General features: G+C 39.8%; 2 protein-coding genes across 21 annotated transcripts; both read right to left on the bottom strand.

Moving 5' to 3' along the window:
• Positions 1-7020: 7020 nt before the first annotated feature.
• fgfbp2 (fibroblast growth factor binding protein 2) lies at positions 7021-11294 on the bottom strand. Its single transcript, XM_002938639.5, has 2 exons — positions 10580-11294; positions 7021-7399 (listed from the first exon to the last, which is right to left on the bottom strand). Exon 1 carries the CDS (start codon positions 11155-11157, stop codon positions 10582-10584), a length of 576 nt encoding a protein of 191 aa, XP_002938685.1. The 5' UTR covers positions 11158-11294; the 3' UTR covers positions 7021-7399; positions 10580-10581.
• A 2226-nt stretch (positions 11295-13520) lies between these two features.
• Positions 13521-95588, bottom strand: prom1 (prominin 1). Of its 20 annotated transcripts, none has more exons than XR_004222424.1 (32): positions 95278-95588; positions 83205-83612; positions 61854-61912; positions 60268-60294; positions 58008-58213; positions 57698-57818; positions 55538-55601; positions 54194-54283; positions 49894-49917; positions 46997-47214; positions 46816-46890; positions 45818-45881; positions 44413-44421; positions 42847-43006; positions 38863-39015; positions 36456-36579; positions 32438-32541; positions 32048-32132; positions 30994-31140; positions 29967-30038; positions 28731-28823; positions 27763-27780; positions 27295-27348; positions 26788-26868; positions 26340-26408; positions 25089-25181; positions 23821-23936; positions 21340-21363; positions 21012-21080; positions 18762-18858; positions 17353-17389; positions 13521-16273 (listed from the first exon to the last, which is right to left on the bottom strand). XR_004222424.1 is itself a non-coding variant. In XM_031901727.1 (31 exons), exons 2-30 carry the CDS (start codon positions 83422-83424, stop codon positions 17371-17373), a joined length of 2661 nt encoding a protein of 886 aa, XP_031757587.1. In that variant the 5' UTR covers positions 83425-83612; positions 95278-95588; the 3' UTR covers positions 13521-16273; positions 17353-17370.
• Positions 95589-103249: the final 7661 nt, after the last annotated feature.

Consider the following 103249-nt stretch of genomic DNA (forward strand, 5'->3'; position numbering starts at 1 on the left):
AGAAATAAATATACATTAGAAGGCTTCCGTGACCATATAGAGATACAAGTGGTTCAGTACAGGTCACCTAACTGCAAAGTGAATTTCAGTACAGGTATAGGACCCATTATCCAGAATGCTCGGGACCAAGGGTATTCCGGATAAGGGGTCTTTCCATAATTTGGTTCTCCATACGTTAAGTCTACTAAAAAATTAATAAAACATTAATTCAACCCAATAGGATTGTTTTGCATCCAATAAGGATTATTTATATCTTAGTTGGGATCAATTACAAGGTTTTGTTTTATTTCTACATAAAAAAAGGAAATCAGTTTTAAAATTCTGAATTATTTGCTTATAATGGAGTCTATGGGAGATGGGCTTTCCGTAATTCGGAGCTTTCTGGATAACGGGTTTCCGGATAAGGGGTCCAATACCTGTATCTGTATATTTAATAGCACATTATTATGTCTTGCAAACAGAATTCTCTTTTCTGCTTACTATTTACAGTATATGGAACTTTATATATATATATATATATATATAAAAGTTGTAGTGCTTCAATGTAAAATAGTTTTCTTATCTGTCAAACCCCAGTCTATATATATATACAGGCAGGGCCGCCATCAGAAATCACGGGGCCCCTCACAACAAAATTTTCTGGGCCCCCCTCCACCCAGCCCCCCAGTGCCCCCTCCCATCAGTAAAAAGGACACACAGACATTGGTAGCCAGGGTCCCCCAGTTTGTGCCTGTATGTTACCCAACCACTTAGATTGTAAGCTCTACGGGGCAGGGACCTCCTTCCTACTGTGTCTCATACCACATGGCACTTATATATATATATACATATATGTATTTATTGTGTTTATTTATTATATCACTTGTCCTCCCTGTGTGTAATTTTGTATTCTGTAAGACTGTACAGTGCTGCGTACCCTTGTGGCGCTTTATAAATAAAGTTATACATACATACATACATTTAGACATATACAGAGTTGGACTGGGTCAGCAGAACACTGGGAAATAACCTGGTGGGTCCCTGTGTCTGTGTTGGTGCTGGCCCCGCCCCCTGCGCAGGGGGGGGTGCTGTTGGACTAGGGTGGGGGCTCCTAAGCTGGCAGCCCTGGTGAGCCCCGGACGCAAATATATATTTTATTTATATAATATAAATATATATTTCACAAGAGGCAAGAATATCCTGTATATTATATTCTTATAAATGGTGCTTAGTGATGTCTTCCATTATAATCTGTGTTCAGTAATGTAACTTCTATCTCATGACTCAACCAAAATGTGTGTATAGTAAATAATGTACCCACTTATTGGTAAATATAAGGATATTAGAAGTCACATCAAAATTCCATGACCTGTATTAAAGCACTCGGCCTTCAGCCTCGGATTTCCTTTGGCTTCATGCCTTTATAATATCCTTGTATTTTACACTAAGAGGGTGCATTATTCCCAATATTTATATTTATGGAAGAAAACCAGCACTAAGGCAGTGAATGAAAAAAGTGTTTAATGTGTTTTAAAAAATGATCTCTGTACAACTGATTTCCATTCCCCATTAGGCGATCCTGCTGTCCCTATATATATATATATAATCGAGCCAAAACATCGAAAAAAGCCTTTTTTTTAATTTTGTATTAAGACCCACGAGTGTGGCTTTTGAATTACAAATACATAAAATATCTGAGAACCTTTTATCAATAAACACCTTCCCCTACAATGCATTAAGTATACTATACAGCCTATTCTGATATTTTCTTCCATAATAATGAGACAGTGTGTTGGTATTGATAAAAGTTGGTCATTTACTGTGTATCTTAAAAGTTGTAGTGCTCCAATGTAAAATAGTTTTCTTATTTGTCAAACCCCAGTCTATATATATATACAGGCAGGGCCGCCATCAGAAATCACGGGGCCCCTCACAACAAAATTTTCTGGGCCCCCCTCCACCCACGCCCTGCCCCCCAGTGCCCCCCTCCCTTGTCCTCCAGCTCCTCCCCCTCAGCATCCTCCAGCTCCCCCCCAGCGCCATTCCCACTATCTTCCAGCTCCCACCCCCCCAAGCATCCTCCGGCTCCCCCCAGTGACTTCCTGCGATTGCCCCCTCTTGATATGTGCCCCAGCTCCCCCCAACATCTGCACAGCTCCCCCAGCATCCTCCAGCTCCAGCCCCCCCCCAGCGACTTCCTCCAGCCCCCCCCACCCAGCGACTCCCTCCGGCTCCCCTGCGGCTTCCTCCGGCATCCTCCAGCTCCCCCACCAGCGACTTCCTCTGGCCGCGTCCTCTAGATCTGTGCCCAGCTCCCCGCTGCATCTGCACCTTTTATATGGTTGCGCCCCGTGTGTACGGACTCACACAGCGCAACCAATCAAATTTCCCGCTGGCCACCAATGACAGGGCCCGTAGCTCTTTAAAGGGGGCCCGAGCTAAAAAAAAAACTGAATCCCGCCCGGGCCCCCTTTAAAGCGAAGATATTGTCCGGGCCCGGCACAACAGTCCCCCCTGTGCCCCCCTGATGGCGACCCTGTATACAGGTATCAGACTCATTTCCCGGGAACCTGTTATCCAGAAAGCTCTGAATTACGGGAAGCCCTACACTTAATCAAATCATTCAAATTTTAATTTTTTTTTTACTTTTCCTCTGTAATAATAAAACAGGACCTTGTATTTTATCCCAACTAAGATATAATTACCCCTTATTGGGGGCAGAACAGCCCTATTGGGTTTATTTCATGGTTAAATGATTCCCTTTTCTCTGTAATAATAAAACAGTACCTGTACTTGATCCCAACTAAGATATAATTACCCCTTATTGGGGGTAGAACAGCCCTATTGGGTTTATTTAATGGTTAAATGATTCCCTTTTCTCTGTAATAATAAAACAGTACCTGTACTTAATCCCAACTAAGATATAATTACCCCTTATTGGGGGTAGAACAGCCCTATTGGGTTTATTTAATGGTTAAATGATTCCCTTTTCTCTGTAATAATAAAACAGTACCTGTATTTGATCCCAACTAAGATATAATTAATCCTTATTAGAGGTACACAATCCTGTTGGGTTTATTTAATGTTTAAATGATTTTTTAGTGGATTTAAGTTATGGAGATCCAAATTACAGAAAGACCCCTTATCTGGAAAGCCCCAGGTCCTGAGCATTCTGGATAATGGGTCCCATACCTGTATATACACACACAGTTTGTTCCCCAGATATGTTTGAGTGTGGGTGCCATATTGTTAGGCAGATCTGCAGGTTATTCAGAATGACACTTAGGCATGGCCTATGGCAAAGGTGAAAGAGGTTTTGCTCTGCAGTTTGGGGGTTACAGGGAGGGCTGTTGCCTGACCTACATGGTGGCCTCTTATCTTCAGAAATGGGCTAGAGGTCACATACAGAGCCTTTAGAACTCACTTTAGAATGGTTTCAGCTTCAAGGCATTTGAAATTCAGACTGAACTGCATGTATTTTGGGGGGTGGAATTGGGAAATATCAGCATTTGGACTCTAGGGGGAGCCATGTGCCCGAGGTATGAAGCCGAGGATCAGTTGGTAGGTTGTTCCATGCACCTAAAAGAACCATTGTAAGTATAGAAGGAAATCCATACGTCACATATTGCTCAGGTTACCCAGAATAAGTCTGGGAGTCAGAAATAATTCTGTCAATAATTCACTTTAATGACCTCTGTCCCATTCATTTTAATGACCCGTGTTTAACTGTATTTAAGGGGATCAAGGAGATCCACCCTAACCAGCACAGACACTTGTTCCTGGGCCTTGAGCTACAGGATAAGGATTCCTCATGTAGATAGGTGTTTACATACAGTAAAGTACTGGCACTCACGCAAATACACGCTACAGTCTGAGCGCAAACAAGGAGATCCCTTACAGGGCAAACACACTCCGTTTGTGTACCTTTATATACATAATGGAGAACATAAGAAATTAGCTTATTCTGCACAGTCTTGCTTTGATTCTGAACAAGAAAAGGATAATGTATGCTAGAAGATCATTGGAAACAATCCTGTGGGTTACAGCAGAGTGCGGCAAATGCAAAAACACTGAGTGAGGCCAAACAGAGAGCGTATGTAGAGAGAGGACATGTGAGACTAAATGAGACTGTTATGAGCAGAGACAGGCCAGTGAGCTTTAGCAGCCATAGTAATGGTGGCAATCCAACATCCTTCACTCCCTGTCTATAATATAGTGTTGGAGACGGACCTGTTGCTATGGGAATAATGAGAAGAACAAACCTAGTGATGGTAAGATGGTCTTCTGCTGTGCATATTAGTGTAATCTCTGTACCCAGCTGGTTGTTTGTACTAAGCCAACTGTCTCCCATTCTCCTCTTCATAAGTGCCTCTGCCCCGTGCTTATACCGCCTGTATGTTATCAGCAATGATTGTACGTCACAGTGCCGCTGTCCCCCAATCAGAACATGGCTTTAAAGGAACAGTTCAGTGTAGAAATGAAACTGGGTAAAATAGACAGACTGCGCAAAATAAAAAATATTTTCAATATAGTTAGTTAGGCAGAAATGTAATCTAAAAAAGTCTGGAGTGAGCAGATGTCTAACATAATGGACAGAACACTACTTTCTGCTTTCAGGTCTTTAACCTGTTCATTAGTCAGTGACATGGGACAAATGCAAACTAACTGACAGTTATGTCCCATATGGCCCCCCCCCTCAAGTCACTGATTGGTTCCTGACTGCTAAAAGCTCAGAGAGCTGTAATGCAGGAAGTAGTGTTCTGGCTATTAGGTAAGACATCTGCCCACTCCAGCCTTTATAGATTACATTTTTGCCCAACTAACTATATTGAAAATATTTTTTATTTTGCACAGTCTATCTATTTTACCCAGTTTCATTTTTATACTGAACTGCTCAGGGTTGCTACCTTTTTAAAGCTAACTCACCAGGCAGCAGAGGAGGCGGCAACAAAAGGGGTGGTCTGTGATGTCAAAGGGGCAGGCCCATCACTGATGTCCTACGAAGGATTGGAAAAAGGCAGAGAAAAAAAGGTAAGTTTGCAGTGCATTGTGGGTGGATCGGAGAGTGGTACACTGCTGGTTAATTTGTGATACAGACCTTAAGGTAGCCATACATGTTACAATTATGATCTTTCCTGCGACCATTGGTAGCATGAAAGAAGGTTCGTATCCTCCATTGACATTCAGGGCTGAATCATCAGATATGGAGGTAGAAACAAAAGGAATTCTACCCCTATCTAACAAATTCAGCCCTAAGCGCAGCAAAACCATTTGTCCCACCCGATCGACGAGACAACCGATATGCAAGGGTTTTGTAATGATAATATTGGTGCGTGTATGGCCGGCTTTAGTCTGTGTTTTACCGCCTAGGCCTGCAAAGTACCAGCCAGGTGGCAACCCACCAATCAGAATATCTGGACTCTCTGCTGATATCCAGGGCTCAGTTATATAGTACTGACTGGCAGGTTTTTGATCTTACCCTGTTCCTGATATTGTGTGGGGTTAATGACATTGTGTTATTATTGCTATATTACGTCATTCTAAGTGGCATCCGCTGTATTTAGACTCATTAAAGTTGTACAGCGTGTAACCTTTGAGCAGTGCCATATAACTGTAGCGTGTGTCATCCCAGGGCAGAATTCACTATATTATTTGTTACTGTCACCGTGCCAGCTATGACAACAGGCAAAAACATTTACTAGAGCAGTTTGTTTCCTTCTCTGCTTATCACTGACAGGCCAGTCAATGGAACTCACCGGCAGTACTTAGCATTGTACTTGAACTGTAAGTGCAGCAACTGCAGTGCAACCTACCAGGCGTCGACTGGGATTCAGAATAGGCCCTGGCATTTCAAGTACACAGAGGCCCAAACAGCCCCCGTGTGCCCAATAAATAGTGACTGACTATGGCATCTTACAGCAGCCCCTCTGGAATTTGCCAGAACTCACAGATTGCCAGTCTGGGCCTGCAACCTACATATGTGTTGCTAGCGAGCCGTACAATAAAGTATAATTTTCAGGGCTTGCGTTGAGGGCAAGAGTTAGAGTCTGATTTATAAAAAATTTAACTGGGGAGTCCAGAGTGATTCCAGCAGTTTGAAACGTATCACATTTCTTGAAAGTTAGGTCAGGCTAATGACTGTCAGGAACCTGGGGTATGCTGGCCACGGCCACTCCAGGCTGAGCCACAGGAGGCAGTGTGGTTGGGCCTGGTGGATAACATCAATGACTTTTCTCCCTGTCCGTGATCCCTGGTAACCACCTACAATCCATCTGCAGGCAAAAGCCTAATTAAGGTGCTATTTAAGCTTGGCTCCTCCAACAACCAGTGCTGGATCTTTAGCTTCCTGATGGCCAAGTCATCCAAGTTCCTGTCCTGTAATTCGGTCCCTGCCCTGCCCCTGTTCCCCTCTGGTTTTGACTCCCTGGTTTCTGACTGGTGGCCTCTCATTGGATTTCTGCATGTCTGTCATCTTCCCCGACCTTGTGACCGAATGGCTGCCCAGACCAATTGCCTCTGCTTAGAACTGTTTTCTGCCTGTTCTGCTTTTTAACTTTTTTGTTATAAAATTTTTGTTCTAAAGCAGTTTGTGTCAAGCTTCTGTAGTGTTAGTGGTGAATCAGTATTATATCAACTAATGGACCCCTCTTCTAATATATGAGGCTATTACAAGTCACCTTGGAGTTCCATGATCTTTTTATGGTCATGGTAATCCATGGTGACTTATAATATCCTTATAATTTACAACAGGGGGTACATTATTCCCTATATAAATCCAGCTATTGACTACAGTGTCACTACAATATCTGTTTAAGGACAATGGTATACATAATAATCCTGGGTGTTTCATCTCCCAGCCATTTAGTTATACCTCCCACGAACTTCCCATGAATCTCAGTGACAGTCACATGTGTGGTGCGCCCTTATGGGGGCCAGGTGATGAATGGATAGCAATGCTGGCTATTATTTTTACGTACCAGAGGAGCTACTAAACACTGAGGTGCCTCAAAACCGCTGGTTGAAATGAAATATAAGGACAAATTTTTTTCTTTCCAGCAAAAACAAAAATGTTTATTAAGGCAATATAAGAAAATGTCAAATAGAATTGTACTGTTTTATGGCATTTATTATAAAAACATAGTAATGATGATGAGGAGATTCTCTGCTATAAATACACACTTTATAATATATATATTTAACAAAAGCACATGAATATCCCGGCAGTTTCAGGTTGGCTATGTACAGCAGCGCACTGGAGAATGTGGGGGTCCCACGCCCAAATATATCAACTTCAGCTCAGCCTTTTCTGTAGGAATGGGCAATAGAGGTGTTTGTTAATGACTGGTATGTACATGGACAGTCTCACTGGATTACAAAATGAGCACAAAAAGAGAATTTCCAATGGTGACCTGAGCCCCTCCTGTAAAAACAAAAAACAGCAATTTTATTCTCCGTGCATTATATGACTTTATTACATTTACCATTACAGTACTGCTAATAAAGGAACAAAGCATGTGGGAGAGAAAGGAAGAGAGGAGAAGAGTTAGATGAGGTGGGGGCTTTGCAAAAGAAACAAGGGCAAGTATCCTGTAAATCTACTCTGTCGTTTTGTTCCATTTCCAATACAGCAGATTGTTGGGGGCTTTTTCAGGGCTTCCTATAAAATGATGCCATTTGAGATCTCCTCTCTATGGTTAGTGGACACTTCACAGAGTTTTTGATGTTTGCTGTTTTTTGTCTGTTGCAAACGAAGTGCTGTTTCCAATATATTTCCATAAGGGAGCTACTTTTTAGGTGATTATGCAGTAATATGGTCTCATAAGGGGTCATACAAGAAGGCCAAGGGCATGCCCCTTAGTACCCATCCAGCAAATCCAGAACGCTGCGTCAGGGGGTGCAGGCCAGCCCCTTCCTAACTGCCTGCGCTCTTGCATCCTCTGCTGCCCCATAACTAAATAATGAATAATGAACAAGTTAAGGGATGAGTAGGGTGCCTCCCCTCTCCAGCCCCCAGGCCCAGACTGGGATTCAAAATAGGTCCTGGTATTTCCAGTACGCAAACAGCCCAATAAATAGTGAGTGTCTATGGGATCTTACAGCAGCCCCTCTGGCACTTGCCAGTCACTGGTTGGATTGCCAGTCCGGTCACAGACAAGGCAATATTCATTGGGGTAGCCGCATATCTCTGCAGATGGAAAGGCAGTGCAGGGACCCACACCGATTCTGCCATAGAAGACGGATGCGTGGAAAGTGCAACAAATCACATTGGACACTGACCCAGAGGTTGTAAATGACCCCTGGAGATTTTGGTGCAATATTTTTGTGCTATGGGGCAGGCCCACTATCTACGCCATGCTATGTAATCTCTGCCAGCGAGACTGGAAGGCCTTCATGCACCGTAATCACAGTCACAGCTTGTTACTCTGGTACCGAGGAACCAGAACTCAGCCCACTATGGAAGGATCAAGGGAAAAGGAAGACATTTAATCTCATGTATTTATTCATATAACCACACTCTTATACCCCTGGGAATAATATTGATCACTAGCAATGAGCAAACATTTTCCAGTGTGTCTTTTAAGCCTTAAATATTCATGTACAACACATATACTGGAGACAGGTACAGTCGGGACCAAATTTACTTTCTTACAATTAGCAAAAATGTGTTGCATTTGTATTGCTATTGGCTGGCACCCCTCCGCAGCTCCCAAATAAGACCACACTGTAGGTTGCTACATAGACAATAAACTGCCCTCCACTGATTCTTAACCAAGTTAATGAGCAATTTATAACGTGAAACCATGGAGGTCTCAGTGTCACACAAGGAATTCCATTCTTGCAACACTATTAGTTACACACAGACGTAGTACCATTGCTTCCAGCCGCAGTGTACAAGACCCTCCAGTAATCTGTACCTTTGAGTTCCTGCCCTGGTGAAACAGAGCCATAGTAATAACCCCCTACAATCATTCTCCATTTGGGGAGTGGCTATTCCATACATTATATGGGGGGATTCCTCGCTAACCCATAGAGCCTGCCCATCACTGAATGAGGCTGCTCCTCCTCAAAGCCATCTGAAACCTTAAGGAAAGGCTAAACCTCTACCCTTCAGATCCCTCCAACCCCCAACGCGCGGTTCAATAGCAACATGTTGCTCACCAACCCCTTGAATGTTGCTTGCAGGCAAGTTTTGGTTGCATAAAAACCCAGTTTAATGTCAAACAGAGCCTCCTGTAGGCTGCCAGTCCAAATAGGGGCTACCAAAGAGCCAATCATACTTGGAACCACAGGACTTTTTTCATTCTTGTGTTGTTCCCCAACATTTTTTCTATTTGAATGTGATTTAAGGGTATAAAAGGTTGGGGATCCCTGCTTCAGACATGCAGGATCCTCAATTGGTATTCTATCGAGCCTTAATGATAACCAATTGAGCACACAGGCAGATTGTGTAAAGTAATTGCCTGCCCTGCGCACTGACTCACCAAGACACGGGTATATGTAATATACAGTTAAATGCACATCATACATGGACTTCATAGAGTGTGTTAAATGTGATTTTTGCACTTAAAGTTAAGTACAGCGCTGCGGAATATGTTGGTGCTTTATAAATAAATGTTAATAATAATAATAATAATAATAATTAAAAAGTGCAAGATTAGTATTGATATGGTGTCACTTCTGTTTCAATGGAGATCCACAGAGGTCAGTAGAGTTGCACCATGATGTTCTGCCAAGGGATGGTGGCAAATACTGCAGGGCAGGGGGTAGAACTACACTTACCCTACAGATTCCCATTATGCAGCATGAAATTGAGAATGACACCAAGACTATCACTGACAAACACAAACTATTGTACGGCAAATCGTTTGCAAAGAAATCTAGAAGGAGAAAGGAACAGTAATACAGTGGCTGGAGCTGCATTCCCTGTTCTACCTAATATTTTGGGAAGAAGAAGATTCTTTTTCTAGCCCTGAATGTCTGTGTATTTTACTGGGAGACTTTAGTATTGTCCTTTTACCTATTTTCTATTTGAAGGCTTTTCTTCAATCTGCATTTTTCCCTATTTCTACCAAATTGTTTAGTTTTGATTTATAAAACAAAATAATCAAAATATGTCACAAAGAGCTCAGCTAATTCGGGAAAGTCAGATTGTTTTATATATATATATATATATATATATATATTTCTCTTTACTATAGGGCCCAATTTACTAATGTAGATGCAAATATGTGCCAGGGAAATAATCCATAGCAACCACTGAAAGCAAAGTGTGCATTAGTCGTTATGGCTATGTTGGTAAATAAAAGCCTCCACTACATATGTTGCATCATGAGTAACTCATTAAAGCAGGTGTCTCAGAGGACCCCATAATAACTGACAGCATGGTGGCACAATTTGATCTGCAGCACTGCAGTTGGTCATGAATTACACCCTTCTGGACCTACATGAACTGGTGGCCCACCATCCAGAGGCCCCTCAACTACACATTGAGAATTGGAAGACTAAAACCTGCAACCGCGTTCCATTCCCCACCACCCAGCCTGACTGCAACTGAGAAGAGTGAACCATTAATAAAAACAGAAAGTCAATATGTAGTTACCTTTAGCTAATAAATATCTCTATCATGTAGGAGCAGAATTTTTGGAAGTACCACCAGCAGCGTTCCTTTGCGATCTTCATTGCTTTGGGGTTCTCTGGTTCTTCTACCAGTTTCTTGGGTGCAGCAGGTTTCTTGGTCACTGGAGGCTTCTTGGTTGTTGTCTTCTGCGGTGCCTGTGCGTTGGATTCGGCTTTAGACGTATCAGATTGTGGGCTCCCATGAACTTGTCGAAGCTGAGATTGAGAAGGGGCTTTGGGGCACAGGCTGTGCTTGATGACCTGTGCATCACATGGATTGGTTACTTTTGATAGATCCTCACTGAGCTTTTTCCAGAATCCCTTTTTGTCTCTGTTGTAAGCGCGGCAGTAGGATGGTTTTCCTGCAAATTCACACGTGTATGACTTGCCTTGATTTTTGCATTCGATTTTTAATCGGATTTCACCTTGGCCGGTGGGGCTCATCACACAAGCATCCTTGGCTTTGGTCTGAAATGGTAACCTTTCTCCGCTTTCTGGGTTCTGCGCCAGGGTTCCAATGAAGAACACTGCCACTGCTGAAAGGATGATATGAAGCTTCATGTTTACAGTTAGATCCTTATACTGGAGAGAGAAGCAATAAAGGGCAAGTCGCTGTACTTAGTGTAAGCTGCTGATGCGCAATAAAGTCTCTGTTAGGCGCTGAAAACGTTTTAGGGGGAATAAAAGTCTCGTCCAAAGCAAGAATGTGCCTGTAATTTATAGCTCAAAGCGGTGCCTAATGACCCAATGTGATCTCATAGTTTTATGACAAGACACATCTTGTTCAATTCTGCAGGATAACTTAAGAAATATATATATAACTTGGTAACTCTATGTACAGAATAGATGCTTCGGGTGTCTCCCAGCTGCATTCATGACTGATCCTGAGAGTAACTAGCCTTTCTCCCTATATTGCTCTGTACTGGCAGGGTCACTTTGCTTCACTATTTAGAACTGAACTGCAAAATTATCTAAATAGGGATGTTAGGAAGAAGCTAACGGTGAAATTCCCATAAAGAAATGTATCCTAATCTGTTTGTTCACATATAACTAATAATGATAAGTGTTCTTCATTTGTATAGTGGCAATATATAAGCAGCAATATATAATGTTCATTACATTGATCCAGTAAAACTTACAGTCTGGTTTCTGTGCCACAGACACAAAGGTCAAGTTCATCCAGAGCCAATGAACCTGCACGGAGTTGGAGTTAGAAGAGAGAACTAGGAGGAAAGCCGCGCTCACTCAGAGACAGGGTACAAACTCCGCACCGCTAGCCGCCAATACTAGGACCAATTCCAAACCCCCAATTATGATCACATGACTTTAGATCAATTGTTGATGGTTTGGTTTCTGATTTCATCCCCGTCATTGTCCTAAACTGCAAATTAAAGTTCAAACTTGGTTCAGTCAGAGCTTTGGATTTGGTATTCACCCTGATACAGAAATTTGCATTGGTGCACCCCTACCTACCTTATTAGAGGGGGAAACTTCTTTCTGACTCCTAAAGAACAATGAGACCCTGGATAAGCTTGCATCGAGATCATTCTAGTAACATTGTATTCTCTCACTAACAAAGCATTAAGCCCATTCAATCTATAATAAATCTGCTACAAAAGGGGTTGTTTCCTTCAAATTAACTTTTAGTATAATGTAGAGAGTGCTACTCTGAGACAATTTGCAATTGGTCTTCATTTTTATTTGCGGTTGTTATGCAAAGCTTTTTGTTCTACAGCTCTACAGCTCTAGTTTGAAATTTCCGCAGCTATGTAGTTGCTAGGATCCAACTTAACCTAGCAACAAGGCAGTGGTTTGAAATAGAGAGAGATTATATGAATAGAGTTGGGACTGAATAGAAAGATAAAGAATAAAAATTATCAACAATAAAATTGTAGCCTCACAGAGCAATAGGTTTTTTTGGCTCAGTGATCCCAATCTGAAAGTTGGAAAGAGTCAGAAAAAGAAGGCAAGTAGTTAAAAACTATAAAAAATAAAAACTTAGACCAACTGAAAAATTGCAAAGAATAGGTAATTCTATAAAACACTAAAAGTTAACTACCCCTTTAATAATTTAATTGATGGTTCTATGTATTGAGTCAATGTTACTGTTTGGGGAGAATGGTAGTAAGGATGTACTATTATATTGTCTTTCTTTTTGTTTGTTCAGGAAAGAGAATTGATTGGGTTCCATGAAAGAATGGCTGGTCCCAGCTCCTGGGTGTTCCGAGGGCCCGAGAAAGCCGCAAGTGAGGATTAAGAGTTAAAAGATGAGCAAAAGTGAGGATTATGAGTTGAGGAGAGATTTTGCAGATTGCCTTTGATGAAATATGGGTACCTTATACACGGGCTTCTTAAGATGCCTCCTGGCTCATTTTCTAGTAATTCTCATTGTTTATAATCATCATAAAGACTCATTGCAGGTCTAAACACAAATCAGCTTATAGCAGCGGCAACTGGAATTCCCTCCCCTTATTATGCACTTGACAGACACATACAGGGTGTTAATAGACTTAAAACAAACTGTATAATAATGATGGGAGGTAACTCAGTGTTTACTTCACAGAACTATATAGCTGTTATAACTGCAGCCCTTTCTCAGCTGGCCGTGCCAGCCAGTAGCTTATGCCGGGGGCTCAGCGTAAGTTTGTTTTAACAGGGAAATAAAGCTGTTTGTTGGTTATAGGGGGTATGAGTGATAACTCATAGCAACCAGTCACCACTTGGCTTTTTATGATCAGAATGTAGTTAGAATAAAAAATACAAGTCTTGGCTACATGACTGGGCACACAGACACTTCTGAAAGGACAGGGCTGTGGGTACGTTTGCCTTTTACAATGTCCCAGTAGGATCAGATGTCAGGTTTTTACCCTCCGCCATTCACACCCTTCTTAGCCATCACACAATTATTAACGTGACAACAAGAATGTACCAAGTTGTTTTTATTTACTGGATTTCACCATCCACTTCATATGACATTAAAAATAGAACATTTTATTAAAGCTACGAATCCAAATGTTTATATACAAGTTATTCCTGCGGAGCTATGCCGTGACTCCTGCCAAACAGAAGCAGTCTCGCCCGTAGGGAAGTATTCAGGAGTCGGTACAGTGCAGCTATTCTCAGTACATTACAGAAAATAACGTGTAGAAGCAAAAACATGGGGTATATTTGCTGGTCCTGTTTGACAAAGGTACAAAGCTTTGGATATCTGCTAATGAAGTGGCTCCTGGCTGGCACACAGCGACTGAGAAACACTAAGCCCCTAGGGTCACAATCCAATGGGAAGCAGAAAGAGTAGAACTAAATTCCTTTAAAACGAGGATGGTTCAGTTTCCTTTCCTGCAGGTTATTTAATTTTGGTAACCTCTGCTAGGTTGCTATGTCAGTCACCGTGTATGCCATATTGCTTGCTCCATTGAGAACACAACTCTGTTTTGGACAAGATGCACCGGCCTGGGGATGTCAGCACTAATCCTTGCATTGGCTTCAGATCATACACTCATACACAGTATGCTAAAAAACCCCAGGCCTCAAGCATTCTGGATAACAGGTCCTATAACTGTACTGTGTGTGCAGATGCGAAGCCTACACAAGGGCTCCCTGGGACGAGAGGTAACAACAGGGCTTAGTGCTTCCTTATAGTTGTCTCTAAAATGGTGCTTTTTTTATGAAAAGGGAAAAGCTTCAAGCCAGTTAGTTCACTGGGGGTTACCTTATATATAAGCAGTCCCCAGTGAATTAGCCTTTACTTGCCATTCAGAGATGATATTCTGTATCACAGCGATAATGGAGCAAGCTGCATCGGACAGAAGGTGCGTAACATAAACATAAAACTACCATTTTTATTTGAGATACGTAGCAAAATAAACATTCCGTGCAAGCAGTATGATGTAACTTCATGCTTCAAGGTCTGCTAAAGGGGAAATAAATGACAGAGAATGTCATAAGCTGGCGTATTTATACATGGGGATAGCACCTTGCTTGAGTAATTCACAGTCTGCACAGTGCTATTCTATTACAGTCAGTGCATATACAAGAGAAGCAATCTATCTGAAAGGAAACTAAATACATAATGGTAGCATGTCTCCATAGTCTGAGGCAGCACAGGGCTGAGTAGTATTATGCCAGCCACTGATACATTGGTTTTAGTGACATGTTGTTTTGGTCAAAAAATGGTAAACACTTAAACTTAAACTTTTAACACTTCTTAGATGTCTTTGCTGGGTAAATCACAATTCCATTTCAATTCCAGGATTGTAATATGGCTGATGAAGAGACTGCAAAGCTGGGCGTACATGGGAAAGGTCACTAGACTGAGCCGGATGGGGAGCAAGCAGTGAACTCCTACCTCCAGCATCCCACCGACAGTTTGTAGTTGACAGCTGTAGTTGGCCATTCTCAGTTATTTATTATATATCACCTCACCTCTCTGGTACTCATACAGTCATGGATCCCAAATGTGACAATACAAAAAGTTGCACCTACAATGTTAATACAAGGTGGAACTTCAGGGGCCCAGGTCCACTGCAAAAATATATTTTTGGGACCTGTAATATCACAGGTGACCTTCGGCCCCCGCCACACACCTGCTTCTAATATAGAGAACTAATGACAATGAGAAAGAGGATAACATGTCCAATGCTGTACTTGTATTAACTCAGAATAATGTGACACGGACAAATTTGTGTGATTGCCCCATGGAAGGTGTAGGTGCCATATGTCACAGTATTTGTATGATTTTTGTGTTTAAATAAACTAAGATTTTTAGTGAGTCAGTACACATGGAATGCACAAAAACCAGTATCGAGCTGGGCAGAAACAACTGGCAAACAACTGGTAACATTGCCAGTATTATGATTTTAGTGCTAAGCAATAAAAGGAACAGGAAAATGATGAAGAGCTGTGAGCTGACGATAGTGATGAAAGATAAGGATAGGAAAATGCTCCTGCAGCTGCTGTAATACAGAAAGCAATATGTCACAGCTTTATTTCTTTAGAAAATGATAGAAATGCATAAAATGTTCAGATATGAATTCAAAATTGCTGGCTGTATGTTCTTTAAAAACAGGCTCCACCCCCTTGCTCCATCTGCCTAGAGATAAGCCTGCTATCAACTAACAATTCATTTTTTAATAGTAAATTGTAAGCAGTAAAAGCAAGCCACACCTAGATATCAGGAGAAACTCACCTTTAACTACTTGTTGTAAGCCATGCCCACTTACCTATCACTGTGCACGAACTTGTCATGTTATGTCTGTAACACTGGGAGAGTGGTCAGACTGATTTACTAACAACTACCTTGCGACTGACTGACCAGAGCTAACTTCTTAGCTTTCTGCAATGGTGCAAATATGACTGTTGTGCCGCAGTGCCTTTTACAGATATACCGAAAACAACGTTCCTAATTCAACAGTAAATATAGTACAAAAATACCTGATACAAAAACTAGTACTGGTGTAAACATTTGATTTTGTCCCATCAAACCCCATTGTTTTGTATTACTTTTTGGCAGTAAATGGGTCATGTGGTTATTTTCTGAAAGTCATTTATCCATGTTGCCCCCTTCTGCCGGTCAGGGCAATTGTTTAAGATGGATGTGAATTCACAAATATATCCACTAAGCTCCATCGGGATAAGGTGATGCAGGCTGCAATTGTATCTTCTCTAATCCCTGCACCTGAAATGGAAAATACACGTTGAGGAAATGATTCCATAGCTCCAAGTCTTCCAGTGGAACATTTAATCAAATGACAATATAAATGTTAGTATAACACATATTTGTCTGTGTATTACATGATCCCAGTGCAGGTGTCGCTTGCTTGACACGAGGCAGAGAATCTAAAAAGCTATAAATGCTGGGCCTGACTTCAAAGGAGGCAAATTCCCATCTGCTAGCGTACATTCCAAACCAACTAGAAACAGGGGCTTTCTTGTCTCTGACATTCATCATATTTATCTTGCAATAGCCCAGAATCCTTACATTATTCTATATAGTATAGGGGAGTTAAGCAGGTTTTTAATTGTAAAATATCTGTAGACATTGAAAGGAAGAAAGTTAAATATACAAAATGATTTAGATTTAAAAGATTACCGAGTAAAAGCCAATCTATATAAGCCGAGGTACCTAATTTTACCGAAGAAAACTGGAAAAACGTATTGACTCTAGTATAAGCCTAGGGTGGGAAATGCATCTGCTACTGCTAAGTTTCATCAAAATAAATACCAATAAAATTACATTAAATGAGGCATCAGTGGGGTATATGTTTTTAAATATTTATTTTTATTTAAGAAAAACAGTAAACTAGCTCTGTAAGTGGAGAAGAGGGTCAACAAAAACAATATGGTATCAACAATGATATCTTAAGAGTACTACCCCCTTAGCTCAATCAGCAACCAAGCTAAAACACAAAATCCTTGAAAACTGTATATAGTTTATATAGAATATAAAGTGCAATTTCTAGTGCAGAATGGGACAGGCGAGGATGGTAGATGAAGATGAATAAGGGAGTGGGAAAGGGCACTGGAGGGTCTGGTTGTGGGTGGCCTAATTTGCACACAAAGGACAGAGGGTGCTAGTCTGGAGGGACCCATGGCACCTGACTCGGGTATAAGCCGAGGGGGACTTTTTCAGCACATTTTGGGTGCTGAAAAACTAGGCTTATACGCAAGTACAGTATGTATTACAGATACAGTTACTATCAAGCATAGTCTTTACATTTAGCTCCTTGTACAAGGCAATTATATAGATTTGCTTACCAGTATTTCCAGTGTCTTCTACCACTGTTCAGTGGCACTAAAGAACAATAAGAAATGCAAAAAATAACATGTTATGGGTTAGTATGATGAATATTTTGAGGTAAAAACTAAAGAGAAAAAAAAAGAACATGGACAGCGAAGAGTGCTAGTGTCAATTCACATATAAGTCCTCATTATAAACAGTAGAAACACTACAATATTCATTTTTTCACAGTCTGTGTAATGTTCCTAGAAAATGAAACCCCCCAGCATGCATATTACATGGCATAAGCTTTACTTTAATTCTAAAGTTCATTTAAAGCAAACGCCAGAGAACAGAGCACCTGTTTGTGGCATCAGCTGTAGGGATGGCCTTAAAGTAGCGGTTTTGGGGAGCAGAAGAGAATGGGTTTTTTACAAGGGATCAAACTGTATTAAGCCAGAAAGGCATAACAGTAGAGACAGCAGATGCATAACAAATACCCAGGTGCAAGTGTACAGGGCTCAGTGGGGACCCAATCCAATATAGAATACGTGTATATGACACAGATCATCTTCCACAAGGTTATGGGACGGGGGTCACAAATTGTTCTGGAACCCATTAACTTAGGACACTGAAACCAGTCCTCATATTTTGTTCAAAATGTCATATCACTTTAGCACTTTGGAAAAAATGAATTCATTTTAAGGATTGTATGTCTTCTTGGTTCTGTCTACTGGCAGATACAGGGAGTCACTAGAGACCTGGAAGAGCAATTATTTGTTCTTCTGACAGACGGGCATCTGTAGTACTTCCAATGCCAAGGGTCCACCATCTCACTGGAGATTTGGTTTTCTATACCTTTAAGGTAGGCTTGTTGGAAATGCTAAAACCTATTACTTGTAATATGGATAGTATTCAGATTATTTAAGTTTTTGGGTTGTTTTAAAGGGAAACGAAAGTCAAAGTCACTTGGGGGTGCCAAAATGTTAGGCACCCCCAAGTGACTTTAACCGCTTACCTCGTACCCCGGGCTGGTGCCCCTGTTAGGAGAAAACAGCACCAGCCCGGGGTAGCTGGAGCGGATCGCTTCCTTCTTCCTGGCTTCCTTTTCCTGAATGCCAGCGGTGGGCGCATGCGCAGTAGAGTGAAAAGCCGACTTTAATGTTTAAGTTCGGCTTTTCACTCTACTGCGCATGCGCGCGCAGCGAATCAGAAGGAAGGAAGCGCCGGCAGCTACCCCGGGCTGGTGCTGTTCCCTCCTCACAGGGTCAAAGTCACTTGGGGGTGCCTAACATTTTGGCACCCCCAAGTGACTTTGACTTTCGTTTTCCTTTAACACAGACAAGTATTTGAAAGTTTGTAAATAAAGATACTGTGTAGGTCAGTTAGGAAGACAAAGAGAAAAAATAGTGGACAGGGGTTAAGAGACAGTGAAAAGTAATTATACCTTCACACTCTACAGATACAGTAATTTCCATCAATCAATATGTCTTGGTGGGGCAGAGGCTCGAGGGAACCTATTCAGTGTGTCATATGAAGACATGCTAATCATATAGGAAAATCCAAAAGAAAAATTAATAAAACTACAAGAGCAGAAACAAATAATATAAAATATGCGGATTCCAGTTTGGTTATTAGTTTCTGAAAACATGCAACCACCTTTGTTAGATGAGCCCCCTGCCTTCTTAAAGGAACAGTAATGTCAAAATTGAAAGTATATTACAGTATTTAAAATATAATGTACTGTTACCCTGCATAGCTAAAGTTGTGTGTTTGCTAAAGTAACAGTACTATAGCTTATATAAACAAGCAGCTCTGTAGCCATGGGGGCAGCCATTCAACCTGGAAAAAAGGAGAAAAGGCACAGGTTACATAGCAGATAACAGATAAGCTCTGTAGAAGATAATGGGGGTTTATCTGTTATCTGCTATGTGCCTGTGCCTTTTCTCCTTTGAATGGCTGCCCCCATGGCTACACAGCAGCTTTGTTTAAACAAACTATAATAGTATTTTTGAGGCAAACACACCAGCTGTACCAGCACAGAGCAACAGTACATAATATAATAATTATTTTTATACACTTTAATTTTTTGGTGTTACTGTTCCTTTAAATAATATCTAATGGTGAACATGGAAGCGCTGCAGAAATTTAGTTAGAATGAAAGAGATGGCTGTGTAGTGCTGGGCGGTATACCGTAAAATACCGAATACCGTTTTTTTTTTTAAAAAACGATATTCATTTTTGAAATACCCCCATACTGGTGATGATCGGGTTGCGCCCCGTGCGTACATGACGTCAGTACGCACGAGCGCCCCGTGCGTACGTGACGTCAGTACGCACGGTGTGCCCGTGCGTACCGACGTCACGTACGCACGGGGCGCAAACAGAAGCGGCACGGGCCGCATCGCTGGCCAACTTGCTGTATGGGGGGTGGTGCTTATAAATAATAATCGTAATTATAAGGGGAAAGTGGGGGGAAAGCTTCCTGCTGGTCACAGCTGGTTACATGCTCCCTCTACTTGCGCCTCACTGGTACAAACCTCCCAAAATTGCACATTCCAAGTACAGAACTGCATGAAGCAGTGCTTCATATACCGATTTAGAACCTCTGAGGAATTGTACCAACACGAGCCTTTCCATATATTTTCAACTTTGTTCCCTGTGGATTAAATACTAACTTTACTGCGCAAGTGGCGCAAAGACAGAAGGAAGAGGATCACTCTCTCGCAGTTACTCCAGGCTGGAGCAGTTTTCTCCTAACAGGAGAACCAGCCCGGGGTAAAAGATAAGTGAATACAATCATTGGGGGGTGCCTAGCGTTTGGCACCCCCAGTGGCTTTTGCCTTTCCTTCTCCTTTAAGGAATGATTCAATTGGGCACCATTGCTTTAAAGTGCTGGTTGCCTTTAACTAAACTTTTAGTATTTTAAAAAATGCCCTATTCCTGGTAACTTTGCACTTAGTTTTCATTTTAAATTATTTGCCTTCCTCTTCTGCTTTCAAATGGGGGTCTGTAACCCAGGCAGCCAAAAACTAGTTTAGTAAGGCTACAATTTTATTGTGATTGTTACTTTTTCTTACTTATCTTTTAATGCAGACCCTTGTCCTATGCACATTCCTATCTCTTGTTCAAACCACCGCCTGGTTACTAGGGTAAATAAGACCCTAGCAACCAGATAGCTGCTGAAAAACCAAGCTGGAGAGCTGTTGATTAGCAAGCTAAAAAAATGATTGTTTCAGGATATAGATATCTACATCACGCCTGAAAAATATCACTCAGGGAGTGCTCAGTTTTTCAAAGCTATAAAAGACCGTCCATTTTATAAGGCAGCAATGACAATAGGTCAATCAATGTAGATTTCTATTTCACAATGAATAAAAGGGGTGGCCCTGGAGTTTAATAAGAACAGTTTTTTCTTGACTTAACACAAAAACATGCTGCTCTAGCAAAGGTCTAATCAAACCATGCACTACTGAAGCGGACCGGACCCACTTGATTCTGTTGTTAGAAAAACTACTCTGAAATCATTAGTGCCAAGTTTTACAAACATGAATATGAAAGTCCAAACAACTTATCACATTTTTTTTTCATTTTCGTAAAATCATGCAAAAAAAAAAAAAAAAAAAAACCCCATGCAGTGAAACCAGGTTTTTCAATGATTTACAAAACTGAAGCATGCATGTTAGACTTACTGTACCTTGCCATAACGGGATTGTGAATACCATATAAATACTCATTATGATAACCATTATTACCATTTTCCAAACTGAAACAAAACAATGAATATATCAAAGCGTAGCAAGGGTGACAAAAAAGCTATTAAAATAAAATGTAATTAGCTAAACTGGAGCATGATTTAAAAAAAAAGGACTTTTTTGAATTCAGTTTGTGCAAAGAAAAAAATATAGGTATCATGCGTGAATGAAAAATGTGAATTATTGTTGAAATATAAAAAATATTTTTGTTAAATGATCATGTAAAACGTCTTGAAAAAAAATGTAAAAATAAAATATAAAAAGTCTTACTTTTTCATGGGAACAGTTTCAACACTACAAAATATAAAAAGAAGCCAAAATTATTTAATACATAAGAGATGGTAGGCTTGATCTTGCACATTCAATAAATGGGGCAGTAGGAAAAGTACCAAAAGGGCTGCTGTATAATACAAGGAGCTCCCACAGAACCAGACAGAATAATGATGATAATGATAAAAAAAATAAGGAAACAAAATGAAGAATGAATGTCAGAATGAAACACAACTAATGGTAAAAACAGTTATCATAAAGTAAAATGCCATGTCCCTGAGACAGACGTACTGTTGATAAAAAAGGAAAAAATAATTAGAACTGTTATCTCAGGCTGTCAATAAAGAAGCCATATTTTTGGTAATTGTGGTTACATGTATGCGCACATTTGTCTGTATCAGTAAATGTGCATTTCCCATGGGCACAGAAAGAGCAAGTTCTCAAAAAAAATGTTTTAGAAGAATGGTACACAGAAAGCCCATCTCTAACACCCTGTGAACTCTAACACTCTCCAGTGCACAGTCATTAATATATATGTACTGTGACATACAGAAATTATAGATCATGGAGAATTAGCAATTATACTCATCCTATATTGTCTTAATGAAACACAACTCTGTTAATATTTCTGAAAATCATGAAAAATGGCTCTATAATTAATAACAGCTTGACTAATTTTATTCTCAAAACTGCATGAGGAGATCTTTCTTTTCCCTTTCTAAATGTCATTTAAACATTGGCTTAACTGAAAAAGGATCATTTCAAGGGTTACAAGTGCAATGTGCTAGGTGCTGTGTTTTTTACCCACGGTGCAGCATTTCCTTCCCATAATGCCAGCATAAAAGTTGGTGCCTGCAATACTGTATGCATCACAACTTGGCCATGCCCTAAATAACACAATTTCTGACATAAAATGGTTCCTGGTGTTGGACACCAATAAGATGTTTGCTTTCAACGTTTTTCCTGCTGAGTGTATATAAATGAGCCCCAGGCTGTGGTTAACAAAGGTCAAGTCAGCTGAAGGTGTAGGCGCAACATGCAAAGGGAACCTGGAAGTAACATCTCCTCAAGGCAGGTCTAAATTCCAGGGTCCCTTCTATCCATGTGACCTGTATTTGTACTTTATTCAGAAAGGTCAACTTAACATCCTGAATACATGACTTTGTATCGTTAGTAGCATTTCTGTAAATGGTTTTTTTTTTGCATTTTGTCTGTACTAATAAATGAGCCCTAAAATCTTTTGTGACGATTTAATATTCAGCAATACATGATACATTAATGTTCAGTCAATATCATTTTTTTATACATTTATTTGTTTGTATTAATCTGAATTGCGATCTAAATCCTGCATAAGGTGCGTTACTGGACTGTTTATCATCAACCAAGTACTACTGTATTCTCTATGGCTTATCTGTTATGCACAGTGGTCCCAACAGCTCTGTATAGCATGGCAGCCCCACAGCTACAAAGTTGCTTAATACAAAATTTATTAGAGCTTTTGAAGTGAACGTATGATTTATGACAGAGTAACAGTAAACTATATATAAATAAAAATATACGCAGCAGTTGTATTTATTGGTTATTATTTGACAAATCATTTTTACCTCTAGGAAGACAGAATTTTTGAGTGAGGGGGTTAAACTTTAGAGATTTATTTGTCAAAACATTAAAATACAGGTATAGGACCCATTATCCAGAATGCTCGGGACCAAGGATATTCGGGATAAGGGGTCTTTCCATAGGATTGTTTTGCATTCAAATAGGATTATTTATATCCTAGTAGGGATCAATTACAAGGTACTGTTTTATTACTACAGGGAAAAAGGAAATCAGTTTTAAAATTCTGAATTATTTGCTTATAATGGAGTCTATGGGAAACAGGCTTTCCATAATTCGAAGCTTTCTGGGAAATGGGTTTCCGGATAAGAGATACCATACCTGTACATGTTTTACCTAAATATATATTAAGGGACCAATTGACTGAGCAATCCAAAAGGAAACCTCACGTGTGTTTAGAAACTCACAATGGATTTCGGGGACAAAAACCTCATTAGTTCAGGTAGTTTCACCCCCCCGCAGGCTTTCTAAAAAGGAGAACTACATCCCTCCCAGGTCAAAAACCCCCTTAACTGGCCTTCCTTAACTCCCCCCCCACCTGCACTAAGGCAGAGATGGGGGGGGGGGGTCGAGGCAATCCAGTTAATGGGGTTTTTTGACCTGGGGGGGGGTGTAGTCCTCCTGTAAATAAGAAAAAGTTTGGCGGCTTTTAGGTGCAGAACTTATGTAAAAAACCCTGCTCAGGGAAAAATACCTCAACTAATAAGGTTTTTTTCCCCAAAACCTGCGTGAGTTCCTTAACTCAAACATCGGCCCCCAAATGTTGTTTCTTTGCTGTGCTTTGAAGAATACAACAGAATAGTGCGTATATGTGTATAGAAAGGTCTGTATTTATGCTTTATAGAAAGGTCTGTATTTACTTACTCATCATAAACATCTTCAGTGTCCATTCTGCGATAGAATTTTGCTAATCGGATTGCGAAAATGATGGCTGGAATTAAAAGCACAGTTGCTCCTCCCAAACCAAACCAAAAGGAATTCTACAAAGAAACACAGCTTTACCTTAATAAAATGCCATAAATATACCTTTAACTATGCCCATTAATACTAATAACACCTGGGAAACCTGCCATAATGCATGTGCTTTAGCACATCCAAACATATCATTTATAGAGAAAAATCACATGAATGTTTCAGTGGGACCCTTTATATGGGACGAAAGAACAAAATTTGACAAGACGGAAAAAAGCAGAATTTCTGTCTCCCCATTAAAACAAAAGGCATCCTGACATTACCGTTTAAATGTTCACAGATGCTATCTGTAAAATGATTTTTGAAGTGCATTTATTTATTAAAATTAAGTGCTTTTTAAGATTTTGTCCCCGCAAGCTGAGTTTGTGTGATTTTAAGTTTCCTCATGTTCCCCCATGTGAAGAGGCCCTGCCCACAACCAGTAAAGGGGAAGGACAGGCAGGTATCAACAGGGTCGACTGGGCCACCAGGACACCGGGAAAAATCCCGGTGGGCCCCGGCGGCCCAGTCCGACCTTTGCCGGCGCTCCCCCTTCTGACTGTTCCTCTCGACCCATTAAATTTATACGTGCTCGGGGAGGACATCAGGTGGGGGCCCTGTGGGGGGTTAGGGGGGCCCTGGGGGGGTAGGGGACATGGCTGGCTGGGGCACCTGCAGGGCCCCTGGGGCGGGAGCCCCGGTGGGCCCTGCACCCCCCAGTCCGACCCTGGGTATCAACCATTACTGCGCCGCTTTTTTTCTGGGCTTTATTGCTTCTCATTGGTCCTATTGGTTGACACAATTCAGCTAGTCAGATTAACTACATGCAAATAAACACGGTGAGCACTGCCCCTTTATCGCCATGAAGTCAAACAGTCAGGGGGAGGGGTTTTGGTCTGGGTAAGGAAGAGCACGGGAAACCTAAAGATGACACGTGCAACTTAAAAACACTTGATTTAAAAAAAAAAAAAAAAAATAGAAACAAATTGCAGATATATTTTAGTTTCACAAAGTTTACACTTATCCAAAGGTGAATATCTCCTTAACATGAGGCAGATATAGCAACTAGGATGGCACTGAATCTCCAGCTGTAAAAACATTTGCCTCCCACTATGTGACACATTGCTTAGCTTATGCTTTTCTAATTGCTCTTCCTTTGTACAGTAGAAAAGTAATCTTACCACAGAGTCTACTATATAGCTGCACAGAAACACATCTACTGCGGTGTCTATTACATTGGCAACTGGCTTGCAGCCTGCTACGTCAAAGGCAATCTAGAGGAATAAAGAGACATAAAAAGGAAACCACATTAAGACACATTGCCAAGGGCAGGATATTAATATGAAGATATCATTCTATTCATCTGAACTTTTGCCTCCTACATTGCATTATTCATCAACATCCCAACGCTGCTGGCACCAAACACACCTGGAAGGTATCCTCAAAATGGAAGAAAGTGTAATATAATCAGTGAGTCCATTAACTGCTTCATTAATCAGCCTTTTTCTTGCCCCTCCCATTGAATGTATTTTCTCTTATCAGGAATAGAGCCTGTCATCTCCCATAGTCATCTATCAAAACTGGGGGGGTCCAAACAAGTCTTTGCCATAGCGACAACCAAAACATGGGATACCTACTGCCTGCTTAACACAATCTAGGTCTTGTGACATACAATAACAGAAATCTCCATATTGAGTGAATTAAATGTTCTGTAGCACAATGATTTATGGCTATACCATCCAAAGATCATATTTCTGTCTGGTCTGAATAGGGTAACTGCTGAGTGCTTCCTTCACTCAATGAAAACTTGCATTAGAAAAGCTACTACAGGTTCCATTTATTAGTATAACAGGACACTTAGTTGTGTGGTAGGTTTGGTGACAGAGAAGGTTTGGAATGACACGCAAGATTAAATAAGAAATAGCAAATCTTCATAGCTAATATTTTACTGGGAGTAGGAATTTTTGCAGAACAAAATTTATTGTTTTATGCTCTGTGTGCAATATGCCCCAGAGGTTACATTGCCACTCTCGCCAACGTGTTGCCAAACTCACTGAAGATCACAAGCGTTGCTTAATGGGGAATTCCAGTACATTTTACCTTCTAGAGAACTGGAAAGGTTTTTACAACATGTAGGGTGACCAGATCTCTTGGGACACGTATAGAAACATTTTACCTTCTAGAGAACTGGAAAGGTTTTTACAACATGTAGGGTGACCAGATCTCTTGGGACACATATAGAAAATCCAGTTATCAGGGCTAATCTGACTGCAGGTTAATCAGTGCTGCCCTGCAACATGCATTTATTAGACATGTCCCTGAAACTAATGTGTGCCAGTTCTTATAATATGAAAGTCTCCAAGTTGCTGTAAATACAGCAGTACAGTAAGGTAAAGACACTTAGATGATGGCTAGAAAGTAAGGGTACTTACTGAATCCTTTACCCACTGGACATACTGAATGAAGTAGCCAATGACTTCATCCATTAACTTTTTGGACTCCTAGAACAAAGAGAACTGTAAGCTTTATATACATACATATATATACACATAATTCTTCTACAATATGTCTTCTGCAAAATTAGGAAAACAATTTATAAACACTAAACGATGGAATCAGTAGCCAGTCAGTAAATTGACTGCAATGATTCATAAATCACCCCCTAACATGAATGTGGCATTTTACAAGCTAGGTCTCACCTAGTGACCCCATGCATATTTAGGTGATACAAAATGATTATGATTCAGTTTATCACTTGTTCCATCTGGGCTATGGTTCACCATCAGTAAACAGGTTTCGTCCCATGTAAATGTAGCTCATATTACAAATAAATTGGTGAAACCAACAGATATTTACATGTAAAGTGCTTGATTGGTTTACCTGTTTTATGACTGAAGAAGCGTTGTTGTTTATGAGATTCTGAGCAGCCTCCACAGCTGTGATAACATCCAGTACCTTCCCCTGGAATGTAATGCATGCTTTCTTAGTTTGACATTAAAAATATAAGGTAATATATTGGGCACAGTTACAATTGCAGCAATATTCAAGTTCTCTATTAGCGATGGCATGATAAAACTAGTCACTTGTATATCAACATCCTTAGGGATGAAACCTACAAGACCTTTTAACCAACATTTAGATGTGTTAGGTTGTCAAAACTAAACACATTATAATACTTGAGTTCCTTTTCTAAAAATATAGTGGCTAACTAGCAGTTTTCATAAAGAAAAGGAACACAATATTATTTGAGTATATTTGGGAATGACCACCCAGGATGGTTAATACATATATAATCAGAATGGGAACAAAAATATAACCGTCTACTGGAAATATTATCAAGAATGAACAGAAAGTAGTTACATTAAAACATTATATAATAATTCCTACCTCAATATCAAATGACGTCCTCTGTAGCAGCTTAATGCTTTGGTTTAGTGTAGTCTGAAATGTATAATATTTGAGCTTGTTTGAGAAGTGTGCAACGATGTATAGAATATACATTGCATGCTTATAATATTTGTATGGATACAATTGTAAGAATAAAAAAATTACATAACTAAACAATCAAAGTTAGGAATAGAACCCTTGGTGGTATCTGAAATCCATGCATCATTTTAAATGGTGGAACATAAAAACACTTGAGGCTTTCATCCTGCTTTGGTTTACAGATCTGCAGAGCATTATGGGAATCATACAAAATAAACAAATCTATCTTATGGAATGGTTTCTTTTTATGCTGAATAAACAGCAAACGAATGAGTATATTTAATATGCTAAGACACAAGTATTACTACAGAAGCAGCTGAGAGATGCTAACACCACAGGCAGAGTGAGGTGACCAAGCCATATGCTTACCCGAGCTTTGACATATTTCTTGAAAGGCAGAAAGCAGGAATAAGAAATAGAAAAATGTAAACAAAATGAACCATTTATGTCATTATTTTATATAGATTTTCTGGGAGATGCAGAAGATAACATGGTGGGCTCTAACATAAGGGACTAGAAATGAATGGTATGTTGCACTGTAGCGCAATTAGAAATAAAAAGACTGCTTCTGTATAAATGCCACTGATATAACATAATAAAGATAAATGATAGGAAAAGGATTATACACTGAAATGGGACACCTTTTGTTGCTTAAAGGGCTGTCCGACTTACAGTAACCTTCCTGTTTATTAACTACAAGACCCAGGGATGCTGAGAATTGCAGTTATACAGCCAGGAACCTACAGGCTAGACATATTCATGCTATTACAGGTATGGGACCCTTTATCCAAAATGCTCGGGACCTGGGATTTTCTAGGTCTTTCCGTAATTTGGATCTCCTACCTTAAGTCTGCTAAAAAAAATTATTTAAACAGTAATTAAACCCAATAGGGTTGTTTTGGCTCCACTAAAGGATTAAATATACCTTCGTTGGGATCAAGTACAAGGTTCTGTTTTATTATCACAAAGAAAAAGGAAACCATTTTCAAAAATGTGAATTATTTGGTTAAAATGGTCTATGGGAGATGGCCTCTCCGTAATTTGGAACTTTCTGGATAATGGGTTTCCGGATAATGGGTCCGATACCTGTATATCTCTACAATTGGATGGCAATTAGTGGCTTTCCTTAGGTGTGTTGAAATCCTAGTCATTACACAGTGCACCACAACCCTTTCGGTAATGCACACTTTCCTGTCTTTCCATGTTGGCATGTCAGGGAGGATGTATATCCTAACAACCGTCTTCTTTTTCTCATTTGAAGTTAATTTTATATCACTACAATTCAGAGATTAGGTCTTATGGGACATGGGATACGCCAATATTTTCTGTTTCTTTACCATTGACTGCTCCAGTGGCACAACCTGCTGAATATGTATCGTCCGTATACTATTTGCATGTCCCTTTAACGCATTGCCTAATGCTCCTTTTGGCTAAAAAGAAATAGAAAACAATAGCCATTTAGAAAAAATAAGGAAGAAGTAAAGAAAGATTGACTTGCACAATTCATGAAGCAGTGAAGCAAAACACAGAAGCATGCATTTCACATATATCCATTCCCCCTGCAGCTCAAAGAACTTAAATATAGGATCAGACAATGTTTCTAGAGAAGGCATAACTGCAAGGCCTGGAGTGCAAGCAGAAGCTGTCAATCTTAGCCATGGGCAGTGTACAGGAGAAGGCATCATTACCTGGCCATGGTGGGAATGGTGGAAAAGAATTAGATATGCCAAACATGAAAGGCAAGCAGCTATCAGCCATAGTTATAAGCCGGTAGGTGGCAAACTGAGAAGACAATAAAAAGAGTAGCAGATCCAGAACCTCACTGAGGTGAGACCTACACTGAAGCACAATATCTTGGAGAGCAAATTATTACATGACCTTTTGAAACATGATTTTGTTCTAGCCCTCATTCAGTAACATTTGCATGGAGAACCCATGTTGGCCCATTTTCATAAGCATGCCAATAGAGATCTTTCTGTGATTTGGATCTCCATACCTTAAAGTTAGTTCACCTTATATTAACTTTTAATATGATGTAGACATTGATATTCTGAGACAATTTGTAACGGGTCTTCATTTTTTTTTAATTATTACCACTATTTAACAGATAATTACTGAAAATCACAAAACGCCTACACTTTCTAGGATTTAGAGCCCCCTGCCTTGGCTGTAATGTATCATTGTTCCCCAATGGAAGTTCATAAGTAGCAGTATAAGAACAGGAAGTTTGTGTTAAAGTATGCTGCTGATAGGAATACAGTGATATTGGGGTGACTACAGTGGGCGAGTCTGGGAAATGTCACATTTAAAGGCATAAGTACGAAAAAAGCAACCCCTTCTCCTTTTAGCTCTTTTGTACAGGACCCTTATGTATCAGCTATTGGTTGCTTTGTATGTAAATCTGTTCAATGTATGAATCCCTTGTTCACACAACTGTAAATTTCTGTTTTTGTTACTTACAATACAATATATGCATCTGATTTCAGTGCCCACCTTTTACACTATTCTTTGATTTTAAATAGCTGCCAAAAACTCCACTTTTGAAGATTTCATTATGATTTTTGGAAACTTACCAGCAAGTCTGCATTTTCTTCCAATTCATTAGCAAATGCCAAGAGATCTACCTTTGTATTGCTTTTTGCTACCTAAAAAATTGGCAAAATATACAAAATGTTTATTACAGAGGGAAGCAGGGGACACAAGCGCTAATTTTTTTCTAATTTCAATTACAAATGCACAAATAGGTAATACATTTCAGCATCTGCCAGACACGAAAGGGAAATATATTTTGGAACACTGGAAGGTGCCCCACATCTTGTCCTGTGCAAAAGAATTCAAACGTTTTTCAAAGTAAATCCAATCAGCTTGTTAAGTTAAAATAAATGTACAAAAATACCATTTACAGTCTCTAATTTTCCCAGCTGAGAGTGAAAGCAGTTAATTCCACAAATAATTGTTCCTAACTTAGCCCTTTTGAATATATTTTGAATAATTAAAATCTAAAATAATTAAGGAAATTATGAAATTATTAATATAATTACTGACCTATAAGATGCACTTTTATAACATGCCCTCAGTTAAACAAGGGTCTGGGCAACTTGCTATAGAAAACTAATCCTGGATGCTGTCTACTAATTCCTTGGAATACATGCTGCAATCTGAATTCAGGTGCATCTATACAGAATGTTCATTTTAGAAATTTTCGGTTTTAACTGGCAACCTTTTACCTTTAAAACCAAGAACATATAAAGTCCCCATGCTGTAGGGGATTACTGCTTACTGTGGCCGATTTACCTGCGGGCCAGGCAGGTTTGGGCCAACATACACACAGCTTTTGCGGCTTGGTTTTTTACTAACCCACACATCACTACTGCTTAGTTTACAGTAATGAAATTGTGCATCTTGTGGCTGCCTACAAACTAATGGGGTATGCAGTATGCACCAGAGCTGATCAGTAATGAGCCCTGCAGCATTGTACATTTGTAATTGCCAGACACAGATCTTTTCTGACATAAGGCTGCTGGGGTAATTTCTACCCAAATCCTTTGTCAGACTTTGCCTTTTTTTTTTTTGTTTTTGCTTGTAAGTTCAGATCCTTACCTCTGACAGGAAAGCATCAAAATCGATTTCATCAATCCCCGTAGAACTAAAGTCTTCTAAATTTCTTTTTCCTTTTTCATCCAGCAAAATAATATTACTCAAGTCCAAATTCAGTGTTTCGATTCTTGATGAAATTTCATCAATATACTAAAAGAAAATCAAAAAGAATAGTTCTAACTAGTTCCAGTTTAGGGAGAAGGGAAGGTAACATCACTAGGGGTGCCAAGTTTTTAGACATCTCCAGTGATCCTTTTTGCTTACCTGTTACCCTGGGGTGGTGCTTAAGAGTTCCACCTTTTGATCTGACTATGTCTGGATGGGGAGGTGCAGGTGAGGATTTGTGGGTGATGCACGATCAGTAATTGGCTGAGAGCTGTATCATTCACTGATTAGATTTTACCTGGACAGCCCCTCCTTAAACCAAGTGGTCTGGGTAAAACCCAACAGGTTGCAACCCTAGTGGTGTTCCACTTGCAGAGCAGCATCTTTTTGCTTCACTAGGGCTTCCCATTTAGCAATTTTCCAAGAATTACAGAAATCTCAGGCAAAGTTTTCTACCAAAACTGACAGAGGAAGCCCGGAGAAGTGTAACAAGATGGTGGTGGACTGCTCAGTAAACAGGATTGCTGTGTTTTTTAAAGAAGAGGAAAGAGGAATAATGCCAGTTTCCTTGTAAAGGTGGGATAAATAATAAACAGGAGTGTCATTTGTACTTGTGGGTAAGTTTGTTGATGAGCAGGGGTTGATGACGGAGTTGATCAGTGGGTAAGGTGGGGTAGAATTAGGTATTACTGCCCCTCCCTCCTTAGATGGATGGTGAATGTGATTCTGGTGCCAATGTTGTTTGGCCCAGCACTGGGTGCAGCTGGCTACTGGTCAGGTTGCCCATAACAATCAATGAGAAGCTAGTACTTACTGGGTACCTTATTGCTACTAGACCTGGACAAACTTTGCAACTTGTTACATTACATTATCCTGCTAGGGTCATGAAAGCCTGTAAAACTGTATGCAAGTGAGTTGCTAGCAAGGAAAAAGCATCTTATCTCTTTCTTACCATATTGATGTTTAGAAATTCGTTCAGATTAAATAGATTGTCGATCTGAAGTGCAGTGAAAATTCCCTTGTTTTCTTTGCAGTCACTGTTGGAAATAAAAACATACACCAGAAAAAATGTTAATGTACAAAGTACAGGGTCAGTAATACAGTTATTTACTCTACTCACTGATCAGCTCTTAATCAGAGGTAGGTGCATAGGGTAACCCTTACTGGCTGCTTCACTAACAAATGAGCCATAGCACACATGAATATACACAACCAGCTATTCAATAACAGCCATGGGGATTGTGCATTAATCTCATCTATAAATGCGTTCCCTTATAGTACTGTCTAAAAGCAGAGCATTAGTTGCTGATTTGTATGACAGTAAAACATTCACATTTCCTACCTGTAAACCTTTTCAAAAGTCAGATTTACACTGGGATTTTGATACAAAACTCCAGAAAGGTAATTTTTCCACTGGGAATTTATCAGGTAGGGTGTATCCAAAACCTAGAAAGAAATGATATTTATATTATATATGTTTGTAATGTGTAAAGAAGGCACCATAAAGCTCTACTGTTTATCATCATTTACACTCCCCCTCAGTTTGTTGTCATTCACGTCACCACTTTCGCTTCCCAGCTGCACTGATTTCCAATAACTTTCACATTTAATTTCCATCCCCTCCATTTGCATCTTAGCAATTTACTTTTACATACAGTAAGTGCCCCTTTGAATATATTCATGTGTGAAAGTGTGGGGGTGTGCTAGGGTCTATAACATAGGCTGTGTATATTTGTATACTCCCAGGCCAAATGGTGCTTGGGTGACATACTACTACATTTTACAACTTTGTTCTTTCCTTTGCTTTGTTTCCTCCTTAGCTAAACTAAAAGAACCTGACTGTTTCTCTGATTTATTCCATCGTCCTATCCAATCATGGCTGCTGCAACTGTTGTTGTGTCATTTTTTAACAAAAGCAGCAGCCGTGTGTGCTGGATATTTTGGGTACATATTCAGGAAGCAAAGGTCAGACATTTATGTTGCCTAATTAATTTTGGCTGAAGGCATGTGCCTAGAAAAGAATATATATATATATATTGTATTTACTTAAAACTACTGCACATTATAACCCTTTGAAGAATATAAAATGAAAGTGTGGCATTACAGATAACAATAAACAAAAAAAAACAAGTAACTTTTAACAGGCAATAGGGAATTTGAAAAAGAGCTGAGTTTTGGCAAACCTTAATATAATAATTCTCTAGTACATTCTGCACACTGTGCTCGTTGCTTAGGTGCACTGTATTAGTACCAGTATTTACACACAGCATTTTTTCTAAGACTCATTCTTTTCCCATTAGATCAGAGCCAGGCCAAGCCATATGGGCATCCTAGGCAACCTGGCTGGCCACCTTGACCCCCACAAACAAGATGGCTAGCAAGGTATGAGTGTGTGCATTTGTGGTAATGACGCAGGCCAAGGGAGGGAGGTACGTGACCAGTGATGGTGGGGGGACCAGGGCCCAGACTAGGGGTAGGTAGGTATGTGCCTAGAACCAACCACCGCCCCCACCATTGGACCCTAGGCACATGGCCCTTCTGCCACTATGTCCATTAATTGGCTGATGTGATCTAACATACATGCGTGCCCTTGGTTTGTTTGTGTGGACCATGAACCGTATGATCCCAGGGGGCGGCCCTTAGTTCTTAAAATGGTTTTATTTTATATTTAGGATTCCCCAATGGAACATACTACTAAACAAGTATATTTTTATGAAAATTGTTTATTTAGAAGAAGCAGGGTTTTACAAATAGGCTCTTAAATGAGGTCCATGAGTTCACTGGAAATGGTTATTATGATAAAGTGTGTTGAAAAATAATGCCCACTTACACAGAAAAATAATTTGGTTAAACAATTAGCAAGGAACAAATCCAGCTGTTGAAATTCTACTTTAAATGTACAGACATAAACAGTTCTGGAGTTTAAATAAAGAAAAAAGTCATTCCATTTTGTCTCTCCGTGCCTGGGGCCATTTTTTGGTATGCCACAGATCTAATACTGTCTAACAGGCTACGGCATGAAAAGGTATGTTCTCCTGCAAGACCCAAGAGCTTAGACAAAATGGATTTCACCCCTAAGGGTCATTTTTTGTATTATATAGTGACCTTTGCTATTCCTTCAGTTTATGGGAAATAAGTTACACAAGAACATGCTGGGGGCAGCTCTGGGCCAAGCAGGAGAAGTGCCCTAGGCAATCTACCAAAAGTACCACCCCCCTGCGTACACATGCAATGGGGCGCAAGTTTGAGACTAACAAGCAAACGGGAGGTGGGGTGGTGCGAATGGCAAAGACGCATCCTGCTCTCCATCAGGACCCTGAACTAGGGGAATGCAGGCAGAAGAGGTACGTGCCCAGCACCCCAAGCCTTTGTGCCCTAGGCCCTTCTGCCTACCTCTTGTTCCAGCCCTGGCTGGGGGTGAAAAAAGCTAAACGGGGTTCTGTTCTGCAATCCAGAGCAAGGCATTATATATAATTACATTTCAGTTCAATGTGCCCTCTATGGGCTAGTATACTCTCCTGCCTTCAGTCTTCCTCTATTTCTTAGCTCTACTGAATTCAACCAAAATGCAGCGTTTGTAAAGCCCTGTTCCTCAGCCAACATCAAGCTTGTACATAGTCAAATAAGGGGAAAGTTTGCCTTTAATAACCTTCTACTATGTTATAGATGGACCTGTTCTATTCAATTGGTCTTCATTTATATGTTTTTCAAAGCATTATTCTTTCTATTCTGACTCTTTCTGGCCTGCAACTGAAAATGCTGCCTCACTAGCCCCACCAAAAACCAGATTGTTATTCTTATTTTATTACTGCTTGTATTAAAATTCAAGCCCTTCTATTCGAATAATCTAACAATGTGAATAATAAAAGAAACACTCAAAAATGTAATAAGCGACTGCTGATTGTCCTATACTGTATGTCTATATCATATAACCTGCTAAGATTTTTTTCGTAAATCATACAACCAGTGTACACAGTGAATCATTCTGTGATTCATTTTCACTCTGTTTACAGTAGTGAATCATACAATGATCTGAAGTTTTTGCAAATATTCTCTGGGACCCACGCATTTTACAGTAAATAAATGATCTTTTCAATGTTATCTTTTTGCCTAGGCACAGGGCTCGCACACAGGAAAGGCACTGACAAGGACTTATCCCAATTAGTCACTGTATCTTATTGTAGGAGTTTACAGGAGCGTTTAACTTCTGAGCAATGTTATAAATGTATTTCCTGAGGTGCTAGCGAAACATTCCTACTCCTGAAAGTAAGCGACTGCCAAAAATATTTCACATCGCAGCTGAATATTTTTGCCTTAAATACAAATTCTTCATCACTTCTGCCAAATATCTCCATGTACATGAGCTCTGATTTAGTTTATGTTTATGCTTAACTGTACTTCCATGTTAACTGGAGGTATCCAGAGGTATCCTTAAGCCAGTGGGTCAGAACTCATAAAGAGGGTCACTAATATTCCACTTATTACGATGAAACTTACAGATCTCACAAAATAATACCACATACAAATACACTATATGCACAGCAGATTATCTAAAACTGTAAAGGTCTTAAAAAAGCTGTCAGCCACAGCGTATTAGTATTTTGGGTACACAGGTACTTTTCAGCCCAGCACATTTTGGGCAGTTAAAACACATCATGCGCAATATCCTGCCTCTCCCATTTACTTTAATGGGAAACACCAGAAACCTCCTACGGTTTGTGGATTTTCAATTATTTAGCTTTTTGTTTAGCCGCTCTCCACTTTGGAATTTTAGCAGGTGTCAGGTTGCTAGGGACCAAATTAGTAACCAGGCAGTGGTTTGAATAAGAGACTAGAATATGAATAGGATAGGGCCAGAATAGAAAGATAAGAAATAAAAAATGACATCAACAATAAAATTGTAGCCTCACAGAGCAATAGTTTATGGGCTGCTGGGGTCAGTGACCCCCTATTTTAAAGTTTGAAAGGGTCAGAAAAACAAGACAGGTACTGTAAGTCAAATTGCTATAAACTGGTCGTTCTAGAACATACATACTAAAATTTAACTTGAAAGTCAACTGCCTCTTTAAATGAATGAGAGCCAAACAACACTTAACATAGAACTAAACTTTAGAAAGATTTGGCCGAGGATATTGCTATTCATAAATATAATTTCATATTTGTCCCTATATTAGTGCTTTTTCAACTCTGCCAACCATAGTGAGTCTTTGCTTTATGCCACTGAATGGAATCCTCAATTGATATCACACTTTATACTGGGCTAACTTGCAATCTGCATGTACAATAGCACCAAGCCTGATGTTAGTGTCCCTACCTGTAATGGTTAGTAAGACTTGTATATCAAATTAAAAAGAACATACCTTGAACAGGGCTCTCTCCTGAAAGGGCTCACAAACCAGTTTTTCCACATTTCCTCCAGCGAGGAAGGTAACAAGCACAATGAGCATGAGTATCCAAGAGAAGATGAAGCTAAATCCAACACCACTGTGGAGTAATAAACAATATAAAGCATAATTACCGGTATGTAAATTATAATTTATGTACTAAATCATGCCCTACAGATTTTTTCTTACACAAGTACAATACACAGGGTGAACATAGCTGAATAACTTGGCGAAAAACTAAAAAAAAGTTTCTGCTTACTTGGTGAATATAGATACCTGGTTGGGAACTGGGTAGTTATCTATCTAGCAAGTTTGATCATCCAGCTGGATGAAAAACTAATTCATTGGCTGAAGGGTCTGTTGAGACCTTTTTTTGGTCCAAGTATTGGCCAGTGGGCCAAGCGATCAGGTCAGCACAATTTGACCCACTACACACAGTCAATTTTCATCTGCTCATTTGGAAACCTTCTCAATCAAGCAGATTTTTCTTGTTGGCCACTGTGGTTGGAGGGAGAGATACCTTTTACACCACCTTGATTAAGTAAAGGCAATACATTTATTTTATGCTTAGGATTTTAGATATCTTACTTTTAAACAGAAAAATAATCTAATATACACCAGGGATGCCATTGTTTATAAAGTGACATTTGCTCATCTCTTGTGTATCGTAAAAGGACTGAACAATTGCTAAACTTCTGACATCTAATTATGTTATTATGAGATTACTGATAAAAAAATGAAATTGAGAAGACCAGTATCTTCCTTAATTCAGATATTTTAATAGGAGCATAAACCATTCTGACATTAAGGGTTATTACTGATTATTCACAAATGCCAATACTGTAATGCTTAGCTGCCTGAATTATTCAACTACTCCTAAAATGAGAAGGCAACAGAGGGAACTGTGAGTGAGACTCTAAAGCAGGAGCACTTATGAGAATAAAGAAGCGAGCGTAAGAGAGAAGCTTATCTTTCACTGTCGGTGCCTGAAGCTGTAAACGTATTTATTTGATACCCCGCTGTCAAGCGTGCAAACACATGCTTGGATGGAATGTACAGTTATTTGAGCAAGTGAAGCAGACGCATTCATTTTTTCCAACATATAAGAAATTTAACCCCATAATTATTCCAAGAGATTCACCGACATTGACACGTACAAAGCAAAGTATGAAGGGGAGTAATTTACGTAATTTACACCCTCAAATTTTACATTTTCTGAGGAAATCCGAGGCATACGCAATTCAGTAAAATCATTACAGAACCAGCTGCTGATGAATAACTTTAGTCATGAAAAGAAAGAAAAAGTTTCATGTTTAAAAATGTTCTATATTAATGCCAATTTATTTATAGGTTATGTAAAAACCCTCTCTGGTGTCTTTGTACCAGACTGAATCCAAAACACAAACAAATGAAGCACCCTTGTGTGACTATTGCTAAAAAGCCCTACGTGCTGATAGCTGGAGCTTGTGCCAATCTCCACTGGCATTTTTCTGATTCCTAACAGACAATCTGAGCCAGAAAATGATCGAATTTCTACTGTACTATTATAATTTGAATGTAGTCTTCATTTTTTATTTTTTTCATTCTTAATTTTTTTGCTGATAGCTGTCAGTCTTCGGGTTCTAGAAACTATCTGGCTTACTTATCCTGGCAACCAGACAGAAGTCACAATGTAAATAATTTAAATATGTAATAGTATATGGACTATATGAAATAATAGCAGTAATAGCTAATGAAAGCTGAAACCAGGGGTCATTGACCCAAACAACTAGATACAGCCAAACAGGATGAAGAGTCTGAAAAGTTGTTTATATAAATTGTTTATATTAATATGACAGCATTATGACAGCATATTGCGACAGCTTCTGTTCTGAAGCATTTCCTGTGGCGGAAGAGTTCTGTGGATACTGTGCCAGGTAGAAGTGACCCACAAATATAAGTAAAAATAAAGGCATTGGTTTTAATGCCAGAGATGGTGATCCAGTTAAATTAATTTCAGTCTAATAGGATGACATCAGTTGTATGGCAATGGCAATAGCCAAACTGATAAAAATGTACACTTATTTACTTTACAACACACTAATTGGAAAGGCATTGCTTTTGTTTTCTAAGCATTTTAGACAGTGGGTTTCTAGACATATACTACCTATTGACAAAATGTATATATGATAGATGCGTGCATCACTTTTAGGGGGTCTAAAAAAACCCATGTGTAAATGACCATAGAGTGATCTTTAGGTATTCTCCATGAGCAACAGCTCATTAACAGTAGCAACAAATAATTCCATGTTATACTGAATGTATTCTGACAACAGGCAACAGAAGATCGAATGCTCTTATCATTTACTGGGAATGTGAAACAGCTAACAAGTACCATACTCACGCCATAAGAAAGTTGCCCCCAGTGTTGGAGATGCAGCCTCTTGTTGTGGGAGATGTTTGCTGATCATACCCGCAGGTGCCACACAGCAATCCCAGGTAGTAGAAAACAACAATGAGGGCCACCATACAGCAGAGAACAAGAGAGCCCAGCCATCTGAAGAGTAAAGCAAAGAGAAGAGAAAGAGGAAAGTTAAGTGTTTTAATATTATGCTCTCTGAATAATTTCCCACATTTTCATTGAGCATAAAAATTCAAGCCATATAGTGAATAAGATATTCAACCTCTTTCCTGTAAAGAATCCTAACAATTATCATTAATTTATAATGTATAGTCACAAAACATTTTCAACTTGTTTGTAAAATAAAGGAAACATGTACATTGATGGAAATATTTAGAGGAATACAAAAAAAGAGAACCCACTTTACTACATCAGGAGCATTTTTCCACCTTTGAATATATATCTATATGCTTGCATTCCACAAATGCATTGTCATATTACTAATATCCCACTCTGTAAAGTCCCCCACTGACTGTGTTTGATGCCTTCGCACAGCCAAAATACATACCCACAACTGAAAAAGGGCTCTGCCCAAAATATGAGTGGGACACTAGGTTGATATTTTTTCATTAATAGATACACAACATATGAACTTTATGATAGTTAGAAGGCAGAAAACTTCTGTGTGCTTCTTTAAATGCTTTGCCCCCAAGTCCAATACAGGTTCGACTGCACAGAGAAAATTCCACCCTTCAGAGCACAGTTAATTGTTCACTGACAGACACCACATGCTGATCAGTCCCTACCCTTAACCATCATAAAGCTCATCCGTTTTCTTCATTTGGGCCTCTCCAGATTTTTTAAATATAAGCACAATGGGACAACACTGCTTTATCAACTCTAGAACCACATGCGTGTATAGGTAAACATGTTTTTATTCATATGTATATTCCCGGAGACAGGACTGGGGGAATGATAGGCAAGTCGAGCTTATTAACTTACAAAATGATCACCCAGCTTTGTCACAGAATGAGAGAAATACATTAGTCGGGTGCCATGGAAGGCTCCCGAGCAAAATCTATGTTCAGGGCTGAATCGTCAGGTGGAGGAAGAATTTCTATTGTTTCTACCTCCATATCTGACGATTCAGCCCTGAACGTCAGTGGAGGGTGCGAACGATCTTTTGTGCGACCAATGGTTGCACGAAAGATCGAAATTACTACGTGTATAGCCACCTTTATGGTTACATTTACTTAGGTAATAGTGCAAAAAAGTCAAACCCTACACAACTCATCAGCACATCCTAGCATGTTTCCTTTGGCTGCAATATAAATAGATATAAATACATTACCACATAACCTTTAAAAGAATGATTATATAATGGTATATAATGGTGATATTTTTATGTGGAACCACCGGTAGTGTTTAATATTTTAGCTGTCTGAAAGTTGAAATGCAACGAGTGCTGCCAGGTTCAACCAATGATGAAATCTCATTGTGTTTGCTTCAAATGCATAGACAACTCATTCATAGGCAAACAAACCATCCTTGCTGTGCATATGGACAGAATAAGGAATTGCACAGTAGAGCGGGATAACAAATAAAAGTAAACTAAAAGTAAAATAAAAGAGAAAATGATGTTCAGATTGGAAGCCATGTCCCCCATTCTCTAGTGAGGTTTCATGGTTTTGGAAGCACCATGCTATAGCAGAATACATTATCAATACAATACATCTCACATATATGCATATACATGTTAAACACACAAAGTGAAGGGTGTAATATGTGTTATACCCGTCTGGCTAGTGCTAATTGACATTTCTGAAGGACAGAAATCTTGCACGGGATGCATCCGGCCCCCAAGCCACTGTCTATTGTTCCATACCTAATATATTTGCAATACTATACAGTGACTCAGATTTCACAGCTGATATTTAATATGTACCCATCTATTAGGAAATACAAGCAAGTACTTCCTCTGTATAACAGGAATGATGCTCTTCAACGGTAAACTGAAAAATGAGAACATTAGGGTTCAGGTTGATATGTGCTGGGGGCGATTATTATGTTCTTTCAGCATTGCATAGGTACTAGAACTGAATGTAATATTACTTGTCTTTAGTTTGAATTATGGATATGTGTATTTTTGTTGAGCCAGTGATCTGGAGATTTTTATTCTATTTTATAATAAAGTAAGGCACGTATAGGTAATGTAAAACTTGTCATTAAAATGATATATATTATATGTGTGTTGGGGAATCACAGGACTTGAGTCATTTATCCAGCATGCATCTCATCACAGTAAATGAACGAGTGTCCATTTTCACTTCAGTGCTACAAAGCTGGCACAACATTATAAAATGAAATCAATTTAAACGGCAATTCAGGTACCTAACAGAATCAGTAAAGCAGTCATGGGTATGGAGATCCCCCTAATTCCCCCCGTGGCACTGATGAGAGGTTGATATCGAAATACAAACTATAAAATAAATAATATCATCTTTTCCAGGACAGACTTTTTCTTACATTTCTTTCCCCAGTGTTCAAAAATGTGAAGAAGCTGAAAGAGGAATGTATGTTTCACAAGCAAACCTAGCTTACCTGCAAATAACCAGGTGTACATTTGATTTATAGCTTGTGAAATGCTGATGGAAAATAATTAGCTACAGTGAGTACATACAGGTTAGATGTATGTGTTGGCTTCGCATACAGGTGTGTTTTATTTGCAGTTGGATTTACATTTTGAATTATATCCTAAAGCTCTGGGCTGGCTACAGGTTGGTGCAGCCCTGTAAACTTTCTTATACCCCAAATGACTACAGGATTGTTCTAGTCCTACCCACATCCAAGTTGGCAACACACAGAGTGGAAAATACTATTATACTTGTATATATAGTGAATAATGTAACCCCTGTTGTAAAATATAGGGATATTATAACTCACCAAGGAGTTCCATGACCATATAAAAGCACGAGGTCTGAAGGCCAAGTGCTTTTATACAGGTCATGGAACTCTAAGGTGACTTCTAATATCCTCATATTTTACAACATACAAGTATATTACAATACACAAGTTTCAGTGAGTCATGTGACAGAAATGATATCATCATCAAATACATATGTTTCAGTAAATAATGTGACAGAAATTACATCACTAAGAACCATTTATAATTGCTGACATCTCTAAGAACAGTTTACAAAAATTGATAATTTACAGGATATTTATGGCTCTTGTGTATTACAGAGCCAAAATGCTCGGCACCAAGGGTATTCCGGATAAGGGATATTTCCGTAATTTGGATCACCATACCTTAAGTCTACTAAAAAATCAATAAAACATTAATTAAATCCAATAGGATTGTTTTGCATCTAATAAGGATTAATTATATCTTAATTGGGATCAAGTACAGGTACTGTTTTATTATTACAGAGACAAGGGAATCATTTAACCATTAAATAAACCCAATAGGGCTGTTCTGCCCCCAATAAGGATTAATTATATCTTAGTTGGGATCAAGTACAGGTACTGTTTTATTATTACAGAGAAAAGGGCATCATTTAACCATTAAATAAACCCAATAGGGCTGTTCTGTCCCCAATAAGGGGTAATTATATCTTAGTTGGGATCAAGTACAGGTACTGTTTTATTATTACAGAGAAAAGGGAATCATTTAACCATTAAATAAACCCAATAGGACTGTTCTGCCCCCAATAAGGGGTAATTATATCTTAGTTGGGATCAAGTACAAGATACTGTTTTATTATTACAGGGAAAAAGAAAATCAGTTTTAAAATTCTGAATTATTTAATTAAAATGGAGTCTATGGGAAATGGGCTTTCCGTAATTTGGAGCTTTCTGGATAACGGTTGTGTATATAATATTACATTTCGTTTCAGAGACAACAAAACACACAATATACTGAGATATGAAAGATGGTCAACTTTAAAACTACTGATTTATTAATGGACGTATCTAAGAGTGTCATACCTGTAGAAGTCATATTGTTCTACCACAGGGTAAAACTCCCGCACATAAGTCTCACTCTGAGTAATATGATTACTTATATTGGACATGATCTGAAGAACAGGGATTGTTTTAGAAAAGCTGGTAATGTTTGCCCCGATGGATTCCATGACATTTTTCATATCTGGAAACATATAGAAAAAGGCTGTCATTGCTTGAACATTGGAGATTTTTTATTTCAATTTAAGGGGTCATTCACCATTAAATTAACTTTTAGTATGATGTAGAGACTGCTAATCTGAGACAATTGGCATTTGGTTTTCATTTTTTATTATTTGCGAGTTTTGAGTTATTTAACTTTTTGTTCAGCAGCTCTCCTGTTTGGAATTTCAGCAGCAAACTGGGTGCTGGGGTCCAACTTAACCTAGCAACCAGGCAGTGGTTTTGAAGAGAGACAGGGATATAAGTAGAGGAGGGCCTGAATAGAAAGATAAGTAATAAAAAGTAACAATACAATTGTTATAGAGCAATTGTTTTTTTGGCTGCCAGGTTCAGTGACCCCAATTTGAAAGCTGGAAGAGGAAGGCAAATAACTCAAAAACTATAACAAATAAAAAATGAAGACCAATTGAAAACTTGCTAAGAATAGACCATTCTATAACATGCTAAGAGTTTACCTGAAGGCGAACAACCCCTTTAAATGTAACAAATATTGATGAAATGAATGTATTAGTCAATGGGCCATGACACAAAGGTAGATGTCACTCACATCACAAAAACACATGCAGAATGAGGGATTCTCATCATGCAAATGCAGAGTCAGAACTTTCTTTTTTTCACAGACTGGAACTCTTATGCACTTGAGGTTCTGGAATTCAAGGTATTTATGTATGTGCCTATAGGGCTCTGTCTTAAAATCAGAGCTTTAAAGTTGGACTCGCAAATCTGGAACACGAACAAATCTGACTTTATCAAGACGCTGAATACATTGTACTATTCAACTCTGAAGAATGTCAGGTTTCAATCTGCATTAATAAAATAAACATCACAACTCTCAAGGAATATAAGAAGGCCACAGACTGTGCGCTGTTATAAATGTCATTGGATTCTAACATGATTTATATATTTTGCAGTAGGGGTTACATTATATTATATAGTCATATGATACAAATGACATAAACAAACACCTTGGAATTCCAAGACCTGTATAAAAACACTCGGCCTGCAACCTCGTGCCTTTAAATGGTCATGGAACTTGGTGAAGTGTGATTTCTTTATATTTTACAAAGGGGGTGGTACGTTATTGACTATATATTTCATAGGTTATTCATAGCTCTTGGTATTATATCATTATACAAAATTATCACAGGGTTCTGTGATATATTGTATTGTTAAGCAATTCTTAGATATTTTTAGCATATACACTCACCCTGCACCCCCCAGTTGTTTTTGAACTGCAGTTCAAAAACAGCTGAAGGACTTGAAATTTAGTTTAGGGCCCTATCATTTAACTCTTAAATAAAGTTCTGACTTTGCATAGGAAGTATATGAGTTCTCCAGTACACGGATGATTGTATTTTGCACACTTACGAGGGATGGCTGCTACATATCCAACACGGGTCCAAAAGATAAAATTTACATTGAGAAACAATAAGAACTCATTAGTTTACTTTGTTTACTTCATTTTTTTTGCAGAATGCATATAAGGTAAAATAATGCAACCAGTACACTTAGGATTCACAAGCCTGTTATAATGAGGTAAAACAAAAGTGTAATAAACCTGTGAATTAGTAACAATTATAATATGAGACAAATCAAAATATAATAAAGTATCAGTTATCATGAGATACATAAAGGATAGCAAATTAGTCAGTCAATAACAGTTTACTATGGGATAAAGGAAAGTGTAAAGTTGCCCATACACGTACTGAAATTATCGTATGAAACAAGGTTTCGTACAATATTCGGTGCATGTATGGTGGGTTGACAACATGATCCAAAGCCTTGGATATCGGTTGTCTAATCGATCGGCTGAACATCGGCAGTAGGTTAATGCTGAATTATCAAATAGGAGTAGAATTCTATTGTTTTACCTGCATATCTGATAATTCAGCTCTTAACGTTAATAGAGCGGCAAACAATCTTTCCTGACACCAATGGTCGCAGGAAAGATCATTATTGTAACGTGTATGGCTACCTTAAGAAACATGGGAAACTTAATTATAATAGGAAATAAAGCAAAGTGTAATAAATATTAGTGTATCGGTAAAGTTTTAATATGAGTTTAAAAAAAGGTGGTGTATTAGCTAATCAGTTATAAAATAAAACAAATCAATAAATAATATATGAGACAGCATCAATAAAGAAATGATAATACGTAACACAGCAAAGTGTAACAAAGTGGTGCATCAGTAACAGGTAACAGTGTAACAGAATATTATTATTATTATTATTATTAACATGTATTTATAAAGTGCCAGCATATTCTGCAGCGCAGAACAATAAATGGTTTTATACATTGGACTTACAAAATCACATACAAAGACATGAAGAGGGCCCTGCCAAAATAGAGCTTACAATCTATAAGGAGAAGGGGATGAGACACAAGGGGGCCCTTTTATTAAAGTTTGTATTTCGTAAGTGCAAGAAAATTCTTACAGAAATGAAAAGTTCAAGGTTTTTGTTTTCTGTTTATTTTGAGAGATGCAGCAAAGGGTATTGCATTTAGCAGCACACTGACGGTATGCTCAATTAAATAAGAGTAAGTTTCTCTACATTAATGCATTTTAAGAGATGTAGAAGAGAGGCAGAAATATTAGGAGAAAGTCAGACAGGATAGTCAATAAGTTATAATATGAGATAACAAACGTATACCAAATGAATGCACAGAAACTTTGTTACACTAGTAGAACTGAATGAAGGCACCACTTTGTCACACTGTACTTTTCTAAGTTCTATGTTCAGCAAAGGAAACGTGGAAATCAAGAGAACTTACCTCCCTCAATATTTCGAGTTTGGTTTTGTACCATTTCAGGAGTAAGATTAAATGCCGCATAGCCCTATATGATTTAAAAAATAAAAATGTAACAATGCTTTTGAGTTTCTCCAGGCTTTTCTTATTAATCAAGGCAATGTTTTTGTCCTTTTTTAGAACAGAGCGAGCACACAGCTTGGCAGAATAGGGCCCCAATTCAGGGGCACCCAATACATGCCTGCAGAAAAACTTACATACACGCCCCAAAAACAAAGTTTAACAAGGCTGATTTTTGCTAATCTGGCAAGAAATTCTACCATTCATTTAAAAGCTCTACAAGATACTCTGATACAACCAATTTAAAAACATATTAAAATTATTACTAGTTCTTAAAGGAACTTTGCATGCTGTATTTTTCCCAAAACCCTTCTAGTCCCGCCCATCTGTTCCACTTCCTGCTGCTTCCTTTCCCAGGCTGCGGCACTCAGCACACTACTCTGTAGGATAGGAACCAATCAGCAGCTAGGCTGGCCTGATAAGGAACTGGTGCTGGCGAAAATTCAGCCCTACACCTGCTACTTGTGCCTGCACCCGAATGAATGGGATACGCTCGGGTGCAGGCACAAGTAGCAGGCGTAGGGCTGAATTTTCGCCAAGCGTTTTCCGCTTGCCGAAAATTTCAGCCCTACGCCTCGTGTGGCATCAGCCTAAAACATGGACAGGAGTAACAGCAGATCTATGGGGAGCTCCAAAAAAAGGCAATTTTTAAAGATAATGATAATTTGTAGCCCAAAGTGAAATCAGCCCCATATATTAATTATTATTGCCTACAAGACTGGGGGGGGATTTTCACTTATCCTATATGTCTCCTTTAAAGTAGCCCTGACCATAAATCCGCTTGCGTGGAAAGAGGCGGTGTAGCATTACATTTTGCTGTATAAATGGGCAAATCCTATATAATGGCAGTATGAAGAAGCTCCATCCTCCCTGTTCCAAAAAAATCCCTGTTCCTGACTTACCTTTTGAACCAAGTTGCTAAGATCTGTTCGGAGGACTTCATTTAATCTGATAAGATTGTGAGTTAGATCAGGAAGCTGCATAATTTAAAATAAAGACAAAGTTAATAAATTGACTCCAACAGAGTTTATTTTAAAAAAAAAAAAAATGACTCCAATGGAAGTGACGTGGAAAGTTTCTTACCATGCTGAAGTTTGCATTGATGTTCAGCTGATTCAGCGAATTGGCAATTTTATTGCAGGGAATGATGGCAACGTTGGCTGAACACGCGGGGTCGCTGAGTGTACTAGTGAGCTGCAACTTGGCCTCTGTCAGGTTTATGTTCAACTTGTCAATGGCTTCCTGCAGCACTTCCACAGACACGCTTACATTCTCCAATGCTTCCTTTGTTTCTTTGATAGCTGCAGAGCAAAAAATCAGTCAGAAAACAGATTTAAAAAAATCTAGACCTAATGTAGTAAATGCATAAGTAGAGTTTATTTCCAGTTAGGTAAGTAGAGTTTATTTCCAGCTGATCTGCAGAGCATAAAGGTGGTGGCCAGTAAGTGTCAACCGATCCCTGAATCCTGAGGTAGAAATGTAATGGTAAACACAATACCTGCACTGTCAACTGCAAATGCATCATGGCCTACTTTTTATGTGCGTGACCTTACTCCCTGCAGGTGAGAGAGGCAGTGTACAAATCACCATTACCTGCAAATATCCAGACAACATCCGCTAAAATGTGACTTTGACCAAAGTATGAGGACTTTGCTTAATGAACATTCCTGATCTGTACAATACAGCAGCTTCCAGGAACATACATAAATGCCATGTAATAGGGAAAATTCGCATACTGGTATATTTTTCACTTAATGTATCTATTGTATAAAACTATTTTTATTGTCTGCAGCGCACCAGATTAATTCCATTTGATCATAATCAATACTTAATGCTGATGCAAAAATAATATTCTTGCTGCACCTTTTATGAAACTATCAGGTGAGGAGCAGGCAAACATTCCTTTGATTTATAAATAAAATGCAGCAAAATGTCAATTGGCCAAGAATGATGGGAGCTCATGTGCAGTAGCCACAGAAATTGAACACAGAATTAAACTCATGTCGTTTTAGCAGGGTAATGTGGGTATTTACTAATCTAAGCAGGGTCGGACTGGGGGGTGCAGGGCCCACCGGGGCTCCCGCCCCAGGGGCCCTGCAGGTGCCCCAGCCGCGTCCCCTAACCCCCCCAAGGGCCCCCCTAACCCCCCCGAAGGGCCCCCGCCTGACGTCCTCCCCGAGCGCGTATAAATTGAACGCGTCGGGGAGGAACAGTCAGTAGCGGGGAGCGCCGGCAAAGGTCGGACTGGGCCGCTGGGGCCCACTAGGGCCGGGGCCCTCCGGGATTTTTCCCGGTGTCCCGGCGGCCCAGTCCGACCCTGAATCTAAGCCTTTCTGGGTATAAAAGACAAGTAACATGCTACTGAGAAAGAGAATACTGATACATATACTAAAAGAAAATGAACTCATCAAAACAAACTAAATACAGAGCCTAAAGTGTTGACCTATATACTGGTACTCAGATTATTACTTCCGTATAACTCGCCACTGGGGGTCTATAGAGTGCTAGAGAGATGCTAGTTAAATTGATATATAATGTTGCATTTGTATCCCTGTTGTTCTCAGAATGCATCAAAAAGAGCTCTGCAGGAAGATCAGGATGAACAAATGATTTGCAAATAAAAGCACATGGCCAAATGCAATGTAAGTGCAAATTCATACTAAATATAATTTTTATAGGAACTAGAATGTTGCTGGATGCCTATGCCTTGATGGACAGAGGCATACAGTTATCAAACTGACCACACAGAAAGTGACAAACTATTGCTCTGTTTGCTGGGTACACTGCCCACACTGACTCATGTATAATATATATACAAAGCACTGGGGTATATGCTGTGCTATGTAAATAAAAGACACAAATAATAATAAAAGAGAAGTTACAGCAGAGTGAGTTCTCTGAGTTGTGCCTTTCCCACAGGGGGCAGGTCACATTACAATGTTCCTCACTCATTTAAGGAGAGGCAATTTGAGTTGAGTGACAGAACACTGATTTCAAGACAATTCTAGAGACAATTGCAGAGAAAAAATAAAGTCAACACTACTACTAACCCTACAATGTACAGTCAGGACCAAAAAAATACATCTTTATTCAGAGATTAATGTAATGTATTTAAAATATTATTTATATTTATTTTAAAGGAAATGTAAACTCCCAATACAAATGAATATAATATTGCTCTTTTGAGCACATTTGCCATTTACTTGTTTTCTACTTTTCAAGATATTAGCAGTTTAAATAATATAATGAATTTGAAACAACAGTGCTACCCGCTGTTTATTTTGTCTGACTGGCTGCAGTTGGCTGAATATAGATTTAGTGAGAGAAGATGTTAATTTGCTTAGGAAATGAAGTTAGTGAGCAGAGATGAGTCATGTGACATTTTTCTGGTCAGTTCTAGTGCAACATCACAAAACATTTCTCTGCTGTAGGCAGTCATCCAAAATGAACAGGAGGTAGCAGTTTTGTTTCTACTTCATTATATTATTACTTTGAAACTGCTAATATCTTAAAAACTAGCAAAAAATTATGAATGTAAATTGCAAAAGTGCTCGGGAGAGTGCTCTGAGTTATATATATATAGCATTCATTTGCAAGTGCTCCTGGGGTCCAACTGCTGTGAAACTACAACTCCCATCAACCTTGGCCAGCCACAAGTAAGTAGAAAGAATCAGATTATGCTTTGTAAAAGGCAATTTTTATGGATACTTACCTATTCAATTAGTGGAGGCCGTAAATTGACAAAAGCACTGACAGAACTGTCAGTACCCCATGTCTTAAATATTGAAAATAAATGTTTTTTTTAACAAAAACCATAGAACTTGTGCAATGCATGAGTGTAGCCCACAACCCCTGCATCAGGATGTATGTCTCACCGAACATTTGTGAAGAATGGAAACACAGTGTAACATACACAGTACAGATATATCACAGCTAACTAAACACTGAACATCACGGGACTGTTGCACCAAATCTTTTACCTTTAATTGCCCTTTGCACTTTGACTTCAAGCAAAAATAAAATGAAACACAAGGGATAAAAAAAAAGGAAAAGTTGTCATGGACGGTTAATGAGAATGTGGAAGCTGAAGTGATAAGTGAAGACCACTGCACAAACATATAAACACACCTGGGATCATTTACGACTGCAAGCAATAACTGGAAAGTACCCAAATAAATGCAAAACTGAGGGTACATTGACGTTATTTGCAAAATTACCTTCATCAATACAATTGCCAATCCATGGCAATTTACAGCAATGCCAATAAGCATGCTCAGCCTGCTCTATTAAACTGCATTATGACACAAAGGAACCCTAAGAATACAGGTAGGCTTGACCTACAGGTAATTCTTTGGTCCCTTTGGAGGCTTTTGCCATAAACAAAATAGATTTGTGGTTTAAATGGCATGCAAATGGCATTATTGATGCAGTGCACATTGATAAGATGAAAGTAATAGCATCCCCAATGCTTTGCAAAACTGACACTGACTTGATATTGCAGGGGTACATCGCACAGACACTATGAAGCTACAATATAAGGTACTGCGGATTCAAAAAAACATGATTTGCATCCAAATTCAGCACTTTGCACATAACAATGCAATCATAAATAAGCCCTAGCGTTTCAACACAAGCTCCTTTTGTTGAACATAAGTGGGAATGTAAGAATTTACTGAAGTTCTGCTTAAAAACTAAATCTGTTCGGGTACTATAGGCTTTTAGACTTATAACAAATATTGCATCCTTTATTATATAACCTCTGCAACTATTACCTCCACTATATAACCATGTTTGTATTAATACACTATATGAATCATTTATGACCAGCAAATGCAACTGTGGTCACACAACTTTAGATGCAGTTGTTGTGCAAATACCAAAGGCATAAAAGACTGTCACCCTATTGGCCCACCTAGCTTGCCAGTATCCCACATGGTGCCAGCTCTTACCCCAGTACACTGACACACAGACACATTAGCTCGTGGCAGTCACATGGTCTGCCCAATACCTCAGACATGAAAAAATGACTTACAAAAATCTTAGCAAGCTTCAAAAAAGTTTCAAGGTTGTTTCAATTAACAGTTTGATTAAACAATGTAAACATATAGATGTCTCCAGTGGATCTTTGAACTACTTGTGCCATCTGTTAATGAACACTTTTGAACTTGGGTTTCTTCAGTAGGCTGGCTGGGGATAGTGAGAGTTGTAGTTTACAACAGCTACAATATATATATATACTGTATGTACATACATACAAACACCCCTATTTGCATATATATATATATATACATATAAATATATATATAGCTTAAAGGAACAGTTCAGTGTATAAATGAAATTGGGTAAAATAGATAGACTGTGCAAAATAAAAAATATTTGTAGTATAGTTAGTTACGCAAAAATGTAATCTATAAAGGCTGGAGTGGGCAGATGTCTAACATAATGGCCAGAGCTCTACTTCCTGCTTTCAGCTCTCTAACCTCTTAGTTAGTCAATGGCTTTAGGGGGGCCAAATGGGACATAATTGTTCATTTAGTTTGTGATTACGCAGGTCAGATTTAAATGCAAACTAACTAACAATTATGTCCCATATGGCCCCCCTTCAAGTCACTGATTGGTTACTGACTGCTAACAGCTTAGAGAGCTGTAAAGGAAGAAGTAGTGTTCTTCCCACTCCAGCCTTTATAGATTCCATTTTGCCTAACTAACTATATTAGAAACATTTTTTATTTTGCGCAGTCTATCTATTTTACCCAGTTTAATTTTTACAGTGAACTGTTTCTTTAAATAGTAAATGTGTCGTCGAGCACTGATGAGCAAATATACCCAAAGACAAGCATACTGTAGTTAGTATGTCATCTTCTTCCCCCAGTGGTGTTATAAGCGGTACACTTTTCAACCCAGCGAGATAAAGATCAGTGTTTCTATGTACTGAGCTGAACACTAGGAGCTTACCAATCATATTACAAGTTATATTGTTGCCTGTAGGGGTTGGGTTCTTCCTGACGGGCTCTGCAGCTGCTAAACAATATCCTTGGGGCTGCTGGATAATATTTCTAAGAATATCTGGCTCATTTATCATAGTGATTGAGTAATCAAACCCTATTCTGGATTAAAGGGAACCTATCAATATATATTTAGGCTAATGGTGTAAGTGGCTTTATCTACTCAGACACAAAAATGCCAATGGAGAAAGTGCCTCTGATACTGCCCTTGCCTTATTAAAGCAGTGACAAGCAGATGCCATTGAAGTCAGCATGATGCACAAGTGGTTGTGGCATTTACTGCTGGTATAAAAATAACATGGTTATTAATCAACGTTCGTTATTTTTTTTTTTCTGCCATTGTTTGTTTGTGCTAAAATCATCAATTTGATCAATGGTTTAAAAAACACTATTTTTTCATATATACTGTATTAAGCATAAAAACATGAATGTAAAACTTCGGCATTTGAAACTTACTTTTGCACTAAAAACCCAAATGCGTAGTCACACAAACGTGACTAAATAGTTCAAATTTTGCCTAGGACAGCTCCCGGTCACTACTAATAGGCAAAATTTGAACTATTTAGTCATGTTTGTGTGACTACGCATTTGGGTTTTTAGTGCAAAAGAACTTAGATCTTGGGTAAATAAACAAGAATGTTGATAAGTAACCTCCCCATGTGTGACATGTGTAACCTCCCCATGTGAGCCTTAGGCATTCTGCTTAAATATATGTTGGTCTTTTCCTACAGCAGCAGTGTAACCATTATAGCTGTGCCTGATCCTGTTTTTATAAGCAATATAGCTATAGGATCTTGTTATAAACATAGTAGCTGCCTTTTTGTAGCAGGCTTTCCTATCTCTGCTTTAGCTTTGTACATTCTTCTTCTGGGTATATTTATAAAGTTATATGAAAATTCAAAAGCCCAAAGATATCTTAAGATATGTTGTAACATAAATGATAAATGTAAATGCTACTATAGAATCCAATGAATAACACTACTAAACTTGTAAGCACTGGTACTATTATCACATAACAATTGTGACATTACTCATGTATTAAAGAAAACACAAAATAAAGTGAAGAGATGATAGACTTCCTATGGCTGTCTGTCTGCACTAACGCCAACAAATGCAGTAGGGAAAGCCAAAGCCTGGAGATATCTCCTTTTGCTGGAATCAGATCAGTCAGCATACTTGCTGTATGTTAGTGATCATTCTCTAATGGAATGTTCATGAAGACTAATAATCCTGTCATGTACTGTGAAGTCTTGCCTTCCAGTAAAGCTGGTCGGCTAACGAAAAAAATCTGTAAATATATTGTGTATTGGCTGATATCCTTGGGAGACCTACAATGGAAGTCACTTTATGACTGGTGTCTGCCAACTATATCATGTTTAGAACTTCCTTCGATTTGTAGCTTAAAGGGCTTTATCCTACCATTTCAGTCTGAATGTTAGTTTCAGATAGCTGCATTTAAACGTACAACTGATATCCGAACATTCGTCGGAAGAAGAATAAAATCTGAAAGTGTATGGCCAGCTTAAGGTACAGTTTCAGACTGGGCTTCCTAGGACCCACCAGAGAACCTGAAATCTAGGGCCCACTATCATAATAAATAAATGTACAGTATATAATTATAAACCCGATCGGTGTTATATAGGTCTATGGGGGGAATTACCCTGGGATGGGGCTCATTAGTAGAGACCTTGGTAAAGTGAGACACTTGTTTTACTGATGCATCAAAACGGAAACATTGCAAAGAAATTCATTTTACCACTTCTATATTTACGTAACATTTTCCTGTTATTTAACCACCACCTGTATGATTTTATTGTGTATTAACATGCCTTTGCACAGGGCTTAGTGTTTCCAAGCACTGTTGAGTCACAGGCATAAAATGAAAAGTGTTGTCACGGTTATAAAATCTCTGCTAAAGAGAATTAGACAATGAGAAAGAATTCCTTTCTGGTAGTGACTCGAAAGTCAGAATGTTTATACAACATAAGTATTTAATGCACATACATTTGTAAAGCTAAGGTGGGCCCTCTCCAATAGCTGAAGTTGTTATCTAAGTGTTGCAGTTCAGTAAAGCAGAAAGGCCACATCTTATATAAGTGAAAAAATGGAAAAGCTAACAGTGGCTACACAATGCAGCAGTATGCTTAATACCGAGATCATTTTGTGTCATGGGGCCCCTGTGAGGGCTGGGGGGCCCAGTGAAAGTGGCCTTTTTGCCTTAGCCCAAACCTGACATTTACTACCATATGAATATTTTCAGCCTGGCGAGAATTACCTCCTGCCATGTTAAGTACCGCATCAAAAGCAGGTCGGACATCTTTCCCAAGGCGCTCATGGACGCGCTCACCAAGCAAAGGTCCGAGATCTGTCAAAACAAGGGGCTTTAATACACACGTACACTCATTTGAAATATTGCCTGATTGGCATTTTTTTTTATAACTATAAGTATCATAGTTTAAGCAAACATCATGTACTGAGTTGGATTTCGACTAATAGCAGATTAAAGGAGAAACACAGACACATGTACTTTCTCAGGAGTATAATGTGTTTTTCCCACACTTCTCAGGGTGCCTGAAACAAAGGCAGATATGCACAAAAAAATCTTGGATTATACTTTCTTACAACAATTGTCTCAGTACACGGAAGATTCATTTAAAGGGCCAGTTCACCTTAGATGCATTAATATTCTGTGCTAGTTTGCAGTTGGTCTTATTATTCTGGTTTGTAAGCTTTATCCTTAATTGTTTGCTTTGGTTTTTTGCCTTTCCCCAACCTGCAATGTACAATTCTAGGTGGTTGCTATGTTTAGGGCCGGTAACCAGAAAATGCATTCCCCATTATTGTATTTTGTGCCCTGTGAACATGCAGGGACCAATAAAATGAGAATTTTGCATAAAAGCAATATGTATTTACTGTTTTATTGCCACAATAAGAGCTCTCTCGGATTTACTAAGGGTCATCACTCGCTGCTTAACTGTATTCACTGCTCACATACCATGAAAAGGAATCAGGCCATGCATATTCTGACTATTTAATACAGGTATGGGACCTGCAGAATGATCGGGACCTGAGGGTTTCCGGATAAGGAAAATTCCATTATTTTGTTCTCAGTACGTTAAGTCTATTAAATATTAAACACACCCAATATTTTTTTTGTTTTGCCTCCAGTAAGGATTAATTATATCTTAGTTGGGATCAAGTACAAGGTACTGCTTTGTTACTACAGTGATAAAGGAAATTATTTTTAAAAATTTGAATTATTGATTAAAATGTAATCTATGGAAGACGACTTTCCTATAATTTGTAGTTTTCTGTATAATGGGTTTCTGGATAAGCCATCCCCATACCTGAAACAGGCATTTTCAGTCATCTGCATCAGTGATGGAATAATGAAACTGTAAACTTATAAGCTCTGGTGAAGTGAAGGAAACACATCTGTTCCCAAATTATGTTTTCCTTGAGGGTTTAACTCTGGCTTAGATCTGGCTTATCTGGTTTTAGTTCTATAAATTTAAGGAGTCGGCTTCAGATCAGCCGAGCATATCAAGTTTAGAAATCAACCAAATCCCAAACAGAATCCCACGCAATAAAGCAATGAAAGAACCATTTATTTACTTACTGTTCATTTCAGATAGGGCTTTGTCCTTTGTAACATTGAACTTGCTCAGTACATAATCGATTTGCTAAAAGTATAAAAATAAAAGGTTAAACTTGGAGAGAGGTGATTATAAAAAACACATTCTTATTATTATATTATTACATTACAAGAAATGAAAGTTTGTCAGTTTATTGTTTGGATAATAAGTACAGCGCTATCATACCATGTATAAAGGTAGGTTAGAAAGTGTATATTCCCCAGGGCCAAGCAATTATGGGGCCGACACATTATGTGATTAAGGTAATGTTTTATTGGTGTTTTTTTAGTGTGAGCCTGATAAACATTCTATTATAGACTTCCTTAGCTCATAACATAGTCACGTATACAGTAAAATATTGGCTTATCAGTGGACATGCTATGTGGAACAGCAAATCATTGCCAAATCTCACCTTAACTTCACTTTATGTTGGGTTTCCATATGAGAGAAAATATACTTTCACCCTAAATCTTACATAACATTTCATGTAGGATAAGCCCCGCCACTTCCAAACTGTTCTGGAACCGCTGTATTGGATATTTTTCTGTATACATTAGATATTTCTACCCTGCTGGAGCTTGCCAGAACCTCACTTTGCCGATTATTGAAATAACCCCTATTTTATTATTATGTTTTTTTAACAAAAATTATCATAAGAAGACTAATAGCTTGTATATGAAAAACACAAGGACTCATTTGCATCAACAGCAAAGAAGCTTGTAGAGGCTTTAATAGATTCAAATAGACAAATGTTAGGTATAAGGTTGGTTGAAGTAAAAAAATGCACATTATAAAACTTTAAAGATCTGTAGGCTATATAACTGGATAATTTAATGGCAACTAAAACACAGGTAAAAGCCAATCTGGATGACTTTATACTAGGGGGAAATGCTGTTAAAATTCCCAATACCTAGGACCTGTTATCCAGAATGCTCAGGACCTGGGGTTTTCCAGATAAGGGGTCTTTCTCTAATTTAGCTCTCCATACCTTACGCCTATTAACAAATCATTTAAACATTAATTAAACCCAATAGGATTATTTTGCCTCCAATAAGGATTAATTATATCTTAGTTGGGATCAAGTACAGGTACTGTTTTATTATTACAGAGAAAAGGGAATCATTTAACCATTAAATAAACCCAATAGGGCTGTTCTGCCCTCAATAAGGATTAATTATATCTTAGTTGGGATCAAGTACAGGTACTGTTTTATTATTACAGAGAAAAGGGAATCATTTAACCATTAAATAAACCCAATAGGGCTGTTCTGCCCCCAATAAGGATTAATTATATCTTAGTTGGGATCAAGTACAGGTACTGTTTTATTATTACAGAGAAAAGGGAATCATTTAACCATTAAATAAACCCAATAGGGCTGTTCTGCCCCCAATAAGGGGTAATTATATCTTAGTTGGGATCAAGTACAAGGTACTGTTTTATTATTACAGAGACAAAGGAATTAAAAACAGTTTCCCAGTAATAATAAAACAGGACCTTGTACTTGATGGTAACTAAGCTGCATGAATCCATATTGGTGGCAAAACAATCCTATTGGGTTTATTTAATTTTAAAATGTTTTTTTAGCAGCTTTAAGTTATGCCGATCCAAATTACAGAAAGATCCCTTATCTGAAAAACCACTGGCTTCTAGCATTATATTATGGAGATCCTATACCAGTACTCCATCAATCCTATTTGACTTGCAGAGGCAGAATTACATGTTTCAGAGAGACATCTACTGGACAGTTTTGAATTAACATCCTGTTATTGGTCAGCTAACAGCCAACTTGCTGAGATGAGATGAAGAACAATCAAGGTGCATTTTGCCGATCATTTTGGAAGTCACCAATCATCTCCTATCAAATGTTATCTATTATTTGTATGGGTCACCACAATAATTTAATAAATAAACATCAATTGTTTTGATTACTTCAGCAAGATATTGGAATCCATTTGTATGTATGTGAAACTTTTTATAACATTCTAATACATAAAAATACATATACAGAGATGAAATGCCATGTGGTAAGAGACAAAGTAGGAAGGAGATCCCAAGCTTGTAGAGCTTACAATCTAAGTGGGTAATTTGAGGTCATTTTTTGCCAATTAAAATGGTTATTGTAGTCTGATTCTTTGTTTACGTACCATTGGAGTGTCATTTAGTAGGGTCTTTAAGTCTTTAAAGTTGGTTTGCACCAGTTTCTTTGATCCTCTGATCTGGTTAGTAAGGTTCTGGTTGGCAGCATATGCGCAGATCACACCCACACTGGAGAGAACAAGGAGAGACTGTTACCAGAAGAACAGCAACATAATTGGGAAAGGTACAGCAAATGTAGATATTTAAGCTGTGGCTTTCTAAACATTGATGAACTACAGCTCTCAGCATTCTAACAGCAGTTTTTAATTACGTTCACAAGTAAAACAAATTGGATTAATCCACAACATAAGGGCTCACCTGATCAGCAAGGTGGTTACAAAGAGAAAAGTGGCATAGCAGCCCCTCTGGCAGTCACCATTTTTCTTTTGCCTCTGATGCATCTCCCCACCACAGTTGTCACAGCAGCGACACATGCAGAAACACAGGCCCACCAGCGGCATCAGCAGCAAAAACAGGAGTCCAAGTACTGCTGCGATGATAAAGCCAATTTCATAGTGTATTGTCTGTAAAACAAAAAGGTCAAAACTGGTCAACCAAGGGGGTTTATTTACCCTTTTCCTCCCCAGTTCACTAGAGGAGTTTTGCAGTAGCAAGTTAAAACATCACTGCAGAACCCCTTTAGTGAACCCAAATGATATGCTGTTGCACTAATTGCTAATAGACAGGAGGGAAAACTTCTCACAAGTATGCAGCAGGGTCTTAACCTGTGCAGATGTAGCAGGGGGGTTGCAAGCATCCAAGTCAACCATATTTCACCCTCAAACCCCATAGAATGAAGAGAACAGGAACCAAACTTTATATAATCAACCACTCTATGTGCTTGATATGAACTCCCAATTAGGGGCAATCAGGGGCAAGTGTACCCCCCCCCCCCCCCTTGAATTTTTCAAACCTCACAGAATGGAGTTGCAGTATCTGGATCTTATTTCTCCTTACACAACTTGCTACACCACTTATTTTCTCATTAAGTTTATGTCCAAGTATAGCTGTGTGGGGATTGGATAGGCTGGAAGGGAAGCTCAAACTTCAGCCTCAAATCTTTCCAATCCCCATGTGGCTCTACAAGAACTTACAATAGAAAATGAGTGGTCTAAAAGCTGCATAAGGAAAAAGATGTAGGCACTGCAGCTCTGCCCCCCTACTCCATTCTGCAGCTCACTAACAGCAGGGGTAGTAGGCCCCAGAGAAAATACAGCATGACCAGGTACCCCTAAAGCCCCAAAAGTTACAAGGCAATATTACTTCCCACAAGCAGGTACCAGTTTGAAACTTTTATCTTGCCATGCTAAATATTAGTGTAGAGGCAATGGAATGCTCAATGGACATTTTTAATAATCTTTCTATAGTGATTATAGTGGCATGTCTGTGTTTAATATGCTGGTTATCTATGTTCTGCAGTAATTACACTGGCAAATCTGGGGTTAATATGCAGTTTACCCACTTCTTGTAGTAATTATACTGCCATATCTTGGGTTAATATGAAGATTATCTATTTTCCATAATAATTATTATGACACATCTGGGGTTAAAATGCCTATTATCTGTTTTATTTAGTAGTTATACTGGCTTGTCTAGGGGTTAATATGCAGATTATCCTTTATCTGTAGCAATTATATTGGCACTTATCAGGTTAATATGCAAACTGTCTATTTTCTGTAGTAGTTACATTGGTATGTCTGTGGTTAAAATGCAAGTAATCTATTTTATTTAGTGATTATACTTGTTGTCTGGGGTTAATATGCTCATTATCTATTTTTATAGTAATTATACTGGTACGTCTGGAGTATGTTTTGGTAAAAGAGGGGTGTGTCCACATGGGCAAAAAATGTTTTCACAGTGCTGCATGGGACATATTTTCATGAATTATATTCTCTCTCCTTAAACTTCCCCCAATTATATAAGTTGTGAGCAACTTTATGGGATTCGTCAATAAACTGATTTCCTACAAACTTGGCACCTAGTTGTTGTATACAGGCTTAGTCTAAAAAAGCAGCTTGTTTTTGCTTGATTACTTTGGACTCGGAAAATTTCCTGCAGACACCCATGGTGCTTGTTAATAGAAGCTATAAGGCTGGTTTTGTTTAATAGCCAAGTACTCAATATTTTAGAAATGATCATATAAAATATACAGACTGTGGTTTTTTGCACAGTCATATAAATGGTTGCATTTGTTACCATAGTAACATCATTTGCTGGCGAAACAGAAAACGTTTTCAGGCAAAACTCCCATTGGCTCTCCAAGGATCATGATTGTCCTCCATCAAGCAGAAGTGTTATGCCGCGAGCCTGAGCTGTCAGTATACTCATGCTTAACACACTAGTTAAATAAATTGATTATAAATATGTATCACTGTGGGAACTAACTCGCCCCCATTAAATTGTCGTTTTCTATTACTGAAATAACTCACCCAGAAATGCCATGAACTGAAAGGGAAACCATATGTCACATTGTATGGGATATGTTGCAAACCAGTAAGGAAATGTATCACAGTATTTGTACAAATGAATGCAGAAAGAGAATGCGCTCCCTTATGCCGAGACACAAGGAAGACGTTACCTGCAGAGTGAGGACCACATTTTCTGGCTGAAAGCAGCAGTGCGCAGGATTAGGAGCAGGCAATAGGGACAAAAAAACAACATCAATTTATGGTGAGTGAAGTCAAAATGTTATATCATTACGTTTGAGTAATTAAGTTATAAATGTATTATTACTGTGTCCCTCTACCGCTGGGCCACAGCCCTGATATAAGGGCACATTTATCATACATTTTTGTCACTGAGTAATTTCCTGCGGCGCCACTGTGAGAATTTATCAAGAACAAGTCAAGATGTGCTTCACATTTTGTTCCCTAAGGTCATTAACAGATTTTTTCTTAAACATGAAACAATTTATGCCAAAAACAGAAACGATAAAAATAACGTTGAACTTGGAAAAATTCTTAATAAATAAAGCAAAAATATTCCCCACTTGAGAAAAACTAGCATTTAAGCCACATAATAAATACTGTTCTTAGTCTTAATCAAACTGAAAGGAAAACCTGACTTTTCAATAATTGAGTCCCATAAGGCTTACTGAGCCTTATTGCACATTCACATTATCTTCTTCCTTGAATGCAAATCCCACCAAACAAAACTGATCCCCTTGGTTTTATAAACCAGAGACAACTGAGCATTATAGTCTCTTATTCACAATTAAGGCATTATTACATTTATTTCAAATGTAATATACAAAATAGGATTTGGTTTGGGTTTAGGACATAGCTGACTCAGAATTGGTATTTGATGGGATCCAAAAACCATAAATCTGGCATGTCCCTATTAGTGGGGCCAGGGCCACCCTAGGCACCAGATCTAAATACCTATGTTGTGTGTGTGAAGTTACGCACACCTACATTGTGCAAGGGATGTAACCTGCCCTGAGTGGGGCTTTCCTAGTAGTGATGTGCAGGCCGGCTTGATACCCGCAGGTCAGGCATGTTTGGGCCAACCTTGGCACAACCTCGTGGGCGGGTTTGTGTTGAACTCTTCCTCTCACCCTCCCTGCCCCTGTGGCCTAACACTGCCAGGTGCCTCTTCTGGCTTGTGAATTTATAGGAGTGCTGCACCCAACACGCCCTGCCCCTTTTGTGACATCACTGTGGGGTGGGTCAGGCACGGGTCTATAAATAAAGGGGAGAAGCCGGATCGGGTAGGGTGCGGGTTGGGAATGGGCTGGTTAGGGTCCCGTGCGGGTCAAGATTTTCCCGCACATCACTATTTCCTAGCTCTCCTCCTCTTGCTGCGTGCATTACACAAATAGATAATGTATCATAAAACCAACCCACAGGCCCAACAATGATGATGGGAAACTGATCAAGAAAGAAGCAATTTACAAAGCAAAAAGGGCTGTGACATAATCATATTGTTATTATTTACTGACAGGGATGAGCAAATTGTGGATTGTCAGCTCTTGGCGGAAGCATACCTCCCAGCATCCTACAAGAACTGATAGCTGCTGAATAATTCTAGGGGGCCTCAGGTCTAGTAACCAGCAATATAGTCTGATTTATGTATTTTTTTCTGATTTAAGGTTTTTGTTACATTCCCTTTTATGCGATTGCACATATATATCTAATAGAAAACAGTAAATCGTTGTAAACTTACCTTTTGGTAATCATTACGAATTTCACCAAACTTCTGCTGGGCAACCTTTCTCACAAGATCTGTCAAAGAGAAACATTATTTAGGAATATTTGTACTAGGTTGGACATTTTACTTTTCAGTATTACTTGAATTGGGCATATACCCATCCCATAGATGACAACACAAGCAGTAAGCAAACTCCCACCCCTGCAGTCTATAGGCAAATTGAATTGTTCTGTTCTCTTTTTTTTTGGACACTTTATAAGCTAATGTCAACCCAGCAATGGAAAGAACAACACCAAAGCAAGTGCTGAAGTAGAACATACCTATTATTTTACCCTTGAAAACACAAGGCACGATTTGTGTAAAGGCCAAAAAAGTGAGGGCTTCATTAGGCATCAGTCTGACACTATTGTAAACAAAGGATGTTGTTTAAACTTTTATCACTGTACAAATTTCTAGTAGCATTTTCTAGGCCATAACTTGATGGACCAGTGTCTTCTTTCAACCAACCACCAGAAGGTTGTCTTATGACCCATGACCCATAGCTGAAATGAGTTATTAACACAAGTGGCCTAGAGTAATCTGGCCACACATAAAGAGATGACTTTCTTATATTTTGCTTAAAATGGCTTCCATTTTCATGAACTCAATACATTTGTAGCAATAGCATAATAGTAATATGTTATTGCCTACAAAATAATACTTTCATATGATCAAGGTAGTTTTTTCAAATGGGAATTCATTAATTAAATATTAGCTGGGAAACATTTAGGACTAGTAACAATATAAATGAAGAAATATTGAAGTCACAATATTGAAGTATGCAGTAGCTGAATTTTTTTTCATTACAGTCAAAGTACTCACATATTATATATAATATATATATATTCTTAGTGGAAATGCTTTTCTCTGCTGTCAAACATGTTTATCCCTAGTGCATTCTGTGATATTTCAAGGCAGAACTTGAAAACCAACCGTACCAAAGCCAAAGTTGCTTAGCAGCATTCAGCATTATCATCGTCATTTATTTATACAGCGCCGGCAAATTACGCAGCGCTTCACAATAAATTTAAACAAACAAGGATGTTAAAAAGTTTAACAAACAAGGGTATACAGAGTAACAATAGGATCAAAGGGCCCTGCTCGCAAGAGCTTACAATCTACAGGGGTGCTGGCTCCCAATGGTCCAGAACACAACAGCATCACAGAATGCCATTAATGGTGCCATAATACATGCAACGGCACCAAAGTAATGACACCCTAGTAAAGTATAATGTTCATACAAGTATAATACCCACAGCAGTATCTATCATGTTGAAAATCACATTGGCATCAAATGATGACATTTCATGCACTTAAACATGAAAGCATAAATGACAACTCAACTGTTCAGATATGATAAAAGCAAAGAAATAAAAATAAGAGCTCCAAAGTATAATAATAATATGATACATAAATACTTATAAAATCATGTTAAAATAAATTACCATACAATAAAAATGTGGAAAGATAGAAACATAAAAAATATAAAAGTGCTAAAAGCAGTATCTGCAGTAAATGTAAACTCTGATGAATGAATTTGCACACTGGGGCTACCTGCTTATTATTGTTTTTAGTGGTGTCTGGGATGATTTCAACTTACTAACAAAATACTTTCACTCTGGTGGCCCAGAATCAGAGCCCATAATTGGCCTCTAGCCCTTATTGCCACATACTGTAAATTGTAAAACATATGGGTAAGTTCATATATACAAAATAACTAAATTCATATTGTAGTTCATAAATATAAACCTTCTAATCACAATTCAAATTCATTAGTTAATAGTTAATACTAGATATTTAATTTAATACTATACCTTTATAAATGTCAAGTCAATATAGAAAGTTCAATAAGTGATTTTCTCTCTATCGTTAAGACGGTCACCCCACATGCATTTTATTAAAGTTCTTGTGGGGTGATCGTCTTAAAACAAAGGGGTATGTGACAAACCACTTGGATGAGTGCATGTTTACAGTCTTCACACCTAGATTTACTGGCAACTCGTGTAAATGAAAATGTTTACCATGTACCATAGGACCTCCTTCCTACTTTGTCTCATACCACATGGCTCTTCCGCAAAGTCCTCGTGCTTTGGAGAGTTTTCTTTAACCTATATATGAACTGGCCCAACAGGGTATTAGTAATATATTCCATTTTTATCCACTTCAATGAATAAAGTTAGGACAGCAGGGTAAGTTTTGCTTGTCATTAATTAAGTATACAAAGACCTGCTATCAAGAATTATGGATAATGAATTTTCCTTTAGTCAACTAGAAAATGTGGTTCCATGGTTTTAAATGATGATGAATGATGTATCAATGTTTTTTTCAACACAAATTCCCTAAGTATTTTATGCTGGGTTTCTCAGAAATGAGGCATTTAAGTAAGTGGCTAGGCTGACCCAGTCACCCAGCATATGTGCTTAAGTCAAACTAGGATCATGACTTCATTGACTAAGAGCTTTTGTTAAAGGCCATCTGTTAAGTTGCATAAGTAGCCTTTTTATCCCACCCCCCTTCCCCTATTCTCCAGTCCTAGTTCAGACTGGGACAGGACTTACTAGAATTCTATGGCCTGGCAATCCTCTTAGTGCAACAGCAACACTGCTCAGAGATTTAAAAAAAAAAAAAAAATACATGCTGAAATCTCCTCCTTGCCTGCTTCTAGGGGCTCTTTGGCGCACCGACTCCTTCCTGTGAGTGTAGAGGAGGAGGGAAATACCCCCTTTCTGTGAGGTGCATAAACACCATTTGAACTTGCAAAGAGAAATTTTGATATTTTACGCAAACATACATGATTACATAGATTTGACTTACAATTAACTATACCATTGCCTTGTTTCATTGGGAAGTGATGGATTGTGGGACTCAGTAGGTAGGAAGATCTAGGCTGAGAATCCATCACTTCACAATAGAACATGGCTAGGGAGGGGTTGAATGACTCTGTGGGTCTAAGAGGGATTGGGAATTAGTTCCTATGAGTCAGAGACAGACTATCATTCTGGTTTCATTTCAATCTGTTTAATTATGCATGTATGGGATATTTATGATACGGTCACCACTCATAATCCATATACAGCCTATGACAATGTGCTGTAATGCATAAAATGGCAGAGTTAGCACAAAACCAAAGTTCAAATCAGTGGAAGAAAGTAATACTGATCCATGTCCAAAGAGGGTTACAGAGTGGGAAATAACTTCTTCCTCTCCTGGGATTTTATGCCCAGATTCCATTAATTTATACTAGTCTGAATCTACAAGCTCAATGCATTGTAAGACTAGTCTGCTTATCACAGGCAAAAGTCATAAAATTATGTGCTACTGGCACAGATGTGTCATATTGCCCAGCTACATTAATCAACAGTCTCTGTTATAGAAAATGCACCAACTGCAGTACTGTACATCAAGCATATCATGACATTTACAGTTTTGGATGACTAATGAATGCTTATATATTGCAAAGAGAACTAGTTCTGCCTGCCTATGGCAATAAAGGAGTGTGGCATTTAATATCTTCAGTGGCACATATATAAAGGCGTCATTTATGCTTCTTGACTCCAATATGGCAATGGGACCAGTCCCTGGATCAACTTGTACTAAGAGCTATCACCCATAACCCTGTATCCCCTCACTTGCTAAAAAGCCATCCAGTCCCTTCTTAAAGCTATACAGCCCCTTTTTATGCCATCCAGCCCCTTCTCCCCCCCTGTGCATTGCACTCTGCATTGAGCACCTGATTAAAAACCGGGAGTTCAGCGACGAGTGCAGTGGCCAGGTAGTCAGGATTTTGGCGAGGTGGTAAGGCTGTGCATCTTGCCACTCCATACTAGGCATATATGGATGATGTGAATGGTAGGGGCAAGTGGTGGGGGGCACCTACATGCCACCACCTGCCTGCCAGCACTCAGTTTAAAGCACAGAGTGCAGGTCTCCATTTCAGAGTGCAGAGGCCTGCAGCTTTTTGCACAATGCCCCACACAGTGGGCAAAGTACAAACAAAAAATGGCTGATTCAGATAACAATTTTTTTTAAATACTGCCTTCTTTGCATTTATTGTTAGGTTTCTTAACACAGCTGAGAATAAAAAGGAAAAAAAAAACCTCTAAAGAATTAACTACTCTGTTACAATAAAAATCCTGGTATCGTTAAAGCAGAGATACAGTAACAAGAGGGATAAAATAGGGAAAAATCTCTGCTACCTCAGAGTTTATTGGTTTCTATGTTTTCCTGCACTACAGTAGCCAGGGCCCGATGGCAAACTAAAGGTTCTTGAAACAAGCTGACAAAAAAGAAAATAACCGATGAGATGCTGCAAAAGCAGCTTGTTTCCAAGACCTTGCACAAGGGTGGATGGGTTCCAGCAGGACCACATATATTGTTTGGCAACTCTGTGTCACTATCTCTGGGGTGGGAAGGTTTCACTAGAACCCTTTATATATCTCACAACCATTACCTCATTTATTAATCTTGTATAACCACACTGATATAAAGCTTCTAATGCAATTCCTGACCCAAAGGTTGGAGTGGTTGAGTTGAGAGGTGAAGGTTCTAAAATACTTTGAAAAAATGCCTATAAATATTATACACATAAAACTTTACTTTGTACTCTCACTTAACCAAAATGTAACACATTTTTTCTGCCTGTGTTACTGCTCATCCTTGTAAAAACATAGCAAAAAATTGTTACAAAAAAATTCTTTAATTTAATGCTAAAATTGTTGCTTATCTTTTTGTACTGACATCATAGGCAGAAGAGTGCAATGGAAAGAGACACTAATAGAAAAAGAAGCAGACAGAGCAGGAGCAGAAACAACTGTTGGGCTGATTAACTAATTAAGAAAAGTGCTAAATTGCACACGTGCAGTTCCACGATAAACACTTACATTTACAACTTTGTTTTGGTTTTCTAACTTACAGCAGACTTCTCAAATCTAACAGTTGATTTTTGCAATGGGCAACATCGCTTGAGCAATTTAACACATATGCTGGTAAATAGTGATGAGAGAATCCGTCCCGGCAAAAAATTTGACACACAATTTTTTTGCCAATGGCGAAATGCAGAAATTCACTGCGAATCCATGCCTGGCAAAAAAATTCGCTCATTGCTACTGGTAAATCATCCCCCCCTAAGCCTAGTTATGTACATTATTCTTCTTATTATGTATATTATTCCAATACACTTTCTGCACTCTTTCTGTGTTTGTATTTGTAAATAGCACAGCCATGTAATGTAATTTAAACTCCCTCATGAATAAGTTGAATGTACAATGTATTCATGATCGCTTTTATCCAAGCAGTTTGTATACCACTTAACAGGGACATAACAGTAGAAATGGCAGTTCCATCAGCTAGGGTGCACAGGGGTGTAGTGGGCCTGACGGGGGTACCAACAGACAGTTTCAATATATATGTGCAAAGCAGAGTATTGGCCCATTTGCCCATCTGGGGAATGGTGGGCCTTGATAGTGTTTTGCTGTGCAGCCCAAATACAAATCTAACACTCTTATCTTTTAAACAATAGACCCCCCTCACCCCATATACCGTATTGTACAGTTAGTTTGCCATAAAAAGCAACACAAGTAGTTGACAATCATTTAGGAACTGACCAAACAAACTGCACAATAAAGATCAGAATGGCCAGCATTCAGCACCATGGACAGCATGGACAGCCAGACAACACATTCCATGTGCTGAATCCTTCACAATTAACTTTCAAACATACATGTATATTAATTCATACAGCTTTCCATTATTATTTAATAGAGCAATAAAGACAACCTTGAAAAAATGTACCTTCCTATTTTTAAAGAACAAGACAAGCCAGATACTCTACTCAGACCCAGATCCTTAAATATAGTTAGCATAATATTATCTCATTTCATTTAAGGAACACGAAATGTCAGTGAAAATGTGACAAACATGGACCAAGCAACCTTTACAATGATAATGCTGAAAATTGGACTTTCTTGCTTACATAGCTCTAGCCATAAATAGGGATTAAAATGCTAGAGATAGAGAACAACCTCTACACACCAAGGACATTTTTTTCCATTGGCTTTAAGATAATATATTGGAGATTTCAGAAACAGCTTATATACAAAACCATTTATTATTTTTGTGGATTCATATGCCGGCCATACACTCGGAGTATGCCATTGGGAGGGCACAGGCATAGGACCATTTATGGGTCAAACGGCAGCTTTAAATGTATGTTTATAATTTATTTAATTCAGGAAATCCTACTTAAAAGAAGGCTAGTAAATAAGGGAGACAGCCTTTAGATTAAAAAGGTATAATATGGTATAAATGTAAGAAGGTATAGTATGAGTCCTTTTATCCTTCCGGCAAGCACAATGCAACATGTTACTCATTGCATTTTGGGTCCTCTCACCCATTAGGTGTTTTACACTCAATACACTGTCCAATTAAAATGTTTTTGGAAATATTTTTGGATGATCAGATGGTGGCAGATGTTTTTTCGTGTTTATTGAGGGGCTGCAGGTGAATGGCGTATTAACATTGGATTAACTGAGAACAACTCTGCTCCATTTGGTGGAGGTACCAACTTCCACCAATCTCATTAATAAATCCTGTGTCTACTTCTTGTTATAAAACCACACATGCAGGAGGAAACGTCATATAACTAATCCATAAGAAAACACAGTAATTGTATGATTACAAGCTGCCTCCTATAAAAAGAAAGCCCACTGCACCTATGTGTTATTACAGGCAGGGGGAAGCCTCACTGTAAGTGGCCACAAAAATTCTGGTAAATCCAACACAACATTTACAGCTGATAAATCTTGTTTTGAGAATCTGTGGGAGATTTCATTATTTCTATTTCTCCAAATTCCCTGTGTGTCTGGTTTGCCTTGCAAGGTCAGGTCTAGGATTCTGTATTTGACTGGCAGGCTATTAGCTATTATTCCACTGTGATGGTCTAATCTTCTTCCTGGGGTTTCTAAGCAATGAACGTGGCTCCAACCAGTTAAAAGAAAATCACGTCGACAACAGTGAAATATAAAAGGTGAAAAATAAACACAGATCAGGGAAAAATAACAGATCTTTAGTTATTCAGCTTGAACCTAGAATCAGTTGGGTATTAGTGGGGGTCACTGTATGAATTGGGGATTAAAGACATAAAAGAAACATGCACTTTACATATTTAGAAATAAAATAGGCAGATAGGCCAGCCATTACTGGTGAAATTATATTATTAGACTCCATTTACAATGGAGTAACAGGTTTACACAAGTCCACAAATATATATTATCCAATAAACAGTAAGCTTTAACAGAAATAGTGCAGTTAGATTAATAATGAAAACCAATCTGATTGGATGCTATGGGTTACTGAACCAAGGCAGACATTTGCTTCTGTAACCCCTTTTATAGGCCCATTTCTGGTCTCAACATCAATTTTTTTTAGGTTAGGTTGGTAAGAGTGGCAAAAGAAAAAGGGAAATAGTGTAAGTCAAAAACTTCCCAAACACAAGATAAACGCAAACTGCCAAGCCTTCTTAAAACACATGAAGCATGATTGTTCTGTAAGTACAAACAGGTTCCCTGAATTTCAGAAAAGCAGGTTTTCCAAAGAATCTGGGAAAATGGATTATTATAATGCCCAGGCCTGGATTTGTGGCGAGGCCACAAAGGCCCGGGCCTAGGGCAGCAGAAACTTAGGGGCGGCATGCAAAAATTTTGCAGCAAAATTTTGACATTTTGCTCCCAATGGGGAGACTGCTCTGTATGGAAGCTTAAAAGTTTGCACATGCCTGCTCCCGGGGGGGGCGAGGGGGTGTGGCGGAGAATGGGGGCAGCCTCGGGGCGCCTGGAAAAGAAATCCATTGCTGATAATACCATAATAAAAATAACCCCCTTTTCCAACAAACACTATACATCTTTGCTTGTCATTATAAAATGTTGTGAGATGATACTGTATGATTATTTTAATATCATATCCTTTAGGTTTTGTTTAGGATACATATTTATCCACACACAGTCACACACAGTGAGATTAGAGTTTTCCACATAAAAACTCCCCCACTGTTTATTCATTCCCATGGGATGCATTTATCAGCGGGTGTCAGTTAGGGTTCACCATTTGATAAATATGCTTCTAAAAATCTCATAGGAATGAATAGACAATGGGTGAGTTTTTCTGTGGTTCAAAAACATTTTGATAAATCTGTCCCTAAGTCTTCCAAGATGTCATGTAATTCCATGCAAGAAATGTACCAAGGGCCATATTTATAAAGGTATTTAAAAAGCAGGGAGTAATTTTTGGCTCTGCTTTGTACACCATTGTTAAGTTGTATATAAAAAAGTGTGTAGAAACTTGGCAAACTTGGGGATAAACAAGCATAGGCAGTAAAATTATTAGCAGAGTGGAAAACATCAACACAAGTGAGCTGAGTGCAGAGCACACAAAGCAGCTTGGCCAGACATAACCTGATTAGATCAGTGTTCCTGCAGCCTATTAATAGGGGGCTTAGCTTCAAGCTGGCTGTGCTATGGTCAGGATCTGAATAGTTTTGTACTGTACTATCACTAAAAGTCTTTGGCCTTGTCTTAGAGCAATAGTGCAAGAAGTGTATTAGTTGGGCTGGTTTGAAAATCCCATTCCGTAAGGACTGCATTAAGTTAGTATAGAGCCCTATATGCCCAAGTGCAAATTGTGCAACTGTGCCCTAGCTTGCATGGCAAGGAGGGATGTAGCTAGGTGGCAAAAATGTTATAGTTACTCAAATTACATAGGTCAACTTTTTTAATAAAATCGTTGATGGTGGGTTTAATTTATATCTGGACAAAAAAATGAGTAGAACAATTGAAAATATGAATTTGGGCAAATTTTCTGAATTTCGTTCAGTCAATAACAACAGAGAGTTAAAGGAATACTGTCATGGGAAAACATGTTTTTTTCAAAACACATTAATTAACAGAGTTTCTCCAGCACAATCCTGCATTGTAATGTGTTTTTCAAAAACACAAACAGATTTTTTCTATTTAATTCTGAAATTTCACTTTGGGCTAGCTGTATTCTTCATTTCCCAGCAGCTGATCAACAGAATAATGGGAAGGGAGCAAGATAGCAGCTCCCAGCAGGGCCGGAACTAGGGGTAGGCAGAAGAGGCAGCTGCCTAGGGCACAACGATTGGGGGGCGCCGGGCAGCGTCTCCTGCCTACCCCTAGTCAGCGTTCTTTAGTCATTGCCCCCGCCACTTGTCCTTATGCGGTGGGGGCAATGATGAATCGCAACGCGGACCCCGCCCCCCACGCACAACTGTGCATGCGCGCCAAAGGGGGGTGGGCGGCGAATGAGGAAGTTTCAGGGGCGAGGTGGCCGACCGGGTTGCCTAGGGTGCCCGGTCAGCTTGGCCCGCCCCTGGCTCCCAGTAGGTATCAGAATAGCACTCAATAGTCCAGCTTGGGACTCCTCCAGTTACATGGGAGTAGGAGAAACAATAGATTAACTGAAAGCAGTTCTAATGTGTAGCGCTGGCTCCTTCTGAAAGCTCAGGCTCAGGCACTAATTTAGAAACTACACCATGAATATCATGACAGTATCCCTTTAAGGACACATGTTCAAGGTTTCCGTCAAAGAATAAGTGTGGGTGTTTAGAAGTGCCCTCTATGTGGCAATGGAGCCATTTTAATCTTACCTCCTTATACTCTGGATCCCTGCCAAGGTATCGCCTTGGTACTATCCCCTTTCATTCTCCTTAGTGGAGCCTCAGCTTCTCAACTAGCTGACCTACCTCTATCTCTCACCACCTACAGTGATTTCAACAGATCTGGCCTACCACTGGCTAACTTACCTATATGGCTCAACGTGTCACCTCTCAGGTAACCTCAGGCTCTCTGGCATTATCCACACCAAATAGGAAGTGGCCCACTGACACCCCATATGTAGGGTAATCCCCTTACTTCCATAAAATGTAAGGGAACCTGCTCTAGAACCTTCTCAAGGGCATTACCTGCCTCACAGCACCACAACAACTGATATAAAATACTCTATTAACCCTTACACTTCCCACCTGTTTAACATACCAAAGCCCTCATTGCTAACCATAATCTAACTGACAATTAACCACACATTTTAATGTAACCCCCTCATATACACAGCTGTCCTTTGTGCTATTTAGGCTCCCTGTTCAAGGATGATTGCAGACAATAAAGATCAGCATTCATATGGATAAAGTGCTGTACCATTCCATCTGGCAGCTTAATGACTTTGGCATGGGTGCACTTTATGTGTGCAGTCTACTGTATTGGTTACATCTGGGACAATGACAGCTCTGTCTGTTTCCAATATAAATCCATTACTATGCAGAACAAAATATATCACATACATCTGCAGTCTGGGAAGGCACAACCTCTACACTGAACAAGGCGTTAGGGAACAGATCCCTCTTGTAATAGGCACAGGGCAGTTGTAAGATTAAAGATGGCCATACACGCACCGATATTATCGTACGAAACCTCGTTTCGTACGATAATCGGTGCGTGTATGGTATGTCGGCGAGTCGACCGATATCGCAGGAACCTGCTGATATCGGTCGACTCGCCGATCGGACCAGTTGGAAAATTTTGATCGGGTGACATAGAAGGCACCTGACCAAAATTCTCCCTTCAGATCTGAATCGGCAGAAGGAGGTAGAAATCCTATTGTTTCTACCTCCTTACCTGCCGATTCAGCCCTGAATGGTGTGTGGCGGATCTTACGATGTTTCGTGCGACCGATGGTCGTACGAAACATCGTCAGATCGCCACGTGTATGGCCACCTTAAGTGTCAACAGAAAAGTATTTAATTAATTAGGAAACATCTCTGAGCTAGAGATGTGTGTGTGATTATTGTTTTCTTATTGTTCACATATTACTAAACTCCATCTTTGATTGTTGTGGGACCCAGAACAAAATAAAGTTTTGCAGGACTTTTGCAGTCATTTTCATAAAGTAAGAATGTACAATTTATAGTATTTAAGCTGTTGTTTAAATTCAGCTTTCACTACCCTCCTAACGCTTTTGGCTGTTGGAGAGAAATGGTAGTTATACATCAGAAACAACTGAGTGACCACTGTTTGGGCTACAGTTATATGAAGTGCCTACACAGTACTAGATACTAGACCAACCATGTTACACTATCTGAAAGCCGGACTATGATCCCCACTGCTAATATAGTCACCATTTTCCCCTACTATACCTGCTATCCCACAGCCACAGTCCCTTCCCAGAGGCTATTATCCCACTGCTACTATAGGCACCATCTCTCCCTACTATACCTGCTATCCCACAGCCACAGTCCCTTCCCAGAGGCTATTATCCCCCCACTGCTACTATAGGCACCATCTCTCCCTACTATACCTGCTATCCCACAGCCACAGTCCCTTTCCAGAGGCTATTATCCCCCCACTGCTACTATAGGCACCATCTCTACCTACTATACCTGCTATCCCACAGCCACAGTCCCTTCCCAGAGGCTATTATCCCCCCACTGCTACTATAGGCACCATCTCTCCCTACTATACCGGCTATCCCACAGCCACAGTCCCTTCCCAGAGGCTATTATCCCCCCCACTGCTACTATAGGCACCATCTCTCCCTACTATACCTGCTATCCCACAGCCCCAGTCACTTCCCAGAGGCTATTATCCCCACTGCTACTATAGGCACCATCTCTCCCTACTGTACCTGCTATCCACAAGCCACAGTCCCTTCCCAGAGGCTATTATCCCACTGCTACTATAGGCACCATCTCTCCCTACTATACTGGCTATCCCACAGCCACAGTCCCTTCCCAGAGGCTATTATCCCCCCCACTGCTACTATAGGCACCATCTCTCCCTACTATACCTGCTATCCCACAGCCCCAGTCACTTCCCAGAGGCTATTATCCCCACTGCTACTATAGGCACCATCTCTCCCTACTGTACCTGCTATCCCACAGCCACAGTCCCTTCCCAGAGGCTATTATCCCACTGCTACTATAGGCACCATCTCTCCCTACTATACCTGCTATCCCACAGCCACAGTCCCTTCCCAGAGACTTTAATGCCCACTGTTACTATAACCGGCTTTGTAAGAAATACAATGACAAGAGAAGCAGGAATAGAACACTGAAATGCAGCATTTGATGAAAAAAGAAAAAAAAAAAAAACGTATGTATATTATATAAAGATGCTACTTTTGTGCCTGTGCTATAGGTATTTGCTTACATAAGCCTCCTCTGTGCAGAGAGCTCAGTCCTGACACCAACAGATTTGCTGCTCACATATTGCTGACAGATGAACCCTGGATTAACAATATTTTTCAGAGATGGACACCTGGTTTCTATAGAAACGAAACCCCAAAGATCGGCAGTAATTGCAGAGAGGCTGACTGCAGGGAAAGATGGAACATTTATGGGCTTTTCACAATATTTTCCCGAATGGACAGAGTAAACTATTCCTAACAATATGATACCAATGGATAATTTGTGGCAACCCGAGTAACTGTTGATAGCTGCAGTTCTTTCATAGCAGAGAGCTGGTAGCAGACCGAGCATCGCCATCCTTACAGAGCAGGCTGAGATACTGAGTGTTCAATTGGAGTCATTAGGACTACAGCATCCCTCTCTGTCAAGTTCCCAAAGGACCTTAAATATGTGTCGTTTGACATAGTGACCCAGTTATTGGATATCCCTTATCCGGAAACCTGTTATCCAGAAAGCCTCAAATAACGGGAAGGCCATCTCCCATAGAGTCCATTATAAACAAATAACCCCTTTTCCCTGTAATAATAAAACATTACCTTGTACTTGATCCCAACTAGGTAAAAAAATTCTGTTGGGTTTATTTAAGGTTTAAATCTATTTTTTTTTAGCAGACTTAACCTATGGTGGTCCAAATAACAGAAAGATCCCTTTTCTAGAAACCCCAGGTGAATAGGTCCTATACTTGTACAAGCTTTTGATTAAAATCACAACACCGATACATTGTAATCACAGCACTAAAGTCTCCTCTCATAGCAATGAATTACAACTTTGAGCAGCTAATGAAGCTTTCGCTTTGGTCTACTGCACATTTTTCCAAACTTTTTTGTTCAAACCGCTCATGTAAAGGAAAACTATACCCCCAAACAATGTAGCTCTCTATAGAAATGTATTGCATAAACGAGCTCATATGTAAAACCCTACTTCATCTACATAATCAATTTCATAAAAATATCCTTTTTTGTAGTATGTGGTATTGGATAATCCTAAATAGATAACTGCCATTTTAAGAATTAAGGGCCACCCCCTGGGATCATAGGATTCACAGTGCACACAAACAAGCCAAGGCACACATACATGCTAGGCCCCATCAGCCAATGAATGGGCAGAGTTCTGCCTTTTGCTCCCACACTACTTCCTGTTACCGTTAGAGCTGCATCACTTCCTGTCAGCTGAACTCTGAGGGAGCACACAGCCCATCACTAAATGGCAGCTCAAGGGAAAGGATGTAAAAGGACAATATTTACTGATATATATATATTCCAGTTTGGGAGGATTCTTTAATATGTTACTTAACATACTATAAACTATCTCTTGGTTAAGTATTCATTCTTGGGGTATAGTTTTTCTTTAAGCTTCAAAAATTGGTCTGGCCAGGCCTTATCTCAAAATAAAGTTAGAAAACATTCCTGTTTCAGCAATTCAGACATCATTCCGAGAAAAAGTAAGGGCAGGAAATAAGTGAAATTTCAGATACTTGAGCTTCAGGCTGGATGTACAAGAGAATCTTAAAGGAAAACAAACATTCATTCCATATTCTGTCTCTCAATCCGCGCCCCCCCCCCCCAGTCACTGATCTGTGTCCCCCACAGGTGCCAGCCTTACAGTTTGGGAAGCACTTGGTCAGCATCTCCTTAGCTGTTGTTCCTCTTCAAATCAACATTGTTTTCATACTGACACAGGTCACTTTCTCTAACTTCAGAACAGTAGTCAAATTAGCTTTATTTTTTAAAAAAGAACATAAAAGTGTGTGTGCTGCTGATGGTGCAATCACCCACAGAGATGCAACAGCTTTACGGTTTACACGCCTTGTGTACTAAGGGGCCCATTTACTAAAAGATCATGTTTTTTTCACAATGGTTTTGCAGAAATTAAAAATGTGTGTTTTGTGTGTTTTTTACACCTTTTTTTAATTTATGTTTTTTTAAAAGGCTGTTTTAATAATCACTTGGCATTCATAGTTTTAGAGAAAATGAGTTTATTCATTGTTTCAAAAACCACTAAAATGAGCATAAGTGAGCCTCCCAGTGTTTACAGTGTTTCATTTTTTCTTGTACAGGGTTTAAACATGGGATTGCCTGCCCCCATTTTTGTTCTGCCTTTGGATGCAACATTAAGCAGGGATAGTAGCATAATAGCACATTCACAAAAGAAAAGATTTTGAACCCAAAAAGTCCAAGACTAGGCAACAGAAAGTGTTTTCTTTATTTGTATTGCTCCTCTCAGGTTCTGTGTATGTCATACTGTGCCTGTCCTATGCTGCCTGTGTGTGCCGTACTCTGCCTGCCCTATGCTGCCTGTGTGTGCCATACTCTGCCTGCCCTATGCTGCCTGTGTGTGCCATACTCTGCCTGCCCTATCCTGCCTATGTGTGCCATACCCAGCCTGCCCAATGGTGCCTGTGTGTGCCATACTCTGCCTGCCCTTCCCTGCCTGTGTGTGCCATACTCTGCCTGCCCAATGCTGCCTGTGTGTGCCATACTCTGCCTGCCCAATGCTGCATGTGTGTGTCATACTCTGCCTGCCCTGTGCTGTCTGTGTGTGCCATACTCTGCCTGCACTATGCTGCTTGTGTGTGCCATACTCTGCCTGCCCTATGTGTCTATGGTTTAATTATGTGCTGGGGGTTGCTATGATATCCAGAAGGCATATGGATATAAGGGTGTGACTTAACATGACATCTTTCACATGAGTGATGGGTGATATCCCTGTAATGAGCACCAACCATTTGTTTTTTGGTGTGCTACCCCTTTTAATATGGCTGTGGTCGTAAAAGCTCTAGTGATATAGGTGTCGTTTGAAGGGGTTCTGGTTTAAAAAAAGGGAGTAGTCAAAACTGGCATCCATTACCAGCCCTCCACCATGTAGGCTAGATAAATTCCATCCCACAGTACCACAGAAGTTGGACAGCACTGATCTAGACAATTCTAGTAATGCCTGTGTTTACTTAGTTACATCCTGATAAGATAGGTTTTCTTTTGTAGGCAGATCCTGGAGAGGTTATCAGCAGAATGCTAGGAGCTAAAGTTCTATGACAGCAGGAGGACTGCAAACTGCTCATTTATGTATGGCCCCACCAACCCCCACCCCCATAAGATGGGAGCACCAGCCTCTCTGTATTAACAGGGGCCCCTCTGCCTATGGAACTCCTGGGATTCAATCACATTTTGGAAAGCAGCCAGGATACCTCATGCAAAAGTGAAAGAGCCTGCCTGCACATTTAAAAAAAAGTGGTCAATGGACCAGAAATGTGAATGAATCTCAGCTTTGTGAATTATGAATCTCTGCTGTCTGTTCAAATTATCATCACAAGGATGCAAATGCCTAAAAGATAGACCTAGTTGCCTGCCTAAAAAGTGAGGTTGGCAGAACTCAGAATGCACTCAGAATATCAGAATTAGGACAGTCACACTCCCTGCTCTGGTGATCAACCAGCCTCACATATATATTTATCAGGGCACACTACTGGCTTACATAGGTATAGATAGATCAGCACAAGAAACATATCCATTATTATTTACTGAGTATATAATAATTGGTATAATTGGATTGTTCTCTTACTCCATCAGTTTGATAAGTGAGTGCTGATGCTGTTGTTATGGTGACACTGCTTTCCCCCCAGAGCCACACTGGTGTGAATGCACTGATGCTGGTATAGCAGATAGTAGTCTGAAAAGGTTATCAGATACTGTACAAGCAGGGACAGTGTGGTTTAGAGATACATAAACAGAGTGAGTGATGCCATATATAATTAGAATGATGTAAATTCTCTCAGATCAGAAGGCCAACATGTCCCTAGGTCAAGAGACTAACGGATAAACACACTGTAATGCTGACCGATTGCGATTGGAGGTCAGAGTTCTTGGAACACCATTTTACAGGTCATTAGCTGCCAATTTCTGATCAAGCACAATTTATTGTATTTTAAACATTACTAACACAAAGAAAATACAGGTGTATGTCTACTGAGTAGCAGTTCAGGATGAAATACTTTCAACTATGGGCATAAATTAAAAATGATTTGAGAACTTTGGAGTAATTAGAGGGGGCCAAGAGGAAGGGTACTTTCTATAACCAAGATACAGTGTAATGAAGGTGTAGTCTTGCAGACTGTTAAGGCAAGAGACAGACAATTTCAGGCAAGTTGAATCATAGGTCTACAGGGCAGTACAATGCAAAGTTCAAAACTTGGTCAATTCACTTGTAATACAACAGGAAATAATTCTAAACACAAATTTGTAATGGAAAACATATAAAACTTGGTTACAAATGTCAATGTGAATGTGATTTCTTTCATTGTATAATGACACCACAGTACAAAAATTTGATTTCTTGCCTCATAGGTAATGTTTAACTTGGTCTCTGTTTCTGTGGTTAATCTGACTGCTAACTCAGACTTATGACTGCCTAACTGCTTTCTTGGCCACTCTTTTACCCTGCAAAGTTTCCTGACCACTGTTTGTCTTGTTTCTTTTGTCCTAACTTCTGGGACTTTTAGTGGCCCTGTTATTGCATCCTGGCTTTTACTGTCTATGATCTATCTCCTCCTTCTCACCAAGGTACCGTGAAAAGTAAACATATGACCAGTTGTCTGCTTCAAAGCTTGAACTTGAACCAACTGAAACGCCTACAATAGTAAAGAATATCTTCTCACATTAAAGCGTCATTGTGTGGTTGGGTTTTAGTTTACAAAGTTTAAGCTTTTCCTTTATTTTTAATATCACATTTGGTCTGTAATTGTGAGGACAAGTGAAGCCTACTTTGAGTTCACTATTCTAGCTACCACTTGTAATTTAGTGTCGATTTCCTGTTCAATACTGAACTTAGTACTGATTGTCTGAACCTAATTCCAGAATTCGTAATGCAATGCTAAAATTTAATGGAGCAAAGTTCTCCCCATTTGGTTGGAAATTTCAGGGTTAAAACTCAACCAGGTTTTTGAAGAATCTGGAAGAGGGCCCCCTATTTGTCCTAGTATTTCAGATGTCATGACTCATAATCAGGTTTCCGCTACATCTATATGGAATCTTGCTTCAGGAGTCAACTCACAATGGAAGTCACCATAATTCACAGGCAAGAAATCAGAAAAACATAAGAAAAACTATATCGAGATTTTGTCTCCACACAATGCAACATCGTCTGATCATGAAAATGTAGCCAAATATCAAGAAAATCCAACCAGAAGGGTTGTGGTTGCAGTTATTGTATTTAATTTCAATACAAATAGTCTCCAATCAATGCAGCGCAGACATTTTCGTTCATTATAATTGTTGCTTGCTTTTCAAATGAAAGAGTTACAAACAGGCACTTCTAATGCTATTGGAGTTTAGCCTGGTAATAAGGGTTATAGTCTAGCCATAGAAAGGCTAGGTTACCCTTACTGAGGTAATAATATAAACCTACAAGTGTTGCTAATGGCATTCAGTAAGGATATAAATAAATCCCAGCGGAGCTAACAAATTCTTTACATTGCTTGCCTTACTGTTTGGTGTCTCTTTTGTACTTGTTGCAATATAAGAATAGTGAGTGGTGACTGGAGTTATTTAATAAACCTGAGTACCCAGCTAATAAAAGTGGCTGTTATCTAATCTATGTTAAACAGAGAATGCGTGAAGCCTGGATGAGCAATTTAAAAAGGACAAAAACACTTTCTTCTTGCCTTTACAACAACAAAGAGAGATGTAAAATGATAGACAGTTTATAACCAAATTAACATCTTTAGCAAAACATTTAGAATTTTCATCACTCTAAAATGTAAAGAGACTGGCATATGGCAGAAGAAAAGATTAAAGGATTACCTAATTAAATCGCATGACTCAAATCTCCATGTGATCCACCAATACAACAGTTACAAGCAAAGAAAAAAACCATTTGGATACATTGATGTTACCCTGTGGATAAACATAGGGAATATATTTACTGGCAGACCTACAATTAGCCAGGTAGCAACCATAGTTGCCTTAACACTCTATAGATATGGAGAGAATCAAACCATCCTCCTCCAGAATTTTTAGATAAACTTCTTGCAGTTCAGAAGTTGCTCAATTACAGCTGCCAGTACCACCTAAAACCATCTTTCTGAGAGTTGTAGTTGAACTCATCTGAAAGACAGTAGATTACAGAACCATGGGGTTTAACCAGAGAACCAACCCCCCTGCTACAGGCAGATGCCTATAACCAATACGATCATTACTATTAAGAACTAAACTAAGTCTAAAGCTGGCCATACACTCACCGATAATATCGTACAAAACCCCGTTGTGTATGGCAAGTCGGCGAGTCGACTGATATCGCAGGAAGCTGCTGATATCGGTCGACTCGCCGATCGGCCAGGTTAAAAGATTTTGATCGGGCGCCATAGAAGGCACCTGATCAAAATCTGCCGTCAGGGCTGAATCGGCAGAAGGAGGTAGAAATCCTATTGTTTCTACCTCCTTATCTGCCGTTTCAGCCCTGAACGGTTAGTGGCCGATTGTACGATCTTTCGTGCGACCGATGGTGTGTGGCCACCTTAAACTAAGTGCTGATTGGTTGCTATAGAGAACTGTAATAGTGTAACTTAGCACCTTACTGACTAGCACTATCTACCAGGTGGGTATGAACAAGAATGTCAAGCTTGTGCCAAAGGTAGAGGTATCCAAATGATGAAAGGTGGTCAGATGATAGATGTTCAGGACCACCATGGAGTTTTATCTAAAATGTTCTTTCACGGTAAAGGATAAGTTTAAAGGACAAGTCAACCCATAATGTCATTTTTTGCCTAATAAAAGAAAACAAAACGCTAAGCCACTTTGCAATATACATTCATTACAAGTTTGTAATGGTTTTTGAGTTATTTGTATATATATATTTGCTATTAAAAGCAGTGTTTGCCTGTCCTTTTCTATTCTCTGCCCTGTTGGCTCTGACTCTAGAAACAATGTAACACAAGGCAGCTGCCTGACAGACCTGACTTGCTGGAGGAGACCGACCTTTGCAACTTTATTTTAAAAGAAACAACCAAGAGTTCAGCAAATGCTGCTTTTAATAGCAATTACATTCACAAATAACTTTTAAAGCACTTCAAATTTATAACAAATTCATATTGGAAAGTTTCTTGGAATTATGTTTTCTTTTTAATTGTGGCCTCTCTATTTTAAGCTTTGTGAAGCAGGTTCTTCCCAGACAGCAAGGACATCAAACTGATGCCTACCAAGCTGGCTAGCAGAGGCTGATGGGAGTTTTAGTTCCTTAACTGCTGTGGAACATATACTGTACATCCCAGCACTGGGATATGTAAATTCATTTCCTGGAATTGTAATCACCAATTAACTGTATTATCATTTGCATAGACCCGCATACATTATTGCCACTGACAAACACAATATTTGTAGAAAACACAGATTCAACCGGTGTTCTATGAGTTACACAAATCAAACAGCCAAATTACCTCTTGAACCTCTTCTGGGCTTTATAAACACATTTCATTGCCATTGCCCTAGTTTTTAACTGAACCATCAAAGGGCCCTAAAACAAACTGTCTTTTAATTATCTGCCAAATGAATTCCGCCAGCCTGATCTTCTTCCCAAGACACTCATATTTCTATGAAAGGCTACCCTCCAACCCTCCTGCTTAATGAGTATGAAATAAATAGAGTATGCAAAGCCTCGTGTAGCAGTAGTGTGTGCAAAATTCACTTGTTGAAATCACTATGGGGGATGGGGTGGAAAAAAAACTTCTCACCAACCCCGGATCTTTTCTAAAATCCTCAGGGGCCATTCGACAATGGTATGAATGAACACTAAGTGGAATTTTCTCACAAATGACACAGCAGTCAATTCCATCTTGTATTTGTGTACAGTCTTATTGCAGAGACCTAAAGGTGGCGGTTCACCTTTAATAGTATGTTATAGAATGGCCAATTCTTAGCAACTTTTCAATTGGCCGTAATTTTTTTATAGTTTTTAAATGATTTGCCTCTTCTGTCACTGACCCCGGCGATCTAAAAACAATTTTTTTGTTATTTTTTTATTACTTTCTATCCAATTCATACTCCAGTTTCTCATTTAAACCACTGCCTGGTCACTAGGGTAATTTGTACCCTAGCAAAAATTTCAAACTGGAGCGCTGCCGAACATAACACTACACAATTCGAAAACCACAATAATAAAAAATGAAGACCAGTTGCAAACAGTCTCAGAATAGCACTCTTTACAACATACTAAAAGTTATTTTAAAAGTGAAAAACCCCTTTAAAGTCTAAAGTTTAATGTTTCCTTTGAGTTTTATTGTTTCTTTACAATGTTAAGCAATTTGGGCTGCAGTTCTTATTGGCCTCCCTTACACCCTCTTCTAACATAGACTTACCAGCTTTTCATACTCACAAAACAATGGTCTATTCCATTGCTTTTGGGTGGCTTTATTCTCAGCAATCTACACAACACCGTGCTCTATTTCTGGAGTCCAACAAAATAGCATATCAAATAATTTATATAAATATAACACAGTTTTTGATTTATTAGAGGTTACAGCTAGATTATTAATGTGTGTATATATATATATATTCTTTTTTCATCCAAAAAGAATGATTTATATTGCAAAGATCCATTCCATTTCTCACTGGTCCCTTCAGTATGAGCATCTATGTAAATTCCATCTCAGAAAATATGTGTATAGCACGTCCGGCATGGGAGGAAATCTCATGTTTATTAGGATTAACTGACTGAAGACAAAATCCTTCCAAGAACTGTTATCATGTTAGAGTGTTTTATGAAGTGCTGTGTTAGACATAGCAAATATGACACCTGTGGAGTCTTCTGCCAATATTACAAGCACACAATTATTTAAGTGACACACACAAAACAACCTGAAGACACACAGCTGATCAGGAGGTCTGACAAATAAAATAAAAACTTCTAATATATGTTTTCAGTTATTTTCACTGGAAAACTAATGTAAAGCAAGTAGCACACTTACTGATTTGATATGAGAGAGTTCTAACAGCTGCAATAAAGTGCCCTGTAAAGCCGTATGCATGGGATAATTCCTTCAGGCCAGTTTGGTGAGCTAATAAACAGTAAAGAAAGAGAAACATACTTACCCTGGGGAAAGGCATGCGGCTGCACAATGTATAGGAATCCTTGCACTATTTGAAATAACATCCCAATAGCTCCAGGTTCATGGTACGCATCCGTCTCGTAGCTTTCAGTGGGCACATAACCAAAATCCAGCCGTGCCGGGGCACTGTTCAAGGGCAGAGTTCTTTCTGATACAGTACATCCACAGAACAGTAGAAAAACCAAGTATAGAGTGAAAGCCATTAGCAATTTCTAAAGCATCGACTGGTCATTAGAAAGAAGAAAATGCTTGGCTGAGATGAAAGCAGTGGAGCTGGTGCCTTTAGAGAGATCTGTAGGTAGCAGCAGATGTCCTCATCCCTCTGACTGTTCTCCAGAATCTGCTCACTTGGAGGTGGGAAGGGAATTAGCAGGCAGGATCTTATAGGTCACTGAATGAGAGAAGGCAAATGACAAGCGTGTTAACAGTGGTTTAAAAATACCTTCCAAGAAAACAAACAACACACAACATCAGTATATGAAATAAATTTTGCTTATTGACAACATTTAGCCAAGAGGAGCTGTGTCTCTCATATTTGAGTTTTATTCCATGGTCGGAACTAAAGGTTTTATTGTAAACCTCTTAAAACTTTAAGACCCTTAGCAAATGGTTAAGGAATTGGTGATTTTTTTTGTTTAATCCCCTATCTGACTACATAATAAAGAGCCCCCAACAAATGAAACAATAAAGCAGTGTTCTTCATTCTTACAACGGTTCTCAGCCACAAGCAGGTTACTCCTGTGTTTACGCATGAGTAGCTTAGGATTCTGTCAGTAGGCAGCAGGCTGTATAATTAAAGTCAATGGTCAGCAGGAAGGAAACTCTAGAAGCAGGGAGCTTAGAATGAATCTTTATTTCTGCTCTGAAAAGCTATTTCTTAATCCGTAAAAACACCTCTTGGCTTATGTTTTTGGGTGAGAAATACCTAAGCTAGCCAACTTTTGGCACTTTCAAATTTGCCAACAGCGTATGAACTAAAGTAGCATAAATTCATGCTGATGGCTAAATGGATTGGTAAATCTACTGGGTTAACATTCAAAAGTTTTTTAATATGCTTAAGGCATGGAGCTCCACATTACAGAAAGGCCCCTTATCCAGTTATCCCCAGGTCCCAAGAACTCCAGATTCCATGCTGTACTTCATTTGTCTTTCTCATCTCTGTTAGATGAAAAATGTTCTTCTTAGTTAATGTCTGCAACTTTTTTTAAACCACTTTTTGTTAATGGCAGCTTCAGGCAATTCTTCAGTGACAAAAATATAAAGGGAGATATATGTGCCAAAATAGCAATTATGATAAAGGGAAAATGCTGAATTAAAACACATATAAAGAAACATTTTTACAGAATCTGATTTCTTTATGTATATATATGAGATACATGTGATTAGCAAGAAATACATTTCTATAGAGAAAAAAAATACTTTTTTTTTTAATTTAAAGTACATTGTGTGTACATCACAAAGCACTAGAAAAATAAGTAAAAGCAGGGCTGCTCCTACCATAAGGCAAAGTGAGGCAGCAAAAACTTTAAGAGCTGAATTTCCCTTTTTATTATTAAACAAGAATTTGGTTTAGTCAGTGTGGAGAGTGCAATAGTGCTTTATGCACTAGCGATGTGGCCCCCCTCTGGGTCCATTCTGATGCTTAACTTATAAGCCAAGAGCAAGAGACAGGATCGGCAGCCCCAGGATCAGCGCTGGGTCAAAATAAATTATGTTCAGAAAAAAAATCACTACATAAATACATAATATCATTGGCGCATAACTATAAGGTTGGAAGCCAAGGGCAGCTGTCCTTATTTTCTACCCCCCAAGAACAGATCTAGCATGGCCAAATGATCAAAATTATGTGACTGTGATGAATGGTGGTCAGTCACAGCAAGAACAACCAAAACAGCATCTCATCAGAAGGGTGGAATGCAAAGTGCAATAAATGGGTGCACTCTGCCATGCTTTTTGCACTTTATGCCATGCTATGTCATTGCTGCTGACTCTACACTCCAAAATTGAGTGCACAGGCTCCCCCACCCTCCTGGCCTTCAGACAAGCAAGTTAGGGAACTCTGCACCTCACTCCAGGTTTTATACTGTATGGCACAAGATACAGAGTGCAGTTAGACCCTGGGGCGGAAGTTTACTTTAAATGAGCAGGGGGGTTAATTTTTGTGTTTAGTGCTCTTGCCTCTGGGATCTCAGAATACGACTACTATGTTTGTAGCCTAGACAGAGAAATACCATAAAAATCTGCCCAGCAAATTCACATACCTGCTGTGTTGTGTTGGTTCCTATTGGCTGTGGTAGACCACAGCTGTCCAACTTTTCCTAAATAGTAGTCCAGTTATTCCTTATAATAAGTATTAAAGGGCAAGATCATAATAAAATTAAGAAAATATAATTGGAGCTTGCAAGCAATTTACTGGCCATAAAAATCACATTTGCCTTGCAGCTTCCAGGTGCATTGCCCTCATATTGAGTTTGGCCATTAGGTTTAAAGGACATGTAAACCCCCACAAAAAAAATTAATGAGGGGGGGTTTTAAGAGCTGTTTCTCCTCTGGTTGCTGTGATGTTACACCAGATTATAGTCAATTTTTACCCACATGTCTGAATGCAGATCAGAGAAATAAACTGAGCTCCACATTCTTACAAATGATTTAGAAGCTCCAAAACGCTGTATACGTGGTTTTCAGAACTTCCCAAATTATTTGACTCATCTCTAAAAGAGCAGGTAGCTATGAGGATGGTATTTTATCCTTAAAGGGGACATATTGTGTGAAAAACAATATTGTGCCAATGAATTGTACTGATCTAAATACAGAAGGAACATGTTTTGGGCTGATTTATTGAAAATCTTTTCAAAAACCCCACTATCAGCAGCTAGGCTGACCTGATAGGGAACTGAACCCTGTCTTTTCTTGGGTGACTGCAGGGCTGTGATTGGCTCTCCCCCTCCTACAATACTTCTGGCAGGGACTGTTAGGGAACACACCCTCCATCATTTGAAACACAAACAGGGACCTTAGAGGATCTATTGGGGACTTTAATAAAGGGGCCATTTTTGAAACCAGCACCATATATTATTCAAAGCTACCTACAAATTAGTCCACAGCTGTCCAACTTTTCCTAAATAGTAGTCCAGTTATTCCTTATAATAAATATTAAAGGGCCAGATCATAATAAAATTAAGAAAATATAATTTGCCTTGCAGCTTCCAGGTGCATTGCCCTCATATTGAGTTTGGCCATTAGGTTTAAAGGACATGTAAACCCCCACAAAAAAAATTAATGAGTGCACAGCCTCTTTGAAATCTTTAAATACCTGCCACTCTGGCAGCTGGCTACTGAGCATGCTCCGTTCTTCTCAGTTCAGATTTTTAAATACCTGCTCCAATCAAGCAGCCAGTGAAGAGATGTCATTGCTGGTTCCTATAGCAAACAAAAGGAATTCTGGGAATGAATTCCAGACTCTTAAAAAAAATCCCATTTACATGGGTTTATCCTATAGGATAAACCCATGTAAATGGGATTTTTTTTAAGAGTTTGGAATTCATTCCCAGAATTCCTTTTGTTTGCTTTTGTCTGTATGAGGCAGTCTCTTCAATCTTATTTATTTGTTTCTGGTTCCTATAGAAACTCTGCTCTAGCTGTCTGCTCCTATCTCTTCTCCTAACTTCCTCTCCTGAGTTGAGTTTAACATTACAGTGCAAGCAGGACTTTTTTTTATCACACTAAGTTCTGCCTGTGTAAGCCTGCATACTAAATTGCATGAACTTTACAGCACACATGCTCTGTTTGCAGATGTACATGTCACTGATGATATGTCAGGGGGAAAATGGCCACCAGGTGAAGCTGCTATTTGTTTTTGGAAAATATGATGGTAGTAGCAAACATATATTGGCATATATTTAGTACAAATGATGTACAAAAGACTTTTTCCCATTATTGTAAGAGGTGTCAGGATAGTTACAAGGCTGCAATGGTTTTAAGCAACTACAAATTCATTTCTTTGTAAGGTTTTTGAGAGACCTTGGTATATTCCTTTTAAAGGAGACATATTGGATAAATGGGAAAAACGCTAATTTTGTAGGCAATTATGAATAATATACGGTGCTGGTTTCCCTTTGTGCTAAAAATTAATCCTCTCTGTAAAAATGGCCCCTTTATTGGAGCTCCCTATAGATCGTATCACTTCTCCGTCCAGTGTGAAATGAAGAGTAGGCGTGTCCTAACGGTCCCTGCCAGAAGCACAGTAGGAGGGGGATAGCCAATCACAGCCCTGCAGTCACACAAGCACAGACAGGCTTCAGTTCCCTATCAGGTCAGCCTAGCTGCTGATTGGTTCCTATCCTACAGTGCAGGGTACGGATGGCCGCCGGCTCCCCAGCTCATCCAGAGAATTCAGCCAGCAGGAAGTGGAACAGATGGGCGGGGCTAGTGGGGTTTTGGTGGAATTTCTCAATAAATCAGTCAGAAACACAACTTTTTTAAGCACAATCCTTCTATATCTAGAGGAGTATAATTCACTGGTACATTCATAATTTTTATTGGATTTGTCTCCTTTAAAATACTGTATAAATCATATTTCCCATGGGAATAAGATGAGGGTTACTAAGCAGTGAAAGGAAAATAAGGATGGATGAACTTTATATCAAGGACTTAGTAGAGCAGAGTCCTCCTTTTGTTTTCATACAAAGGGCACAAAGGAACAGCACAGCTGGGGTGCACTATAGTTGTTAAAGAGACAGGTTTGAGTGTCTTGCATGTCTAATTAGCATTATGCCTAACATTTTACTTAGAAAGTTAGCACGCCTGGCAACAAATACTCCAAGTGATAGTAAAGAATGTTTATTTGAAGATGGAAGGACCTACCCCCATCCCCTTCCAGTTATTAGCAACCTCAGGGATTAAGTTACAATTGAAATTTTAAATCTTTTATGGAAACACCAATTTAAATTAAAAGGACCACTGTTTCACTGGCAGAGCAGGTGTTTTAAGGGGTTTTAAAAGCTGTTTCTCCTCTGGTTGCTGTGATGTTACACCAGATTATAGTCAATTTTTACCCACACGTCTGAATGCAATTCAGAGAAATAAACTGAGCTCCACATTCTTACAAATGATTTAGAAGCTCCAAAACGCTGTATACGTGGTTTTCAGAACCTTCCAAATTGTTTGACTCATCCCTAAAAGAGCAGGTAGCTATGAGGATGGTATTTTATCCTTAAAGGGGACATATTGTGTGAAAAACAATATTGTGCCAATGAATTGTACTGATCTAAATACAGAAGGAATGAGTTTCGGGCTGATTTATTGAAAATCTTTTAAAAAACCCCACTATCAGCAGCTAGGCTGACCTGATAGGGAACTGTCTTTTCTTGGGTGACTGCAGGGCTGTCATTGGCTCTCCCCTCCTACAATACTTCTGGCAGGGACTGTTAGGGAACACACCCTCCATCATTTGAAACACAAACAGGGACCTTAGAGGATCTATTGGGGGCTTTAATAAAGGGGCCATTTTTGAAACCAGCACCATATATTATTCATAACTGCCTACAAATTAGTTTTTTTTTTGTTTATTCTATATGTCTCCTTTAAAAAATGCCAACGTTACCCAATGTGCTGCGATACTTAATCAACAGCACTCATAATAATTATATTTGCTTCATGAGTCTTTAGTCTGTATAAAGCAGGGGCCCCCAACCTTTTTAACCCATGAACAACATTTAAATATGAAAAAAAGTTGGGGAGAAACACAAGCATGACGAAAAAGGCTGTAATTGGTTATTTTGAAGCTCCTATGTGGATTGGCAGACTACAGGAGGCTTTGTTTGGTAGTACTGCTTTGAGACCACTGGGAGCAACATCAAAGGGGGTGGGAAGCAACATGTTCAAGAAACACTGGTTGGGGATCACTGCTATAAAGGATGTGTATGGTGCTACTTTTACAGCATATGGCACTCAAGGCCAAACACTTAATCAATTAAAATGTGATTTACCAGCATTTATATGTTTCTTTCAAATTCTGTTGTCTTTCTTAATGTAAAGGGGGTGATTCCCCATGCCCTCCCTAAATCCTTTAACTGTTTAACTTTAACTAAATCCTTTACCAGTTTATTGCTTTTCAGGTTAAAGGAACAGTAACACCAAAAAATGAAAGTCTTTTAAAGTAATTAAAATATAATGTACAGTTTCCCTGCGCTGGTAAAACTAGTAAGTTTGCAACAGAAATGCTACTATAGTTTATATAAATGAGCTGCTATGTCAACACGGGGGCAGCCATTGAAGCTGGGAAAAAGGAGAAAAGGCACAGGTTACATAGCAGATAACAGATAAGCTTTGTAGAATATAATGGGGTTTTATCTGTTATCTGCTAAGTAACCTGTGCCTTTTCGCCTGTAAATGGCTGCCCCCATGGCTACACAGCAGCTTATTTATATAAACTATAGTAGTCTTTCTAAGGAAAACACACCAGTTGTACCAGTACAGGGCAGCATTACATTATATAGTAATTACTTTTATACACTTTCATTTTTTGGTGTTACTGTCCCTTTAAACCTCATTCATTGTTGGAATTCTAGTCCAGTAGCCAAACAGGTCACTTGATGCTACACTGTTAACCCACTCTCTGACTTGTGCCAGAGTTCTGCCCCTTTACTTAATAAAGGCTATTGCAAACAGGCATTTTGGCTGCCACTGCCCTCTGGCAGAGAACGTCAGAGTTCAGCATGTCCGTGTTCACCCTTTCCTGCTCCTTACAGAAAGAAATGAAAAGCGCAGTACTACATGCACATGTGGGCTACAAATGATGGACCTCCGCACAGGAAACCTCTGTCTTGAGAACTTTAGAATATTTTTAAAAAGAATTATCTTTTTGCCTCAGTTTTTAATCTTCTAAACTTTACACATGCAAAAAGCTTAAAGGAATACTGTCAAGTTTTTTTCAAAACTTAAATTTGACATGGGCCGTGCCATATTCCTTCTGACATGGGGCTAGCCATATTCCTTCTGACATGGGCCTTGCCATATTCCTTCTGACATGGGGCTAGCCATATTCCTTCTGACATGGGCCTTGCCATATTCCTTCTGACATGGGGCTTGCCATATTCCTTCTGACATGGGGCTAGCCATATTCCTTCTGACATGGGGCTTGCCATATTCCTTCTGACATGGGGCTAGCCATATTCCTTCTGACATGGGCCTTGCCATATTCCTTCTGACATGGGGCTTGCCATATTCCTTCTGACATGGGGCTTGCCATATTCCTTCTGACATGGGGCTAGCCATATTCCTTCTGACATGGGGCTTGCCATATTCCTTCTGACATGGGCCTTGCCATATTCCTTCTGACATGGGGCTAGCCATATTCCTTCTGACATGGGGCTAGCCATATTCCTTCTGACATGGGGCTTGCCATATTCCTTCTGACATGGGCCTTGCCATATTCCTTCTGACATGGGGCTTGCCATATTCCTTCTGACATGGGGCTAGCCATATTCCTTCTGACATGGGGCTTGCCATATTCCTTCTGACATGGGGCTAGCCATATTCCTTCTGACATGGGCCTTGCCATATTCCTTCTGACATGGGGCTTGCCATATTCCTTCTGACATGGGGCTTGCCATATTCCTTCTGACATGGGGCTAGCCATATTCCTTCTGACATGGGGCTTGCCATATTCCTTCTGACATGGGCCTTGCCATATTCCTTCTGACATGGGGCTAGCCATATTCCTTCTGACATGGGGCTAGCCATATTCCTTCTGACATGGGGCTTGCCATATTCCTTCTGACATGGGCCTTGCCATATTCCTTCTGACATGGGGCTGGCCATATTCCTTCTGAAAGCTCAGACTCAGGCACAATGCGCAGAGATGGCGCCTACACACCAATATTACAGCTACAAAAAAATACATTTGTTGGTTCAAGAATACAATTTTAAGCGGTACAATGAATTATTTGTTATGTATACAGTGTAATTTGGAAATAAAAAACACACCACAAAAATCATGACAGTTGAGACCACGTATCCTTCCTCCAACTTACAGCAAGACCTTGAGTGGGAGTCAAAGTCCTGTATAACCCATATTCTGCTGGGGTTTTCTGAAGGGCACACGGAATGGCAGTTCTTCAATTCTTCAATTTTAATCTTGAGTAATTTTGTGAATGTTTTTGACTGTTAATGAAGTCCAACAACATGTGGATAAATGGAAGGTCGTCCAACAACACTCAAAGCCCCAGGGAGCTCATTGTTATCGAATAAATAAAATATTGGATCAACAGAACAAGGACAACATTCCATGATCCCATGAGAGGATCACTAGTGCTAATGAAGAAGAAAATAAAAATTGTTTTAATGTGAACCATTTGTAAAGTGCTTGTATTGTATTTCTGCTTCTTACCTTTATGTTTAACCTATACAATGTGATTCAGATTTAACTTCCACTCCTTATTAGCATTCCACCTGAGAGCTACAGGCCATGGCATTCTTATTCTCTGGTTCTGTTTATATCCTCAGTATATACTACTTCCCTGGTCTCTTCTCAGCATTCACTGGTCCAGGCTACACACATGCAAAGAGTATGAGAAATAAGTTTCTTCTCATCACTCTTGTGGTTATTGATTGCTTTATATGTTACTCTGTATGTCCAATGTATGAAACCCACTTATTGTACAGTGCTGCGGAATATGTTGGTGCTTTATAAATAAATGTTAATAATAATAATAATCATCCTCTGAGTTACTGGCAAAGTAGTAAGTCACACCTTTCACCTGAGACGCCCCCTTGGGGGGATTACACAGCACATCTGGGCTGCACCTTTTAGAAACAAACAGGATTAGATCAGCAGTAACCACTTTGGCCACAAAATACACCACAGTTCCTGCCTGGAAGTTGGTATGCAGCAGGTATAGCACCTTGAGCTTGTGCTTGGCTACTCAGCTGTCTCAGCCATCTCAAATAGCAACATTCAGGTTCCCTCTCTTCTTTTATTGCCTCCCGCATTATAATACTGAACCAGGGATGAGGCAGAGAAAAGGGGATTCTGTTTTTAGGGTCCCAGTATAAACTGAACTACAACTATCAGAGCATCACAATATAGCTTTGGGCTAGAAGTGAATGATATCCTTCCCGGGGCTCTTTTACTGGACCTTACCAGCACTAAAACAGCTAGGCTACTTTACATGTTGGCTTTCTGTTACATGTTGGCAGGTTCTCTGGGTGACTGGAGGTCCATTTTATAATGTTGGACCTGAATCCAGTTAAAAGCTGAATTACCCACAACTGTATAAATTGTAGGTATGGTTTAAGTGGTTTCACAGCCCTAACTTGTGTAGGATGCTGAATGAATAACAATCAATTTATCTATGTGATGATGTGTGCTTTATGGCTGCACAGAAAATACTGCAGTCTCCAGCATGAAGCCAAATAAATCACCAGTAAAGGTGGCCATACACAGGCAGATTTAAGCTGCCAATTCGAGTTCTTTAGTTCGAATTGGCAGCTTATCTGCCCACGTATGGGAACCCCCCACGGGCCCTACCTGACTGATATCTAGACAAAAAACGGGCAGGTGTTGGTCAGACAGGTTTGATTTTTCAGTCGAATCAGAGACCTCATCAGCTCAACAAATGAGCAAATGTGCGGCCACCTTAAGCAAAATTTGATGTGGGCTTTGATAATTGCCTCTTTCTCAAAGGAGTGAAGTTGCCATCCTGCCATGCAGATAGAATAATATATTTGCAACTAAATATATTATGTAGCAGCTGTCAGCGTTCCCAGTAAATTTTCCTGTCCTGTAAGTTTTATAACTAGGTGGTTTGTAGGAAATCAATTTATTGGCAAAGCCCGTTAAATTTCTAGCAATAAAATTGTGTAAATAGGGGGGCTGTTTATGTAGAATATAAATCATGAAATATGCTGCACTATGCATAAGACGATAATAGGTAAAAAAAATCTATTACAAAAAAAGTTGACCAGACGCAAACAGCCAATTATGTGGCTATCCAAGCTGGAGTCTCTCTCACATACACACACACAAGCTTATTAAGTCTGTCTCCCATACTGAACCCAGCCATATTCTAACACAGTGGCACATAGACTCTCACACAGAAACCTCAGGGGCCCACCAAACACATGGGTGTCACTGCAAGTGCCACCACCCATCACCGTTTTTGCCACCCCCCACTATGTACATGAATAAGCAGAGCTGTCTTAACAAAATACGGAGCCTAAGGTGAAATCAGAGCTCAGGACCCCCAAAAAAATGCATTTGCCACACCCTTTAGCCATAATTATCCATACATGCCATTACGATCACTGCAAAAAAAGAATTAATTATCCCCAGACATGCCAGTAAGATCACTGCAGAATATGGACTTTGGCGACAATAGCCAGGATATGCCAACAAAATTGTAGAAATTGAGATGAGCATAGTAACCCCATAGATGCTAGTAAGATCAATGAAGAAATTAAATATGAATATATCACCCCAGACGTACCAGTAAGATCCAGCAGATTGGATAATAAGCATATTAATCCCAGACATGACGGTAAGATCACTGCAGAAATGGATTATGAGCACATTAACTACATTCAAACATGTCAATAAGATAACTGCAAAAAATAAATAATAAACACCTTAACCCCAGACAAGCCAGTAAGATCACAGCAGAAAATAGTTACATTATAATCATTACCTGACACAATGCCACAAAATTTCCTTCTTTCTTATTGCTCCTATGCTGCTTATCATTTGCCTCCTGCATAGACGAAAATCCTGCATAGACGAAAATCCTGCATAATTATTCAAGCTGGCCATGTGTTCCACAGTGGAACGCACAGCCATCTTTACATTTTTTCATCATCATTATATTTTAAAAAATATTTTAAAAAATGTTTTTATCTTGTAAGAAAATGCTAGCAAGTGGGCAACGTTGTCCATCAGGGACAAAAAAGAGGTAAGAGCGTTGTCCAGTACTCAAGCTACTGAGTGGGGCCCAAAACTGGTCCTGTTTGAGAGCAAAATTCCAGGTGTGGGCAATTGCTTCCCCTACTGCTTGCCCCTATTTGCGAACCTCCATAGCAGCAGCAGTAATAAAACATAATTATCATAGGACTCTGCATTTACATGGTAATCTAGTAACAAGAGATCCCAGGGCATTGGCAATAAAGAGGTTAAACAAAGGCACAAAACACAAATGAGCCATTCATTCTGATGCTTTCATTTCCGAGGAGCAGCGGGTTACAATCCACTTGCACAGAGCAAGAATCTCAGTTACATGCCTCACTCATTTACTGACTCTCTCTACTGAATCCCCCATAGTCCCCCTGGCATACGAGCCGTGTGATCCATGCGCAGGGCAAGGACAGACACACACAAAGCTGGATACAGGGGGAGGCAATTAAATGGGCAGCACAGGTGCTCGGGGACAATACAATGCGGATGTCTGCTGGAACAGGGGGTTAATCACATCTAGAATAAAGATTACCCATTTAATGAGATTGGGATTCCATGACTTTTTAAAGAGGAAACAGTGGAAAAACAACATTGGGCATATTCACCAAACTCCAAAGTGGCAATACAAGGAATAAATTACCCATGTTTTGTTAATTGCTGTATGGCGCTAATGAAAGCAAATAATGGCAGTGGCTGCTGCTGCTGCAGAGTAAAATCACCTTTGTACCCACCCACAAACCATCTGCTGCATTCAATAGGCCACTTCCACCAGCCTCCCCTGACACCTGCAGGCTACACAGGGTTGATATGGGACAGTTCAGACACGATGTTACTTTATCTCCATATATAACATGTTGGTTACATAATCATACAATTAGCTAAAGTAAAAGTTTGTATGCTCCTGGCTTGTGGGTGCCACTCCAGGTGGCACTATAGAAGTTGGAGGAGCTGCTGCACTGATATTTTCGCTCCATTGTTGTTAGCCAGCAGGTCCCCATCGTGTCCCTTCCCTGTCCCTGCCACCCCTGGCACCCAGCAGCCTCACCTGCGGCACCCTGTGCGCCCTCCAGCCCTGGCTGCCTGTGCTGGGGATTCGGGCTCACTTTCCTACCTCGTCCTCCTGTGGCAGCAGATGGCGGGGCCCCTTGGCGCATCCCTGAGATCCCTGCCCGCTCCTGTATCTCCTGCAGCAAGGAGAGCGCGTCTGCCGCATCCTCACCTCACCCAGGAGTCGCACTCCCGCACAGCAGTGCTGCAGCCGCACACACAGCCACACACACAGCCGCTATGAATGATTCATGACCCGGCAGCTCTCAGGGGCCCCACACTATGTGCAGCAGGACTTACAAGCCTGGCACACACACAGCCCTTGGCTACACTTCCCAGCAGCCACTTAGCAGCAGCCACTTACTTCTGGGAGCAGTCAGGCTGAATGCAAAGCGCTGCCTGGGAGACCCCTGGGGTGGGAGGAGGGAAGAGGGGGCCTTATCAAGGTCACTAACTTGGCTGCAGAAGGTCACTTGGGGACTTGTTGCAAAGTGCTTGGCAAGAAGCCAAAGACTGAATAGCTTTGTGTTTTATTTGGGACCCTGGGAGCTGAGGTTTACAAGCCAAGTACAGTTATAAGTCCTGCATTTCTCATTATTATTATTCCCTCATTCAGAGAACTCTAAGGGCAAGGTCACACAAGGCATTTTTATGTTGCATTTTTAAGAACATGGATTCAAACAGGCCCAAATTTGTGAGGAGGCCACAAAGGCCCAGGCCTAGGGTGGCATAAATTTAGGGGCAGCATGCCGCCAAGCCACATGTAAAATTTGCTCACATACGGAGCACTGGGTACGGGACACGCAGAAAACTTAAGTGCTTCTCAACCCCTGGTATTCATGCAATCCTTGCGGGGGGGGGCGGAGAATGGGGGCGGCCTAAACCAGGGTCAGACTGGGGGGCAGCACCGGACTTCATATCCGAACGCCCCGAGCCGCATGCGCATGTATGCACAAACAGCACAAAGTTTACAGTCGCATACAGAGCAATTGGGAGAGGACCCCATTGCTCCGGATGGGAGCTACATTTCAAAATTTTGGTGCGGTGGGGCAGCATACCGCCCCCCTAAATTTGTGCCGCCCTAGGCCCAGGCCTATGCGGCCTCTCCACAAATCTGGGCCTGCTGGGGGGTGCAGAGCCTTTCGGGGCTCCTGCCCCAGGGCTCCCACACCCCCCCAATGGGCCCTCACCCTGGTCCCTAGCGGGGGAGCACCATGGAGATTGGGTCTGGGCCAGTGGGACCTTGTTGGAATCGCTATAGTGCATATTCCATTATTTTCCGTAGGGCTTCATCTGGTGCATATTTATGCTCAAATCTGCGTTTTTAAAAATGTTAGGAACACCCTATGTGACCTTGCCCTAAAGTGATGACCTAACAGCCAGTTAAACATAGGCATTTTTTTTTCATATCTGCACTGAACACATCAAAGCTAATCACTGATAGGATGCTGTGAGTTACTGTAAAGTTTAACCCTTTGCTGCCAAAAACATGAAATCTGCTTGCCTGTGGAGTGACAGTGTAAATTCTATGTTTTCCCCCTTAATGACCAGCAGGTAAAAGGATCAAAATCAGAAGGAAAGAAAAAGTATATTCAATTAATTTACTTACATTTACAAACAAGGCAGTGAAGAGCAGACTGCGGGTAAAAGTGATAAAACAAATATGATCATTTTAGGATTCTTGGGTGAAATGTCAGCAAGCAGCATTTATTAACAATATTCATCTTAATTATAGTTCTTTCTTTCAATTTATTAAACTGGATTAAAGTAAACCTGGCGTCAGTAAGAAGAATAGAGTAATTACATTATTATTAAATACATTGTGCTCCACTTTTAGGCTTTAATTTCCCTATTGTATTATAGCAGTGCAGCACTGTGGATGTGGATCAGCAAAAAAAAAATATGGAATAGTGCCTATAATAGCAGTGGGGACAATAGCCTCTGGGAAGGGACTGTGGCTGTGGGATAGCAGGTATAGTAGGGAGAGATGGTGCCTATAGTAGCAGTGGGGGGATAATAGCCTCTGGGAAGGGACTGTGGCTGTGGGATAGCAGGTATAGTAGGGAGAGATGGTGCCTATAGTAGCAGTGGGATAATAGCCTCTGGGAAGGGACTGTGGCTGTGGGATAGCAGGTATAGTAGGGAGAGATGGTGCCTATAGTAGCAGTGGGGGGATAATAGCCTCTGGGAAGGGACTGTGGCTGTGGGATAGCAGGTATAGTAGGGATGGATGGTGCCTATAGTAGCAGTGGGGGGATAATAGCCTCTGGGAAGGGACTGTGGCTGTGGGATAGCAGGTATAGTAGGGAGAGATGGTGCCTATAGTAGCAGTGGGATAATAGCCTCTGGGAAGGGACTGTGGCTGTGGGATAGCAGGTATAGTAGGGGGAGATGGTGCCTATAGTAGCAGTGGGGGGATAATAACCTCTGGGAAGGGACTGTGGCTGTGGGATAGCAGGTATAGTAGGGAGAGATGGTGCCTATAGTAGCAGTGGGGGATAATAGCCTCTGGGAAGGGACTGTGGCTGTGGGATAGCAGGTATAGTAGGGAGAGATGGTGCCTATAGTAGCAGTGGGGGGATAATAGCCTCTGGGAAGGGACTGTGGCTGTGGGATAGCAGGTATAGTAGGGAGAGATGGTGCCTATAGTAGCAGTGGGATAATAGCCTCTGGGAAGGGACTGTGGCTGTGGGATAACAGGTATAGTAGGGAGAGATGGTGCCTATAGTAGCAGTGGGGGGATAATAGCCTCTGGGAAGGGACTGGGGCTGTGGGATAGCAGGTATAGTAGGGAGAGATGGTGCCTATAGTAGCAGTGGGATAATAGCCTCTGGGAAGGGACTGGGGCTGTGGGATAGCAGGTATAGTAGGGAGAGATGGTGCCTATAGTAGCAGTGGGGGGATAATAGCCTCTGGGAAGGGACTGTGGCTGTGGGATAGCAGGTATAGTAGGGAGAGATGGTGCCTATAGTAGCAGTGGGGGGATAATAGCCTCTGGGAAGGGACTGTGGCTGTGGGATAGCAGGTATAGTAGGGAGAGATGGTGCCTATAGTAGCAGTGGGATAATAGCCTCTGGGAAGGGACTGTGGCTGTGGGATAACAGGTATAGTAGGGAGAGATGGTGCCTATAGTAGCAGTGGGGGGATAATAGCCTCTGGGAAGGGACTGGGGCTGTGGGATAGCAGGTATAGTAGGGAGAGATGGTGCCTATAGTAGCAGTGGGGGGATAATAGCCTCTGGGAAGGGACTGTGGCTGTGGGATAGCAGGTATAGTAGGGAGAGATGGTGCCTATAGTAGCAGTGGGATAATAGCCTCTGGGAAGGGACTGGGCTGTGGGATAGCAGGTATAGTAGGGAGAGATGGTGCCTATAGTAGCAGTGGGGGGATAATAGCCTCTGGGAAAGGACTAGGGCTGTGGGATAGCAGGTATAGTAGGGAGAGATGGTGCCTATAGTAGCAGTGGGGGGATAATAGCCTCTGGGAAGGGACTGGGGCTGTGGGATAGCAGGTATAGTAGGGAGAGATGGTGGCTATAGTAGCAGTGGGATAATAGCCTCTGGGAAGGGACTGTGGCTGTGGGATAGCAGGTATAGTAGGGAGAGATGGTGGCTATAGTAGCAGTGGGATAATAGCCTCTGGGAAGGACTGTGGCTGTGGGATAGCAGGTATAGTAGGGAGAGATGGTGCCTATAGTAACAGTAGGGGGATAATAGCCTCTGGGAAGGGACTGGGGCTGTGGGATAGCAGGTATAGTAGGGAGAGATGGTGCCTATAGTAGCAGTGGGGGGATAATAGCCTCTGGGAAGGGACTGTGGCTGTGGGATAGCAGGTATAGTAGGGAGAGATGGTGCCTATAGTAGCAGTGGGGGGATAATAGCCTCTGGGAAGGGACTGGGGCTGTGGGATAGCAGGTATAGTAGGGAGAGATGGTGCCTATAGTAGCAGTGGGGGGATAATAGCCTCTGGGAAGGGACTGGGGCTGTGGGATAGCAGGTATAGTAGGGAAAGATTGTGCCTATAGTAGCAGTGGGATAATAGCCTCTGGGAAGGGACTGTGGCTGTGGGATAGCAGGTATAGTAGGGAGAGATGGTGCCTATAGTAGCAGTGGGGGGATAATAGCCTCTGGGAAGGACTGTGGCTGTGGGATAGCAGGTATAGTAGGGAGAGATGGTGCCTATAGTAGCAGTGGGGGGATAATAGCCTCTGGGAAGGGACTGTGGCTGTGGGATAGCAGGTATAGTAGGGAGAGATGGTGTCTATAGTAGCAGTGGGGGGATAATAGCCTCTGGGAAGGGACTGGGGCTGTGGGATAGCAGGTATAGTAGGGAGAGATGGTGCCTATAGTAGCAGTGGGGGGATAATAGTCTGGGAAGGGACTGTGGCTGTGGGATAGCAGGTATAGTAGGGAGAGATGGTGCCTATAGTAGCAGTGGGGGGATAATAGCCTCTGGGAAGGGACTGGGGCTGTGGGATAGCAGGTATAGTAGGGAGAGATGGTGCCTATAGTAGCAGTGGGGGGATAATAGCCTCTGGGAAGGGACTGGGGCTGTGGGATAGCAGGTATAGTAGGGAGAGATGGTGCCTATAGTAGCAGTGGGATAATAGCCTCTGGGAAGGGACTGTCGCTGTGGGATAGCAGGTATAGTAGGGAGAGATGGTGCCTATAGTAGCAGTGGGGGGATAATAGCCTCTGGGAAGGGACTGTGGCTGTGGGATAGCAGGTATAGTAGGGAGAGATGGTGCCTATAGTAGCAGTGGGGGGATAATAGCCTCTGGGAAGGGACTGGGGCTGTGGGATAGCAGGTATAGTAGGGAGAGATGGTGCCTATAGTAGCAGTGGGGGGAAGGTATAGGTATAAAGGGACTTCTGAGGTGATATTTTGTCCAGGTTAAACCAAGATACTGTTATTTTGTTACAGGAGATCTGTGCATTCTAAATGACAACTTAACTAACAGACAATTATTATCCAAATAAATGACTTTTCATAGAATAAGCATATATATATGATGTGTAAACATTTCTCTTCTACATTTTTTACCTTGAGCCACCATGTTGTGATGCTTTGTGTGCCACTCACTGATCACCTGACAGGAAAAAAGCGGGAAAAGTAACAGGAAGAACTGGGGCAGTAAAAGAGACAGTTCTATCCAGAGGCTCATATTACCCAGCATGCCTGTGTGCCCTTAGTTTATCTGTGATCACTTATACATAAAATGGCAGTGTTTCTGTCTGAGACATGCTATTGGCAAAATATACCTTTATCTAAGTGGAATGCCACCTTGGAAGCACATGAAATACACACAACTATTACAGTTATTTTCACACACGTACAAGTCTGATTGCTCTGGGTACACTGAGCAACAAACATTTGCTTGGTTAGATAGCTGCCTTCCAAAACTGTAATGTGGGGCTCTCTTGCACCTCATTTATCACTTACCTCAAACTCACTTACAAATGCTTGCCAAATGTGATTAAAAGCTCTTGCCAAGAACCTTCAGACCTTCTTTATATGTTGTTATGATTATGACAACTACATTTTACCCTAAACAACTGTGAATTGGTAACCCTTTAATAACATGGAGTGCATACAACTGCAAGTAAAATTGGGCTGCTTTCAGTTATACAGTGAAGGGTTAAGGGGTCCCGAGGCCAGTCCTGATTGTGGGGTTCATGCTGCCCCTGTCTCCAGCTTGCTTTTAGAACTTTAGCGCCGGAGCAGGTCAGGGGGCGCTATTGCACTCTCTGCACTGGCAGCGCCAAATTTTCATTTAAAAAAAATGGAAATTCATCTTTAAAAGTTACTACAGGTGACTTTTTGCCGCCTCTAGTAACTGCCCCCTCCCTGCTGCCTGAGGCAAGGGTCTCACCTTACCCCATAGCAGGAGCGTCTCTGCCTAAGGCAATGGCAGGATTTTCACAGGGGGCATGCCATAGTTCCTGTCCTATCCCAGATATATTCCCTGACTGTTCCCAGGTTGTGAGCTTATACAAAATTGTTTTGCAGACTGATCTTGGCTACAGTAGGCAATGCTACCATAAATACTATTATTTTTCTATATTAAGTCCATCCGTTTTGTCGCTATAGTTTATAACCCCTGTTCCTCTTGTCTAATGCAGTTGCATATGCTTTGATGCTATGGAATTTTCTGGTAACAGGCTTGTTTAACTGTTCACTCCCTTAGTGATGCCAGCCCATGGCTTCGGATAGTTTTGGCGTAAGAGTAGGAACATAATAGGAAATCTACGGTAGGTTACATAGTTACATAGGGTTGAAAAAAGACCAGAGTCCATCAAGTTCAACCCTTCCAAGTAACCCCAGCACACACAACCTATACTTACCAATCTATACTATCACATACATAAACTATATACACACATTAATACTAACTGTAGATATTAGTATCACAATAGCCTTGGATACTATGCTTGTTCAAGAACTCAGGGCCAAAACTATGGGTAGGCAAAAGAGGCAGGTGCCTAGGGTGCAATAGTTGGGGGGCTCTAGGAATGTACATCTTCTGCATACATTCCCTCTATGTTCCGCCCTTCTACAAGTCTTCGGAGGTGATCCAGTGTACAAGTTGCCAATGTGAGTTACATAGGGGGGGGTGGGTTGGGTGAGTTGTAGTGGGACTGGGGGCTGAATATTTAAAAGGGAATCACAAGGAACACTTAGAACTATATTCTGTTTATGCTCATTCTGTAAATACAGTATGCAACCCATTTTACATGAAAAGCCCTGCAGTGTCAATGTGATGTTACATTTTGCTATTGTAAATGTGCAAAGTTACTTTTTTTTTTTAACTTGCTTCTTCTGAAATATGGATTCGCTCTGAAATTGAGGTCAATAATAAGTGCTGTGTTAGCAGAAATGAAGACTATACACCATGCAGAGATCATTTCCATCCTACCGGTGTTTGTAATTTCCGCTTCTCAAGCAAATTATTTGACAAAACGTAGGTAACAATGAAGATTATAATGCACTGAAATCTGTCTTAAAGCTTTAGTTAATATTTTCAAGGGATTTAGGAGAATAAATACAGTATATGCACAGATGCATTAACTTCTCTTCATACCCTAAACTGTATTTAAAAGATGCACTTGTGTTGTCAGTAGCAATAATTGCACCATGATGAGGTTTGGAGTATGCTTGAGATAGGCTTTTTTCACATTTGTTATCACCAGTGGAACATGATACCAAGAAGAAAGCATGGTAGGGGAAAGCAGAAGGGTACTAGCAGATATCTCATCATCAGGGACTGTTAAACTTGTTAAAGATAGAAAGAGTATAGTGCACAGGAATAGGAAATAGAAGAAAAACATATTTTTTTGCCTACTGAACAATAAGTTGTTCTAGTTTCTGCAACATCTTTCTATTCAGGTATTCATATTTCAGTCTCTTATTCAAATCACTGCCTGGTTGCTAAGGTAAACAAGAACCTAGCTACAAGATAGCTGCTAAAATTTCAAGCTGGAGAGCTGCTGAACAAAAAGCTAAATTACTGAAAACCACAAATAATGAAATGAAAATAGTCTCAGAATATCAATGTCTATAGTTACATATAGTTACATAGGGTTGAAAAAGATCAGAGTCCATCAAGTTCAACCCTTCCAAGTAAACCCTGCACACACAACCTATACTTACTGGCCTCTGGTTCATTGATCATTTTTATGGGAAAAAAGAACACCCCCTATATTATACTAAATTTTAATTCAAAGATGAACAACCCCTTTAAAGGAAAAAGAAAGTCAAAGTCACTTGGGGGTGCCAAAATGTTAAGCACCCCCAAGTGCTTTAACCGCCTACCTTTTACCCCGCCTACCTTTTACCCCAGGCTGGTGCCCCTGTTCAAAGAGAACAGCACCAGCCCGGGGTAGCTGCCTGCGCTTCCTTCTTTGTGATTCGCTGCGCACGCATGCGCAGTAGAGTGAAAATCCGAACTTAAACATTAAAGTCGGCTTTTTCGCTCTACTGTGCATGCCCGGCCACCGGCATTTTAGAAAGCGGAAGCCGGAAGGAGGAAGCGATCCG

The sequence above is a fragment of the Xenopus tropicalis genome, chromosome 1 (assembly GCF_000004195.4).
Source record: "Xenopus tropicalis strain Nigerian chromosome 1, UCB_Xtro_10.0, whole genome shotgun sequence".
Classification (NCBI taxonomy): Eukaryota; Metazoa; Chordata; class Amphibia; order Anura; family Pipidae; genus Xenopus; species Xenopus tropicalis.

Excerpts from the sequence above, each read along its gene's own strand:
- fgfbp2 (XM_002938639.5), bottom strand. The coding sequence starts at position 11,157 with ATGAAGCTTCATATCATCCTTTCAGCAGTGGCAGTGTTCTTCATTGGA.
- prom1 (XM_031901727.1), bottom strand. The coding sequence starts at position 83,424 with ATGGCTTTCACTCTATACTTGGTTTTTCTACTGTTCTGTGGATGTACT. Across the intron at positions 32,542-36,455 it reads AGGAGAGAGCCCTGTTCAAG|GTTTTGGATACACCCTACCT; the intron begins GTATGTTCTTTT and ends ATTTCTTTCTAG. Across the intron at positions 25,182-26,339 it reads TCCAGTGGGTAAAGGATTCA|ATTGCCTTTGACGTAGCAGG; the intron begins GTAAGTACCCTT and ends TTATTCCTCTAG.